Source organism: Megascapheus bottae, chromosome X (genome assembly GCF_031878675.1).
Source record: "Megascapheus bottae isolate mThoBot1 chromosome X, mThoBot2.hap1, whole genome shotgun sequence".
NCBI classification, from domain to species: Eukaryota; Metazoa; Chordata; class Mammalia; order Rodentia; family Geomyidae; genus Megascapheus; species Megascapheus bottae.
This window is the reverse complement of record NC_143547.1, coordinates 53745030-53866925: the sequence shown is the minus strand read 5'-3', so window position 1 is coordinate 53866925 and position 121896 is coordinate 53745030. Positions and strand designations below refer to the sequence as shown.

Sequence of the window (121896 nt, the reverse complement as noted above, 5' to 3'; positions counted from 1 at the left end):
GATTTTCAACATTGTTTACACTAAATAGTTCTGCAGAACACCCATGCTTGTGGGTATCATGGCCATTTTTTAACTTTTATATTCTTCAATATTTTTAAATGTCGAGTCTGGACATGGGTCATAGGATTAGTCTTCAGTTTTTATGATAGCACAAGAATGTATGTTTCTTTCCTCTTTTTTTACTTTTATTTTCTTTTTTAATTTTTTTTGCCAGTCCTGGGGCTTGAACTCAAGGCCCAGACATTGTCCTTGGACATTTTTTGCCCAAGTCTAGTGCTCTGTCACTTTGAGCCACAGTGCCAATTTTAACTTTTTCTGTGTATGTGCTACCAAGGACTTGAACCTAGGGCTTCCTGCATGCTAGGCAAACACTTTACCACTAGGCCACAGTCCCATCCTTGTGTATGTTTCTTTCATTTGAAGTCTGTCTCCAAATGGGTAGAAATAAATTGGTGTATGTTAAAATACCCATTCCCAGTAGAATAGTTATTTGACTATATAAGTATTGACAAAAATAACCTAAACACATTATAACTTAGCAAATATTTTAATAAAGAGAATTCACCATGAGAACAGGATGCATTTTATAGATGTATTTTCTGGATGAGGGAACTTAAGTTCAGGAGGTCAGTTATCTCTGTTAAGATTACAAAACTAGGGCCGGGAGTTTGGCCTAGTGGTAGAGTGCTTGCCTAGCATGCACAAAGACCCGGGTTCTATTCCTTGGTACCACATACATAGAAAAAAATCCAGAAGTGGTGCTGAGGCTCAAGTGGCACAGCTCTAGCCTTGAGAAAAGTCCAAGGACAGTGCTCAGGCCCTGAGCTCAAGCCCAAGACTGGCAAAAAAAAAAAAAAAGATTACAAAACTAGCAAGTAATGACCCTTAATAAGTACAATGGTAATTTGATTCCTAACTTTTCTCACTCTACTTCCAAATGTCACCCAAAGCATATGCTTGCTTTCCTGATGATGTAAAAAGAAACAGGATTTACTTTCATAATATATATCTAAAAATGAGAAAAATAAAGATTTCACGCTTTTGAAAACAGGTAGCAGAGAATGACAATTCTTTCAAACAGGCAAACCAACAAGTGGAATCCCATGAGCATTCCAACTCACTACCTAGGGAACTTGCAGATATTAAGTCAGGAAGAAGCAATCCCTTTCACCTAGGTTTGTCTCTGAGCTGAAGAGACAGATTTGAGAGCTCAGAAAGAAGAGTGGTCAGATTTTGAAGGACAGTTTAATAGAGAAGCAAACATATAAAGAGAAAGAAACTGAACATAATGAAAGTCCTCAAAGTTCAGAGATTTTTCAGTCTTGGAATGGAAACTGATCAGCCTAAGGATGTGAAAAAAAATATTGAGAACCCCCTCATCACAAAAAGCACTGAAAATTCACAGGCAATATAATCCTGAAAGTTCACATAAAAACCAGAAACTTTGGGCCGGGAGTTTGGCCTAGTGGTAGAGTGCTTGCCTAGCATGCGTGAAGACCGGGTACGATTCCTCGGTACCCCACATACATAGCAAAAAGCCAGAAGTGGTGCTGAGGCTCAAGTGGTAGAGTCTAGCCTTGAGAAAGTCCAAGGACAGTGCTCAGGCCCTGAGCTAAAGCCCAGGACTGGCAAAAAAAACAAACAAACAAACAGGAATTTTATATCCCCATTAGCCAGACTAAAGAAACCTCACATTTCATGAGGCATTTAAGAGGGTCCACAAAAGGGTGTTGTCTTGTTAATGGAACAAACTAATTTTGAATTTTAAATTCTAAATTTGTCAGATAAAAACAAACCTCAAAAGAATCAAACTACTTTCAAGCAACAAACTATTCCAGAATATATTTGAAGACTACAACAATATCCAATACCCAGGAACAAAATTAAGCATATTAAAACTAAAATTATCCAGTGCATAAAGAGAAAATTATATAACCTATCTCAGTGAGATAGAAATAAGGATTTAAGGAAATAGGAAATTTTTAGAAAAGAATGCTATGAAACACTGATCTTATTGATCTTATTCTGTTCTGTATGCTGAAGAGAGGAGAGAGAGAGAGAGAGAGAGAGAGAGAGAGAGAGAGAGAGAGAGAGAGAGAGAGAGAGAGAGAGAGAGAGAGAGAGAGAGAGAGAGAGAGAGAGAAACAAGGCTGAGCGCCTGTGGCTCACACCTCCATTCCTTTCTGCTGAGGGATTGAGATCTGAGGAGTTCGGTTCAAAGCCAGCATGGGTAGAATAGTCTGTGAGACTTTTATTTCCAATTAACTGCCCAAAAATCAGAAATAGAGATGTGGCTGCAAGTGGTAGGGACAAAAAAAAAGTACAGGGACAGCAGCAAGGTCCTGAGTCCAAGCCCCAGGATGTGCTAGCTTTCAATAAAAACCCCCAGCAAACAACAAACAAAGTCCTTTGTATATGGTAGATTCAAGGGAGACCACAGTGTAATTCCTTTGAAAAGCAAATTCAAAGTTTAGCAAAATAAAACACCATGATGCAAGTGTCAAAAGGGATGTGGTCAAGGGGAAAAGGGATAGACAAATGAAGAGAGGGAGAATGCAATCAATAATCCAATTTATGTCAAACAAATTAAGATGAGGGAGGGGAGGATAGGTAGGGGAGGAATGAGTGATAATGCTGAAAGAACCTTGAAAGAATGTTGATCAATTTCAATTGCTCAAGGTATATTGTATTCATAAACTGCTTTAACAAATGGCAAACAAAAAGAAAAGAAAGGAAACACAAAAGGAAGAGAAAAGCTATGTTTTAGTAATTCGTATTGAAATTCTAGAAATGTAGTAGTATATAAAATAAGGGCACAGTCTAGTTTTAGCAACAGATAAGTCACTTTACTAGGAAAAAGTGGTGAAAAAATTTGATCTAGAAGGTGAGAAAAGAATGGAAAAATTTAGTTAGTAAAATTTAATATTTTAAGATATTTTAAATTTAATATTTTAAAATAGTTCTTCAAATTTTACTTGTTTAAAATATTTTAAAATAATGAAAACTAAAAATTGTTAATATTTAAAATGAATGTTTATAATATTAAAAAATTAATCTTCCTAAAATCCCAAGTTTTATGAAAACTATGAGCCTATATTACATTCAAGAATATCAATGAATCCTAAAAATAAAAGGGATGATGAAAATGGCATCAGGACATTTTATGAACTAATTGCTGATTTTCCTTATAAAAAGAGAAAAAAACATTAAAAGCAGGCAAAAAGGAAGGTGGAATGAGAAATGCATCTTTTGTATATGGAAACAAATAAGAAGAGCAAAAGATACCTCACTGAAAATAATACAGTCATAATACTCAATGTACACATGTGAGGTAAAAGTAGGTAACTCAAGAGAATAACTAGAATGGGGTAAATAAAAGGGGAAATGACTGAACTGGTAAAACTGATCAAGATGCATAAATTGGTATACTGATTGAAAACACTTTCTACAACTACTTAAAATGTAAATAAATGGGGCCGGGAGTTTGGCCTAGTGGTAGAGTGCTTGCCTAGCATGCACGAAGACCCAGGTTCAATTCCATGGTACCACATACTTAGAAAAAGCCAGAAGTGGTGCTAAGGCTCTAGGACAGTGCTCAGGCCCTGAGCCTAAGCCCAGGACTGACAAAAAAAATATATGTATATATGTATATATATATATAAATGAAAAAGAAGAAATACAAAAAAGTAGAGCAACATCTTTAAATTACTCAAGGAAGCCAGACATTGGTAACTAATTCTTGTAATCATGAGATCTAAGGATTAACGATCTATGATCAATGACCTGGTGTTCAAATCCAGCCTGGGCAAGAAAGTGTAAGAGAGGCTAGCTCCTCATAAGCGCAAGATGCTTGACTAGGAAATGAACTCAGGGCTTTTTACTCTGGCTCAGACACTTTAAACAAAGCAAAAATGTGGGGCCATGAGTTCAATCCCCAATACCTGCACTAAGATAAATAAGTAAGAAATAAAGTAATGAAAGAAGAAGAAATCTGTTAGCCAAAAATTCTATAGAAAATAAATAAAAGGAAAATCATGATGGCCCTACCTATGCAAAGAAAAAAATTAATCACCATCAGGAATATGCTACCAAAAGTTTTTGAGACAGGAACATGATATCAAAATGAAATATGCACTCACATAGTATTAATACTGGGAATAATAAATTTGTTGGTAAATATGAGAAAACTTTTCAATTAAAATTTTACATGATAATCAATTTTACAATAAAACACTTAATGGATGCTTTCAAACATGCATAACAGGAAATGTGCAACAAACCAACACAAATGCAAATTGAAAAAATAAAGTATATACTTATGAGATTCTTCTGTTATATGTACAGTAATGTATATAGTAACTCGTCATGGCAATGCACTTAGAGACCATAATCTATTTAAAAATATCATCAAAAATGGAAAAACAAAGAGTGAAGAATCAACAAAGAACTTAAGATAGTTATAAAAACAAATTCTATCACAAATGGTGTGAAAAGATAAAAAACGAACAGAGAATAAGAAATAGATCGTAGACTTAGATACAACCATACCAATAATTATATTAATTGAAAAATTGTCTGAACACACCAGGACCTTTAATGCATATATTGTCACAATAGACTTAAATCAGGTATATGGTATGTGCAACTAACATTTTTAAGTGCAGAGACACAGACTGATTAAATATGAATGAATGTCAAAATATATGATGAAACACTGATCAAAAGAAATGTGGATTCTGTTAATATCAGATAAAGGAGATTTTAGAGAAGTAAATATTATCAGAAACAAACAAGGTCTTTCATGTTAATAAGGGATGATTCATTAACTGAACATAAAAATCTTTAGCAAAGGACTGGCAGTTTCGCCTAGTGGTAGAGTGATTGCCTGGCATGCACAAAGAACTGGAAAATCCAGAAATTGTGTTGTGGATCAAATGGTAGAGCGCTAGCCTTGAGAAAGCCTAAGGACAGACCGGGAATTTGGTCTAGTGGTTAAAGTGCTTGCCTAGCATGCATGAAGACCCGGGTTCGATTCCTTGGTACCACATACATAGAAAAAAGCCGGAAGTGGTGCTGAGGCTCAAGTGGTAGAGCTCTAGCCTTGAGAAAGTCCAAGGACAGCGCTCAGACCCTGAGCTCAAGCCCAGGACTGGCAAAAAAAAAAAAAAAAGAAAGCCGAAGGACAGTGCTCAGGCCCTGAGTTCAAGCCCCTGGACTGGCAAAAAAAAGTCTTTAGCATTTACTTACCTAGCAAGAGAATACCAAGCATATAATTATATCAAAGTGTAATAAAACAGAAAAAAAGAAGCTGACTGATGTACAGTTATATTCAGTAATCTTAACACCTTCTTATAGAAACTGCCCAGAGATAGTGCCCAGAGTCTGAATTCAGGCTCTCAGTACTAACACACAAAAGAATTGAAATCATAGAAAGGCTGTCCTCTAATAAAATACAATCAGGATAGAACTCAATAAAGGAAAGATATAAGGGAAGTCACTAAATATTTGGGAACAAAACTATATTCTTGTTATCAATGAGTCAAAGAAGTAATCACAGAGCAAATTAGGAAGCACTTTATACTCAATGCTAGTAAAATCACTATATATTAAAATATGCAGAATGCAGTTAAATCAATACATAGAAAACTGCTTAGAACATAGTAAATAGATGTGACATTTGAAAAGGTATTTACTTTAAGTATGATTAAGAGAGAAAATTAAGCCCAAATAGGAGATTGCAGGAAACGAAACAAAACAACAACAACAACAAAACACCCATAAAGACAATGAAGAATGCAAAGATTTGTCTTTGACAAAGACTGTTGCTGGGTGCTAGTGACTCACTCCTGTAATCCTAGCTACTTCAGGAGGCTGAAATCTGAGGATTATGGTTCAAATCCATCATGGGCACAAAAGTCTGTAAGTCTCTTATCTTCAATTAAGCACCAAAAATACAGAAGTGGCACTGTGGCTCAAGTGGTAGAGCACTGACCTTGAGCAAAAAGAGTTAGGGACAACACCCAGGTCTTGAGTTCAAGCCCCACGACCAACAAAAACAAATAGGCTGTAGAGACACAGAAGGCAAAAATTGACGTAAAGAATGAGAGAGTAAAAGGTGAAAGACATGTGAAAGGGTATCAATGTATGTGAATTAATGCACCTTCTATCTGGCAAATATCAGGTAACCCTTCTATTAATTACAACAAAAATATATGAAAAAAAGAATGAGAGAATATCACAATAGACTATATGTGTAAATATATATATGTGCACATGTACCCTTAAATATATTTATGAATTATTAGCATTGTGCCTATAAATTCAGGCTTAAAAATTTTCTTTAGCCAGTCCTGGGCTTGAGCTCAGGTCCTGAGCACTGTCCTTAGACTTTCTCAAGGCCAGAGATCTACCACTTGAGCCTCAACACCACTTCTGGCTTTTTTCCATGTATGTGGTAATAAGGAAACAAACTTGGGTCTTCATGCATGTTAACAAGATGATTGGGAGGAGTGGGGAAGAAAAATGGAGATAAAACATGAGAAGGGGTATCAATGTGTGAGAAGTAATGCACCTACTATCTGCTGAATGTAACTGTAACCCCTCTATATTGCCCCTACAATAGAAAATTAAAAAAAAATAAGTCTGTGATACTTTTTTTTGCCAGTCCTAGTGCTTGAACTCAGGGCTTGAGCACTGTCCTTAGGTTTTATTCCTCAAGGCTAGCACTGTACCATTTGAGCCACAGCAACATTTCCAATTTTTTTAGTATGTGGTACCAAGGAATTGAACCCGGGTATTCATGCATGCTAGGCAAGCACTCTACCACTAGGCCAAATTCCGGGCCAATAGTTGGCACCCAAGTTAATTGACATGGTCTGGGAGATATAAACATAACTACATAGAAATAAAAATCTATAATGGGCTTTATACTCTATAGACAATGTTTTATTACATATATTAATATGTATCTATGACATGCAAACCCTTAGCTTAAATTAAATTATGTTCTAAAATCTATGTGCCAGTGATTGTATGTAGAAATTCCCTTCTTGAATACTTGTTTGTTAAACATGACATTTGAAATATGAAATGAAAATCAATGTTAATAAATTCTTTAATAAACACATTTACATAAAGTTCAATTCCATCATATTGTCTTGTGAATATCACTGTTGCATTGGGTCATCCTTGTCCTTTGTTTTGAAAAGAGTAAATTATTATGTCCATTTTGGATTAAAAAGAATAACTGAATGTTTCCGTTCAATTAAAGTAATTAAAACACTTATTCATTTCTTTTTTTTTAAATAATATCTTCAGACCCAAATTGCTTCACATATGAATTCTATGAAACATTTAGGAAAGTAATACAGTTTGAGCATTCCTCACTTGAAATGATTGTGACCAGAAATATTTCTGATTTCTAATTGATTTGATATGATTTTTATAATATTTTCACATAATCATTTATCTTATAGCTGGATCCATATCAAAAATGAAATTCACATATATTTTGCACATCCCTACATGTAATGTTATAGATCTTTTTGGCTTGAACTTGGTTGAAGCCTTGTGCTCTTGGTTGACATTTTCCACTCTTGGCTGGGATTATATTCCTTGGGCTCTTTCTGCTTTCAGCTTTTGCTTGCTAACTGGAAATAACAGTCTCATAGATTTGTCTGTCTGGGCTGGCTTTGAACTGTGATTCTCAATTCTTAGCCTCCAGAGTAGTTCACATTATAAAATATTTTAATGTACCTACATTTTGGCTACACCTTGTTATATGAGGTCACGTATGGAACTTTTTACCTGGGTGTCTTATATCCACTCCAAAAGTTGGAGCTTTTGGAGAATTTAAGCTTTTCAGATTGGGGATAATCGACCTGTAATATCAAATTTATAAAAAAGCTTTCAAGAAACAGATGGGGAAATAATGACTGTAAATCATCTGAGCACTTCCTCTGTCTCCTGCATCATTTTAAAAGCTGAGGAATAAAAGGATGAGAATCAGCTTCCTGTCCTTCTGGAGCTTAAGGTTTATGAAATGAAGTGAAAGGAACCTTTTTTCCCTGCTATACCCTCAGTCCTGCCTAATTGGTTATTATAGAACAAGGCAAATTTTTCTCCATTGTGTAGCAAGATGAAGATAAAACTTCCTTTGTGAAAGCAACAGCTGTGTACTGGCCTTTTGGTTTCCTTTCTCTAAATTGATAGAATGATGTAGGAGTGGAATAACCAAATGATTCAATATATGAGCTAAAAGTACAACTATGTCCTTCTCCTGATTCCAACTCCACTTCCTCTGTATGGCTACAAACAATTTAATATTTCCTCAAATATTTTCACTTGCTTTATTTCCTTAACATTAAGCAAAATAGTAAACAGTTGTTTTGTTCATGAAAAGATCAGTGCCATAAACTGTAATTCACCACAACCATATCCTCACGTGTACAAAGTCACTGGCTTTTTTTGCTTGTCTTTTTTCACTTATTTGGTTTGTTTTTGTTTTGAGACAGTCTAGCCCTTTAGCCCAGGAAAACTTCCCATTCACTCTGCTCTTTATTTGGCTTCCTAATTGATTGTATGTATCTACTCCACCTCAGAGAGACTAGTTTTAGTCACACTCTTTATTCTAAGACTATTTTGTTCATAATGTGCAAAATAAAATAGCCATTTAACTACTACAAACCTTCACTACAGTGAAAACATATTATTAAGCTTTTAATTATACTGAATCTCTCAACCAAATTCAGGGGGAACAAGTAACCAAATTACAAGATGTGGCCCAAATGACAGTCACAGGTGCTTCTCAGGCCTTTCCCAAAAATAGATAGATAAATAAATATATAAACAAACAAAATAAATAAAATCTCTCCTCTTTAACCAAATTAGAAAAGGTAAATCAATTTTAAAAAATACAACACAGAAAATGAGGAGAGAGAGGGAATTGCCTAAGGCAAGCCCACTGTCAGTATGACAAATAACAGCAAATAACACAGGCAATGAGAGAAAAATTATAAAAAGAAGATGCAAGAATCAAATGCCTTTTAATGAAGGGATAAACACCTTGCATTATTATTAGAAGGCCACTTAGTAAATTGTGTTATAATGATTACCCAGTCTTACAAAAGACACTTTAATTACTTTCCATACTCGTTGCTTAAAAAAGTCTGAATACATAACTCTATATAAAACAATTCTCTTTAAAAAATTATAAAGCATCAAATAAAAATAGCTCAAGAGGGGTGGGAGTTTGGCCTAGTGGTAGAGTGCTTGACTAGCATGCATGAAGATCCAGGTTCGATTCCTCAGTACCACACACATAGAAAAAAGCCAGAAGTGGTGCAGAGGCTGAAGTGTTAGAGTTCTAGACTTGAGAAAATACAAGGACAGTGCTCAGGCCCTAAGCTTAAGCCCAGGACTGGCACAAAAAAAAGCCCCAGAAAATAGTCACAGCAAATAAAGTGGTAGGTATTTTCTTTAGGTTTCTGAAATCACTCATTTCCTAAGAGATCTTAGAAATAGATGATGATGAAATTTCAACTACTTTCAAATCAAATTATTTGAACAACTGAACGCATACATGCATACAATAAATGTACATTTTAATGGTTAAGAGAAATCAAATGCCAAGAGAAAATTCCTGGAAATACATTGTTGCTAATTTTTTTCATTCGTTTTAAGTGTTTTAAGCTGTAACTTATTTAAAGTATACAAATTCATAGTGTCATTTATTTTTTAAAACACTTCTGAGGAAGAAAAGTGTTTATGTGGGATTATTTTTTTTCACATTCTTAACTAGTAATATCACTCACTGGATGAAAAGTTAAGTGCAGATTTAATCAGATTGAGAATCCAGTTGCATGGAATTTAATATGCTCTGGGCTTAAGAAGAGTAAACTGTAGACACAGTTTTAACAAAAACGTTGATTAGAATAAAATATCTAGACAAAATTTTAAAATTAACTTCCTAAGGAATCTGAGAAGGGAGTAAAAAGAGGCAAGTTGGCAGGGTGATCAGAATGTAGAGAAGGGACCATAGATGGATAATTTTTTTTCTGTTTTTTTTTTCTTGCTCAAATAGCAATGAACCAAGGTTGGTCATAGCCTTGTGTGGTGTGGTACATTGCTAGGCAAAACTACATTAGAAGTCTGCTCTCCTAAGAACAAAGGCAAAACTCCTGGGTCTATATTTGTCTCTTATCTCTCTTAACCTCCTTCTTTCCTCTTTTTATCATTTTTTTTGTTTCAAAATGGCTCTAATTGCAGAGCTATGCTTTACAAACAATAGAACAGCCAAATAAACTCTTAGGGGAAACTCCTATTTTGGGCTAAGACACTATTAAATGTTGCCCCAATATGCTAGACAACATTTTAAGAATTCCAGAGTTAAATGGTGCAATAAGCAAATGAAACAGAGCCAAAGCAATGGAACAAAGGTGCTAGGAATGGAACTTCCACTGAGATAACTGTCCAAGTGGCATTAGTTTGGGGACAGAGCCAAAGTTATTATAGTAAGTAACAGATTTGAAAACTGAACTGACCTGTCTATGGAAGGCAAAACAAATCCCAATTTGATTCTGATGAATTCATTATTTTCACTCAGTAGTCACCTCAATTTACTTTTATCCAGAGGGTTCTAACAAAAATCTAAGGTAGAATCTAAACTTACTCAACAAGAGTTACCAATACCAGCACCAACATGACATAAGCAGATTCAAAAGTAAGAAAAGATATAGGATAGCTGTTATAATAATGGTCTCCTCCATGAAACTACATACCCTGAAAAGTATTAAAGTATCAAAAGTTTCCAGTAGAGTAATAGAAGCTAGACTATAGTGCCAAATGGAAATTACAGTGCTGAAATTTCACCATCTAATAATTTTTAAAGTTTCCTTGTGGGCTTAATTGCATAATAGTGACAACAGCAAGAAGAAACAATAAGGTGTTGGTTAAATCGATGTAAATTATTTATTTTGTTAAAAAATAGTCAGAAGAAAAATAGAGCCTCAGAATCTATGGGGAGATATAAAACTATAATAGTCATGTCATTGATTTTCAAGGAAGATAGGAAGAAAATGCTAGAGAAAAGTAATGATGTAGAAAAATATTTTATTTCAGCTAAATAATGGATGACACATCCCTCGAAAAAATATTGTGAAAGTTAAAGATTTATAGATGCAAGAATGTTATGGATCCAGTAACAAGATAATTTTTTTAGGAAAATCTTATCCCAACACACCATAGTCAAAATTTTGAAAACTGAAGATGAAAAAAATTAATAGCTAGGGGCTGGGAGTGTGGCCTAGAGGTAGGGTGCTTGCCAATCATGCACAAAGATCTGGGTTCGATTCCTCAGTGCCACATAGAAAAAAGCATCAAGTGGTTCTGTGGCTCAAGTGGTAGAGCTTTAGCCTTGAGAAAGCCCAAGCACAGTGCTCAGGCCTTGCATTCAAGGCCCAGGACTGGCAAAAAAAAAAGATTTAATAAGAGCCAGAGGGGAAAATTCAAACATAGGAGACAGAGATTTTAATAGTTACACATTTTCTCATGAGAAATCAGGGAGACCAGAGACAGTAGAAAAAGTTTTTAAAATGCTAACAGAAAAGCATTGTCAACTCACAATCCTGTAGCTACTGAAAATATGTCAGTAATGATGACAAGATAAAGACATTACCAGATAAACAGAAAGAATTTTTCACCAGATCTACTCTAAAAATATGGAAGTAAATACTGTACAATATTTGACAACTATAATGTAACAAGGACAAAATAATGGTATTTGTGTTGTTGCTACTTTGATTGTAAAATAGTGTGGCATAGTTCAAATGGAATAGTGTCAGCTATGCATGGCAAAAATAAAAGTATTGAGGGTGTTATTTAGTACACACACACACACACACACACACACGCACACACAAACACATATATATGATGATGAATACATAATCATAATACACAAAGAGCACTGTACACACACTCATAATCATGAATGCATGGCCATAATTAAAAAAAACAAATAGCTTCAGAGTTCCAAAATAATTGCCTATGTTGAAACTTTTAGCTCAGCCTCCCACCATTCCATCTTCTAAAACCACTGATGTGATACTTTTTTTTCCTGTGCTAGCATTGGGAAGGCCTTGCATTCTTGCTTGGCTTCTTTCTTTCAAGACTGGCACTCCTGACACTTGATCTACACCTCCAATTCTGGATTAATTGGAGGTAATTGTGTTGTGGATTTTCTTACCCAGGATGGCTTTGAACTGAGATACTCAGATCATAGCCTCCTGAGTAGGATTACAGGTGAGAGTCACTAGTGCCTGCTTGTGCCTAGAATTTTGACTTGAAAATAGAATGATATCATATGTAAACATAAAAGGGAATAATAATGGTGAATGACAGTATTACATTGTATATACATTTATTTGAAATAGGAAATGGAAGGGGGGAAACAAGATGATTGGGAGGGTGTGGGGGGAGGGAGATGGGGACAAAAAGATGAGAAGGAGTATTGATGTGTGAGAAGTAATGCACCTACTATCTGGTGAATATAACTGTAACCCCCCTATACATTGCAATAAACAACAACAACAACAACAACAATAATAATAATAAAGAAATAAAGAAAAAATGACAGTGTTAGGGGCTGGGAGTTTGGCCTAGTGGTAGAGTGCTTGCCTAGAATGCACAAAGGCCTGGGTTTGATTCCTCAGTACCACATACATAGAAAAAAGATGGAAGTGGTGCTGTGGCTCAAGTGATAGAGCTCTTGCCTTCAGAAAGTCCAAGGACAGTGTCCAGGCTCTGAGTTCAAGCCTCATGACTGTCAAAAAATGACAGTGTTAAAATGATCATGTTGGCCAAGATATATGAGGTATAAGCTGGTCTCCAGTGATCCACTCCTCTATTTCTAGCTATTCAAGTGGCTGTGATCTGAGAATCATGGTTCAAAGCCATTCTGGGAAGGAAGTCTGTTAGACTCTTATGTCCACCAAAAGGCTGTGGCTCAAGGGACAGCACCCAGGCTAGAAGTTCAAGCTCTAAGTCCTATGGAATCTCCTCCCACCCCCCTAAAAAAGATACATGAGGTGTTATATTAGTCTCAGCTCCACACTTGTGAGCAAACCTGTTTCACTTCAAATTCAGATTTATAGTTACTTAGCAATTTATTTATTGGTGCAATGCCTGGTAGCTGTCCCTGAGCAGATTTGTTCAAGGTTAGTACTCTACCATTTGAGCCATATGTCCATTTCTGGCTCTTTGCTGTTTAAATGGACCTAAGAGTTTCCTGAGCTTTCTGGCCCTTGTTGGCTTTGAATAGCAATACTCAGATCTCAGCCTCCAGTGTAGGTAGGATTACAGATGTGAGCTCCAATGCCCAGTTGGAATTCCAAATTTTATATTGGAGTGAATGTGTTACAATTGAATTGGTAATGATTTTATGAATCTATCCCACATTAAGAATCAAGCTTTTAGATAATGTGTAGTAATTTGAAGGTACATTTCAAATGATTTAACTAGATATAGCATTGTTAAAGCAATGACCTACCAGACCTATGTCTGACATCAAGTAATTAGAGCAGCTTTATATCTGAATATGTCTGAAATATTTCCCTGTGAAAATATGGCCTTAGTTATTAGGAACTTCTAAAGAAACAGTCATCCCCACAAACTATATGTTTTGAGTTCTTCCAAAACAATAAATCTAAAATAATTATTCATTATTCTGTTTCCTTGAATAGGATGTGCTGAGAATAATTCATCTTTAATTGTTCAAAGTCCTTATTAAAACACTGAATCCTAAATCTGAGAGGAACCTTACAAGTTCCATACCTGAAAATGACAGATAAACTCAATACCTACTTATGTTAAATGTAAAACATGAGATAATTTTTACATGCTTTACAATTCCAAAAAAGGAGCTCACCGATGAGTGCTGATAGCTCACGCCTGTAATTCTAGCCGATCAGAAGGCTGAGATCTGAGGATCGTAGTTCAAAGCCATCGAAGGCAGGTAGATCCATGAAATTCTCATTTCCACTTAGTAACGAAAAAGCCAGAAGCAGAGCCCTAGCTCTGAGCAAAAAAGCTCAGGGACAGTGCCTAAGGCCTGAGTTCAAGTCGTAGGACCAGTATGAATGAGTGAATGAATGAAGTACTGAAAAAATGAGCTCTCATTTTATTTTGTAGCAACTGAGATTGGTAGGCAAGAAAAGTTGTATAACCTAGCAAATCACAGGATAGGAAATGGATGCTCAAGGAAATTAAGTGATTCATCAAATTGTCAGCAGTGTAGTTGAGCACAGAACACAGGTCATCTTATTCCGATAACTGGCATTTGCTGAGTAGATGGTAAAATACATAGTGTTAGATTCAGAAATCTTGAAATACAGGGGCCGGGAGTTTGGCCTAGTGGTGAAGTGCTAGCCTAGCATGCATGAAAGCCCATGTTCGATTCCTACGTAGCACACACAGAAAAAAAAGCCTGAAGTAGTTCTGAAGCTCAAGTGGTAGAGAAAGTCCAAAGACAGGGCTCAGGCCCTGAGCTCAAGCCCAGGACTGGCAAAAAAAGAAAAAGAAATCTTGAAATACAGCTAAATTTTTTGTTACTTCAAGATTAAATAATCTCCTATTTTAGCTCCATTTCCCACTGCAGCACAATGAGCCCTGTTCTTATAGAACCAATAACATAAATAAGAAATCAACACTCAAAGTGAACATTTTTAAAGTCTCTCCTTAGGTTTTTCCCAAATTGTGAAAAACTTTCTCTGTGCAATCATTTGATATCTTAGATGAAGAAGAGTGAGTGAAGACAATAACAAGTTAACAAGTTATCTTGCTTAAATGAGGTTGTGTAGTTGCTTGCTGTGAATGAAGGAAACAGAATGAATTTCATGCATGAAAGAATAATTGTAGCTGTCTTGGGAAAAGTGGTCTTCCTACTGTTGCTACTGAATTTAAGGAAAGCTTAAAAGTTCTCAGCATTGCATATTCTCCAAATTCTAGGTTCTGTTTTGAATACTGTCACCTGTATTTGACTGCCTACTTTTATTGGGGAAGGACACATAGTATTTTTTTTTGGACTTTGTAAAGTTCTTATTATACTTGGATAAGTGTAAACGTTGCAAACAGCCAATGAGAGGGTATTTCCATGTTACTGGGGTATCATTTCATTTGGCTTTTTTCAGTAGGTCTGTCACTGCAGAGGATCAGAGCCATGATTCTAATTATGTATTCATGGGTTGAAGTTCATTCCCCTCCTCCAAATCCATCTCAAGGTACTTTGTTAATCTATATAAATGAGGCATTTCTGGTATTTTTTAATCTCCATTTTCTGGACCATCTCCTCTGTGGGTGAACAAACTGTTGGGGCAATATACCTCAAGTTGCTCTGAAAAATGTCAGCCATGACAATAAAAATTACTTTGATCGATACTATCCTTATCACTGCTCCAAGGGTCCTTGAATAATTGGTTAGGCAGCAGATAATTAATGTATTGCCTTCAGAATCCACCCTCTTAAGAAAGTTCCTTGCTTCTTTACGTTTCATGGAGAAATTTCACTTTCATCTTTTCTGTACCCTCTTCCACATTTGATTTCTTCCAATCAGAACTTTTCACATTTGCTAGACATACTTGTGTGAATGAAAAAGAAATTTAGATATCGTTATTCCAAGTACACAAAAGAAGGGAAGTAATATTTTTTATTTCCAGTTCAGACATATGTGGTTGTTTTAATACAATGTACATTATCAAATTTTCTGTTTGGTTTGTCTCATGGTGCTTTTGTTATGAATGTTTTCATACTTTCTAAGAAGAATTTTCCTTAAAAAAGGCTTTCTTTCTGTTTTAGAAATTTTTTTCAGTATGACAATTTCTAATATGAACCTTAAATTTCCTTAATCAAATTACAGGTTTTTTAAAATTAACAAGTAACAGTTTATTTTATCTTTTTTTTTCTTTGTGGGTCATGGAGCTTGAACTCTGAGCCTGGGCACTAGCCCTGTGCTCTTCAGCTCAAGATCACTGCTTTACCACTGGAGCCACAGCCCTACTTCCCATTTTCTAGTGATTAATTGGAGATAAAGAGTCCCACTGTCTTTTTGTGCCTGGGATGGCTTTGAACGGTGATCTTCAGATCTCAGCCTCCTGAGTACCTACGATTACAGACGTGAGCCACCACACCCCGTTTAGTTCATCTTTTAATATATAGTTTGATCTCACTTCTATTTATGAGATTACAGGTTTCTGTCCCCTATTGTTAAATACTTAGTCTATTGATAGGAAAAAAATGAACTTTTTAAAAACTATCTTTTCTTTTAATGAGAGTGTAAATTCAACAATCTATAGCTTTGGCATGGCTTATTTTTGGTAATTTTTACTGATTTTGAATTTTGGTTTCCATAGTATACTGATTAAAATAAATTTTTGTTACTATTTCTTAAAGCAAAGACATTTGAGACATTAGGTAGTATTTATTTTATGAATTGAAGAGACAATTTGTTTGACTATATAAAGATAACATCTTTATTGTAGAAAGAGGAGAAAAGAAAATAACCTTTTGTTTCAGAGCACAGCTTCTGACTGTAAGACATATGCCAGATGCTTTGCTTGACAAAGAACAGTGAGTGTCCCTGTTGATAATTGACCATGTATGGCTACTACCATCTCTGGCTTTACTAGACATAAATATTTATTTCAATGAAAGAACCTTTTTCTCCTGTGCACTGACACAACCCAGATAAGAGCATTCTCCCTTTATCATTTCTTGTTTGCTTTTATTTTTTAATCTGTAAAGTTGCTATTTTTGAACAAATTTGATAAGTATTTCATGCATATTTTTCAGTGAGAAGCTGTCTCTCTTTAGCACACAAATTACTGCCCATTACTGGGGATTAATTTATTTAAACAAACCTTGCAGCTCAGAGCCCTGAAATTGTATATAAAAAACAACAACCCTGAAGTGTACAAATTCTACACATACCACATTTTTATTCCAATTTTCAGAGTATCTTCTTTTATTTTTAGATGAATCTGCGTTCTGTATTTACTGTAGAGCAACAAAGGATTTTACAACGTTATTATGAAAATGGAATGACAAATCAAAGTAAAAATTGCTTTCAGCTCATATTACAGTGTGCACAGGAGACTAAACTGGACTTCAGTGTAGTCAGGGTAAGTATTGAGGTCTTACACAAATGTATAGCTTTGTGTTACAAGTGATATTTGACTAAGATGACAAAAGCTATTTAAGACATGAAAGTCCTCACTGTAAAAGGCTTCATTTCCCTTGCATAACTACTATTTTTTAATAAACAAGATAACCATTTTATATATTTGTTTCTATATATACCTTGGAAACATAAAAGCCTTTACAGAGTGAATATATCTAACTTTTTGAACTACTAAATATCTTTAAGATTAATTGTTGAAAGTAGGCTTCCTTTAAAACTCTAATAATTAATCGAGATATAACCTCCACAAGTGATGGTAAAACAATCATTTGTTTTACAAAGGAATTTTCTGGGTTCTGTATTTGTTGTTAGTTCATTTTTGTTGTTGCTATATTTAGAACTTTTCCTTGGACATTTATGATTTTAGCATTTTTATCGTTTTAGAAAAATTTACTCTAGTTTTATGAATACTTTTTCCTCCCAAGTAAAATATATGCATTTTATTGTTTAAGCAAGGAAGGAATAGGAAATCTCAAGGGAGGAAATTATCACAACCAGTTATTGAGCTGTAAAAAAAAGTATCAGAGCTGCTACATTTTCCTGAAAGGCAATGAGGAAGCAATAGAGAGGAGCAAGAGATAAATCAAACAGAAATAGTCAAGAATTTTATTGAATGCGTGGGCTCTTTCATATTTGTGTAAATGCTATGGCTCCTCTAGGTGTGAAATCTTAATGATAGAAAGATTAGCAACTTCCTATCCTTGGAGTTTGTTAGGCTAATTTGGAAAAAAGAAAAGATACCTATTTGACTTTGTTTTCTTTTCTATGTACCATCAAAGAGTCTGGAAATAAAAAAAAAAAACCTTGTAACAAGCTCAATTCCTTGGAAAGTATTTCTTAAAGACTAAAGGATAGCTGAACTTTCAAATAGGAAAATAAGAGACTAATTCTGGGGGTTGGTTGTGTTTCTTGTCTGTTGATATCAGGTATCATCTCATATTCACATAAGAACTAGAAATGTGTCTTGATTATTATTCTAAGTGCAGTACTTGAAATTCCCGTTATCAATCCTCACAAGAAAAACATTTAATTGTGTTAGAAAAAGTAATATAAAATATTATGAGTTCATAAGATTAAAATTTTGGAATACAGACAGTTTGCTATCTTAATTTCCTTGTTTATTGTTATCTCTTTTATCTTTTCCTTGACTTAAAGTAAAAAATCTTCCCAGGCAGCTGCACTGTCATCTTTCATCTTTCCAATTTGTTATGGCAGAAACTTAGAACCCTTCTCCTTATAAGTTCCTTCATTGTGCCTGAATACTTGGATTTTTGAAATACAAATATTTATATCTATACTCCAAATGATATGAAGTCTACAACCATGAGAATGATGGGTGTAAAATTTTAGAATACAGGTTTGCAAGTAAAATGTTGTATAAAATATAGGGATTTGTAGCCGGGTGTGGTGGTTTATGCCTGTAATCCTAGCTACTCAGGAGGCTGAGATCTGAGGATCAAGGTTCAAAGCCAACCTGAGCACAAAAAGATCTGAGACTCATCGCCAATTAAGCTCTAAAAAATGGGAAGTGGGGCTTCGCTCAAGGGTAGCGTGGTAACCTTGAGTTGAAGAGCTCAAGGATGGTGTCCAGGCTGAGTTCAAGACCCATGACCCACAAAGCACACACACACACACACGCACGCACGCACGCACGCACGCATTTGTGCATAGCACATTCATCTCAAGAAAGTAAAAATTCCATTCCAGCAATGTGTAACTTATACAGAAATTCAGTGGTCATATCTGAATCTCAAGACAATTGTATTGTTTTCTCATTTAGAAGGAAGGGGAATTGTTTGAAAACCTACCACTTTATAATCCTCAAGTCCTACTATGCTAACTATTTGATACCAATATTCAAAGAACTGTAAAGACTGAAACATTAAAACACAAACAAATATGAGGTTAGGAGCAAAAAAACAATGTATAGACAAAAAGAAAAGAGATTTATAGATGATGTTTTTTTTTTCCTGTACTAGTCCTAGGGCTTGAAGTGTTTTCCTGAGCACACCTCCACTACCAGCCTTTTGGTGATTAATGGGAGATAAATGTCTCATGCACCCCTTCCAGGACTAGCTTTAAACCGTGGTCTTCACATCTCAGCCTCCTGAGTAGCTAAACTCACAGATGTGAGTTGTGCTTGGTGATACAGTGAATTTTTAAGAGACAACTAAAAGAGAATTTTGTGTACAATAAGGATTGGTGATTCAAGGACCTTCACTGTTTTGTTTATGTTTTTTAATCTGTGCAGTGTAGCTTGACTATTTCCTCAAATCAAATTTTCATATCATTTTTGTTTGACTTCATTTTTCCCCCTTTTATCAGGTAGGCATTTATAATGGGTAACATTTACATCTTATATGCTTTGGTAAATTTTGAATATTAAAAGTGAAAAACACCTGGTAAAAGTTAATCTGTTGAGACCCCCCCAAGCAATGAATTTTCTTTGTTTTCAACACTTTAAGAGTGAATATTTCTTAAATATATACTTTGTACTTTTCTTCCCTAGAGAGCATGAAAAATAATCGAACCCATTTGCACGGTTTTCATTATGAAAACCAATTATAATACAGTGCTATAAAATAATAACACAACTTGATAAAGTATATGGATCTATATTCCCATTTGTTAAAGAACACAGATGGCTGTTCAGTGGTTTCTTACATTGATTTTATGTTTTCCTTTCTGTTTTTACTTTTTAATGAACAATGTTCAGTGAACCTTCTTAGTTTTAGTGCTACCCAGATCCCTGCCATTACCAACCTCTATCACCAAATGTCCTTTCTATTTTGTTGTTTTTAAATTTGTTGTAAAGTGTTAGTCCAGCTTTCATCAAATTATAAAATCAAAGGAAGTGGATTTTATGCTTTGGAGCTGCGCTATTAAGAGTTGTCACATAAATCTTGTGACATCTGTGTTGGCTGTGTCCTGGACAAATGAGGTTGCTAGGTTGCTAGATGGCTGAGTCTCATGTGTGCATGTTATTATTCTATTATATTTTAATTATTGATGAATACATAATATATATATAGTAAACTACGTAGACAACTATATATGTTATGTGTATATATAAACTATAAAGTTGTCTAAATAAAGACATGACTTGCAATAAAGTATGATTACTCTTTCTGTTTGTGTGTGTGTATGTGTGCCGGTCCCCAGGGTTGAACTCAGGGTCTGGCACTGTCCAAGAGCTTTTGCTTAAGGCTAGCACTCTACCAACTTAAGCCCACAGTTCCACTTCCTGGTTTGTGGTGGTTAATTGTCTATAAAAATTTCACAGACTTTCCTGTCCAGACTGGCTTAGGACCACAATTCTCAGATCTCAGCCTCCTGTGCTGGGATTACAGGCATCAGTCACCAATGTCTGGCTTGGATACTTACGTATTTTTTTAAAAAAATATGTACAAAAGCATCATGGGTTTAATTTTTACTTGAAAACTATAATGTGGAAATATTATGAATACCTATGAAATTTATAAATACTTGTAAAATACTTTGTGCAACTATATTTATCTAAAGACTTGTTTAAAAATATTTATCTTAATATATAACTTAGAAGATGTTAGTTTCTTTCCTTTGTCTCTTGTAACATTTACAGTTACATTTTTTTTGGCTAATAAATCATTCCTGCTATTCATGAAAGTAAATCTGAGTGAGTTTAAAATTCCCACTAAAAGTAGTAGATTGCTTGCCTAGCATGCACGAAGACGTGCGTTCAATATATTAGTACCACATACGTAGAAAAGCCAGAAGTGGTGCTGGGGCTCAAGTGGTGGAGCTGCGGACTTGGGGAAAGCCCAAGGGAGTGCTCAGGCCCTGAGTTCAGTCCCTAGGACTGGCAAAAAAAAATCCACTAAGAGTACTGGAGCCAGGATTGTGGCCTAGTGGTACAGTACTTGCCTAGCATGAACAAAGGCCTGGGTTTGATTCCTCAGTACCACAATCACAACATAAGCCAGAGGGGTTGCTGTGGCTAGCCTTGAGAAAGTTCAAGGAGAATGTTCAGGCCCTGAGTTCAAGTCCCAAGACTGGCAAAAAAAGTCATGAATACTGGTGGCTCATGTCTGTAAGTCTAGCTATACTAATGGCTGAGATTTGGAGAAATGCATTTCAAAACCAGCCTGGCTAAAAAGTTGTGAGACACCTTTCCAAAACGACCAGCAAAGGGATGGGATCGCAGACTGGCTCAAATTTCAGAGTTTCAGTCCTGAACAAGGAAGCTAGTCAAGTATAAGTATAAAAGTAATATAAGTCCCTGAGTTCAAACCCAGTACTGGAAAAAAGAAATCTTACTATATTGTTATGTGAAACAAAAGGAACCACCACAGTTTCTGGAATATTTTTAGTGGAAAATAGTTATGAAAGTAAAACTGCTAATAGATGCCTAGTTCAGGAGTATACAGACACTACACGTGCAGTGGACAGGAATGTGTTTTGAGATTATATTGGGCTGACTGAATCTTTACTGCCACTGATATTTTCACATGCTTGTGAAACTCAATTTCTTCATTTATATAATTAGAAAAATAACAGCTACCAATGGAACTGAGGATTCAAATATGTTAAATTTTGTTATGCTAGGCCTAGCATAAAAACTCATGGCCTGGGTGCTGTCCCTGTGCTTTTTTTTTTGCTGAAGGCTAGTGTTCTAACACTTGAGTCACAGCTCCATTTCTGGTTTTTCTAAGTAACTAATTGCAGATAAGCTTCTCATATACGTTCCTGCCTGGTGTGGTTTTGAACTCAGGGTCCTGTGTAGCTAGAATTACAGGTATGAGCCACTAGTGATTTGCAGATGTTAACTTTTATTTACAATAGTAAAATATCTTCAACATACCTATTTATACCTTAAATTAACATTGAAAATTGTGTAATTTATGTGTTTTCCAAAAACACATAAAAGAAAAAGTTACCCTACACCATGATTGTGTAAGACTATTTAATGTTTTTACTTATTCTCTTATTTTGTTTAATCTTAATAGATTAATGAGTTCTGGTAGTTTTCATACAATGTGCATTTTGGAATAATTATGAACTTTAGTAATCATATTATGGAATATAACATTTCTTATTGCAAAGTTTAGAAGTATGATTCAGTGCAATAATCCTAAAATAATTATAATAAATTACATATTTAAACTATGTATTTTATAATCAAATCCTAAATGCCAAACACTGATATTATTTTTATTAATAACTTCTTTATGTTTATAGAAGTAATATATATTCATTGTATACAATTTGGTAAGTAGATGAAAGTGTAAAAAGGAAAATAACTACCATACATTAATGACAAACCAAAAAAATTGCATCCCGTGACAAAGTGTTATTATCTTCAGGAGTAAATTGCTCTTACAAATCAGCATAAAAAGACAAACACCCCAATATAAAATAGGTAAAGGTAATGGATGAGCCATTCTATGAAAGTAATATAGTAACCATAGACAATCAATCACAACAGCAATTCTTTGCCTTTATTAACTCCTGGATTAGTAAAGATGATAAAAATGAAAACAGTTGGTAGGGGCATGAGGAAACCAGTATTCTCATATGTCAGAGGACACTTGGGAAATACCAGACTCTTGCAATTTCCCTTCTTATATTGCATTTTAATTAACCACCAACACAATGATACATACACAGTGAACTGTATTATATCATTTACAATTATTAATATTTCTAAATTTAACTATTATGATATGTGCATACAGAAGACACTAAGCTTGAACATTGCAAATGTACAATTGCTTTAATGATACAAAGAATATTTTCTTTTCTTTTTTCTTTGAGTCCTGGGGATGAACTCAGGACCTGAACACTGTTCCTGAGCTTTCGTGTTCAAGGCTAGGGCTCTCTATCACTTGAGTTATAGCTCTGCTTCTGTTTTTTTGTTGGTTAATGATAGATAAGAGACTCATGGACCTTTCTGACAAGTCTGGTTTTGAACTGTGATCCTTAGATCTTAGCCTCCTGTTTATCTAGAATTACAGGCATGAACACAACTTTTCCTACATCTGTGAATACATTTTAGGATAATATTCTAGAAGTTTGTTTTTTAGGACAAAAGATATGAATGGTTGGATTTTTTTATATTTTATTGTTTTAACTAGCGAACATTAACAATATAAGGGGTTTCCATTGTAAAAATTTCATAGCTTTTTTCAATGTACTTTAAATAAGTAATGTTTTGTATTACACATAGAGTATTATTTATATACTAGCTATATTACATCTATTATAGTATATATGTATACATATACATATATATATGTATATATATATATATATAAACGAAGTGGGTTTTGTGGTAGAGAGGAACAGTAATACTTCCAGATATCAAAGTCATTAGGTATTAGGTGAGTCCCTAATTACTTTTTCTTCTATGTTTTTTGAAAATATTGTATCCTTTTTTTCCTTTTAGCTAGCTTAAATGACCAGGGAGAACATTATTTCTCATTTAGAAATTGGTTTTCTTGGTTTGTGAATTTTTTCATAATACTTTTTTTTTAAATCCTTTCAGACGTGGGTTGGCAATAAGCGAAGGAAAATGAGTAGTAAGAATTCTGAATCAGGAACAAGCACAGGAACAGTTTCTGGTACCTCTCTGACAGCTCCAGACAATACAGTCAGAAATGTGGTTAATACTGCTGGACACTCAAGCCAACAATCCTCTTGGACTTCTGCCAATAATGATGTCATTGTAACTGGTATATATAGCCCAGGCAGTTCATCAAGTAGGCAAGGGACAACCAAACATACAACTCCACAAATTACAGAAGCACATAAAATTCCCATTCAGAAAGCATCCACTAAAAATGATACTGAGTTTCAGTTGCATATACCTGTCCAAAGACAAGTAGCACACTGTAAAAATGCCTCACTGCTCCTGGGCGAAAAAACAATTATTTTGTCAAGGCAGACAAGTGTATTAAATTCTGGAAACTCAGTATACAATCACACAAAGAAAAACTATGGAAGCTCTTCAGTGCAGGCTTCTGAAATGTCAGGACCTGCAAAGCCATCTATATGCCACCAGCCTTGCAAAATTGAACCAGTGGGGATTCAAAGGTCATATAAGCCTGAAAACACAAGTCTGGAATCCCATAACTTATGTGGGCAAAAGTCAACTCTTAGAGACCCTTTCTGTAGAACGCAAAACTTGGAAATCCGTGAAGTATTTTCACTGGCTGTCAGTGACTATCCCCAGCGAATTCTGGGAGGAACTGCCACACACAAGCCAAGCTCAGCAGAAGGAACTTGTTTATCCATCGCAATGGAGACTGGAGATGCTGAGGATGAATACGCCAGAGAAGAAGAGTTGGCATCGATGGGAGCACAGATCCCAAACTACTCAAGATTTTATGAAAGTGGTAATTCCCTTCGAACTGAGAACCAAAGTACAACTTTGCCTGGACCAGGAAGAAATATGCCAAATTCACAAATGGTGAATATTAGAGATTTGTCAGACAATGTACTGTATCAAAACAGAGATTACCATTTGACACCTCGGACCTCTTTACATACAGTATCTAATACAATGTACACTAATGCAAATCCACGGAATAATTTTTCTCCACATTTTGCATCATCAAACCAATTGAGGTTATCACAAAACCAAAACAACTACCAGGTAATGTGCGCGTTAACTTTGTCAAGATTTTTCAAAGTTGTGTTTGGTTTAAAAAAAGAAAAGATCATTTTAGACTTGAATCACCTGCATCAATTACCTCATAGTTTGAAGTGATTTGAGATTTTTACTGTGAAGTAGTGCTTTAGAGTCTACTGAATGAAGAATCCTATGCTTTCTCTGTCAGGTTTACAAATGATGAGGTTTTTTAAAAATGGGATATAGTCCTTTTTATCACATGGCAGCTTTCCCCTGACGTTTAAAATGATTTTGTTCAAGAAACAGTAGCTTTATGGGAAGCACAGCATTTCCCATATCTAAAATAGGATTAAATTGTCTAGGCTTATCCTCTTGAATATAGATTATTCCTGTAATGGTTTTTACTTGCAGTTTGGGGATGTCACAGGATGAATGGTGCGATCCCTGGGTACAGAGCCAAGCAAGTCAATCATGTTTTCTAGATGCCAATGGCTAAGAAGTCAGAGTCTGCAGTAACTCAGCTAACGGCTTTTTTAGAAGTAAAAGCTGTACTAAATGTTAAGTGGGCCATTAATCTTTTGTAAACTGTTTATAGGAAAAAGACAGTCAGTGTAAGAATTAAAACGACTTTAGTCCTGTGTACAAAGTAGGTGTTATTTCTTTACTGTTTGACACATTCAATTGTTTTGATGTTTCAAGTAATCTCTTCAGTGTGATGTTAGCCTACCTCAAAGCATCCCTTCAGGCCATACATCTTCCCTCTGAAAAATCTACTTTAGAGAATTTAAATAACAGGACAGGAATTTGTGTTTTCCCTTTCTATTCACTACACTTTCTTATCTACGCAACCACAATATTTATAATTTATCAGGACTCAGCCAATTTAAGAAACTGTCTTTTCCTGACTCTGATCACCTTACAGCTTCCGGCTTCAAAATGTAAAGAAATGACATAGATCAGAAGTGCCTTTGGCACTCAACTTTAAGAAAAGAATTTGATCTTCTTGATTACTGATCATTTCTTGGTACTAAGGGTTTAAACTAAGAGACTTTCACTTGCTAAACAGAAATGATACTTCTGAACCATGCCTCTTGCTCTGTATTTATTTACTTGTTTATTTATTGCCAATCTAGGGGCTTGAACTCAAGGCTTGAACACTCTCCTTGAGGTTATTTTCTTTCTTTCTTTTCTTTTTTTTTTTTTACCAGTCCTGGGCTTGGGCTCAGGGCCTGAGCCCTGGATTTTCTCAAGGCTAGGGCTCTACCACTTGAGCCACAGCACCACTTCTGGCTTTTTGCTATGTATTTGGTACTGAGGACTCGAACCTCGATCTTTGTGCATGCTAGGCAAGCACTGTACCACTAAGCCAAACTCCCAGCCCCTTTTCTTTTTTCTTTTTAGTCAGTCATGGCATTTGGACTCTGGGCCTGCTGTCCCTGAGCTCTTCACCTCTAGGCTAGTGCTCTACTACTTGAGCCACAGCTTCACTTCTTATTTTTCTGGTGGTTAATTGGAGATAAGTGTCTCACAGACTTTTGTGAGGGTGGCTTTGAACTTAGCCTCAGCACCACTTCTGGCTTTTTTTCCTATGTACGTGGTACCGAGGAATCGAACCCGGGTCTTCATGCATGCTAGGCAAGCACTTTAACCACTAGGCCAAACTCCCGGCCCCTATTTTTTTAACTGCTTAGTTTTTCTTATAGGATAGGTGTGCCTGAGTAGACACTTAATCTGATTTGCCTGATATAGGTTTCCCATCATCCTAGGGATTACAGGATTATGCCTCCAGATTCCTTTTCACAGAGGTGAATCTCACTTTTCTGCCTGGACTGGCCATGAATCTTAATTCTCCTGTTCTCAGTCTTCCATGTAGCGAGTATTATAGCCATGAGCCAGAGGTCCATAGCCTCTTGTTATATCCTAATAATGGTTAGCTAATTGGTTTGTTTTTACTGTTTATTAAAAAGCATGCTTAAAGGAACATGGAATGGGGGCAGGAGTGTACACAGCAGAAGTGGTACTATGGCTCAAGTGGTAGAGCACTAGCCTTGAGAAAGTCCAAGGATAGTGCCCAAGCCCTGAGTTCAAGCCCCAAGAGTGTCAAAAAAGAAAATAAAAGTAACATTGAATCATACTGTTATGTTCACAAACATTTTCATTCACCTATTTCTTTGTACTTTATCTCTTCAGCTTTGTCCATGCTAGTAGTAGCAGTAGTAGTAGTAGTTGTTGTTGTAGTTGTGGTTGTTGTTGTAGTGATAGGCTGAGTGCCTACCAAGTGTCAGAAAGTATCATTCATATACCTATCTCAGTCTTCACAATGATGAAGACATTTTTCTTAAGATCTTTTCTTACGGTTTATGCATTTTATTTTTTACTGTAATAATTTGCCATAGATCATATAACTAGTAAATGATGAAAACCAAACTCCAACCTAGGAATTTATTATTCTTCTAGTTTTCTGTACACAGTACTGTACAGTACAACCATTTTGATTTTGTTTAGATTACTGTAAGGCCTCAGAAAGCAATTATTTTTAGTTTTTTAATTAGTCATACCACATGCATACATTTAATTTCAACTATACTGTTACTTGTGTTTAGTCTCTAACTTTTTAAGATGTATTATAAGTGAAATACAACTTAACAGCTTTTCTGAATTTTCATTTGTTTAAAGATGGCATGATAGGGCTGGGAGTTTTGCTTAGTGGAAGAGTGTTTTGTGTATCATGCACGAAGTCCCGGGTGTGATTCCATGGTACCACATACATAGAAAAGCCGGAAGTGGTGCTGTGGCTCAAGTGGCAGAGCGCCAACCTTGAGGAAAAAGCCAAAAGACAGTGTTCAGATCCTGAGTTCCAGCACAAGACTGGCAACAAAAAAAAATGGCATGATATAGCCTGGCATGGCGGCCCATGCCTATAATCCTAGCTAATCAGGAGACTGAGATCTGAGGATAAGGTTCAAAGCTAGCCTGGGCACAGAAGGACCTGAGACGCTTATTTCTAATTAACCTCTAGAAAACAGGAAGTGGGGCTTGGCTCAAGGCTAGGGTGGTAGCCTTGAGCTGAAGAGCTTGGGGACAGTGCCCAGGTCCAGTTCAAGCACCATGACCCACAAAAAAAGATGGCATGATATAATCATTTAGAACATGGACTTATAGCCTGAACAGGCTTGGATTCAAATTTAGTCTCTGCCACTTACTGCTTGTATGACTTCCGTTTGTTACAAGTTCCTCCTATATGTTATGCGAATAATGGCATCCACATCACAGGAAGGCTGTAATATGAAATGGTACAGAGAAACGTTCATTGTTTCTTCCTTGACACATAAAGTTTCTCATATAACCTGGTGTTGTAGTGCACACCTGTAATCAATCCCAAGAGGCTGAGCGAGAAATATCATGAGTTTCAGTCTATTGTGGACTACATAATGATATCTTACCTCAAAAACATAAGTAAATAATTGAATAAGTAAATAAATATTTATGTATATAGGAACTCATTAGGAAGGTAATGAAACTCTACTAGTTCCAATCTCCTTTATATTTCATGTAAATATTGCAGTTAGTAGTTGCTGAGTAAAAGTTTGTATCAGTGATCACCCTTACCATACACATTAAAAAAGCCCAGGTAGAACCAGGAGTTTGGCCTAACTGTAGAGTGCTTACCTAGCCAACATGAAGAACCAGATTCGATTCCTTGGTACTATATACATAGCAAAAAGCCAGAAGTGGTACTGTAGCTCAAGTGGTAGAGTACCAGCCTTGAACAAACCCAAGGACTGGGCTCAGGCCCTGAGTTCAAGCCCCAGAACTGACAAAAAAGCCCATATATTCCTAATTAAATCATACTAGAAAGAAATCAAACCAGTTTAAACTAAGTACAGTGAACAGGTTTTTTTTTTTGTCTTTTTGGGTATTTTTACCCACAGATGTTTGGGACATCACTTTGCCTACCTTTCTTCTGTTTTTTTGTTTCTTTTTATTTATTTTTGTCAGTTGTGGGACTTTAACTCCGGGCCTGGGCGCTGTCATTGAGCTCTTCAGCTGAAGGCTAGCACTCTACCACTTAAACCCCAGCGCCATTGCCAGTTTACTGGTGGTTAACCAGAGATAAGAATCTCAAGGACTTTCATGCCTGAGCTGGCTTCAAACTGTGATTCTCAAATCCCAGCTAGGATTGCAGGCCTGAGCCACCAGCTCTCAGCTCTCCCTTTTTTGTGCCAGTCCTGACCCTTGAGCTCAGGGCCTGAGCACTGTGCTTGGGATTTCTCAAGGCTAGCATTCTACCACTTAAGCCACAGCACAACTTCTGGCTTTTTTCTATGTATGTGATACCGAGGAATCAAACCCAGGTCTTCATGCTAGGCAAGCACTCTACCAGTAGGCCAAACTCCCCAGCCTGAGCACTACCTTTTTATTAGTTAGTTGAGACTGGGTAAAACCAGGATGGCCAGATGAAGTAGAATGCATGGAGCCTCCAAGCTTTTGATGGAGATACAATACAGCTGACCCTCCAGGGTTAGGACAGAACAGAACTCATTGTCATGTTAGCAAACATTTTAGCTGTGAGAGTGTAAGTAAACAGGCAATTCTCATAAGTTTCTTGTTCTGGAATCTACTGTAGATATTTGATTCTCTTTTTCCCTAATGCTATTCAACTTCTGTTAAACATATGGACCTTTCACAAACAAAAATTGTAAATTCTTGTGCATGCATTACAACATTGATTCAGAGAAGCCCAGTCAGCTTTTGTGTGACCAACTGTTTCTCTGCCCTTGATTTTATGAAAAGAGAGCTTCCCAAAAGCAAATTTTGTTTCCTCCCCTTCTCCCTAAAGGCAAGGTAAAAGCCATCATGCTTAATTTATATGGTAGAGTGATTTTTAAGAATTTTTTGAATGATAGCTTATAAATAAAGTGGGTGTAAATTCAGTGACATTATGGAAAAAATAAATCAAGCATCCACATTATAGTAGTAAATTCCACATATCCCATATTTGTGTAATTTCCTCAATGGTGGTCTCTTGAACCATAGGAAAAATTGTTCCCATGGAAACCAAGGGTCTACTGTATATTCTCAGAACTGGAAATTTTAGAGAATTGCTTACCTACTGACAGCCAGAAAAATGGAAGCATTTTGGAAGATAAGTAGTACAAAAACAGGATATATTGTTATTATTTCACTTTATTAATTAACTGCATTCTCATCTCTCATGGGCCTTAAATGTCTGAACATTTCACCAAAAAGATAATTTGATTATTTATTTGACATAATTCTGATTTCTTAATATGAGCATTCATAGTTACAAACTTTCCTCATATCACTGCCTTTCTTTTGTACCGAATGTTTTCTATTATCAAACACACTATCATATACTTTTTCATGTTATGTTCTATAATATTTGGATAGTTACATGCAATGTTCCTTTTCATCTATAATTTGTTTTGTCATCTTTTTCATGTTTAATTTTAATTTCATGTTTAATTTTGTCAGTTTTATCTTTTTTCATATATTTTTTTATAATTAATAGAAGGGCTACATGATATTTGCCAGATAGATGGTGCATTATACCCTTTCACATGTCTTGGTCCCCATTTCCCTCTCCCCCCACCCCTCATCTTGTTTTCCCCCGTTCCCTATCCAATTTCAAATAACCAAATACAAATATATCCGATATATCAGGTAACAAAGTGAGATACAGTAACAATATGAGATAACCAAGGGACAGCAAAAGAGATGAGAGATAACATAGTACCTTAAGAACAACAATCATTCATTATATGGCTTATGTTTCTATATCCTAGACATCCTTTCTTTCAGTGTCCTAGTATATGGCCTTTTGTATCAAGGTTTTGCTCTATTGCAAATCTCTTCTAGGAGAGCCCAAGGTTTCTACTGATTATGACAAATGAGGGAAACCATTGAGCCTAAGTCTGGCTTACTTCACTTAATATGATCTTTTCTAAGTCTTTCCATTTCCTAACAAATGGGACAATGTCATTCTTTCTAACAGCAGCATAGAATTCCACTGTGTACAAATAACAGCTGCATCTTTTTTTCTGTTTTTTTCTATTGTTGGTTCTGGAACTTGAACTATTAGCCTGCATGCTGTCCCAGAATGGTTTTGTTCTTATTCATAGCTGATTAATACTACAATGTATATGTATATATATATATATATTGCATGTATATATAGGCATATGTGTATCAATTGTAAGGCATCTCATCTGCTTTCATGACTTGGCTATTGTGAATACTGTGTAATAAACAAGGGTGTACAGATGTCTCTATTTTATCCTCAGGTGCATTGCTTTGGATATGTACTCAAGAGTATTACTGCTAAATATAGGCTTGTCAAACATAGCCATTATTATGTTTTTTCTATATTCTTTAACTCTATTTATTTTTTGTGTTTATATGATATGAAGGAATTGAAACCAGAACCTCATGAATTCTAGGCAAGCACAGTACCTCTTAGCCACATTCTTTGTTCACCTTTATTATGTTGTGGTATGTTCTATCTGTTCTTTGTCTCTTCAGGGCTTTTGTCAAGGCTTGTTCTGAATCTATTGACAGGATTGTATGATTTTTGTCTTTTATTCTATTTATATGTTGTATTACATTTGCATAGGCTTAACCATGCTTACATTCCTGGCATAAAATACATTTTATCATGGTGTGTGGAATATGATCTTTATAATATGCTCTTAAATGTAGTTTGTAAATATTTTATTGAATTTTGTACTTATATTCATTTTAATTCATAACTTGTTTTGTTGTGTGCTTATCTAGTTTTCCTAACAAAGTAACACTGGCCTGTATATTGAAGAACATCGGTTGTTCTTTATTAACGGTCTGGTAAAATTCAGTTATAAATCCATCTAGTCATGGCTTTCCTTGTTAAGAGTTCATTACTGCTTCAATTTCATTGTTTTTAGTAGACTTGTACAGGTTGCTTATGTTCTCCTGACTCATCTTTAATAGATCACATGCTTCTATACATTTGTTGATTTCTTCGAGATTTTTTAGTTTATTAGACGTTTTCCCTAATTAACCTGTGAATTTCATTAGTGGTTTTGTGTGTGTGTGTGTGTGTGTGTGTGTGTGTGTGTGTGTGTGTGTGTGTGATAATGTCTGATCTTAACTTTCAATCAGTGTTTTTTGTCTTTCTCTTAGCTTTTCATTAGGCTTTGTCAATCCTGTTTATCTATCCTAAGAACTAGTATTTGTTTAATAATTCTTTGTATTGTACTTTCTGTATGCACCACATTCATCTCTACTGTGGCATCTACTTCTTTGGGAGATAGCTTGTTCATGAATTGCTAAAGAGTTTGAGATCTGGGCCAGGAGTTTGGCCTAGTGGTAGAGGTAGAATGTTTTCCTAGCATGCATGAAGATCGGGGGTTCAATTCCTCAGTACCATATACATAGAAAAACTAGAAGTGGTGCTGTGACTCATGTGGTAGAGCTCTGTCTTTGAGAAAGCCCAAGTGCTGAGGCCCTGAATTCAAGCCCAGGACTGGCAGAAAAAGGGAAGAGTTTGAGGTCTCAAACAATAGACCCTCTCTGAAGCTAGAATCTTGTGATTCTTAGCTATAAAGGATTGACATGTCTTCTCTCTTCACTGAGGCCTTCCCCATCAGAGTGGTCAATCTCACCACCTCTCTAACCTGACTGTATAATTTGTGGGAGAATGGACTAACCCCATTTTTCACTGCTTTTCTCTGTTGCTTCCCAGTCTTTCTGCTTTTCTGGTGTCCTGCTACATTTTTTTGTGATTCCTGATGTGCTTTTTTCAGAAGATAATCACTTCTGTGTTAGTAGACTCTTCTCATTCATGGATTCAAAATGTATCAGGCTTCTAACTCATCATCTTGGAACTTTTTATATTTCTTTGCTGAGCTTCTCTGCACTTGTTAATTTCCCTGGATAAATGGCTACATTAAAATATCTTACATTTGGGGAATGTCAGTGGCTGATATTGTAATCCTAGCTACTCAGGAGATTGAGAACTGAGGACCATGGTTCAAAGCCAGCCAGGGCAGAAAAATTCCCTATGAGACTCTTATCTCCAATTAACCACTCAAAAACTGGAAGTAGAACTGTGCCTCAAGTGATAGAATGCTAGCCTTTTACCACTTGAGGCTCATGGCCAATACCCAAGCTCTGAGTTCAAGCCTCAGGACTGACAAAAAAATCTTACATATTCCTAAATTTCATCTTTCTAAAGCCTTCAGCTGTTTTAGTATACACTTAGTGTGTGATCTTGTTCTCTAAATATGTGAGTCAGCATTTTAAGGAGTTTTTTGTTTTTTAATAAAACCTCACTTACTGCTTCCCATCATTCTAGCCTGAGACCTGAGCTGTACCACTTCTGTATGAAATTAGGAGATTTGCAGTTTAGGAGATACAGTGATCAATCCCTGAGGCAGCCCTCAGACAAGTCAGAGTAATGAAAATTATGTTAAATTTATTATATTCCTTATTTACAGAAGAGAGTGGATACTAGGCCAGTACATCTCCAAACTATGTCATATCATCATACAAAAAGTTAAAATAAGGGCAAGTGAAAAATGCCACAAAATATCTCATCATGTTAGATATGGAAATTTCTTAATTGGGTATTTGTTTGGTTTTGTTTAAGCTTAAGAAATACTACAAAATGATTTTATTGGGCAACTAGTTGTTTTTCTTTTATTTGTTTGAGACAATGTCTTGCTATGTAGCTGAATCAGACCTAAAACGTACAGTACTCTTACTTCTCCCTCCTGTGTCCTAGAATTCCACGCATATACCACCATACCCAAAGAAATAGTTGTATATCTAATTGTTCCATGCTGAGAAAAGAGTATAGAAGTTCCATTTTCTTCATCCTAATGATTTTTTTGGCGTTTGTTTCTTTAATTATAAAGTGAGTTTATCTGCTCACATGTAAATGATAGCACAAGCAGGCAGAATTTTTTTGAAGGCCAATTGTTTTCTGCTAAAAGGTGTGCATGAAGTAAAAACATGGAATCATAATTGATGGTAAGAATATTAGTCCAGCCAGCAAAGATAATACCATGATAACAATAATGAAGCAAAAGCTGTTGTTTGGAGGTCTGAACTTTGACTAAGCATGTTATCAACTACTTCATATCAATTATAAATCATTTTTAGCTATTAAAGCTAATATTCAGACATTTTATTTTCTGAAATTAGTAAAGAAAATTTATACTATTAACAATTTTTTGACTTTTAGATTTTTATCTTCAAATGCTTATACCAAACGGTTACTAATCAACATGTCCGTATATGGATACAGTTTATCATAATCGCAGTTACCCCTCAAGTTATCCCCTTAGTCTTTTCTTTGTAGCCAGTCCTAAGACTTGAGCTCAGGGCCTGAGCACTGTCCTTGGACTTTCTCAAGACTAGAACTCTGCCACTTGAGCCACAGCACTACATCCAGCTTTTCCTATGTATGTCCTCCCATGGTATCAAACCCAGGGCTTCGTGCATGCTAGGCAAGCACTCTACCACTAGCCACAGTATCACCTTCTCATCTATGTCTTTCCTCATCAGTGACTTCAACCTTCCCATTTCCTTTATCTCCTGCTTACATTGAGTATTATGATTGTATTTATCCACAGTTTCCTTTTCCATTGATTCACTCTCTTCCTACTGTTCCTTCCATTCAAAGGTTGTGTTGAACTTCCTAATATTCATTTTGTTTAAGGGTCTGTTAATTTTTGAAAGCATTTACACCATAGGGTGTCCGGCATATACTGATGGTGTACCCTACCTCTGTTTACATAGAATATATATATATATAAACATTTTTTATTCTGTACAATCGTTTTTTGACAGTCCTGGGGTTTGAACTCAGGGCCTGGGCACTGTCCTTGAACTTTCTCAAGGCTAGCGCTCTTCCACTTGAGCCTCGGTAGTACTTTCAGCTTTTTCTGTGTACACGGTACTGAGGAATCGAACCCAGAGCTTCCTGCATGCTAGGCAAGCACTCTACCACTAGGCCAAACTCTTGGCCCACGAGGTTATATTTTATTTATGAGAAAGGAAGTTGAGCTTCTCTTTATGATTTATTGGCTCTTTAATTTCTCTCTGAGAAGTTTTAGTTTAGCTTCCTTGTCCACTTATTGATTTGATTTATTGATTCTATGAGGTGTGTGTGTGTGTGTGTGTGTGTGGGTGGGTGGGTGTGTGTGGGTGCGTGTGTGTGTGTGTGTGTTGTCTCTAAGTTTTTGCATTCAAGGCTAGAGCTCTACCACTTAAGCCACAGCTCCAATTTTGGCTTTTTTTGATGGTTTGTTGGAGATAAGATTCTCACAAGCTTTTCTTCCCAGGCTGACTCCAGACCATGATCCTTAGATTTCAGGATTCTGCTTAGCTAGGATTCCAGAGTTGAGCTATGGCACCTGGCTTCAGGGTTTAGGTTTTTAAACTATTTTTATATTCTTGTTATTAGACCCTTCTCAGATAAAATGCTGGCAGTGATCTTTTTTTCATTCTGTACAGACTTTTTTTTTGCCAGTCCTGGGGTTTGACCTCAGGGCCTGGGCACTATCCTTGAACTTTCTCAAGGCTAGCGCTCTTCCACTTGAGCCACGACAGTACTTTCAGCTTTTTCCGTGTATATGGTACTGAGGAATCGAACCCAGAGCTTCCTGCTTGCTATACAAGCATTCTACCACTAGGCCACGCTCCCAGCCCTGAAATATCTTTTAACCTTAGTGTTTGCTATGCACAAGCTTTCTAGCTTAATGTAATCCCATGTGTCAATTCTCTTACCTATTATCTGAGCCCCTGGAATTTTATTCAGGAACTCGGTGCCTGTGTCAAAAAGTTCCAGTGTTTCCTGTACTTTTTAACATAGCAGTTTCAAGTTTTACATTTTGGTCTTTGATCCACTTTGAATTAATATTAGTATAGGGTGACCAAGAGGGATCTGATTTTAGTCACTTGCAAGTGGACATCTAGTTCTCTCAGCACCATTAGTTGAGGAGGGTATCTTTGCTCCAGTGTGAATTTGGGCTCCTTTATAAAAGAAAAATCATTTAACTAGGTGAATGAGTTTCTTTATTTGTCTTCTAATATGTTTCATTGGTCATCAATCTCTTTCTGTGCCAGTATCAAGATGTGTGTTATCATTGCTTTGCAATATAATTTTAAGTCTGATATTGTGATACCACCTGCATTGGTTTGGTAGTTGTTGAGGATTTCTGTGGCTATTATAGGCCTTTTGTATCTCCATATGAGTTTCAAGATCATTTTTTATCTCCGTGAAGAATAACATTGCAATTTTGATGGGTATTGTATGAAATTTGTAGATTGTCTTTGCAAGTATGGAAATTTTGAAGGTATTAATTCTACCAATGCAAGAGTATGATAGATTTTTCTATCTTCTCAATTTCTTCCTTCAAGGCTTAAATGCCTATCATTTTGAGTGAGAAAAAAATAGCACCCTGAAATATTCTAGAAAGTATAATTTGAATAAATTCAAATTTTATGCTAGTACTGGGACATGAATTCAGGATGCGGGTGTTATCCATTAGCTTTTTTACTCAAGGCTAATTTTCTGCCACTTGAATCACAACTCTCCTTACTTTTCTATTTCTTTGAATCAGAAAAAAAATCAGTCCACATATAACTTTATATTATTTCATTTCTACTGTGGCATTATTTCAGTAGACAGTATCTCAATAATCATGAACAAATTAAGTTTGCTTTCTTCTGAGTACTTTATTAGTGTGTCAGTTCTGGGGTTAAGCTCGGGCCTGTGTCAAGTTCCTAGTTGCTCAAGGCTAACACTCAACCACTTGAACCACAGCTTTACTTCCTGTTTACTGGTGCTTAATTGGAGATTTTCACAAACTTTCCTATTTTGTCTGGCTTTGAGCTGTGATTCTCAGATCTTAGCCTCCTGAATAGCTAAGATTACAAATGTGAGCTACCAGCACCCAGCATATTCTGAATACATTTTACAACTTCATTGAAAAATCTTGCAATTTCAGTTTCCTTGGCATGAATTTTGGTTTATAAAATTTAACTAATAATGGTATGCAGGAGAAAACAAATTCCAAGTAGCATCTTCATTGTTAGTAAAAAAAATTCAGGCTATAATAAACTATTCAAAATATTTTCCTGTGACTTAATAGAAGAAAGATTCATGTGTTAAAAACAATGTCATCTGTTTGTCTAAAAGTGGTAGCATTCTTTTTTTGCCAGTCCTGGGGCTTGAACTCAAGACCTGAGCACTGTCCTTGGACACTTTTTGCTTAAGGCTAGCACTCTACCAGTTGAGCCACAGCACCACTTCTGGCTTTTTCTATGTGGTACCAAGGAATTGAGCCCATGGCTTCGTGCATGCTATGCAAGCACACTACCACCGTGCTACACTCTCAGCCCGCTAAAAGTGGCAGCATTTTAAGTGATGTGTACATAATCTAACTTCTCAACTCTTTTCCAGTGATGTAGTGGAGAGAAGACGTGTGTGTGTGTGTGTGTGTGTGTGTGTGTGCGCACACGCACACACACGCACACATATGTGTGCATGTATACATAGATGTATATTCAAATAAACATTCAAGTTATCTTTTCATCTATTATCCAGGACATGTTATTCTCAACCAGAAACAATTTTACTCCCCCCCTCAGCTTCCTACTCCATACAAAGATCTCTTGTGCATTTCTACTCTTGGGCTTTTGTTGAAATTCAGAAAGCCATAGCTACTGTATAACGAAGGTCTAAATTAATTCAATCAATCAATCAGCAAATATTTATTGACTGGCTATTACATATGCAGCGGTGCTCTCTGTACTCTACACCCCATAGTTGAAAAACACCTAGGAACCCTTGCTGATTAACAAGAATGATTGATAGGTTTTGATGTTCAACTAATACCAAAACAACGATGGAAAGCTAAAACATTGATTTATGAATCTTTGGCTGCTGAACTTTGCTCAGAGACCCAGTTATTGCCTGATTATTTCAGTTAATCAAATTCTGTCTAATAAAATGCTAATTAATAAAATTTTTCATCTTCCTGACTTACATAAAATATAGTAAATTTCACATAATAGCTGTATCCAACCCAGAAGTTGATCTAAAATTTCTTAAATAGGATATCCATCTAACTTACTGTAGAACTTTCTTGATGACAGAATTTTACATCAAATGCATGTTTACATTTTTATATCAAATCCCTGTGTGACTGTTACAGCCGGATTGTATTATATAGCAACTGAATGGTATGAAGTATAACAAAGCAAACATTATTTTGAAAAATTTTTAACGTTATGTATGTCTTACTGTGAGTGTACTATCATAAAGTATTAAATATACAGAATGCAGAGTTTAAAGTACAAATGTGATTTCACTTGAAACAGACAAGTATATTAGATTTGCAAACCTATATGTACCATGTGATTTTATATGAAATTAGTGTGTTACATACTTTAACGTGTACAAACTTAGACATGAGACATAGATTTTTAACAGTAAGAAATTCTTTGTATTTTCCTTAGAACTTATGTTTCAACATCAGATGGAGCAGGTCAGCAATTTCTGATGACCACATGAAAGCTATTCCCATTATTCTAATCGTGTTATTTTCTATCCCGTGCATGAGATCTTTAGAAATCTTATATTTCTTTTTCCAGTTCCTATTTCCCCTACTCCAGTTTCAAGTATGGACTATATCCAGCCTAAAATAGTATTGTTTCTGTACTTCTTAAGTTTATTACATACACAAGGCATATTAAAATTCCTAACATACAAAAGTACAATTCAGGCCATACAGCACATCTCCTTCATACCTTCAATAGCACCTCAAGTTTTGCAGAATTAGATATAGTTGTATGTGGCATTCATGGCCTCTAAAATGTGATCCCAACATTTGTAGTGCTTGTTGAACTGAAATTTCCCCAACCATCTCCTGTCCACTTATAGCAATGTGATCAAACCTTTTTTCTTCCCTACTATGTCTCTGTTTCAATCCTGTCCATCAAAAGTTCAGCTGAAATAGTAACCCACAAGTGGGTGTAATTTTGCCATAGTGTGAACTTGTATTGCACTTCATTTATTGTATATCCATTATGATACTAATCATAGTTCTTTCTCTTAAACTTATTTGTGTTCCTGTCTTATCACTTTCTCTCAAATCACAATTCTTACCCTCCAGGAAATTATGTTTTCCCTATCTTTTTATTTCTTGTAGGACTTGAAAACAGCAGCTCATATAGAAGAGATACCTGGCAGACATTTGAACAGAATTCAAATTAGTTGCCTTGGAAAGCTATATATACTTAGGCTAATAATGTTCAATTTGCCAAAAAGTTTTGAAATTCTTTTACAAATGCTTTAGAAGCTTGTGGGATTTTTTTAAATGGTTTCAATGGTGACAAATCATCATCATTTGAAGGAAAATTTGATTTTGGAAAATAGAATTCATTTTGAGCCACGTTTAGTGAATAATATGAATGTTAAATCTGGCTGTAATGAGACAGAATCACAGGATGAGATATGATCTGACAATTCCAAAAGTTCCCCAAATGCTCTCAACAATGGCAATATCATTGTAATGAGTTCATAACATCCTAAATTTTCTACTTTGAAGTATACAGCACTCATTTGGGTATGTAAGTTCTAAAATATTTGTTAAATCCGCCTGTCTCCTTGTAGATTCTTTTGCAATTTTCCAAACCAGACTAAAGTATGTTTAAAATTGAAATATCATTAAAATGAGTTTTTTGCCCTTCTCATTTGATTATTGTATTTTATATGTTCAAGTGAATGAGAACCTGTCTTCACTATTGTACCAAATAAAACTCCCCAATGTTAGAGAAACACTTATTTGTACAGGAAAAAGTAGAGGTTTAAAAATTCAGCTCTTCTGCCTGAATTGTGCCAGGGACTTAAGAATACATTGAAAATAAATGTTTGCAATTAGTTGAGCATAGATAGCATTTATATACCAGGCAACTTTTCAGTAGTTACTAACTGGAGGTTTTATTTTGTTTTATTTGCAATTCCTCATTTTTAGTATATTTTCTCTTGAAATATGTTGTAGCTGGTTTTCCTTTATCCCTACTAATGGATGAGAATATGTTCAGCAATCTTTCAAAAGAGTTGAGTATCTCTAATTGTATTTTAAAAGATGATTACGTTAGCAGATTTATCTTGTTCATTGAAGCTAATAATCAACTGATTTTGCAAGCTTGACTAAACATGCACCTGACCCAAGCTTGGTGTGTGAAAGTAGGAAATATGAGTCAATGGGTAGAGTACTTCCGTAGAATGCATCAAGCCCTGGGTTCAATTCGTCAGTACCACTTAAGCCGAAAAAACCAGAAGTGGTGCTATGGCTCAGGTGATAGAGAGCTATCCTTGTGCACAGAGAAGCTTAGGGACCATGCAAAAACACTGAGTACAAGTTCCAGAATTACTAAAAAAATAAAAAAGTACGTTTCAGAAGAAATCATTTTATTGCTCTCAGTTCATCATTAAAGAAAATTAATTATTCACATCTTGACGTGATTTCTCAGCACTAAAATCATTTCTTCCCTATTCTAATGACATTTTACACTAAGTAAAATACATTTTTGCTTATCTTTAAAAGTATTATTTTGCATATTGTTATATTCAGAAATCAAAGTAAACTGGCAATTCTAATGGTCAGGACAATAACAATTTCTGTGAAGTTTCAGTGAGCATTGTAAATCTGCCTAGGTAAGAATATGGTCAAAGAAATTTCATCCTTTTTTATGTGCATTGGTACAGGACTTGAACTGAGGGCATGGGTGCTATCCCTTAGATTTGTCAATCAAGGCTAGTGCTCTATCACGTGATGCTTCCAGCTTCTTACTGAATAATTGAAGAGATTCACAAATTTTCTTTTCCAGCCAAGTTATAAACTATGATCCTCAGATCTCAGATTCCTGAGTAGCTAAGATAATAGGCATGAACCACCAGTGCCTGGTGTTTTTTAGTTCATATTTAGTGGGTTTTTTTGGGGGGTGGGGTTGCCAGTCATGGGGCTTGAACTCAGGACCTGAGCCCTGTCCTTGTGCTTTCTCAAAGCTAGTGCTTCTATCAATTGAGCCAACTTCTGGCCTTTTTTGGGTATGTGATACTGAGGAATCAAACCCAGGTTTTTCTGCATGGTAGGCAGGTACTCTACCACTAGGCCACACTCTTGGCCCCCTGTCTTTAGTGTTGATAATGAAGTTTTGCAGTGTTGCAAACACAAGAGGATATACTTCTAGAGTGCCCAACTAATTTATATTTGAGCACATAGTTTCTAGCAGTTTCCCAATTTAGTATGCATAGTTATTTTTCTCTTTATTTAAAGTTATGGTTAATCTCATGTGGTTAGTTCATCTGACTGTGTTATCTGGTATATTGTATATATGTTTATTTGTAACAGGGAAGGGAAAGGGGAAAAACAAGGTAACTGGGAGGAGTTAGAGGGGAGGGAAAAGGGGACAAAAACATGAGAAGGGGTATCAAGGTTCGAGAAGTAATGTACCTATTACCTGACAAATGTAATTGTAATCCCTCTATATATTATCCAACAATAAAATACAATTAAAAATGTTGGAAAAGATTTTAATACTTTTTTACTTATGGAGTAAAAGGAGTAGAATAATATAACTATGAATGCACTTATTTCAAAACCCTCTCATCTACATTATTCATACCAAAAAAACCCTTTAAATCAAAAAGATCGTTAAAATATACAATTTACCATTTTAAAAATAAAAAGCAGACAACATAGAGAATAGATTTCTGATGTGGTCTGAATATTGATAAAGAGTATTTCAGTCATTTGCACTGGAGGCTAAGATTTCTATGAAGAAAGCACTAGTAGTAATAAGTTTAGTCAGTGCTGATTTTTCAAAGGAAAGAAATGCAATGTACTTAAGTAGTTTATAGCATACATCTTTCATTACAGAGTCATCTTTCATTCTATAGTAATGCTTCTACTTTAATATTAATTTTTTTAAAGTGACTGTTCTATAGTGCTTGCAACTTTTTCCAGGATTTCACTGAACAAAGCACTGAATCTCCATTTCAATCATCCTATTTCAATAGATTTCTAAATTCCAGAAGTAACTCAGCATATGTAGATCCCTAAGATACCCTAGGAGTTTGCTTAAATTTCTTAAGAAACTTTTACATCATTTCTAAGAATTTTGCACAACAGAAGGCCTTTTAAATCTAAAGAAAGGATGTCACCTATTTAGGGAAAGTGTTCTGTATCTTAAAACTGTAAATGAATTCTTTGGTGTTGATCAACATTCCAAACCATATGAATGCATACCTTACTGAGATTCCATTTGTTGTTTTCACAGATTTCAGGAAACCTTACTGTGCCTTGGATTACAGGGTGTTCTAGAAAAAGAGCAGTAAGTAATCTTTCATTTAAAGCAACAAGTGGGCTTCCTCATGTGGTTAGTAGGAATACCATTGAAAATATTGTTATTTTTTTATAAAACTAGCAAAAACATCACCTTGATTAAATTGACTTTTCTCAAAAGAGAAATTTGAGATTATAATATTCATGTATACTACAAAGATAATCTTATATACAATGTAGTAACACAACACACTAAATAATTTGGGGGTAGTTTTTTTCTGCTCTGGAATATATTCAAGGATAATTCATAGAAAATATTATTTTTTCTACATTTAATTAACCCAACTAATTTGAACATATAATTGAGTCATGATAGGATAGGTATACATTTTGGTCAATATTAAATTATTTATGTTACTATTTTTAGCATAGTTCAGTATTTAAAAGTAACGAGCAGAGTTTCACAATCTTACTATGTTCTCTGGAATTCTACTGCAATGGTTATGATTTTTATAATATAACAGAATTTCAGTTAAAGTATTTTCTCAAAGAATCTCTTTGAATGAGTCTGGCTTAGATCTCACAAATCTGCATTTTTAAAAACAAGTATCCGGTGATATTTTTGATGTAGTTGAAACAGATTAAAAATGAAAGGATATTAGGTACGAAGGAGACATGAGTAGCTTTTTAGAAAAGTTACTCAAGTTACCAACCAATAGATAGGTTTAGTGGTAAATAAAATGGAAACTAAGACTTCAGTATTAGAAAGTTTTAGAATTCTTTTTGCTTCTCTTTCTAAGAAGTGGAGCTACATCCTGGAATTAATTCAAGCTCATCAGAAGAGAAGGCTGAAAGGTAGAAGGAATACGGTGACTGGTTAGGGACTATAGTATTGTTGTACATCCTTGGTTAGTCTTATTGTTGAATAGTATATAAAACATTTAAAATTAAGCCTGTGTCACAGAAATGAGTAGTGTTTTTATATGCAGGAGTTTTTAATTTATCATGAAGAGAATTAGGACTTCAGTGAAAGTAAGTTGTATTAGTTATGAATAGCTTTTATTTCCAAAGCTAAATGAACAAGATTCACAGAAAGTGAACTTTTCTTGAAGTAGATGATATGGAGAGATGATATGGAGAGAAAGAGAGAGAGAGAGAGAGAGAGAGAGAGAGAGAGAGAGAGAGAGAGAGAGAGAGAGAGAGTTTAACTTAACATTCTTAGTTGTTTCTAGTTCTTTTTCCCCGAATTTTTTCCTGAATATTTTTAGAGAAAAAAATATTAAAGTTTTGTTTACTCAGTATGAGTAAAATTTCAGTTCAATGAATATTCTTACATTAAAAGTTTCATATAATATATATGCAAATATAGGCTTTTTGGTGGCAGTCCTGGGGCTTGAACTCAGGTCCTGGACACTGCCCCTGAGTCATTTTGCTCAAGACCAGCTATCTGGAATGGTTATTTTACTGGTCAATTGGAAATAACAGTCTAATAAACTTTCATGTCCCAACTGGCTTTGAGCTGCAGCCGTCAGATCTCAGGCTTCTGAGTAGCTAGGATTAGAGTTTTAATTCACTGTAGCCCAGATTGGCTTTTTTTTTAACCACAGAAAACCCAGTGGAATAAAAGTAAGCTTTATTCTCTGACTATTTAATTGTCTATCTATATTGAGCATATAAATAACAAAAAGTATTTTGCAAAAGGAGAACAGTTCCATATCTTGTTTATGTCATGAAGTAATACTTAATGTACCTTATTATTTCTAATTCAAGTACCTCAGCTTTTCAACTTCTCTCTCAAATGAAAGTATTTCGCTGAAGAAACATGGAGATAAACATAATTAAAATGCAAATATCTACTTAATACCTACTACTTTTTCCTTGTCTTTTTTTTCAATCTTTCTAGTCATGGCTTATTTTTGTGTACTAAAAAGGAAATACATTACAAGTTTTTTAAACTTCCAAATGTAACCATTTGTTCAATTATCCTTCAGAAAACATTTATGTGGAACTCCTACTATGTTGCAGACACTTGGCATATATCAAGAAGCACAGAAAGATCCATGCTCTTGTGGAACATACTTCTGTAGTCAAGGGAAATAAACAGCAAGCAACTAAATATAAGCAATTTAATTGTTATATATTCAGTGTTTATAAGAACTCAAGGATTTTTTTTACAAAAAGAACATAGAATAAGAGAGATCACAAGTGTGAAAAGGGTGAGGGGAAACTGAAGTGTTAAATAGGCCTCATTGTTGTGAATGTACACACAATGAACATGTGGACAAAACGCAATTTTAGTGTGAGCCGATTAAATCTGGTGGATGGGGGTGTTGGTGGTGGAATGTAGTACATTACTCATATACAAATTATTTTCCACTTTAATACTTATTTCAAGGTTTGTTTTCATAGTCAGAATTTATATTCATTTCCTATTCTGTCACATGATGTAGGTGAGGGTTTACAAAGTTTCCTTTTACAGGTAGGGACTCTTCCCTTAGGGATCCTTTACTTCAATCAGAGTAAGAATTAGTGGTCAAGTCAAAATAGCAAGAAAACTAGTTGGAGCTTTATTGTGTAAGTATGCAAGCTGGCAAGCAGACAATCAGCCCAAAAGCTGACAAACAAGTAGCACACTCAGAGTGTGGGTGCTCTCAAAGGCTGGAGAGGAAGGAAGCAGGTGAGAGAACAAAATCCTTGGCCTTTTGGCTATTTATATGGTAAAAGCATTGAGTCTGACTTCAAAGTTATGCAGAGATAGGTGTTTTATCTTTGCTCTAATCTTTCCTGGTGTTGGTTTCTGAGTTCCTGGATGTTTTGGTCATTTCTTCCAGGTAAGAATGCATCCTGCCATAAAACAGATCCTTCAGCTTGTTGTCTGCATTTTGGGTAGGAGCTGCTTAAGTTTGGGGGAAGCATTTTTCTCAAGAAGGCATACATCCTGTCATACAATTGTTAATTCTCGAGGTGAGAAATGCATCTCTCAGGAAGGAATGCATCCTGTTGTTTCTCTTTGAAGCAAAGAGAGTGCCCCTGTGTTTCTAAAGATGATGTTCCGAAGTTGCCTTCACCAGGCCTCATTTTCCTCAATTTATTCTGCCTCAATTCTACCTGATATTCGAAATATAGGTTCCTGGATTTGATCATGTATTCTGCTTAGCATTAGGAAGGCTTATTTTCCAAGTTTATTTTGTAGTTCATCAGCCATGGTTACCCTTATTCTTCCATTAGAGAACAGGATTTCCTCATTCTATGTTGTCAACTTAAGTGTAATTTGTCAAGGAGGTTCTATATCCTGGTTACTTACTTTCCTTTCCTTTTTAAAATCAAGTACTGCAGGACTGATTTAATCAATATAAAATTGAAAGAGCTTTAGATTTTTACTTTACTTTCTTTATTCCTTCTTCCATTCATATCTCTACAGCCAAATGTTATGCCTTCAGGCTTCCTTTCCCTTCTCCTTTAACTAAACTATGTAGCTCTCTTCCCCATCGAAAGTTTCATGATCCCTTTACTGCTTTGCCATATTACATCTTCTCAGTCAGATGTCATTTTCTGATTGCATATTATATGTCTGAACAGTAAAATTATATTCTTATGAAACATGTATACATTCATAACTTATAAACATGTTGAATTTACTTCTGAATTACATGATATCACCTACTTGAGAACATTAGATGAACAGTTTGAACTGATGAAATATCTGATTTTTAGATAGCTGTTTCAGTTGTTACTAAGGTTGTTGAAATGTATCACTGCTTTGTATCCAACAAATGAAACAATGGCTATGAGCTCAGGAAAATATTGGTAAATTCTTGTAATTGAGATCAGAGAAGCCCATACATTTTTTTCCAGTACTGGGGGTTGAACTCAGGGCCTTAGTACTTTGAGCTACAGTGCCACTTCTCCTTTATCTGTGATTAATTGCAGATAAGACTCTCACTGTCTTTCCTGGCCGGGCTGGCTTTGAACCACAATCTTCAGATCTCAGCTTCCTCAGTAGTGAGGATAACTGCTGTGAGAGCCACTGGCACCCAGCAACATGTACACATTTTATGTTTGAGAAAATTTTGATTAATTAGTTTGTAAAGGTAAGGCATCAGTGATTCCTATCTGTAATCCTAGTTGCTGAGGAAGCTAGTACTGGAGGATTGTAACTTGAAAAGAGCTAAAACAAAAGCTTGTGAGACTGCCCTCCTCCAATCTTAACAGAAAAAGCTTTCATGGATACATAGACTTGTCATCCCATCTACAGAGGAAAACATAAATAGGTGATTGTGATCTAGCCTACTTAGGGAAATAAAAATGAGGTTCTAGCTCGAAAACTGAGTGGAAAAAGGAGTGGAAGTATGACTCAAGCAGTAGAGCATCTATCTCACAAACATGAGGCACTGAATTTAAAAAGTCAGTACTGCCAAATTATAAAAAAGAAATTAGGGCCAGGAGTTTGGCCTAGTGGTAGAGTGCTTGCCTAGCATGCATGAAGACTTGGGTTTAATTCCTCGGTACCACATACATAGAAAAAGCCGTAAGTGGTGCTGTGGCTCAAGTGCTAGAGTGCTACCCTTGAGAAAGCCCAAGGGCGGTGCTCAAGCCCTGAGCTCAAGGCCCAGGACTGGCAAAAAAAAATTAGTTTACACAAATTTGTATATAGGCATTAAAGGGCATGTGTGATTTTTTATGTATTCCAGCAGAATAGAGTGGTGTCCATTCCTGTAATAATCAAATCAGTAAAAACAAGATCAGTGCAAAATCAGTACACGATTTTAGTATACTCAGAACTTGTAATGTTATTTAAATCTAATTCTTCCTTTGATGAAAAATGGAATAGACATGAAATTTGATCTTATCGTGGTGACGTGACTCCCAAATGATATTTTTACAACATATTTTCTTATTTCGTATTTCTGCCACCTCAGATGTGCTATCAGGAACTTAGAGTTTCAGCGACTAGGAGGCTGAATAGGGTCAGTTGTGCCCTGCAGTCGGGAATGAGCTTGGACAACATATCAAGAAATGTACCAGTTTTAATGCTAGCAAAATGAAATGAGCCCTATTCCCCTACAGTGCTAAGAATCAAATCAGGGCCTTGTACATGTTAAGCAGGAGGGTCTAACAATTGAGCAATATGCCCAGACCTGAGGGGCTTTTAAAACATAAAGTACACAGGTCATTTCATTTCACTCATATTTTATATATCTATATTTTCAATTTTCGTTATTTTAGATTGCTTTACTCTATGCCTCAAAACCCTAGGTGACTAAAAAAAATTTGTTCAGTATCTAGCACTTTGTATATGCAAACAGCACATTCTATAGTCTGTGATGATGGATAAAAAAATGATTCAGTTCCTTTTATTTTAATGAAGTAATGTTATAGCAAATACTTCATTTCCTAAGCAATCATAAATTTTAGAATAAATACATGCTATGCTAAAAATAATTAATAAAATTACACTCTAGGATCATAATGAAAAATAAAACCCTGGGCAAGAGTAATTTCATAAAGTGCCTTTATGTAAAAATTTCATATTTCCAACTTGATAGGGTTCAAATTAATAGCTAATAAAGAACAAACTTTCAAGCCTTGCAAAGACAATTAATAGTAAATATATATTGCTAACGAAAAATCCAGTACTGCTAGGCATTGATCCCATTTATAGGACATTCTGTAACTTTTATCATCACTTCAACGAAATATTTAACAGAGCAACTCAAACACATGCATTATATATTTGGCTCACACTTTTGGACTCTTTAATGCTTGGTCCGTTGTCTCTTATTTGGGGGGGGGCTGTTCTGAGGCAGAATGTAATGGCAGTCGGAACATATGAAGGAAACAGATCACCTTATAGAGGACAAGAAATGGAATCTAAGGAAGGGATTGGAGACCAGGCATGCACTTCAAAAACAAGGTCCTAAAATTCCTACAGCACAAAAAGCTGAGCCTGATGGAGACATTTTATATTGAAACCATAACAGATTCCAATTGTTTCCACCATGAATGCATTACTATACATTTACATGTATAAAGTTTTCTTTCTTCTACATCCTTACCAGCACTTATTTTATATTTTCCCTTCTCTTGAGTATATAGTTTTCTAACGAACAGTTAAAAACCTAAACGTAGTTTTGGTTTGTATTTCCCTGATAGTTAAACATGTTGAAATATTTTTCATATATTTATGTGCAATTTGTAATTCTTTTGTGACCTAGCTGTTCAGTTCATTTGCCCCATTTTTTTTGACTTCTTCATATATCCCTGGATTTCAATCCTCAATTGGTTAAGGAGCTCTCCCATTCTATAGCATATTTCTTTACTGTTTATTGCTTATTTTGTTCTTCAGAAGCATTTTATTTTAATGTGGACATAAGACCATGCCAATCCTTGCTATTAATTCCTGACTTCATGGTGTCCTCTTCAGACAGCTCTTACCTCTTTGCTCAAATATCAGTATGGGAGCTATGAAACTTTGAAAGTATGAAAAGCTTTATCTTTACAAAATTCAACTTTTTATTTTGCTACTTGTACGCCTGGTATCATTTAAGAAACTATATTTTCAAATTAAATATGATAAAAATATTCTCATTTTTGCATATCTTTGTGGAATACACAGCAGTATTTGTGGAAGTACTAAATAGAAAAACAATGGGAATTTAATGATTCTGGAGTGCATTATACATTTACTTATTTACTCAATTACTTAAGCTGACATTGTGTCAGTTAGCCATTTCAGAAGAAGTTGCTGACCAGATTAAAGAAGTAAAAATGAAGATGTGGCTTGTTTATTTAAACTTTAGAAAGAAAAGCAAATACCAGAAATAAAGATTACCATATTTTGTTCATAATTACAGAACAGATTCAAAGAAACAAAGGAGATGTACATTGGAAGATTATTTTCAATATGGGTACTCATTATTATTATTATTATTATTATTAAGAAGTTGTACAGAAGGGTTACAATTCTATAAGTCACATAATAAGTATAATTCTATTTGGGTAATATCATGACTTCTTTGACTTGCCAACATATTGTGTAGTTGATTTGTTTTAATCAAGTTTGTATTTAATAACATTACTGTATTGGTTCACCCATCATCCATTCCTGTGTATGCACATATGTTCATATGACTTCTATAGCTCAAGCTCTTTTATTTATGTCTTAAATCCATTCCAAGTCAAGTTTTATGTCTGGTACGACCAAGGATTCCAAATTCATTCTTTTATATTTGGCTCCCTAGTTATTCTAGCATTCTCTATGGAATAGTCTTGAAAGAGCTTTAAAAGCAATCTCAGGGCCGGGAGTTTGGCCTAGGGGTTAAAGTGCTTGCGTAGCATGCATGAAGACCCGGGTTCGATTCCTCGGTACCACATACATAGAAAAAAGCCGGAAGTGGTGCTGAGGCTCAGTCTAGCCTTGAGAAAAGTCCAAGGACAGTGCTCAGTCCCTGAGCTCAAGCTCAGGACTGGCAAAAAAAAAAAAAGCAATCTCAGCTGGGCTGGGAGTTTGGCCTAGTGGTAGAGTGCTTGCCTAGCATGCACGAAAACTGGGGTTTGATTCCTTGGTACCACATACATAGAAAAAAGCAGGGGCCGGGAGTTTGGCCTAGTGGTTAAAGTGCTTGCCTAGCATGCATGAAGACCCGGATTCGAATCCTCGGTATCACATATAGAAAAAAGCCGGAAGTGATGCTGAGGCTCAAGAGGTAGGAAGCCTTGAGAAAGTCCAAGGACAGTGCTGAAGCCCTGAGCTCAAGCCCAGGACTGGCAAAAAATTCTCAGTTGACTACTGATTTATACATTTTTTCTAGATTCTCAACTCTCCCATTGATCAATTGATTCCCTTTAAGCCAGTACTGCAGAGAGATGACTCTTACACCTCAGATATAAAATTTTAAATCAAGTTGGGTGAGTTCTTCAGCACTGTTTATCTTTGATGAGTGTTTCAAACATTCATGGTTGATTGAAATTCTATGTCAATTTTATCTTTTCCACTTCTGTTAAAAATGGTAGCAAAAACTAAATAGGAATTTCACTTAAATTGCTTTGGAAAGAATTCCCGTCTGGGCCATGGTGTTTGAACTCTGGGCCGTGTCTCTGAGCTCTTCAGCTCAAGGCTACAGCCCAACCCATGGAAGCCACAGCCCCACCTCCCATTTTCTAGTGATTAACTGGAGATAAGACGGGTATCAAGGTTTCAGAAGTAATGTACCCATTACTTGATGAATGTCACTGTAACCTCTCTATACATTATCCTGACAATAAAAAAAAAGTCTCACGGTCTTTGGTGCCCAGGCTGACTTTGAACTGTGACCCTCAGATCTCAGCCTCCTGAGTAGCTAGGATTACAGGAGTGAGGCACTGCATCCAGGAAATTTATGCTTTTTTTTCAATTTCCTATTAATATGATATATTTGCTTGTTTCTTGGTTTGATATGTTGAACTGCCCTTACTCCTCTTAGATAAACCTTGTCTGATCATGATATGAGCTTGAATACTTTTATGTATGTAGTCATGTGATATACTAGTATATTTTTTTTTCTATGTGGGTCATAGTGCTTGAACTCTGGTCCTGGGCACTGTCCCTGAGATAGTATATGTTTGTTTATTTGTTTGTTTGTTTTTAACTTGAGATTTCTTTATCTGATTTGGATATAGAATAACATTGACCTCATATAACTTACACTCAGTGCTTTGTAAGAATTTGAGAAGAATTGGTGTTAATTCTTTCTTGACCATTTGGTATAATTCACCAGTAAAGCTACATGCCCTCACGTTTTGCTTACTTGAAGACTGTGATTATAGATTCCATCATTGCATAATGCTTATTCAGATATTTTATTTCCTCTTAATTCAGTGTTGATCAATCAGGCCGGGAGTTTGGCTTAGTGATAGTGTGCTTGCCTAGCATACGGGAAGGCCCAGCCTCGATTCCTTGTACCACATACATAGAAAAAAGTTGAAAATGGTGCTGCGGCTCAAGTGGTAGAGCTTTAGCCTTGATAAAGCCCAAGGACAGTGCACAGGCCCTGAGTTCAAGGCCCAGGACTGGCATAAAAAAATCAATCTTATATTTCCAAAACTTTATCCGTTTCTTCAAGTATTGTTCATATTAGCTTTCTATGATCTTCGTGTTCCAGAAATTCAGAGATTACATCCATACCAGTTCAGTACTAGTAAGGATGTCATGGCAGATAGCATTAGAGTAGAGGGAGAAAGTACAAGGTGAGAATTAATAGGGTGAGATAAAAAAGGACAGAGGAAATAGAATTTTTAATGTAAGAAAAATAGGTCTAAATTGGGCAATTTGATAACATGAACTTTGAATATTGTTGATGTAGAACTAATGTTTTTATTGCATTGTTAGTAAATCACTATTTTTTCTCTCACAAATGGTATGTCTACACATGCGAATGTCATGATAATTTCGTTATATGCTGTGATATATATATATATGTCAAACTGCTTTCTCTCACACCTGTGGTCAGATCAAATGTTAGATTTTTATGATCATATTTGTTTTGTACTCATTGCCATAATTTTCATGACAGATAAGAACAGAGTTAAGTCACACCTTCTTTTAAGCCTTTTGAAATTTAATTATATTTTACAAAAGCAGTTCACACTTTTAGAACTTTGTTGTATTTTAATAACAGTAAAAAAAACTTTTAGTACATGCTAGAAAAGGGCAACTCCCTTTAACACACTTGTTTCCAACTGGCAAAGTCTCAGTGGGAAGGCTGTCACTACTTAACAAGCAGATGGTCATGACATTTTCTTGGACTTACAGAGCCATGAGCTAATGATACCTATATTTCTGTTAAAAGATAAGTAAATAAAGTAAAATAAAACATTTAAGACATAAGAAGGGTTTAGAAAATGCAATGCGTGTAAAGGAAATACAAATTTAAAGGCTACCATGGTTCAGATTTATTTCACAGAACCATTGGCCATCCACAGGTTTAGTGGGATCAAATGTAAGTATATAAACACAACTGCTGTATCCTGATGTACTTGTTATGTGCTTGCCATGTACATACATAGTGCGCACACAATAAGGTCCACTGACTGGCAGAAGATCCCAACTGCTAAAGGGCTTACAATGAAGTTCTCTCCTCAGCGGAGACTATACAAAACATACTTTATTAAATGTATCCTAAAATTGCATACAAAATATGGATATAAATAAGGATGGCTGTCTACATGACCAAAATTCTAGTTAATTTTTTTGTTGGATTGACAAGTGAGATATGTAAAATTATCTCTATGCTTTAGTGTCCAACTATTTAGTCAATACTATGCTAACTGTATTCATTTATAATTTTGATTTATAATCTTTCTCCTTTCTGTCCAACTATCTCATTAGCTCTGCATTTCCAGATATCTACAGGTCCATTTTTCTTGTAGCAAGATAGTTCTTCCTAATTGCATTCTATGGTCAGTTTCCTATTTTGCTTTAGGTTTTAATGAATATGTTCTTGTATTAGCCATTCCTCAATGAGAAATAGAAAAATAGAGTCAATATCTAAGAGTGGTAGTAAATGAGTGTGTATAGTGCCATATTGCATAAGGCTGCAAAATATTCTCCATCAGCTTCACAAATTGGTGTTGAGTTTTCATCTCTAATTTCTGGTTTAGATAAATATTCTTAGAGAAAAAGAAGTAGCAAACATGAACCTGAAATATCAGTATTCAGAGAGATTCCCTAAAACAACTAATGACACTAGGTTTGTATATGATAAGAATAGTGACGTGATTATATTGGCAAGGAAGCAAATCAAATCTTTTCCATAGCTAGCTATGATTCTGATACATCTGGGCTCCACAGGGTCTGGGCTCAATTCAAGTAGTACAAGTGTACACTACAGTCTCTATTTTTATTTTTTTCATTTTATTTATTTTTGTTGTCAGTAGTGGGGCTTGAACTCTGGGCCTGGGAGCTGTTCCTTAGTTCTTTAGTTCAACGCTGCCGCTCTATTTATCCTACAGTATCTATTTTTATTATCTGAAAATATCTAATTTCTAAAATATTTTAAATAAAAAAACACACAGAAAGATATGTTATTCACAAAATTCTGAGAAAGTATGAAACCTGTCCAGCGATTACTGCTATTTGTAAAAGAGCAAGTTATTGCCAGTCTTACCTGGATCTCACAAATAGATTATCACTAAAAAGCCACTTGTATATCTCTCTGATTTAAGTCAAAGATAGCTGTGTAGAAGAGTAGATATTAGAAAAAGACTACCTTTACTAAATCCCTATGACTATTCATCTGGTTTATTTTGCATAGGTCATCTAATTTTAAAATAAAGAAACCAGGGCTGGAAGTTTCGCCTAGTGTTAGAGTGCTTGCCTAGCATGCATGAAGACCTGGGTTCGATTCCTTGGTGTCACATACATAGAAAAAAGCTGGAAGTGGTGCAGTGGTTCTAGTGGTAGAGCACTAGCCTTGAGAAATCCCAAGGACAGTATTCAGGCTCTGAGTTCAAGCCCTAGGACTGGCCAAAAAATAAATAAATAAAAATAAAAAAGAAAATAAAGAAACCAAACCTGGAAGGATCCAGTATCTTGCCTCAAATTAAGAAGATACAAAACTAACTTGCAAATTTCTGTCTACATTTCTACATTTTCTAGAGTTCTTCTATTTTACACTGCAAAAAACATTGTAGCTTGTTTGTTGTTACCTAAGCCCCTAATATGTCCTTCATAAACTGAATCAATGAGAGTTCTGCTTTTTATGTTTAATTTTTGGATGATTAAGAACTTTTTATGTAAGTATGTGGAAGTGATAGAATATGTGTGATATTTTGTTTACTTCTAGTTTACTTTTCTACACAGATTACCAGCAACTTCTCTTTTTTTACAATGAAAGTACTACCTACTAAGTTTAGAGTAAATGCTTATTCAATTCTGTTCAGAAGAATATCAGTGTTTCTGGAAAAATCCTTAAGGATTTATCTGCACTTAATGTTTTTAAGCAGCAGTATAATAAAAGTTTTTTTCTCCACTTCTTGTCAGTGGAAAGAAATTTTCTATTACATTCCCCTACTGGAACATTTTAATTGAAACTGCTTGTGAGACAAATGATATATTAACTGAGCAATGTCAGTTAAAGCCTAAGCCTGTTGATCTTGTAAGAAAAGTTAAGCTGTCTAAGACAGCAAAGGCCTGGAATGTTGTTTTGTGGTAGAGCTCATGGCTTAGCATATGCATAGTACTGGATTTGATATCCAGTGAGTTTTCATGTATCGTGCCTTTGTAAGTGTTAGGTCAGAAAATTTTATGACACTCCAGATAGTCTGTGTAATTTTTTTCTTTTTTAAAAAATTTATTGTAATTATTAGAAGGGTTACATTATATTTGCCAATGGAAGGTACATTTCTTAGCAATCACTGCTAACACTTCTCATGTTTTTGTTCCCATTTCCCTCCCCCACCCCCTCCCCTCATTTTGGTTTCCCCCCTTCCCTATGCTATTTCAAATAAAGATATATACAACATATCAGATAACAAGGTAAGATATGAAAAAACATAGTACATTAAAAGCAACAGTCACACCTTACATGGCTCTTGTTTCTATATCTTGGAGGTTCTTTTCTTTTAAGCTTGGGAATATAAAATTTTGAATGTTGATTTATTCCCAGGCTAATGATATGTGGCAAAATGCTATCTGATGATATTAGACATTAAAAGCATACCACATTTCCCAGTCACCCATACAATCATGAAGGAGAAGTACTAAGATGCAATAGTTTACTATGTTACTAAGCTATAATGTTTGGTAGGTTAAGTACGGTGAATGCATTTTTAATTAAATGCCTTTAGAGTGGGTTCATTGATAGATAAACCTCAATGCAAGCCAAGTACTGTCTGTACTCCAGAGAGTAAAAAATACATCTACTTGTTCAGATTCTAAAACTGAAGAGAGTTATTTTCTTTTTTTAATATTTTTTATTGTAACTAATAAAAGGGTTACATGATATTTGCCAGATAGACGGTGCATTAATTCACATACATTGATACCCTTTCACATGTCTTGGTCCCCATTTTCCTCCCCCCCAGGTCTTGGTTTTCCCCCCTTCCCTATAAAATTTCAAATAACCAAATACAAATAAATTCAATACATCAGATAACAAAGTGAGATACTGTAACAATATGAGATACCCAAGGGACAGCAAAGGAGATGAGAGATAACATAGTACATTAAGGACAACAATCATTCGTTATATGGCTTTTGTTTCAATATCCTGGCGATCCTTTCAATTAGCTTCATACTATATGGCCTTATGTATCAAGGTTTTTGCTCTATTGCAGATCTCTGCTAGTTGAGCCCAAGGTTTCTACTGATTATGACAAATGAGGGAAACCATTGAGCCTAAGTTCCTTTGAGTCTGGCTTACTTCACTTAATATGATTTTTTCTAAGTCTTTCCATTTCCTAACAAATGGGGTGATGTCATTTTTTCTGACAGCAGCATAGAATTCCATTGTATACAAATACCACAACTTGTTGATCCACTCATCAACTGAGGGACATCTAGGTTGGTTCCATATCTTTGCTATGGTGAATAATGCTGCAATGAACATTGTTGTGCTAGTGGATTTAGTATGCCCTAGATTCTGGATGGTTGGGTAAATGCCAAGTAGTGGAATTGCTGGGTCATAGGGGAGTTCTATGTTTAGCCTTTTGAGGCACTGCCATACTCCTTTCCATAGTGGTTGAACGAGTTTGCACTCCCACCAACAGTGTAGTAGTGATCCCTCCTGGCCACATCCCCTCCAGCAACTGTTGTTATTAGTTTTTTTGATCATGGACATTCTAACTGGAGTGAGGTGGAATCTTAGCGTTGTTTTGATTTGCATTTCTTTTATGACCAGAGATGTTGAGCATTTCTTCATGTGTCTATAGGCCATTTTTGTTTCTTCTTCAGAGAAGACTCTCTTTAAGTCTTTGGCCCATTTTTTAATGGGATGGTTGTTACTTTGGAGATTAGTTTTAGAGTGATTCAATTTTTTGAGTTGTTGATAGATTTTAGATATGAGGCCTTTGTCCGTTGTTTGGTTAGTGAAGATCTTCCTAATTAGGAAGCCTACAGAGTGGGAGAAGATCTTCACCAACCAAACAACGGAGAGTTATTTTCAAGAATAAATTACATGGACGTAGCATAGTGGATCATTCAAGTGTCGTATGTAAGAATATTTTGATGCAAGTCTGGTCCCCAAAAAACCAAGACATTATCTGAAAAATGGGTAAAGCAAAAATATATTGAGGGCATGATTCAGTAGTAGAGAGCTTGCATAATAAGCACAAGACACTGACCTGAGTTCAAAACTCACTACCAGTGACTTTTGGGGGGGAGTTGAGGGACTGGTTGTGGAATTGAAATCTGGGGCTGGGCATTGCCCCTGAGCTTTTCAGCTCAAGTCTATCACTGTACTCCTTGAGCCACAGCACCAGTTCCAGTAGTTAATGGGAGATAAGAGCCTTGTAGACTTTCGTCGCCCAACTGGCTTTGAAACATGGTCCTTAAATCTCAGCCTCCTGAATAGGATTTCAGGTGTGAGCCATTGGTGCCTGGCAACCAGTGAAAAAATGTAAAAGCATAAATTGCAAGCGACCTGGAATGACAAACTTTATTATTCAAGAACCTTCTGCAAAACAGAAATATGAAGACATATTTTTATATCTATGACTGCAACAGAAATAATTCACAATAGGTTGAAAATAGTAACAACCAAAATAACCAGCCATAGGTGAGAAGATGACCAGTACCCACATACAGTGGACTACTGCTCACCTGCAGAAAAACAAGGAGCCTGGCACTTCTCACCTGAAGTCCTAGCTAGCACTCAAAAATTTGAAACAGATGGATTATGAATTTGAGACTAGCTGGGTTTACAATAAGATCCTACCTCCATAATAAGAATCTAATTCAAAAAAGCAGAATTTGCAACACTGGCACTCAGAGAAAAAGGTGGATGGATAGTTGATGTTCAACATGTATAGAGTTTCAGCTATGCTAGATAAGTTTGCTCCAGAGAATTTTCTCTACAGTTTTGTGCCCTGGTTATTAATGACCGTGAATTATACACTTAAAGTTTTAAGGAGTTTAATGTCATGTTGAATGTTGAGGCATATCCCAATATGATAGTATAGTATGTTATTATGGTATATCATGAAGTAGAAATGTTCAAACCTGTAGTATCAGAAAAGGTTAGAAGTTTTTCAAGTGTACATGCATTTCAAAATTATTGTTCTCAGTGACCAAAACAGCTTGGTACTGGCACAAGAACAGGTCTGAAGACCAGTGGAATAGAAATGAGAACCCAGATATTAACCCACAGACCTACTATGACCACCTAATCTTTGATAAGGGACCCAAAAAATAGAATGGAAGAAAGACAGCCTCTTCAACAAGTGGTTCTGGCAGAACTGGTTAAGCACCTGCAGAAAACTAAAGTTGGATCCTTCTTTGTCACCCTGCACCAGGGTTAATTCCAAATGGATCAAAGACCTGGAGATAAAAGCAGATACCCTGAAAACTTTGCAAGAAGGAATAGGAGATACACTAGGTCTCCTTGGCACAGACCAAAACTTTCTTTTTAAAAAAAGAATTTATTAACATTGATTTTTATATCATATTTCAAATGTTATGTTTAAAAAGTATTCAAGAAGAGAATCTCTATATACAATCACTGGCTCTTACATTTTAGAAAATAATTAAACTTAGGCTGAGGATTTGTATTTAATGTATACATATTAATCTATGTAATAAAACATTGTCTATAGAGTCATAAATTTTTATGTCTGTGTAGTTGTGTTTATATTTCCAGTACCATGTCCATAGCATAGGGTACACAAATATTGAGTCCTCACTCTTGTACTGTTTCGATCTAATAACCACATATTAAGGATACCATGTGCCTTTTGTTCCTTTGGTCTTGACATGTCTCACTCAACATGATTCCCTGTAGATTCATCCACTTCCAAGCCAATGCCATTATTTTATCTTGTCTGTTGGCTATGTAGAATTCCATTATATATATATATATAAATATGTAACATATATATATATATCACATTTTTTGTATCCATTCAGTAGGGCATCTGGATTGTACTCAGTATTTGCATACCCAATTCTATGGACACGGTATTGGAAATATAGACATAAAAATTTATGACTCGGGCCGGGAGTTTGGCCTAGTAGTAGAGTGCTTGCCTAGCATGCATGACGACCCAAATTTGATTCCTTGGTACCACATACATAGAAAAAAAGCCGGAAGTGGTGCTGAGGCTCAAGTGGTAGAGCTCTAGCCTTGAGAAAGTCCAAGGACAGTGCTCAGGCCCTGAGCTCAAGCCCAGAGCTCAAGCCCAGGACTGGCAAAAAAAATTATGACTCTATAGACATAATGTTTTATTACATCGATTAATATGTATCTATGACATACAAGCTCTCAGCTTAATTTTAATTATGTTCTAAAATCTAAGTGCCAGTGATTGTATATAGAGATTCCCTTCTTGAGTACTTGTTTGTTAAATATGTCATTTGAAATATGATGTAAAAATCAATGTTAATACATTCTTTAATAAAAAAGAAAATTATTGTTAAGGTAATATACAGAAGGTTTGCAGTTACTTGAGTCAGGTAATGAGTACATTTCCTTTTGAACAGTGTCACCCTCTCCCTCATTTTCTCCTAGTTTTTCCCCTCCCGACTTCCCTCTCCCCCAAGTTGGATAGTTCATATCCAACATTGTGTCTAGTGGAGTTCACTGCTGAATTGCTTTACCTTTTGTTCCACTATTTATGTGCTTCCCCTGGTGTTTGAATTCAGGGCTGCTGTTCTTAAACTTGAGCTATACCTTCTTTCTAGATTTTTTGTAATTAATTAGAGATCCAGGAGTCTCTGGAACTTTCATGCCCAGGTTGGATTTGGATTGTGGTCCTCAAATCTCAGTCTCCTGAGTAGTTAGGATTACAGACATGAGCCACCGACACCTAGATATATATGTGACTTTTTATACTGAACTGAAGAAATTATGGAGAAATTATGAAGAATTTTGGGTTTGTAAGTGAGGAAGAGAGAATGTGACTCATTCTAGGACTTTTGGATTCCTGTTTTTTTAGACAGCCCTAACTAGCCTCAAACTCACCATCTTCTAGACTCGACCTTCTGAGTGCCAGGCTTATGAGTGTGTACTACTAGATTGGGCTTTGATAACTTGGTATTCCTAATTCTGAGTTTAATCACCTAGCATGATTTTAATAGCAAAACAAAGAATGAAATGCCCTTGTAGCTGATGAAATGTCAGATTTCTGTCTATTCAGTTACCACAGAAACATAATGAACTCAACACTGTTATCTGTTTTCTTGAGCCAAGCTTCAGGTTTATCTGGTTGCTGGAATTCTAATCTATCAAAATTGACACAATGATTACCTGTCTTCTTAACGAGGGATTGAGCATTATAAGTTTTTAGGAAAGGTGGCTTGAGAGCTGAACTGAAAGACCAAAGTGACTGCACTTCAGAGTTCCTTAGGGGAGAATTCACTTTCTCTTTTAAATGTGCACTTTTCTTTCTCCTCTAAATGGGTATTCACAGTTTTAATGCTAATTGATTTTTATTACCTTATTTATTTTCTTATTTCAAACATGCTCTTAGGAGCTTTAAAAATAACTGCTCTTCTCTCATAAGCTTCTAGTTAATAGGCATTGTCATAATAGGTCGCCTTTAGCATTGCTAATGCTAAGACCCCAGCACATTTCCAGCAAATCAAATCAGGTTTTATTTAGTTCAATTTAAAGGATGAATCAGCGTTGGATGTCCTCTAAATGAATTACAAATTAATTGGCTGAGTGAGTTCAGTGTTGTGTTCATTATTCCTTCCATTCTGACAGTAATGTAGGTTAACTTTCACCGGAGAATTTGGTTCAGTGGAAAATTATGGGAATATTTATTATAGTTTTCACGATGAATTACTTGAATCTACCTAGATTCTTATATATTTTTTGTTCATGGTTTGGAGTTTACCTCCAAAACTATTGCAATGTCAGTGTGGGCTGAACACCTAATATAATGTTTTGTTGTGAATAACCTCAAGGATTATTTCTCTTGATTAAAGAAACTTGGATGCCAGCTGTTGAATCTCTTACTGGGAACACATAATGTATTATTAGTACTTATAATAAATGTTACTTTTAAGAAGAGAGGAACAGATTTAGCTGATAATCAGATTTATTAGTAGACACAAACACACATCTCTTGGTCATAAACTCAAAATTCATATACTAGTTTTATCTCATCTGGCTAAACAAACACATTTTACAAAGATTGTAGGTTTAAATATGTGCCCATTGTTTGTGTTACATGATTTAACTGTCTTGGACCCTTTTTTGTTGTTGTTAAGTCATTTCAGATTTTCTGCTGTTACTGGAATCTGGCGCTCCATTTCAAAATTTTATTTAGTTAGGAAATGTTAAAAGTAATTTATTTCCAGGAAGAATTATAGGTTTATCCTTGGTATAGGACCAGATCATCAGATAGCAACAGAATCTCAGACCTTATGCCAAGATTTTCAATATTTGTCTTTAACACACACTGTTCCCTACCCCTCCCACACACACAGTCTTATTTTGTCCCTCTCTCTCTCTTCTCTCTACTTCCTACTTCCTGTTTCTTCTCTCTCATCACAAACATGCACACACATCACACACACAAAGCTCTCTCTCTCTTTCTCTCTCTCTCTCTCTCTCTCTCTCTCTCTCTCTCTCTCTCTCTCTCTCTCTCACACACACACACACACACACACATCATACACAGGGCTAAGCGGATATTTTTATTTAAATATCATTTTTTAGATTTCTTCCCACCACCTCTTGAGATAATTGGAAACATTATAGGGATAAAACCTCTATTAAAAAACTAGAGATATTTCTAGCTCTACCTTGTACTCAGTGATCTATCAAATGAATCCCTTGACCTTTCTTTGCCTGATTCCTTATCAGCAAAATGAAGGTCTTTATTCTATCACGTTTCTAATTCATTTCCGACAGATGCCTCCAGAACTCATTGAATTAAGCAATATAGTAAGCTTATGGTTTATTGGATTTCTTTAAAACCTAAAAACAAAAGGATTAGGATTACTATACAAATTTTATGAAGCCATAAATATGATTGTGTTTTATTACCATATTACCTTCTTAATTTTACTTATTTATATTTAAATAATACTAATATTATTAGATTAATGTTGACATTTATATGACAAATCTAATTAGCATCAAAAGATGACATACTGATGTTATCTTCTCTTTCATTTTGAGTTATGTGTGATACACAAATGTCCATTTGCAGAATATTGACATTATAATTAGACATAATTATGTGTACTTACAAGTCTCATTCCTAATTTCAATATGATTTAAACTCACTTATTTGTCCATTTCTTTTTTTTGCCAGTCCTGGGCTTGTGTTCAGGGCCTGAGCACTGTCCTTGGGCTTTCTGAAGGATAGAGCTCTACCATATTAAGCCACTTCCAGCTTATTTTTCTATGTATGTGATACCAAGTAATTGAACCCAGGTCATTGTGCATGATAGCCAAGCACTCTACCACTAGGCAAAACTCCTGGCCCCTATTTCTCCATATTTTTACAATGGAGATATATCATTTGAATAATTAAGACTGCTTAAATTTAATGTTTTATTTTGTTTTCAGCTAAAAAATCCTAATCATGTTACCCAGCCACATTATAATTGTGTTTTATAAAAAAAAAAGGAAAGCACGCATTCATGTTGAGAGAACAGTGTAAGAACTGTATGATGCATTTGTCTGCTATTATGCAGTGTTCATAACCTAGTGCATCTCACCCTTATTATCCTCTCTATAACATTGCTTCCTTTGATTATTCTAATTTTCCAAAATGTAATTTTCAGCTACAGGACCGTACTCAGTTCAGTGACCGAGATTTAGCCACCCTTAAGAAGTACTGGGACAATGGCATGACCAGCCTCGGCTCGGTTTGCAGAGAAAAGATTGAGGCCGTTGCAACAGAATTAAATGTTGACTGTGAAATAGTCCGGGTAAGTCATTTTCAATAATTTTCATGCTGTTACCAAATGTGGAAACAACCCAAATGTCCATCAAACAAAATGTAGTAAATGAATATAATAGCATATTATAAACCCTTATAAGGAATGTGAATATTGATGTATCCACAAAAATGGATATTCCTTCAAAACATTATACAAAGGGAAAGAACCTAATCACACAAGATCACATATTGTAGACTGAATTTATGTGAAACATGCAGAATATGTACACTGGAGAGACAGAAAGTGGATAAATGGTTGCCAAGGGCTAGGAGGGATGGGAGTGGCAGCTAATGGGTTAGGGGCTTCTTTTCAGTACAACATATATATTCTGGAATTAGTCTTGATTGGTGCACATATTTGTGAATATGTTGAAAATACTTTAATTGTGCACATTAAATGCATGAACTTTATGACATGTCAACTATCTTAGTAATGCTATTTAAAACTAGTATGACATAATCTGAAATACATATCATATAATCATATAATGAATAGTAAACTGAAAAATAGCCCAGACCAATTGGAGGGACAATAATTTATATTCCATTTGGAAAGATATTAATCTAAATTTTATGTACAAACAATACTGCTAAATATTTAACAATAAGCTTTTTAAGAATTGAAAATAGTATTGATTTGAATATTTGCTACTTCCCATGGTGTAAAGATTCTCAGTAGATAGTCAAGATAGCTCATGGTCCAAGGCCGGCCTAGTCATAACAGTTCTATTAGTTTAGTTATGGAGGAAACACAAGTAGGAGGAGGATCACAGTCCAGGCCAGCCCAAGTATAAAGCAAGACTCTACCTCAAAAATAATCATAAGGGAAATCAGGTATTAATGAAATGGTATATTGCTCCATCTAACAAGCATGAGGCCCTGAGTTTTAGCCCTAGTACCACCAATAATAATTATAAAAGTAATAATAATAATTCTAAAAGTTCCTCCTCCCAATCACAGATATCTCATTCAACACAGAGCTGGGAAGGCAAGAAAACATTATTTAGCTCTTGTGAAAAAGTGTGAACTGGCTCCACGACACACTGGAGAATCATAGCAGAAAATCAAAAGGGAAATATTATTACAGAACAAATGACAAACCATAAAATTCTGCTAAATGAAATCACGTATTTCTCGTAAATATATGAAGTAAAAGCAATACAGGGAAAAGTTGCAGAATACAGATTTCTCAAAGTAAATACTCTTCTAAAAATAAACACTGTTCTCCTCAGAGCCTTGCTTTTTCTTATTAGGCTCCAGATAGGAAATCAATTTCAATCCTGTGTTTACTGAGTATGCTGCTATGTGTTAGTGTATACTAACAAGGAGAGAGAAATGCATTAGATGCTTCCTGCTTCTAAGGAGCTTAAAGTCTAGTAAGAGGGATGACACAAGAATATAAATGAGAAGGAACTGGAGCAGGATCATACGGCATGGAGGAGTGTAAGCAAACGCCAAGTAAGGAAAATGTATTATATATTGTACATATGTTTTTGTTGTCATTGTTGTTTTTATGCTTTTTAATCGATGTGTACATATGTACATAATTTAAGGAGTCAAGTTCCTCCTTCTTCTCCTATGATTTTCCAATAGCTTGCAACAAAAGCATCCTATTTATTTCAATTATTCCTTTTGCCATTTACTTCTATCTAGGCGTAGTTGATTAGAATGAGCTGTGAGTTATCAAAAGACTACAAGTAACAGTGGTTTAAATGACATATTACAATTCTAGGTGTAAGTCCACTGGCATGCTGTGTACAGCTAGCATGGCAGATTCTGCTCTAGGAAATCCTCAAAGCCCATGGTATCTTCCATCCATTGTTCTGCCTCTCCTTGAGGTAGTTTCTGCCTTCAACGTCCAAAACATGATGGCCTATGTGTTTCAAGTATTACAAATGAGAGAATAGAAGGCTCAAGTAATATTTACCTGATGTCTCTTTTTTTTGAGCAACAGCATCACTTCTGGCTTTTTCTGTATATGTGGTACCGAGGAATCGAACCCAGGTCTTCGTGCATGCTAGGCAAGCACTCTACCACTAGGCCAAACTCCCTGCAAATCGTTTTAAGGAAGATACTAGAAATTGCAGAAACTACTATAATATTATTTCACTTCTCTCATTGGCTAAATATTAGTTACCTGGTCATAATAAACTGCAAAGAAAGCTGCAAATATAGTTTTACTGAGGGCAATCATGTGGCCAATTAAATGTGCTATAACTCCAGAAGAAGTGAGAACCAATATGAGGAGTAGCTAGCCATCTTTCTCATATCTGTTTATATTTTTGCTTATTGATATTTTTCCCATGTTAGACATTTGCTGTTGAGTTTTCATTATGAAATTGAAAGCTTAAAAAAAATGTCTTTTAAAATCACCTCACTGATCCTTTCACTTACAGGCATGCTTTCTCTTACTTTACTCTTCCTTAATTTTAGTAAGTATGATATTCTCTATTAACATTATTATGTCTATGAAAATACTTTCCATCTTTGAATTATGCAGCCTGTCATTTTTTTTCCTCTTTTGCATAACATTTTTCCCCTAGAGTTTATAATTTAATTAGTTTTGTTTGCTTGCTTAATTTTCTATGCTCTTACCACTAATTTGTCCTTAAACCCTTTCCCAGTATGTAGACACATCTCCTAATATATTCACACATATTTGGAAGTGACACAGTTTCATCATCTTAAAGATATATTGCAGCATAGATTTCAAAACTTGCTGTAATCTGTATTGGTTATTCTCTGTACCTGAAAGCTAACTGCAACTGTCTACTGTCTACTTTACTCTGTATTTCTACTCTTTGAAAATATCTATAAGACATGTTCAAGATTATCTTCCAATCTTTCTACTGACTTTTCATTTTTAAGACTGTATTTAATCTGGCACAGATAATAATAAATATCTTGTGCCAGAGTAGTCGTTTTCTGCAGAACTTCCTTGGCAGCCTTATATTTGAAAAGAAAAGACAGAATGGCAGATTGTTTTAATGTGTTTGTGTTTGTGTGTGTGTGTGTGTGTGTGTGTGTGTGTGTGTGTACTCCCAAATTAATAACATTGAGCAATATTTCTGCTATGATTATATTAATCTATTTTAGGCATGCTAACTGTGGAAAAAAGACCAAATCCAATGACACAGCGGTTCTCACCCAGCCATTACTATGTCCTATAACCCTACACAATATCCTAATGTGCAGAAAAATTAGGAAGAAGTACTATTGCTTTGGTCTGCTTAGGACAAGTTAAAACACTTACTAAGGAACATGGAACTACTTACTATATTTTACTTGTAATCAGTATTCAATCTGCCAACCACCTCAAAGAAGAGGGGAAAGTACCTCTATACTATTGAAGAATATATTTGCTATATAAATATATTCTTGAGAACTCAGTAGAAACTACTTAGATGTTTTTAGGATACTAGACCTTCGTGTTACTTATTACCAAAATGAACTTTGCCTCTAGATATCTAGTTAAATATTATTGGTGGTACAATTTGGAAATTTTATATTTGTTTTTCCTTTTCTTGTCACATCAAGTTTATCCCCTTATCCGTGAAAGACACATTCTAAGATGTACAATGGATTACTGAAGCTGTGAATAGTACCAAGTCCTATATAAACCAAGTATTTCCTATGCAAATATGCCTAGGATAAAATTTAATTTCTAAGTTAGGTACAGTAAGAGACTAACATAGCCAATAATAAAATAAAACAAAACAATATACTGTAATAAAAGTTGCATAATTATGCTCTCTTTTGAAAAAGTCAAGATAAACACTTTTTTTTGCAGACTAAAGTTTATCACACTTAGCAAACACAAAGACATGAGAAGACTCTGTACTTCCTAAGAAGTTTAGGGAGAAATCATGCTACATTTCCTTTGTCCTCATTGAATGGTGTTAGTTAATTTCTTTAACTTGAAATGTTATTTTGAGATTAGAGCCCATTATTTGCTGATTTATTCATCTAATGAGTGGAAGCTGAGCATCTATTATATGCAAGAACCCTTTTAAGTGCAATATGAAACCTGCAGCATTCACAAGGAACTTGCAACTTACTGTGGTTAATTTTGTTGTTCTTGTTCAGTTACTGGGGCTTGAACTCAGGGCCTAAGTGCTATTTTTGATCTTTTCTGCTCTACTACTTGAGACACAGCTCCACTTCTGGCTTTTTTCTGGTTAACTGGACTTTCCTGTCCACACTGACTTTAAACTGTGATCCTCAGATCTTAACCTCGAATTACTAGGATAATAGGCATGAGCCACTGGCTCCAGTCACCGTCAAAAAAATTTAATGTCTTTATAGGGCGCAATTCTTCACACCTATAATCTCAGCTATTCAGGAGGCAGAAATGGAAAGGATTTTAGTTTCAAGCCTACTAAGGCAAGCCAAACAAAGTTAGTAATCAATAAATTGGGCTTGGTGGCTTCCTGCTGTCTTCCCAGCTATGTGGGAAGCATAAATAGAAGTACATTTTTGGTTTTCCTTTTTATTTTTTGGACATTTTTTCCAAAAAAATCACCAGACCTTATTAGAGTGTTTTGCCAGCCAGATGCTCATTCCTTTAGTCAGTCCAATTAACAAATATATTTAACTATCACAGACTGATACAGTAAAATACTGTAGACTGGATTGTTTTAAATGGCAGACAAGCTTTTTTACAGTTGTGGGAGTTTGGAAGCCCAAAATCAAGGTGCTAGAATAGACATATGATAAGGGCTTGGTTTTCATAAGGCTGTCTTTTTTGTAGTGGAAGGGATGAGGGCTCTCTCTGGAGTTTTGTTTGAAATTGTGCCAAGAGAGTTATGAGCAAGTCAAGTCACTATTGTGACTTGATAACCTCTCAAATACTATTACCTGGAAGGTTAAGGCTTATTAATGGTGGTAATGAATGGCAGTAATATTTACACTATAACAGCCTCTAACATTACTTTCATAATCTCTGAATCTATAAAAATGTAATAAATCTGTTAACATACCAACTATTGACTCATTTCTCACACCTTTTACATTTTGAAATGCCTTATATATAATGAAGGTTGATTTGGCCTAATCTCTCCGTCTCCAAATTCCAGGACAGTCTTGCTACCACCATTCTAAAGAAGAAATGATTTAGCTTCAGTATGCAATAAAACTCACATATTTCAAATATTTACATCACACATTTTACATTTCATTGTTGTATATTCTATAATCAAACACTTCTCCCAAGAAAGAACAAAAGAACTTGAAGATAAATAGAAATTTGGTGTCTGCTGTCCATTTTCCTCTCTGTTAGCCAAGTTTTATCACCCAACTGAGACAAGAAGTATCTTGCAGAGACTAGTGACTTCTTCCTTTTGCCAATGACATCATTTTCACAGCCTGAGTAACTGAGATTATTCTGAAAGAAAACCTGCATTGCATATTGATTTGCATCAGTAGTAGCAGATTGGGCTGAAAGAGACTACATGACAGATTAAAGGCACTTTAGTAAAAAGTTGCAGTTCTCTACTTTTGCTAAAGTCTGCTAGTCTATTTTCAGTGAGATAGTGTAATGAGAAATTGAAATATAACTCTACTTTTTAAGCTAGCATATGTTTCCTATGGAGTAATAAAAGCAAGGAAAATTAATATCCATAAACATTAGGTTTTTTATTTGGGTAACTTTCACTTGGGTGTATACAAAACAATCTGTGTATTTCAGATTCACACTCAGTATTTAATATAACATATATCCAAGATACTATATTTCCTGAATTTGGAGATATAATTCCCCTGAACAAAAACAAACAGCAATTGTTCTTCTTGGACTGACTGAAAAGCTCTTCTATTTTGCTCTGCATTTATTTAATTTACTTACCATATTGTTATTTTAGGGATTTTTTTATACGTGTGAAGAGGCTCTTGGGCATTGCACCTTTTTGGTTCTCTCCTAAGACTCTCCTATTTTGGTCTCACATTATGTGAGTGTCCAGAATTCTGTGCAATTTTTCATATCCCAGTGGGTTTGAGATATAACTTCTGTATATCAGGGAGAGCATGCACTGTTTGTCTCTCTGAACTTGGCTTACCTCACTTAACATGTTTTGTTCCAGCTCCATCCATTTCCCTGCAAATGACATTATTTTATTCTTTCTAATGGCTGTATAAAATTCCATTGTATATAAGGACAACATTTTTTAATTTTTCTGGATATTTGTTGATTTCATCCAATGAACCCAGTTTTCATTGTTATTTTAACTAACTTAATCAGTTTCAGGTTTATGTTGTAGAAGACCAAGAAGATGCAAACTAAATCTGCAAACAGGAACTGATTTTTTTCTTTTTTTGTTGGGGTAATGTATTGACGGGTTACAGTTACATTCGCCAGGTAGTAGGTGTATTATTTCGCACACATCGATAACCCTTCTCATGTTTTTGTCCCAATTTTCCTCCCCAACCATTTTGTTTTCCCCTTTCCTTTTCCTATTTCAAGTAATCAAATAAACATATATACAAAAAATGTATATACAACATACCAAATAACAAATTCAAATACAGTAACAAAATGAGATTAACCAAAGGCCAAAAAAAGAGAAGAGAAATAACCTAGTACATTAAGAACAACAATCCCACAAGATAAAGCTCTGGCTTCCGTATCCTAGAGTTCCTTTCATTTAGCCTCAGCCTGTATGACCTTAGGTACGTAGGTTTTGAGCTATTGTAATCCTCTGCTAGGAGAGTCTTAGATGTGTACTAATTATTACAAATGAGGGAAACCATTGAGCCTATGTGGAACTAAATATGTTTTAGCTACGAATATGACAAAGAATTCATATATAAAATATTCTGCAGGCTTTGAAAATAGCCAATTTTGGTGTCTAGTTAAACATTCAGATAGAAAATGGAGACATTTCATTGAAAAGGATATATAAATGGCAAATAAGCACATGGAAAGAGGCTCAACATCACTAGTCACCAGAAAAAAATATACATTAATTATTTGATAAATCTTGCTAATAGACTGCCCAGGCAAAGTCTGAGTTCGATACCCAGCACAGAAATTAAAATTACTGAACATACAAAACACTAAATGCTGAGATTCTCAATATCCCATACATAACTAATAGGAAAGTAAAATAGCATAGCCTCTATGGAAAACAATTTGGCAGTGTCTCATAAAACTGTAATCAAATGACTGAGAAATTGCATTCTTGTACATTTATTTTAAAGAAATTCAAATTTATATCTGCAGGAAAGCCTATGTATGATTGTTGATAATAGTTCTAGATGCAAAACTCAAAAGCTGAGAATGTTATAATAATTTTGTAAAGCATATGTTAGAGGAAACGGTGAAAAGCGTGTTAGTACTATCTTTGAAATTTTCTGTGACCCCGAAACTTATTTCAGTATACAAATATCTTATGGCAGATATGTAGCATTGTAGTAGACAGCATGAGAGCCTGGGCACCTAGGGAAGAGTGCCATTTTAAAACTTGGTCTAAAAGTAAGGCACAGTGACCCAATCCTGTAATCCTCATTCCTTGGGATGAAGGGTGCTGGTTCCAGGCATTCTTGGGAACAATTAATCTGAAAAACAAAAGCAAAAGGACTAAGGATGTGAATCGTTTAATTGCCAGTACCACAAAAATTTTTGGTCTTCCAATAAGACAAATTATGAACCATAGTTATAGCTGTGTTTTTGGCTTTCTTGGAGAAAAAAAAATCCTAATTCTTTTTTTGGAAACATTTGGCGAATATTATTTCCCAGAAACAAAATAAAAACCAAAGCAGGTAGGGAGTTTGGCCTAGTGGTAGAGTGCTTGACTAGCATGCATGAAGACCCAGGTTCGATTCCTTTGTACCACATACATAGAAAAAAGCCAGAAGTGGTGCTCAGGCTCAGGTGGTAGAGCTCTAACCTTGAGAAAGCCCAAGGACAGTGCTCAGGCCCTGAACTCAAGCCCAGGACTGGCAAAAAACAAAACAAAACAGCAACAACAAAAAAAGAAAAGAAAAAAGAATCTGCAATGAAGTACATACTGTTTGAGTGAATATTTAGATAAATAGCCTCTTTCTACTAATAAACTATTTTAAAATAAAATTATAATTGCTTTTATTTCAGCATATTGCGATGAAAATTTCATTATTTTGCATATCTAGTGTTTATAAATCACATTTTATGCTGCGTCCATTCATTATTGTAATGGCAAGAACTTGTAAGTTTTCTATGTTTACAAATCTTCAACTTTTTTTCTCTTGCAAAGACTTGGATTGGGAATCGAAGAAGAAAATATCGTTTAATGGGGATTGAAGTTCCACCTCCAAGAGGAGGCCCTGCTGATTTCTCTGAACCACCTGAGTCTGGCTCTTTGTCTGCCCTCACACATGGAGATGAAGCTGGGCCAGATGTAGGAGATGATAATGACAGAAATGATGAAATATCCATCTGTTTATCTGAAGGAAGCTCTCAAGGTATTTTATTTACTGCAACCCCCTAATAACAGCCTTTGTCGCTTGATGCATTTTTCCTTGCTTTTCAGCTCACACACTACACTTCAAATCTAGAGTTTTCAAAACCTTTGAGTAAGCTTTTAAAAAGATGCTTCTTTTTTTTTCTTTTTTGCCAGTCCTGATGCATGAACCATGAACTCAGGTTCTGCACACTGTCCTTGGGCTTTCTCAAGGCTAGAGCTCTGCCACTTGAGCCACAGCACCGCTTCCAGCTTTAGTCTATGTAGGTGGTACTGAGGAATTGAACCCAGGTCTTCCTGCATGCTAAGCAAGCATTGTACCAACTAGGCCAAACTCTCGGCCCAGATACTTATTTTTTTTTAATGTTTGTACTTAAACAGTTTTCCACATCAAGTCATCTCAAGCACATCTATCTACCACAGTAATAATGTCCCACAGTGAAAACAATTAGCTGTCATAAATGTTCAATTAAAATTTCAGAAAGGATTGTCTTTTGGAATGCTAGTCCATTTAGGGGAGAGCATTATGAAGACACTATCATGAAAGAGAGTATAGTGTAATGCAATGAACACTAACCTTGTGGCTCAGCAAACGATGTGCAAATCTTAGCTTTTTCACTATCTGATTATATGATTTCATACAAAGCACTTAATTCATTGGGCTTTGTTTTCCTCAGAGGGAAGGCGAACAAGGCTGGGTCATTATCATTGCAATATTTCTCAATATTTTCCTAAGTAAGACTGAAAATAATAGTATAGAATTATGCCATTGTACATGAGAAGTATATTTCATCTGGCACCACGCATTGAAATTTTTCCTATGCCATTATATTAACATCTGTATTACCATTTGATTTACATGTCATAAGTCATCCATCATTAATACAGAATGCTGCTATTTTCAGTTTGTTTGTCTTTCAATTTTGTTTATGTTTTCTGATGTCAAAAATTGTGCATATAATTTCTTGTTAATCTGGTCTTCTAATACTTTCCTCTATATTTAGATTCTCTGATATCATAATTACAGTGTATTCCCTTGTACTACAGTTATGAATATATATGCCTGCATTTGTTTTTGGAATGTTTTGATTTATTTTTGAACCATGTACTACTAAAAGAAATCACCAATTCTGAGGAATAGGAGAAACAAAGTTTATTATGTTACAGTAGCTCACTTTGTTATTTGATATATTGGATATATTTGTATTTGGTTATTTGAAGTTGGATAGGGAAGGGGGGAAAACAAGATGAGGGGTGGGGGTAGGGGAGGGAAATGGGGACCAAGACATGAGAAAGGGTATCAATATATGTGAATTAATGCACCTTCTATCTGGCAAATATAATGTAACCCTTCTATTAATTACAATAAAAATATATGAAAAAAAAGATACAGGGGAGGATTGAGAATGATAGAAGGAATAATGACGCTTATCAAGATCCACTATACAGCCGAGTGCCAGTGGCTCACGCCTGTAATCCTAATTAACTCAGGAAGCTAAGACCTAAGGATCAAAGTTCAAAGCCAGGGAGAGACAAGAAGGTCCATGAGACTCTCCAATTAACCATCAGAAAACCAGAAGTGGTACTGTGGCTTGAATAGATAGAAGCCTTGAGTTGAATTGCTCAGGGACAGTGCCCAGGCCCAGAGTTCAAGCCCCATGACCCACCAAAAAAAAAAAGATGCATTATACACATACACTGACATGTTCAGTTGAAACTTCCTTATACAACTATTTGAAGACAATAAGACAAAGGCGAACCAATACAACAGCGATACTCACAAGGCAATATGTTGGAAATGACCTTTATAATGGGGGTTTGGGGAGATGGGAAGTGGGAAAAAAACAATGTCAATATTCATATCTTTCTGTCTGTCTGGCACGCTTCTTCCATTCTCCCCTCTTTCTCTTCATTTGCTATTGATATTGATGCAGACAATAACAAAATTTAGTGAAAGAGAAAATTGTGGGGTTAATCTAAATATCATGAAGGAAAAAGAAACATTTCATTAATTTCAAACTTGCTACTTCTGATAGAGTTGCTTCGTTAGATTATCTCCTTGTGTTAATCTTTCTGAGTTATCAGTGCCTGGAGATGCTTGGAAATTCCCAATGATTCACAACAGGATTTACAGAAGGATGACCGGCAGTTGTTTATGTGGGGGTGGACAGGAACTGACTGACTTGTGTGAGGGCATGGGTGAGCTGTGAGGAAATATTCTGATAAAGAGAAGTATGGAAGCGCTTAAATGGAGTTTCATTCACCAACTGCCACTTTCTCATCTAAAAGAGAATTTTAGAAAATAAGTAGTTAATGGAAAAATGAAAGTTAATTTTAAAGTCCACTTTAATGGTCCACATTTAATATACCACTGCTCCTGCACTGGCATCCTTTGTCATATAATAGGGTGTTCTCTAGACAGCTGGCATAGTAATCAAGACCTAATGAGAAAAAGGAGAGGAGAATTTAATGTAGGAATCAAGAAAACACTCGATGAGAAGTGCTATTGCCTAGAATTTCTCTCTCAGTCGCTTATTTTTCACAGCTGCATGGTAACCTTTTCATTCTCATCAGAAATTGTAACAGAAAAGCATTTTCAAACACCAGAATCTCTTTTTTTGTGCAGTTTCCCACTATTCCTGTGTGATTCTCTTCCCCTTATTGCTGATAGAGAATGGCAATTTGATTAATTCAGCTGTATGATCCTTCAGTAATGACTCTGTTAATAACATCATCAGGAAGAGATTAACATCACAACTTTAAAATATGTTAACTATATTGTCATGTATTTTAGGAAAATGTAGTTAAATGTATGTCTACTTTGAGATTGACATTCATTACATTTTAGAGATATACAGACAGAATAATCTCAGTAGCAGAATCATATTATTTCAGGAACCTAACAACTGTTGAGTTTGGAGTCCTAATAACATGGTTGTTAATTTAATTGGATCAGAGTCTTCAAAATGTGTAAGAAGGAAGATCTGTTTTTAAAGCAGTGATTACGTGCTGCAATGTTAAAAAAAACTAAATAAAATTCATATAAATTTTTATTTAAAAATCTGTACAGGCTCACATGTCTGCTTTTTAATTGCAGTAAAAGGCAGGTTTAGCTAAAGTCAACAAAAAGAGCTAGTAATCTTTTTAGCAATTTCATAACTATTCATTTGTTTCTGAGAGGGCAGATAGTTTTCTACCTGCAGCCTTCCTCCATCCCATTTCTTTTCCATTTCCCTGTGTGGAAGTGATGAGGAAAGGGAGGTGTGCTTGAGTGCGACTGGATTTTTTCAGCTATGTGGGTTCACTCCTTTTACAACTGCAAACTTCAGCAAAAACAATTCTTGGATGACTGAGCTCATTAATTTCAAGTTCTGTGTCTACCAAAATATATTTATGGTTGAACAATTTTTAACATTTTTACTATCCTGAGCACAAATGGTTTAAAGGATGGGAACAATTAATACATATGACATTAAATTGTACAGTGATGTCTATTTTCAGCTGTATCTATTTATGTGGATGTGCACATGAAAGATAATTCTGAATACAGTTACTTCGTGTGAGTGCCCTCTAGAGTTTTAACTGATTAATGATTCCACTTATTTATTTTCCAATTAGCAAAGCTACTTTTCCTGAGGAATCGTCCGGCATATTAACAATGTTTAGCTCTTAAACTTTCACTGGAGTTGAAGCTGTTTGCAAGCAAAACAAAATATTCTTTATTTAGTTTATCACTTCACAACTTTTTTAATTTTCATATCTTTAAAATATTCCTGTTTTATTGAAAGGTGACAAATGGAGGAGTTACAATTACATAAGTCAAGAAATGAGTGCATTTCCTTTTGAACAGTCATCCCCTCCTTCACTCCCTCCCATTGCTTCCCTCCTAACTTCCCACATATTGAATTTTATTTTCAACATGATGTCTAGTGAATAAACTGCTGCTGCAGAAGTGTTTTTCTTTTATGCCAGACCTGGGCGTTAAACTCAGGGCCTGAGCACTGTCCTTAGGTTTTCTCGAGTCTAGAGCTCTACCACTTGATCCACAGCACCACTTCTGGCTGCAAAAAATGTTTTTTAATCAAAGTCATCTAAAATACTCAGCCCATACATACATAAACCATTGTTGTCAATAATGCAGAACAGTGTACAAAGTTATGAGGAAGGGAGAATAAGAATATAAGGCAAACCTACAAGGAATAATAACAGTAATGATCTTGTTGGTGAGCAATATAACCCTCTTTTGGAGGCTACCAGTACTAATTTCAGCTTTGCAGCTACCACAGATGACAACTTCCCTCCTTTCATTTGATTTATATGCCAGTGATGTAGGACTAAGAATGTTTGTCGTTTGAAATGTCTAAATAATGACTAGGTAAAAGATCCTCTGTCTAGGAACTTTTTTCCCATAAATTTTAAATCGATTTGTTTTTCTTTATATTCTAAAGATAAATGAGATTGTGTAATGTTTATTTTTTCCTTTCTGTCTGGTTTATTTCCCTTAGAATAACATTTTCCAGGTACATTCATGAGGTAATCAATGGTAGGGGAGAAAAGGCCAAGTATATAGAGAATAAAACTGTGGTTGCCAGAAACATGTTGGGGAGAAAAGGGAGATATAGGTCAAAGGATGCAAAACAGAAAATAGGCAGAATGAGTAAGTGAAAATATGTAATATAGAACCTGAAGAACATAGATAATGAATGATAGTGTATTAGATTCAGGACTTTGGAAAATGCTTATATCTTCTCTTGCCTGGTAGATATATACACATAAAATGATAAATATGCTAACTAGGTTTACTTTTATATCTATTGTGTGTATGTGGGTTATAGTATCAGGTTTTGTATCATACATAAAAAATATAATGTAGTTTTTAAAGATGTAGTGAAGGAGACAATAAAATAGAAATTAAGTGTATAGAAAATATGGTATTAAAATTCTGCTGATATTATCCTGGGTATCTTAAATTTGAATTCTCATAGAGTTCTTATAAATGACTTCCTGGATCCACCCTGTTTTCTTCCTGTCATTCTCAAGCTCATGCAAGACACTCATTTATGTCATTGCATGGAAATGGACTCAGAAAATCTTAGGCGGGCTGATTAAGAATTCTGATAATATATTCTGTTAATAATAATTCTACCTCTAAGGAGAAAAAATTTCAATTACCAAGAAGCTGAAATATTCTCCTAATATTTGCCAAAATAATTCTCCATACATTATGGCTAAAGAAAAAAAAGACAATATTTCCTACCACATTCCATAGTTCAGTATGGAGAAGTTTGGGGGTTTTGTTATTTTTTGTGCAGGTCCTGGGACTTGAACTTAACTCTTGGGTGCTAGCCCTCTACCACTTTAGCCTCAGCTATTGTTTTGAAGATGAATCTCACAGATTTTCCTGCCCATGCTGGAGTTGAACCACATCTCAACCTTCTGAGTAGCTAGGATTACAGATGTGAAACACCAGCTCCTTTCAAATGACTTCTCTGAATTAATTTTTTCTTCCTTTTCTTCCCTTCTTGAATACTTGTTTGTTAAGCATGTCATTTCAAATATGATAGAAAAATCAATGAAAATAAATTCTTTAATAAAAAATCTTTCTCTCTTTTAAAATATTGAATTTAATTAGAAAAGTACTATCTGCTTATTGCTGAAACACTGTGAAATAAAGTCAAAATGAAAATAATCTTCAGGTAATCATCTGAAAACGGGAATGAGGTGATATTTTTGTTAGTATTTTCTCTGTACAATTGCACAGTGTTTTGTACTTGTATGTTTATATGTATATGTGTGCAGATGCATTCAGATATTCCTGCCTTTTCGCAAAATTAGAAATTTCCTACATTTACAGTTTTATATCATGGATGAGAAAATTATTTCATTGTAGAAAATATTTAAATATAAAAAGGAAAGTATTTAATATAAATAACTAAATGTAAGAAAAACTGTAATATTCAAAGTAATGGCAATATTTTGGTGTAAAATGGTGTTCACTCTATTTTCCTCCAAGAATATGTCCTTTTTTTCTCTTACAAAATTAAAAGTACCTATTTCCACAAGTAGATTTGTTTCCACTTTCCGGTACATTCTGAATATTTTTCTTGTTATTAGCAACTCTATACCTAATAGTGGATTCTTTGTATTTATTATAGTGATAGATCCTAAATGATCTCTCTAATATTTCATTATTAAAGGTAGAGGTTTTCTCACTGAAAACTAGAACATATAAGGGGGGGAAGAGGGATTTGAAACGTAATGTACATGGGATGGATTTAATAGAAGCACATTATATGGATGTACATAGACAGTATAACAAAATCGCCTTATAAGTACAATTAAGTTACAATGATTAACTAAATGATACTTAAACAATTTGAAAGGCAGAAATTTCTTCCCGTTTTTTTTTCCCCATAAATTGCACTCATCTACATTTGGTTCCTTAGAACACACTGGTGAAAGTGGAATTGCTCATCAGAGCATGGATAAATGTCACTTGTGTCTTTTTTACAATAGAGAAATTACTTAAGCAATCTGGAAAAAACACTCTTAATAAAGTTGTGAAGTATGAAAATGAAACCATGGCTTTTTTTTTTCTGCAGAAGAGCCCAATGAAGTTGTTCCAAATGAGGCAAGGGCTCATAAGGAGGAAGACCTCCATGCAGTATCCGCAGATAATGTGGTATGTACAGTTTGAAATTCTTTCCTCATTATGTGATGGATTTCGGGGGCACATTTCCAGTTCCTAACAGCGTTAGTATTGTCAGAATAAAAGCTTTTTCCACAACACAAATCAAAACAGAACTGTTTCCAATGCATGTACATATCTTTGAGAGCTTCATAAATAAAATGTAAAAGAGCTCAAATTTTTTGACCTAGGAGATTTGCAGATATACAACCCGAACACTTAAAACAAATATGGCATTTAATACATAACAAGTTATTTTTCTTTAACATACTGAGCAAGGAACAGATTTCTTCTCATTCGACAGACGGGAGAATTAAAATGGAGTTTACTGTGAGGTTGTGAAGGAAGCCTTTGTTAGTTCTGGTGCTTATAACCAAGGATTTCTAACTCTTCAGTTCTCTATTCAAACCATACCTATCCACACTGTTCACAACATTTTCCTTTTACTGGTTAAATTGCACTCTGTTAGTCATCTTCAAAATCACAGCGAAGAAGGCAAGACTGTATTGTCAGAGTTTGAAAAACAGTAAGAGACAGACCGTGTGGGGATTAACTGAGCTTTATGAAAATGTAAACGTACAGTTCCCACAGCATTTGTTCTAAACAGCATTTGCTTATGCTTTGACCCAATAAAAAATCAAAATAGTATTAAATGAAAGTCAGACAGAAAGGGCAATGCCACCATATTTTCATTTTTCTTTTGAATAACCATTGTACACCTTATTACTATTAAAACATGACGGATTTTTTTTCCATTCTGAAATGGCTATGATGCCCAGATTTATCTCCATTACAAACATTCTCTGTTTGATATTAAATTCCTGCTACTTCTCTTCAATAGAAATTGAACATGTACAACTTAAAGGTTTGAGTTATTTTGTAAGCACCAACAGTATCTAACATTGTTTTCCATGTGTGCATAGATTATTGTTTAGGAGATCCTTGTATTGATTTGAGTTTTAGTTGAAATTCACATTTGACCCTACTCTTACTAAATACAGCTAAATAGCTTTAATTGTGAGGCAAGATTGTATTTTCATCAGTAGCACCTAATAGTTGTTTTCCACAATTATGAATTGTGGAAATTCCATTAAATTCTAGCAGGCAATAGATTTGAGTTACAGTATACAAGTTATATACAATTATTTACATATTGCAACATCATTTCTCCTAAAGTCTTGCTCATTTTTAGCCTGAATTTCTCTGCATTGAATCTTCCCTGCAGCAGACATTTGAAGATAATGAATGAAGTCATGAAATAGTATGACTCATAGTCGCTTAGGCACCTAATTTTTCAAGAACAATTGATTTTCAGAGACAAAACTCCAAACTTTCAAAGGTTGTTCTCCTCTCCCTGTAACTTGTGAGTGCCCCCAATTATTCATGGATGACAAATCACCCAGATATATAAGACCTATTTATATGCACAAATCTATACAGTGGCCTTTGGTGCCTTCCTTCCTGAATTGCCTTGCTCCCTTTGCTCAGTACCAACCCAAATAGGGAGAGAATCTAAAAAACATCAAAGAGAAGTATCAAACCTGAGGTCTAGAGAGAGCCGACATGATTAAGCCTCAAGTTTATAGTGATTATAATAGGGAAAAATAACATTAGATTCATCTCTAGGCAGCGGTAGAAAGCAATTTCATTGCAGCTGTCCTTCTGACTCAGAAGTCTGCAGGTCACAAGCCTTGTAATGATATCGTATCCTCGTAGGCAATATATTAAATATGATCATCCAAGTTTGCTTATGACTTTTAATCACCATTATATATTGCTAGGTAGGAAGCCTCATTTAAAATTCTTCCTACTACAGGTTGCTCTTGGTGTGCTTATTTTTTTAAAGGTTGTGTAGTGACTGAATCTCACTTAGCTTTTTGCTTTTTGAAATTTTGTGTGGATTGGCTGGGTTGAAATATTTAAGGGTGTTTGTTTTTTCCTGGAATATGTTCTTTTAAGTGTAAAAAATGTCAAGCTGATTTTATTATTTTTCAGCATAGCTGTTTAAAAGTGTTATATGACTAAAGAACCTTATCCTCGCCTTGTGGACAGAGCTTATTATTCTTTTCATCAGCACTAAGCCCTTTTGGTCATTATTTAGCCAAATAATTAGTGCTTGCTGTGCACAATATTCTAAGCAAACTATGTTGTACCTTAATTCTAAAGCTAAAGGCAGTTTTGCCTCTCCTTCTAACTCTGTCCACTTGATACTCCCTTTGTTACTGTCTGGTGAAGAAAGAAAATCACCATGCAATTTATATCATTACATTGTAGATGTCTGCTTTCAATTATCCAGCTAATGGAGAGCAGTAAAAATGTAATTTAAAAAATTGTATCAGCCTTTGAATAACATGCAATATGTTGACATTTTACATTAGAAGTAAGGGAGAGTGATGTAGCAAAAGAAAAACCCTTCCTAACAATTGTATATGTTTACTATTAAAATATACTGCCCTTCCTCACAGGTAGAGAGTTTCCTATCAATGGAGGGTGCTATTTAAGCAGAATCAAATGCATGTGGGGGTGTTTTTTGTTATTTCAAGAATAAAAAAATTTGGTTTAGATAAGATTAGTTTTCTATTTCCTAAGAAATCCATTAAAAGTAGAAATTAGTAGCACAAATATGCATAGCATGTAACATAAGGCATTAGTCCATGATTAGTTTCTTTGTGATAGCTAGATAACTCAGTCACTAACCTAAACATTTAATAGGTGATATACATTGAATATAGTGATCTTATATGTAAATAGATTTTTTTATTTAGGAAAACGTCCCTACTTTTGTTACAGAAAATAGAAATTATTGATGATGAAGAAAGTGATATGATAAGTAATTCTGAAGTGGAACAAGTGAATTCTCTCTTGGATTATAAGGTAAAAGTAATTTCAAAATCTACATAAATTAAGACAAGGTATTAAATGAAGTAGAAATTGGCATTCCCTATATTACTTCTATTTAACATACTAAGTATTCTGGGGCTTTGCATTGATTCTCTTGGGCAATTTGACAAAGTGCTAGGTGGTTTTTGTTGTTGTTGTTAATTTTGGCTGGTATAGCGGCTATGGTTTAAAATCATTTGCTGGTGCCTGAAAAGTGGGGCAGTATGTAATGGTGATTAATGTGAAATTTATGCCCAAACCTTTTCAAAGGCAGGACTCATTTAAAATAATGCTAGAGGGGGCAAGCATGAGGCTTCATGCTTATAGACCCAGCTACTCAGGAGGATGAGGTGGGAGAATCACTTGAACCCAGGAGTGCAACAGTGTGAGATCAAAGAGGAAGGAGAAGAGAGGCAGAGACAGAGGCAGAGCAAGAAGAAAAGGAAGAGGAAGAAGAGGAGAAAGAGAAGGAGGAGGGGGGAGGAGGAGAAGGAGAAAAAGGAGCAGGAGGAAATAAATGCTGGTAAAAGAGAGATTGTTTTCAGTGACCCTTAGTTTGTCTTGAACTGCAACTATTCGAAATACCAACTTAAAAATATACTTATTCCAAAAAATATATACTTATTCCAGGAGAATTTTGAAAACAATTCTCAAAAAATACACAATGAATATGAATAGAAATGACCTTTTCTTAATGTCACTTGTTACTCAACTGAAAGGCTTCCTTTGACAGCATGCCATACATAATTTTGTGTATATTAAAATTTGACATCAACTATCAGTCTGCATGTCAATATGTTTTCTACATAGATTCAGAATTCTGTCCATACTATGGAATGGATGATAGTATTCTATCTTCCAGGCTAACCTTGGGATCTTCTGCAATTTTGGCCTTGCAATCCTTGTTTTAAAATATGTAATTTCTTTTTGTATAATATCGTTAGTATTTAGAGCAAAGACTAGTAATCTTAAAATGTTGCCAGAAAATAGCATTTAATCAGAAAAGACAACAGCTTTCACTTTCTCAAAAATCCTTTTAGTTTTACTGTAATTGAAATTTATGTCATTCAACAGATTCTGTTTTCCAAATGTTCATAACATGTCAAGCTTTAAAATATTGAACACTGTAAACACAGAAGGAAATTGTCTTTTGGGATTTATTTGTTAACTGGTCAAAGAGCATGATACAAGGTTGTATTTAAACTGTATTTCCACCAAAGAGAATTATAAAGTTGTTGGTCCTGAAATACAAGAGATCATGCTAATCTCTCCTACATGGTCATATAATATTTCTAAATACCCAGTTGAGGATTAAAATGACTCGGCAGGCCACCACTTGGCACAGTCTGTGGAAAGTACAGAGGAGAGGACAGGATTGCACAGCTGTTAAGTGTGCTGCACTTAGCACTCTCTACCAGGTCAGATAGGGTTGGGCCCAGGACTCAGGATTCTTTCCAAGATTTCGCTCCTCAGCAGGGGCCACTCATTTGAGAAGCTAAAGACTAGGGGTAGGGCAGAGCAGAGCCAGGGCAGAAATGGCAGTGAGCACTTGTAGTGACTTCTAAAGGACATTTTACCCACCCAGTGTTTCATAAATACTGTGGGAACAAGGGGTGCCTCACAATCCCATTAGGGCTGTGATTCATAGCACAACACCATCCACATAAGCTTCCTTTCTATAATTCTAAAAAAATACATACCTGTAGAGAATATATGTCCATTTACCCTATCTGTGAAGTTCATTACTTGAATTTTAAAGTAAGATTGGGTTAAGCCTTGCATAACAGTTTTCACTTCAGATGTCAGGATGTTTACAACAGTTTAGACATTTATTATTTTTGGAAAAAAATATTGTACTCTATTTGCTTATAGGTGTTAATATTCCTTATTTGGAGATGAAAATCACTTTGTTAATTTCTTAAGTGTATTCATAAGAAGCATCTTGAAGGCAGAGAGCTTATTCACCTAAACATTACCTGCTTGGAACAAACCCATCATTGTTCAGTACCTTTCATTGCTAATTGCAAAAATGTCTTAATTGGTCTTCAGAAAGAATTTTAATACTATTTTGCATGTGCTCATTTATATAACATCAATTATGATCAGGTGATGGATCATTATAGTTTCCTACATTGAATCAATCTATTATTCTTGCAGTTTATCAGAACAAACTAACAATATTTTCTGGTGCATTAGCTAATTATTAATATACGACCATCAATATTCACTTTCAACAGAGTCGAATTTCTCATTGAGATACATCACTAAAAATAAATGTTGCTAGGAGTTATGCTTATGCAACAAGTCGATGCACAGGGTATCTGCAGCATGAATAGCTATATAATAAAATAGCACCTCAGGCTTATTAGCCATTAACAGTCAGCTCAAAGATCAAAGATCTTGGCTACTTGGAACCTTGTATGTTCCAAACAACCATCTTAGAGAGTTATTGACAACATTTACTGGGAATGTAGGAATGATTTTTAACAAAGCAAAATAAGCTAGTTTGTGAGTAAAATTCAGTGACCGATGTTATCTTAGTTTCTCTCACAAACATTCCATTTCCTAAGGAAAATCTCTAAAATATACCTAAATTACTGCTGTAATCTAAGAAGCATTTAATAGGCTTGCAAAAAAGCAGCTCAAAGAAGGAAATGCATGCAATATTCAATTATCTTAAAGCTGTTGAGGTTTTTCAACCATTTCAAAAATACCAAGGAGGAGAAATATTTACATGAAAAGGAAAACCTGCAAGTAAAAGAATATTTTTTTCACTTTGAAAATGCAAATTTATGTTTTGCAAAATGTATTTTGATGGTCTGTGAGAGCAAGTCGGGAAAAACAGCACATTCAAGAGAGACCCTACAATAATGAAGATAGATATTTCCTGTATTAGAAGACTTTTGGGCTAACAATTTCTTTGACAATAAGTACTAATAAAAACAAAGGCATAGAATTAATAAAAATAAATAAGTAACCAGAGCTGAAGTCTGGCGAATTTTATTCTAATGTTTACTTTTAACTTAAATAGTTGAAAGTTCTCTGGATAGGAATCTATTTAGCTGATACACATTTCACTTGATATTAAATGGTCTGAAAAGAAAATAGTTTTTATCAGGTAAAATAAATCCTAAACTGAGCTGATAGAATAAATGATGTCTTAAATATGCTCACTTTCAAGTGAAACAACAAAATGCCTCGCCAGTCTACTAATTTCAACATATTTTTTGAGCATTTTTTTTTAAACAAGTCTGTTCACCAGCTGGAAACATATTTATGGCCCACTTTCAAGGTCCCTGGCAAGGAAATTGACTGATAATTTATTCATAATATTTATTTTTTATATATTCATAATTTTTATTTTTAATTGTAAATTGATAGTTTCTATAGCTTTATATATTCATGAGGTACAAAATGATGTTATGATTTATGAATACAATATGAAATAATTATAGCAATCTAATTAACATATCCATCAACACAAATATCTGTTTTTTTCTTTGGGAAGCATATTTACTCTCTTAATGATTTTAAAATGTACATTACTTACTATATGTAGCAAGTACAATTCAGGTTTAAAAAAATGAAAAATTTTCATTTTTGAAGCCATGGACTGAATTGGAGAATATTATGCTAAGTACAGTAAGACCACCACTTCATGATCTCATATTTAGGATGAAGCTAGAGCAATTGGACTCAAAGAAACAAGAGAATAATGGTTATCAGAGGATTAGGATGAGAGAAAGGGAAAATGACAGGTGGTCAAAAGTACAAAGCTTCATTTAGATGAAAGGGATAATTTTTTTTGAGGTTTTATATTTTGTTTTGTTTTGCTCTGAGACAGAATCTCACTGTGTTACCAGGATGGCCTCAAACTCATGATCCTTTTGCCTCAGTTTTCTGAGTGCTGAATTATAGAAAGGCATCAACATGCCTAGCTGATTTTTTTCCTTTGAAATCGTGTGTGTGTGGGGGGGGGGTGTGTGTGTGTTGTTATCTTTGTTGTTGGTGGTGGTGGTCATCGACGTCTTCCTCCGTTTTTCTTTTTGTGGAGGATGGGGAAAAGAGTTGGGGATTGAATCCTGCACCTCAAAGATGCATTCTACCATTGGGCTAATTTATAGACTTCTTATAAATACATAATATATATTATATATATCATATAATATATGGACTTCTTTTTCTTATAAAACAGTGTCAATATGTCAACTAGGCTGGCCTCACACTTGCAATCTCCTCTCTGAATTTATGTGTAGGATTGTACTGCAAGTGTGTATGTGCCACCATGCCTTGACTGTGTGCTTTGTATATTTAATTACATGTATTATATAATTCCAATACAGTAAAAGTATTCTCTGTAATATGAATTAAATGAGTTTTGACAAGTGGACACTGCTATATTAGTCACTACTGTAGTTCATTTACTTCTAAGTAAAGTTTGGAGTATTTCTGGTTTGTTGCTTTTGTGAATAAAGCTTCTCTAAATATTTGTATGTAAATATGTTGTAGGTATGTTATTTTTTCATTTTTCTTAGGTGACTACCTGAAAGTAAAATTACCAGGTGAGAAACTATGTGGTAAATTCTATTTAAAAATAAGAAAATGTTTTCTAAAGTGTCTATCATTTCACATTCCTACTAGAGATCTTTAATGGTTCTATATTCTCATGAGTACTTGATTTTATCAATCACTTTAACCTTAGTAGTCATAGTATGTTAATATTAGTATCTCATTTTAGTTTTGTCACCAGATGGAGGTGAGGTTTAGTGGAGTTTCTCTTTAAATATAGAAACTCTTCATTTAGAGTCATTGACTCCAATCACAGAATAAGAATTGCTAGACAAGTCACAATGTTAAGAAAACTTTGCACAGATTTGTTGAGTAAATAATCATACAAATAGACAAAACGTGGACAAACAGAAGGGCAAAGGCACACTGTAACAGTGTGGGTGCTCTCATAGGGAGATAGAGACACCGAGAGATAAACGTGCAGACACACACAGAGAGACAGAAACATAGAAACAGAGACAGAGAGATCCAGGTAGAGAGATACATCCAACATGATACCCAATGAGATAGACACAAAAAGAGAGAGAGAAATAGGGACAGAGACACAGAGAGACACAGAAAGAGACAAGAGAGACACACCAGCACCTTGGGCTGCTGGGGTAAAAGCAGGGGGTCTGGTTTCAAAGGTATGTTAAAGATAGATGCTTTGTATTTGGCATTCACACCTAATGTTACTTTGGGGGTTTTCAGATAATAATACATCCTGCCATAAAACAGAATTTTATCCTTGAGGTAAGGAGGTGCCATGCTATCTGCATTTTGGGACAGGTAGCATAGATTTGCTATTGAAGACATTCATTCAGTAAGATGTTAATTCTTGGGTGAGAAATGCTTCCCTCAGTAAGAAATGCATTTCTTGTCTCTCTCTGAAGCAAAGATAGCACTTCTGAGTTGCTTTCACCAGGCCTAGTAGTCCTACTTCATTTCTCCTAAAATGACTTTTGTTCCCTTAATTTTCAGAAAAGTACATGAAGGAATATGTTGTATTTGCTGGTAGCTGATACCTCCTTCTCCCCAGTCTTCCATCTTCCATTTCAATTTGCTTTTCCTTAATGGAAAATTGTATTATTTTTATTTGCATTTTATCATATACTTTATTTGATGAACTGTGTATTCAGATATTTTTCTTGCTTTTAATTGGGCTGTAAAAGTTCATTACAAATTCTAAATATTTCAGATATGTCAATTGCAAATATTTTCCCCGATAAGTCCCATATCTTATTTTCATTACAATGATTTTGAAGTCGATTTTGGAAATAAAACCTTCAATTTCACAATTTTGTGTACTGTATAAGAACTTTTCTTGTACCCATGGTCCCAATATTTTTACTTATCTTTCTGTATACATTGTACAACTTGAAGATTTGCATGACATTGTATTATCTATTCATTATTATATCGTGTATGTGATGTGAAGTTAGGGTGGACAATCATTTGGGTTTGGGGTGTTTTTTTTTATTTCAGTGCTAAGGTTTGATTCAAGCTCTTATGCTTGCTAGGCAATCTCGACCTCTTGAGCCACATATGCAGACCTTTTGCTTTAGTTTGTTTTTCAGACAGGGTCTCATATTGTTGTCCAGGTTGGTCACAGACTACAAATTCTATTCCAATTCCCAAGTATGTGGGATCACATGCTTGTGACACCACACTAATTCTTTTTTTATAACTATTTTGTTTGTAAAACTGGCCTTCATTTATTCATTGAATCACCTGAGAACCTTGTTGATAATCAGTCATTCATGTAACTGTGGAGCTATTTTTGGACTCTATTCTGTCCCATTGATCTGTATGCCTATCCTTGTGTCAATACTATGTTGGGGGTGAGGAGGGGTGCCAGTCCTGGATATTGACTTCAGGGCCTGAGAGCTGTGAGTTTTTATACTTAAGGCTAGAACTCTATCACATTTCTAGCTTTTGGGTGGTTAATTGGATATTAGTCTCACAGGCCTTCTTCCAGGCTGGCTTCAAACTACAAATCTCAGATGAGTCTCCTGAGTAGCTAGGATTACAGTTGTGAGGCACTGATGCCTGGCCAATACTGTGTTTTCTGAAGAACTCTTGTTTTAATTATAAATCTAATCAGAAGGTTTGCCTGGCTATTATATGATTAGAGCCTTATAACTGTCAAATCTCTAGCTTTAAACGTTTCAATATAATGGCCATGTTCCTGATGAGTAAATGGAGTCTTGGAGAAATTAATTAGCCTACCCAAGTTTATAGTTATCAATAGATTTAGTACTACAATACCCCTAATTCCTAGTACAATGTTCTTTCCCTGCACAGCTAGCAAAAAATAGTGATGAGAAACAGTCTCACATCAGTGGTACAATCTGATATATATATATATACTTATATATATATTTATATACACACACATATATATGGAATTTTTTTCAAAATCAGAGACTCAATAATATGTAGTTCAGCAAAGTACTTAAAGTTTAGTAATTTCAATCATTTCTTGGTACAAAATACATATTTTAGTTTTCAGTATTTGCCTTTCTGAATGGTGTATTTAGCATAGCTGACTTTTCTATTGCTTTTCGGGTTAATTGGATTCTATTTGTAATCCTAATCCAAATGCTAATTAGGTATGATATAGAAGGGTTCCTTTCAAGAAGTTAAAGGTTCTTGCCCCCCCACTTTTACTGGAAATTTATTTGATTGGATTTTTAACCTTGCAAAAGTTTTCTGTTGTCGATTTACTTAAACGGCAGCCTCTGAGTTACAAAATAATTACTTTCTGTATTTTTTATCACTTTATGCTAACCTGTTATTTATTGTCTTTTTAATTTGATTCCTTTTTTAAGAATTTCATTGTGTTTTGGACATGGACAGACCAAAGGTTTACACATGGTAATTTCATTGTTTGATTTTTTTTTCTTCAGAATGAAGAAGTCAGATTCATTGAAAATGAGCTGCAGATACAAAAGCAAAAATACTTTAAACTTCAGAGTTTTGTTAGAAGCTTGATACTAGCTATGAAAGCTGATGATAAGGAACAACAGCAGGTAGGTCCCAGAAGAGACTAGTAAGCTGCAATGTATCATGATGAAAAATGGCATGTCACTCTTGGGTTCTTCATCCTTTTTTCATTTTTATTCATCATCTCTGCTTGCCATGGAGGAAGTTGTTAATTTATGAACCTTTTAAACCAGAATTTTCTTAAGAGTGGATGTTAAGAATTTCCTGCTATTGTGGAAAATCCAAATAACTGATTAATATGCTTTATTAATTCCAGGCTAGCCTTTAAGAGGAAGAAATCAATTTTTAAATGAATTTTGGGGCTATTCCAACTGCATAGCCACATTTTGTGAGTAAAAGTACTGAGGCATTTATTTACCTCTTCTGGATCTTATTTATCTGCCAGCTACAATTAGAGTACACAGTTGATATATTGCTCAACAGTAAAAATAATAAAATAAAAAATATTGTTAAATGCTTTGTTACCATAATGCATCACCTTTTAAAAATGTAAGTAAAGTTACTGCTCCATAGAATAGGTGAAGTGCATTGTTTGGTACTATAACATGTTGTGTCCAAATTCCTTCAAGTCATATTTTCTATTTCATATCTTCATTGATATCTATGTGCTATTTACACTTGAAAAAGAATTCTGGAATTATATTCAAAGTTATATTTAATACTAAATAACAACGACGGCATTTCCTACTGAATAGCATAAGTAGATGCTGAATCCCTGTTAGAGGAGTTCTGTACTGGGCAGAGTGAGACATACTAATGATTATTTACTAAGAAGTCTCTGTAGGTTTTCTTTAGCAAGAAATATTAGGAGTGCAAAAATCCATCCCTTATGCCCAAGCAAGACTGTACATACATAACGCATCTAGAATATCTCAAGGGAAAAGATTAAAGTCTTAACATCCAATAATTCTCCCCTTTTTCAAAGAAAAAAAGGCTTTATATATTTAACTGGCATGTTGAACCACAAAATTTAAACTAGAAGAATATTCTCATGAGGCTCATGCCAGTGTGTACATTATGTGTCCAGCTTCATGAATTTCATTCCTTCAGCCCTGAACACATACATACATAGCAAGACAGTAGCCTTCAGTTACTGTTGCCAGCTTTATTTAAGTAGATTGCTTCATTATGTAAGTTAGGCTTATTGCAATGACATACTGAAAATGTGCTTACTTTATAGATACCCAAAGTACCAATTTTAAATGAAAGAAGTGGTAGTCTTGAACATGATCCTAAGAGTCATAAATTTTAAATAACTGTTAAAAAAGCATACCACAAAATTAGGTCCAACCTCAGAATAACTTTGATTGTGTTTCTGGTCTCAAAAATCATAGCATGGTTTGAAATCAGTTATATGACTGGTTAGCTTGCAGTTATCTATGTCTCTTGACATCTAGAAAAAGACTATAAACTCTATCTTATTTTGTAATTTTAAGTTTCTCTTTGACTTGATTCTTTCTCAAAGATCAGTAAAAGAAAAAACTGTTATTTTTGCTTTACTCCTACTGGTCTATTGTTGCTCTAATAAATCACTAGTGAACTAAGATATGGAAAAATACTTGGCTAAAAGAAAAATTGACAAAAAATTGTCCCAAATGTCACAGCCTGTACAATCGGCAAACAAAATAGAAACCATTGATTTTCTTCTTGAGATTGACAGAATAGACCTTAAAATATGATCTCAAAGTATAAAAGGCCCACGAACCTGAAATTCCAGCAACTGGAAGTGAAAGCAGGAGGATCACAAGATCAAAGCTGGTCTGGACTGCATAATTTCAAGTATAAATAGAAATACATCTATAAGTATAATTATATTATATACATATAATATGTAAATATTTGTGTATATGCATATATATTTTTCTTATTTATATATGCATTTTATTTATAACCTGCTTATATGTAGTAACAAACAGTAATAGTCTATGAAAGTAATCTAGTGATCTCTTAAGGTCTTGATCTTAACATTTAGAGGATTAGTTCTGGAAATAACTTTTATTCTGCCTAATCAAAATGAACTATTGTATCACTGATTTCTTTTATTGTAGTGGGCTTGATCTCAGGGCTTGGGCACTGTCCCTGAGAATTTGTGCTCAAAGTTACTGCTCTACAACTTGAGCCCCAGTTCCTCTTCCTGAGCTGTTTTTGAACCACGATCCTCAAATATGAACATTCTCTGTGTAGCTAGGATTTTAAGCATAAGCTACTGGTACCCAGCTGGATTCTAACTTTTAAAAATTTTAACATCTATTTTATTAATCTTGGTTTAGATAAATTGAATGAGATGAATGATCTATAGACTATTTTGGCCATGTGAAGAAATTCAGGATTTTAAGAAGTATGATTCTGTGTGACTGAAACATTAGATGATACCACATTTCATTTTGTGTTTGGTTATTTGTTATTTCTTTTTTTAATTTTATGATTTCAAAATTAAAGCAATGCTTCTAGCATTTTTCTAAGTCATTAGTTATAATTTTTATTATCCTTGATATTTCAGGATATGGCCTTAGCCAGATCAATTGCCATTCTTAATTCTCCACTTTGAAAAGGAGATGAGAAAGGTTATCATTTAGAAGCTAAAATGTTCACATCTTAGTACATACAATGAGTGTTTTAGAGCCTGATCGTGTATACAAAAAATTACTATTAATTTCTTGATAAAGATGATACTTGGTCAGAATCTGAAGACAGTTGTGATTGCTAAAAAACATACACTAAACAAAATTGCATCTGAGAATGTAGCTCAGTGATATAGCACCTGTCTAGCAAGTATGAGCCCTTGAGTTTGATCTTCAGAACAGAAAACCAAAGAGAAATGCCTTTAGACTCCTTAAAAAAAGCAGTCCGAATGATTATTGTCATCATGCAAACATTTGTTTAGTGTTTCAATATTACAATTAAATGAGAGACCACCAGAAAAATTTTTAGCAAACTTTGTACATTCACAGTACCATATTCTCCCTGATCTATTAATTATTTCATGTATCTTACTCCACTCATTTTAGTCAACTTCAATGATAAAGAAATGATGAGTCTGGCCCTGGTAGCTCACGCCTGTAATCCTAGCTACTCAGGAGGCTGAGATCTGAGGATCCAGGTTCAAAGCCAGCTTGGGCAACAAAGTCTGCTGTGGTTCAAGGGGTATCTAGAGCACTAGCCTTGAGCTGAAGAGCACAGGGACATGGCCCATACCCAGAGTTTAAGCTTCATGACTGACAAAAAAAAAGAGGAAATGATGATGCTTCTCTAATGTTTAGATTTCAATTTGAATTGGAATACAGTTAAATGTCCTAATTCACTTGGCTTTCCTTTAATGTAAGCCCATGTTAAGTGTTAATTTGAACACTTTTTACTCTTTAAGAGAACAATCAAGCCAGGCCTAGTGGCTCACACCTACAACTCTAGGTATTCCGGAGGCTGAGATCTGAGGACAGTGGTTCAAAGCCAGCCAGGGCACTAAACACCTGAGTCTCTTATCTCCAATTAATCACTAGAAAATGGGAAATGGGGCTGTGACTCGGTGGTAGGTTGTTAGCCTTGAGCAGAAGAGTTCAGGGACATCGACCCAGGCCCAGAGTTCAAGCCCCAAGACTCCCCTCCTTGCAAAGAACAAACTTAATAGTGTGATCTGATCAGCCAATACATCAAAGGCTCCATTGTGCCTGGACTAGGTTCATGATAGTTTATTGTTGTAGAAGAGAATGGTTGTGTGTCAGGCCGGGAGTTTGGCCTAGGGGTAGAGTGCTTGCCTAGCATGCACGAAGACCGGGGTTCGATTCCTGGGTACCACATATATAGAAAAAAGCTGTAAGTGGTGCTGAGGCTCAAGTGGTAGAGCTCTAGCCTTGAGAAAGTCCAAGGAAAGTGTTCAGGCCCTGAACTCAAGCCCAGGACTGGAAAAAAAAAAGAATGGTTGTGTGTCATAGTACTGTAACCCAGCACCACAGAAAACATCCTGAACCTTTATGTGGTTTTACTCTATTAATATTTTTCTTTGCAGTAACAAGTTCATGGGCATCTTAATGATATAAAATAAATCACAGTATTTCCCCCCACACACATAGAAGCCAGCTTTTTGTTACACAGACTGACAAAAAAGGAGAAAGTTTTAATCTGTGCTACCAAGCAAAAAGTATAACATGCATAGCTCTCACATCTTTTAATAAAGAAAATAGAAGTATATTGTCTTATTTCAACTGTAGATTTTGTTTGTTTTCCAACATGCCTAAGTCTTTCTGTTCTTTAATTGGAGAGTGGCAAGGTTTCATTCGTATCTGTTCCCTTGATCCTTGTTTGCCACTGTACCCAAAGCCCATATTACAAATAATGCTGTGTAAAAATTGCCAGATATGCTACATTATTTTTAGTATTGGGAGCAGCAAATCAATCATTTATGTCCAATTTCTTCTGGTCAAGTGGGAATGAGCACCGTCAACCACATAAAACGTAGTCATTTATTTCTCTAGTAAAGATGCATGTTTTGCAAGTCCCTCTGAAATAATTAGATCATGGCCAAACAATTCACAGTTCTTGGCTTATCCTAATTACTCCAGCAGAGGAATGAGCATCCCTCCAGATATATCATTACAGCAGCCAGATTCACCATCTCCACTGGCCCTATTTGGTGCTTGCCATCTGTACATATGGCTATAGCCTAAAGAAATGGGGAAAATTACTCTTTTTAAATTGTTGAAGTAGTATAGCAGAACTTTCTTTTCTAACTGAGAAGTTTATCGACCCAATAAAGAACAAAATAGTCCTTTGTAATATGTTTATGTTTAAAGGATAGCCTAGTCAGACATAGATATTTTAATAGAGGACACAATTTTAAAGCCTGTTTGCAGTGATTAGTGAACACTCAAAACTGGTATGAAAATCACTTAGCTTCACTTGGATCAGAATAGTTGCTCATTTTCTTCCTGATTTAATCTTTTTTTTTTGTCCATAATGAGAATTGAAATCTGGGTCTGGATGCTATCCCTGAGCTCTTCAGTTCAAAGCTATTGTCCTACCTCTTGATCTACAGCTCCACTTCTGGTTTTCTCATGGTTAATTAGAATCTCATGAACTTTTGTGCCTGGCCAGGCTTTGAACTGTGGTCCTCAGATCTCAGCCTCCTGAGTAACTAGGATTACAGGTGTGAGCCACCGTGCCCCGCCCTGATATGCTCTTGTTATAGAATTCTACTCTACATTATCGACATTCTCAGTATTTAGTAGTTTCTTATTTCCTTAATAGTGTATGAAGAATGTTTCTTTTAGGTAAGGAATAAGATTCTGATAGGAAAATGGACATTTTTATATCCATACATTATATCAAAATGTGAGAATTGTACCTATTAATATACAATTTTAAAACTCCACTTACTAATCCAAAAAACATGTTCTTTCTGACTCAGGCACTGCTATCAGATTTACCTCCTGAATTAGAAGAGGTGGGTTTCAATCATGCCTCACCGGAGCCTGATGATACCTCATTCAGTGTGTCTTCTTTATCAGAGAAGAATGCCTCGGACTGTTTGTGATTTGAGGGGGAATATATGATGTAGTCTTTTGGCTACCTAACAGGTGTGCATTTCAAAATAACTACATTTTGTTGTCTTAATAGTATTCAGATGGAAAAACACATTGTTAAAGCAAATCTATTCTGTGAAGGAAGGACAAGATATGATGGCTACAGTGCAAAAAAATGCATGTAAAACTTAATAGCATTGTTTGAGAGTGTTCCTTTTCCAAACTAATAGAACTCTGGAAATTAATTTTGAACAAGTCATTTTTAAATTGACTATGTCTAATTTCTGAAAGAACTTTGCTTTGTTTTTATAAGAATCTTAGTATTAGTTTTAACCAGAAATGCAAAAAGAATCCTATGTCTACATATCTTACAAAATTAACAACACTTGATTTAGTATTTTTTGTAGCTATTACATATATCTTTCTTCCTCTTTCCTTTTCCTATTTCCCATATATACTTTTACTCAGGAAAATGGACTAAAAATTAAAGACATAACTTTTCAAAATATTTAACCTGGATGAGTCCTGGGATTTGGTTTTCAACCCCTATGAGAATTTGACTAAAGCTAATGACTGAAAACTGAAATGATTATTATTGTTGTAATTTTTGGTATTCGTCTATTATCTAACCCAAGTGAAGGGGTGAACATTATGGAAAGACAATTCACCAATATAGTCAAATAAATCTTTAAGTGTAAGGCAACAAAATGTTGTAAATGATAAGTCTGAATGGGAATTCTTTGTTGCTACAAATGACAAATATTGATAAGATTCATACTGTAATAGTAAAGTTGTATAAATGAGTTAGACAAAATGTAGCACAAGTATTTCAATTTTATCACCATCTTCATAATATTTTTTCAGTTCTTACATTTTATGAAACAGGAAGTCAAGGTAAGCCACTGAGATTTTTTTTTAATCTAGTCACTCAGCTTTGCCACAGAATTTACCTCATTTCCATGTAGGGCCTGTACAGAGCAATCAGCCAAGGATAACATTTTTTTTTAAATTTCGACTTCTTTGATGGTAAATCACAGCCCTCTTAATTTCCTGGATACTATTCTACAAATATATACTTAAAATGGGCATGAGATTCAATTGCTCTATTTGTGGGAACCGAGGAGCAATATAATGGAGGCAGTTTTTTGCACACCTTTCCTTCCATGGTATCAGATGTATTACCAGCACCCACAGAAGGTATGGTAATTTCTCCTTAAGCCCTGAGTGTCATAGATTGGTAACTTGGCAGCATGGAATTCATTGCATGATTAATATATCTATACCTAAAAAATGAAGTAGTTAGATTGATGTTTTAGTCATTTGAGTTTCAGATATTTACGATTTTTAACGTAAGTGCCAATTCTAATTAGGAATTCACTGGTACTAATATTATGAGTGCAGAAAGACCATCACAGTTTCTTTAACCTTGAAGTGTCCACTTCTCCCTACATCAATAAGTTCATTCTTGTTCCTTTAGTTTGTGAAATATTTGTTTAATATTATTGTCATAATTCTGCCATGGTTCCTCTGTTGGCAGAGATAGTTTACTAGTCAGGTGTATTCCCTTTTAACTTGGCAAACAATATTTAGTATTCCTTGCTGACAAGTCAAATTCCAGGGGAAAAAAAGAGCACCCAGTAACAGAACCTGATATATTAGGGTTTAATTTGTCAGTCATGTCAATCCCTTCATAAGAGAGAGTCCCTACTATTTATAGGAAAAACATTAAAATCCCTGTTGGTTCACATGAAGAATAGAGAGGAAAGTCTATGTTTTATCACATAGGATTTTATTTTTACATCTTAGAAATTAGCTAATAATTTAAAAATATTTTTCCAAAGTCCTGCTATAGAGAAGATACTGTGGCAACCATTGGATTTCTCAGAGAGCTGTGGGCTTAGAAAAGAATTATTTCTGCTCTAAATGGCAATGCATGCCTATAATCCAGCATTTGGGAAGCCAAAGCCAGAAGGTTGTCATGTTAAGTCCAGTCAAGGCTATGTAGTCAGACTTTTACTCAAAAAAAAATGTAAGAGGCCGGGAGTTTGGCCTAGTGGTAGTGTGCTTGCCTAGCATGCACGAAGACCTGAGTTCGATTTCTCGGTACCACATACATAGAAAAAAAGCCAGAAATGGTGCCGAGGCTCAAGTGGTAGAGTTCTATCCTTGAGAAAGTCCAAGGACAGTGCTCAGGCCCTAAGCTCAAGCCCAGGACTGGCAAAAAAATGTAAGAGGACTCTAGGCTATGTAATCAGACTTTTACTCAAAAAAAATGTAAGAGGAAGTTAATGAATTATTTTTACTACACTTTTCCAGGTAGATTCATAAAATATTTTTTGTCAGTCATGGGCTTGAACTCAGGGCCTGAGCACTGTCCTTGGGTTTTCTCAAGCCTAGAGTTCTACCACTTGAGCCACAACACCCCTTCTGGCTTTTTTCTGTGTATGTCGTTACTGAAGAGTCCAACCTGGTTCTTTGTGCCTGCTAGGCAAACACTCTACCACTAGTCCAAACTCCGGGCCCAATAAGTTTTTAAAGAAGAAGTTATAACTAATTTAAAGATTTGCCTAAGTGTGAGTTCTAGAAGGTATCCTGTTCTGCATTTTGGGGACACTACAGATTATTTTCTTGTCCCTGCTTCAAGTTCCATTATGACAGAAATTATGTAAATTGTAGTAATATACTTAGAATTCCTTTAAGCTTGGCATTTGTATTACACTACCACAATGCCATTTTTTACCATCACTGGAATTAAAAACATTCACAAAATAAAGGGTGACTTTTCTGTATCAGAAATCAAGGGTAAAACCTGTATCCGGAACAAACAACAACAACAACAACAAAACACATTTAGCAGATTGAAGTCATGCACCACAGATTGTGTGATAGTTGTCTAGGTCAGGCATATAAGTAAAAACTATTTCAAGTGAAGTAGTAGAAGAGCACTTGTCTAGTCTGTGCCCAGATCCTGGGCTCAGTCATGAGCATATTTCATACAGATAGTAGAAAGCAAGAAAAATACCAGCTTTTTATTGCTCTTCTGAATGTTTTCATGACTGAAGTTAAAAGTCAACTAGTGTTTCTTTCTTTGAAACTCTGGTAATATTGAAACAGGTCCTACTAGTGAAAACATCTCTCCAAGAAGTAGAAGCCAAGGGGAAACCAAAATTCTATTAACTACACTTTGATATCTGCTTTAAGATTAGTATAACCTAGAGATTTCTAAACAGGAAAGGTGTGAAAGTGCTTAATTTCCAAAATGTGAACAAAAAAATAAAAACGAACAAAAACCCAAATGTTAGTACTTTTCTCATTTTAGCAAAGCTAAAATTAGCCCAAGAAAATGAGAATTGCGGTTACTCTGGAAAATATGAAAATTAACGCATACATGGAAAATGTTAAAAGAAAACCTTTTGAAGGAACCTGTGGATATTTTGTTGTAAGGTCAGTTATCCACAGCAGGACTTTTGTACTGCCACTGCAGTCATGGGATAGAAATATTAGTTATTGTTGGATAAGGAAGGCCTGGGGTCCAATCACTTCCTGTACCCTCTGTACTACCAAGATCTCAAAGGATGCACAGGGAAGCCAGTTCTCCCAAGACAGAATCATTTATTGATCAGGTCTTTTGATATTCAACAGTTTCCTAAATTTGTAGGAGAAATCATAAGTGATAGGTTTAAAAGGAATGTAGCCTTTTTGTATAGAGACCATTAGACTAATTCCCCTGTGATTGTTTCCTCATCTAAACCTCATTATGTATGACATAATGTATGTCATATTTTAAATTACATCCTAAATTTACTTTATATTGCAGGGATAGAATACCAGGAATTTTTCTTATTTTTGAAATGGATTAGGTTTTCATTCAGATCCTAAAAATACAAAATTGTTGGAACCATTTTGAGAAAATTATCAGCACACTGTATCTTAATGATGGGTAGATTATTCTTTAAAGTTGACTTTATCCTTGGCAGACAGCTCAGTATCATCCCTTCAACCAAGCTATGCTCTGTAAATTCTATAATGGAGGAGCCTACTAACTTGTGAACCTACAATGGCCATCCCATTACTTAAAACAAGCCTTTATTTAGAGCAGATTTGCTAAGGGGCAAGAGAGAATAAAGTGATATTTTCATGAAATATGATTGTTCCAGGAAGGTGTATACTGAGTATATATATATTGCTTTGCATTGAAATTTTATTTTGCATTAACTTACTCAGTAATTCCTTTTAGCAATCCTGCATCGCATTTTACTGGTACTACCTCTGAAGCATTCTGTCACCTTAAAACCGCATCAGATTGTAATGTGAATTTTTGTAGGGTTTTTATTTAAACTTTTATAGAGGCAATAAATGATTTCCAACTAATAGATATCTATTGCATTCTTTTATGTTTATTTTCTAAGTCTTTGTGTTGTACTTTTCTCTTTAAAAGTGAATTATTTCCTATGTAAAATAAGGTTTTGATAAAAAGAGAAATGCTAAGAATAATGTGTTGGAAGTTCAAAGAAAGGAGAATATGGAGAGTTAAGTGAAAATTTGGTGGGCTTGCAAGCTGATATGTATATCATCTTCAATTGGCTTTATTTAACAAAGAAACTACTCCAGAACAATGAAATGAAATAACTGCTCTGTTTGTTCGCAATAGCACATTTTAAAGGCAAAACTAACAAACACCTAACAGAGAACAGCATTTTTTTACAACAGATTGTGTTATGTGCGAAGGTGATATCTAACTTTCTCTGCCTCCTTTGAAACCAGTTAAGCATGCTTTTAATTTGGATGAAATATGCCCATGCATTCTTTGTCAAAGCTTTTACCAATTAAAACTCTTCACATTTCCTAACTAGTGGGGAATGAAAAAGGGAGGGCAAGGGGTTAGTTTCAAATGGCACATCAGCAGTTTTCCTTCTTAGTTGATAAATTTTCCAGAATGTTACAAAGAGAAAATTACACAGAAACATGCACTTCAAATGACCCAAGTCTTTCTCAGCTCTGAAAAAAAAACCCCACGGAATCAAGATGATGAAATCTAATAATAAATGAATTTTAGTATAAGACTATTTAAAGTACAAGTTGGTAGATGAATGTATTGATATCATTAAATGATATTTTCATATCCCTAGAGACTAAAGAAGTTTTTATATTTTTGTGTGTAGGTTTTAGTGAAACAAAATAGCAGAGTTTTATGGGTAGACAGTTTAGATGATAAAAATATAAAGAAAAATGGAATTATTTATAATTCTATCACCAAATAATAATGATCATCAGTGTTCCAGTATATCTCAATACACTATTCCTTCTGTATATTACATATATTTAGCAAAGTGAGATTGTACTAAATATAAAAATGAGATTATACTAAATATGTAGCTATGTGTCCTGATTTTCTCATGGGACAATTTGTCACCCTGGTATTTTACTCTCAATTACATTCAAAGCCAATAAAGACAAAATTTTTGCAATTTATACAAGAAGAAAAAAATAATCCTTCTATTAATGAAATTTCATTTATTCTAGAGAATTGACCAGTAGGTATTTTACATGAAAACTACATCTCTTAATATAGATTTAAAATAAATACTACTGCTTAGTTGTTATCACAAGATTAAAAAGTAAACCATGCTAAACATTCAACATAGAAAAAAGTCATTTTATCTATGCAAGGTTTCATGTGGAGTACACCAATATGCCCTTCATGCATTTTTAAATTAATTTAGCTGAAATGAAAGTCCAAATTTTCTCAAATGATTAAGACTATTTCCTTTGCAATATAATATTCTATTTAAACCTATTTGTTACAAAGCTTTGCAGCTTTTGTCAATTGTTTATTTTGCTGCGTAATGCCATGTATCTCAAGACTATTTTAAGCAAGTAGCTCTTTCATGATGTATGCCATATGAAAGGGTAATATGTCCCAGTACCTAGGTCATTCTCTCACTAAAGTGGGTCTTCAGGGAGGCTTATTAATTATTTCAAGCTGTTAAGAGACCATTTCAGTGCATGACTTCAATACTGTTGAAACTGTTATCAATAATACTTGTTAGCTTAAATTGGGTAGCTCAGAGTTCTGAGACCTAGGGCACAAGTTTGAACTTCATTCAGGTCAGTAAACTCATACCAGGAACAAAAAGACCCTTTGCTACAGGTCAATTTGTACCCAGATTCCTAATCTGGCCGTACAGTTCATCAGAGTCATATAGGACCAAAGGAGGTACAATCACCTCATTTGTTGCTTGAAGAGGTAAAATAACAGACAACGAAAAGGCTTTTCCATTCTTTCAGCCCTTACTTCTGACCCAGTGTATCAGTGGAAATATAGATTATACAATTCTTGTTCTGATGGTGAGCTAAGTATTTTCAAACAGAATGTGATTAGCAAGAAAACCCTTAGAAAGCAAAATACATGTCCCTGAATGTACTAGAGGGAAAGGATAGAAAAATACTGAGCCAATTCCCCTGAAAAATAAAATAAAATACTCTGGAACAAAATAGATGTGCCTCCATGCCTCTGTTGATATTAATAGTAATTTACTGGGGAGGTTTGTTATAATCCAGTCATCCCCAACAAAGATAAAGTGACCTATCAGGCATTCACTAATACCATGGTGACATTCACTTAAATTATCTTCATTCTTTGCAAACATTCAGTCAAGAGTCAGGAAACTGTGAGAAGAAGGATGGTGAAGAGGAGTTGGGTAGTTAAAAGTAGAAAGAAAAAATACCAAAGCACCTGTAGATATATGGAGGAAATGATCACACTGGAGGCTGTAAGTATATAGAGAGGAAGTCTAGACTAAAATCTAGAAGATTAAAGGTAATGTATAGTATTATAATCCAGATATAAAGGTTGAATCTTGTAGGAGTTAAGTTGTGGAGTCTGGTCTCAATTTTAAGTCTTATTAAATCTCCACTCACATAAATTATTTGATCCTTACAGTGAAAACTGTGAATAATGGAAGTATCTATTTTTGCCAGTCCTGGGGCTTGAATTCAGGGCCTGAGCACTGTCCTTGAGCTTTCTCATGGCTAGAGCTCTACCACTTGAGCCAAAGCACCACTCTGGCTTTTTCTATGTATGTAGTACCAAGGAATTTGAACCTAGGTCTTTGTGCATGCTTGGCAAGCACTCTACTACTAAGCCAAACTCCCAGATTGGAAGTACTTATTTTTAAAGAGCTGTAAGGAGCAGTATAAGTCTCAACATGTTCAGTAAATGGTAGCCAATAGTCTTAATATTTCTGGAAAAGAAGACTGATGGGAGCTTAAGATTCCTTGATTGTAGATACCTTAATAAAAACATCTAGAAGAGTCAAATCGAACTCAAAATAGCTTCACCCACCTAGTATCTACATTACCATCTATATAGTAGTGAATAGCAGAGGTTTCATGTTTAAAGGGCAGTATATTTTATTTTGGGTCCCTTCAGTGACCTTCTTATCACCTTATGAAGTAACATCCTTTCTGGCCTATCAAAAAGTTCCTATGAGAATTGGGGTAAACCTGGTTCATTAACATGCATTGGTCCATTATGTACTAATACACACAGGTTTAATAACCTTATATGATTAAAGCACACTGTGGAAAAAGCTACTTCTTTAATCATTTGGCTGTGGTATATGTCAAATGTTGGTCTCCAGGTTCATGTTTGTGAACATGCAACTGAACTTCTGAAATAGATTTTGAAACGATCTGCAGAAATCTTCGTGAAGACACTTGGTTTTAATTTATCAATGGTTTTAGCTGATCATTAATTTCGAATCAGGTGAACTCTACTTAGGTATTGCTCTTGACTAGGTAAACTCACCTACTTTGTTCAAGAGTATTTTATTTCTCTTGGGAATTTTCCCCACTGTTTTTCTAAGTATGTATCCTTTTTCCTCTATTCCATTCAGGGACACACATTTTGCTTCTAAGGGTTTTCTTACTAATCACATGCTATTTTAAAATACTTACTTCAATCTCAGAACAAGAATTGCATAACCTATATTCCCACTGATATGTTGGGTCAGAGGAAATGGCTGTTTAACCTTTGTTAAGTCTGTTTACTACACACAAAGCTATTTTTCTAAATCTAATATATGTGCTTGACAAATTTGATAAAGGTTTTGATGGATTTCTTTTCTTATATGGTCTCATAAAATTTTGTGGGTTTTTTCATTTTTTCCAATCATTAGCAGACATCTCAACTGGGGAAAAAACAACAGCAACAATAATGAAAGGGTAAGAAACCACAGGTTCAGTCAGATAAGAATGTTGACCTAGTTGGATGCAGATGATTACTGGAAACCAGGAAGAAAAAAAAAGTTCTGGCACAGAAAGCAGACAGCGCTACAAACAAGACAGTATCATTTAGAATGCAATAAAACTAGTAACCAAGTATTATTAATGTTTCTTCTCATCCTAATTAAAAACTCATAATATTCTAGGCTTTATTCCCATAGCATTTATTTATGTATTCAATGCTTCATTTATTTGTTTTTCAGCACAAATATTTTTAAGCAGAAGGCGATGAATATTTGAGAAGGAAAATTCGTGGATCCTAATACCTCAAGCCTACTTTTTCTCCATTAAGATACTGTATGGTGTATTATAGGAAAAATGGCACCGTGCGTATGATTTTATTCAAGCTGTAAATTCCTTAAGCCTTCTTTTTTGGTCATATCTATAAAGGATGCCTGCTCTGGTGGCCTCTCATCATAGCCGTGAGGATTTAAAGAACTAGATGTTGTGATTCTGGGGTTTGTACTCAAAGCCTTATATGATCCGTGTCCAATTCTTTTTGTTTTGATTACTTTTCAAATATAATATCACACTTTTTCCCCAGGTGGCTTCTGATTGTAAATCTCCTACATTTACCTCAGGTATAACCAAGATTCCAATCATGTGTGTCTATATCCAGCTGGTCCTTACAACTGGCTCTCAACTGTTTTCCTCCAGCTCTCCTAGTTGTAGGGATTATAGACATGAACAACAATGTCTAGCCTCAAAAGAGTTAGTATCAAAGCACTTTACAATATACAAAGTACTTCTCACTCATCCCTCCCCAACGCACCTCTTCCTCCACTCATTTTAATTTGGTTGTGTATTCATTGGATTTGTGTGTGTGTGTGTGTGTGTGTGTGTGTGTGTGTGTGTGTATCTTGGGGTTTGAACTCAGCCTGGGCACTGTCCCTGAGCTCTTCAGTTCAAAGCTATCGCCCTACTCTCGAGCCAAGTCCCACTTCCTGTTTTCTAGAGGTTAACTTGAGATAACAGTCTCAGGTCCTTTTGTGCCTGGGCTAGCTATGAACCTTGATCCTCAGATCTCAGCCTCCTGAGTAGCTAGGATTATAGGCGTGAGCCACCACACCTGGCTTTATTGGATTCTTGTAGGCATTCTCCCACTTTTCTCTTCATTGATCTATCCCTTTCTCTCATCCTCACCCCACCCCTTTCAAGTACCCACTTTCATATGTTTATTTTGGTGAACTTGGACATTGCCTTTCTAAGGCATTGCACTATTTGAGTTTTCCCTGGAATCAACCATATTTCAGGTAATATACATTTGTATATACTTGAATATCACTCAACATATTTATTTATACATTTATAAGCTAAAGGCAGCTACCTCGTTTTTTTTCCTAACATGACCTCTTCAAAGCAATGTTCTCAAACTTAGAAATGCATGGAACTTGGAAGGAAGTTGTTCATTTCAAATGCAAGTTCTTGGACATCATACCTAAAGATATATCAACACTGATATATGCAAAGGGAGCATGGTCAGTCAAATCTGTAATTCAAACTATATGAAAGTCACAGGAAGATCATGGTTTCAGTGGCACCATAGCTAAAATGGTAGTGTGACTCTATCTCAAAAACAAATGAACATTATAATGTGAGTCTATAATAGCAAGTATGTGGGAGGCAGGAAATAGGAGGAATATGGTTCAATACCACCTGTGTAAAAAGGCTGACACCCTACCTGAAAAGAAAATTAAAGCCAAAAGGGGTGGTGGCATGATTTAAGTGATAGCATACTTGCCTAGCAAACATGAGACCCGTAATTAAAAACTTAGTACTAACAAGAAAAAGTCAGGACTGGGAATGTGGCTTAGTACAACATATGTAGAAAAAGCCAGGACTGAGACTGTGGCTCAAGTGGTAGAGCACTAGCCTTGAGCAAAAGAAGCTCAGGGATAGTGCTCAGGCCTTGAATGAAGAACCAGGACTGGCAAAAAAAAGAAATTAAATCATCTCTCACACATCTCTTTCCATGTACTTAGTTGGTTCAAAAAGCATAATCCACTGCTACCTGCTCCCTTCCTCAGCTCACTTTTGTTTAGCTTTCTGTGAGCTGAAGAGGACACAAATAGCCATACAGTTTATAGCCTAAGCTATGAATGAGTTTTATCCAATTTTAGCATAACTATTATTTTGCAAGACAAGTTAATAAAATAATTGCACTTCACTTTTCCACTTACAATTACTTCCCCCTATGAGTTATCTCTTACAGAGCTCAGAGTAGAGAAAGGAATGATTGGCATGACAGGGTTTGGATATTTGAGTCTGGATGATTCTCAAATCCTACTAGTAACAGAGAAGCATTTGCAGAACTGAATATTTTATTATTAATTTACTTTATTGCTATTATAAAGGTGATGTACAAAGGATTATAATAACATGAGTAATGAGCACATTTTCTTTCTAATCTTCCCTGGCTCTCTCCTAGTCCCTCAGTCTCATCTCCACGCATGAGTTGTCTAGTTCACTTTCACCAATCTCCAGTCAGCTCCATCCACTGCTATACTTTGTCACCCTATTCCCTTTCAGTTTTGTATCCTCCCACCAACATTCCTAGAGATGTACACTTGAATACACCATCATATATTCATATATATTTATGTATATATGCAAAGAGAGATAGAGAGGTCTCTTGTCTTCATATCTTGGTGTTTGTTTCATATGTGTATTATTTTATATATGCGGGGAGGCCTTTAGGTATTGTACCTTTGTGTTTCTCTCCTAAAAGTATCCTTTTTTGATCTCACTTTGTCTACTCTTGTATATCTTAACATATCCCAGTGTGTTTTAAATTGAATTTCTTCATGTCAGAAAGAACATGGGCTCTTTGTGTCTCTGAGTTTGGCTTATCTCACTTTACACGATTTGCTCAAATACCATCAATTTCTCTGCATATGACAATATTTTATTCTGTCTAATGGCTGTGTAAATTCCATTGTGAATAATTACCATATTTTTTGATCCATTCATGTATTGTAGGGCACCAGAGCTGTTTCAGTATCTTGGCTATTGTGACTAGTGTGGCAATGAACCTGACTGTGCAAGTGTCTTTATCATATCCTAGCTCGTGTTGTTCAGGGTAGATGCCCAAGAGTGGTATGGCTGGGTTGTAGGGAAGGTCAAATGTTTAATTTTTTGAGGAACTTCCAGACTATTGTCTGATTATGCTAGTTCACATTCCTACCAAAAGTGCAGCAGGGTTCCTTTTTCCTTATATCCCTACTAACATTTGTTGTTTGAATTCAGTCTTAGCCAATCTAACTGTGTAAGACGGAATCTCAGAATTGTTTTGATTTAGATGCCCTTTATGGCTAGGGATAATGAACATTTCCTTTTGTCAGCCTTTGCTATTCTTACTTCTTCTGAGAAGTGTCTCAATAACTCCCTTGCCTATTTAGTGATTGGTGCATTTGGTTTGGAAGGGGGTTAGTTTATTAGCTTCTTGTATATATTGGATTTTAGCTCTTTGATACATTGCTGGCAAAGGTATTCACCCAGCCTATTGGCTGTATTTCTAGTTTAGTAACTGTTCTTATCTGTACAGAAAGTTTTTATTTTGATGGAGTCCCACTTGTCAAGTTTCTGTCCTATCTGTTGTGCCCCTAGGACACTTTTCAAAACGCTAACTATATAAGTTCTAATGTTTCTTCTACACTCTTGGAGTAGTTTTAAAGTCTTGTGTCTGACGTTAAGTCTTTGATCTACTTTGAACTGATATTTGTGTATGGTAACAAACAGAATCAACTTTTAGTTTTCTGCATATAGATGCCCAGTTTTCCCAAAACCAACTATTGAAGAGGCTGTTTTTTGTTTCTGCTCTATGTCATTGGCTCCCTTATCAAATATCAGATATCTGTAAGTCTATGGCATTATTTCTGGGTCTTCTAATATGTTCCATTGATCTTCTGGTCTATTTTTGTGCCAATACCAAGTTGTGTTTGTTATTATTTCTCTGTAGTAAAATTGATGTCTGGGATTGTGACACCACCTGCACTTCTTTTCTATTATAGGTCTTTTGTCAGAACTAAATATTTTTGAACTTCAATACCAAGAAAAATGGCTTATCCGAAGTCTAAATGTTAGATAAAATTCAGGAGCCAGCATAGGAATCCGAAATGACATATTCATGTCCTATACACTGGAACCAAAGTTTCATGCTAAATACCTGTATGGAATTGTCAAAGCCTTAAGTTATTAGCTCCTGGATTTTCTGACACTTCTGAAAAGCAAAGCAGAATCGCTTTATACAATGAAATTGTAAAGAGCAGACTTTTACACATTACATTTTAAGGGTTAGAAAATTATCTTTTACCAGTATCTAATATGAGATTTCAGTGTCCAAAAAATCTGAAATGAAATGTAGAACATTTAAAAATGACTGCATAACATTTTATGTGATAGTTACTATATTATTTTAACAAATATTGATCTCAGGGTAGGGAGTTTGGCCTAGTGGTTGAGTGCTTGCCTAGCATGCACATAGTGGTGGTGTGGCTTAATTGGCAGAGCTCTAGCCTTGAGCAAGTCCAAGGACAGTGCTCAAGCCCTGAGTTCAAGCCCCAAGACTAACAAAAGAATACTGATGTAATGGACAAATTCATGGGGCTAACTTTGATATGGTCTCTTTCCCTCTTCCTTAAAACAGTTCCTTAAAACAATTTCTACAGGTTTTATTGTACTATATCCAATTATGTACATGAAGTATTTTGATAATATTCATATCTATTCACTTTCTCTATTAGCTCGTCACTCCTATTAATAACGGGTGCCCTAATTGAACCTATTTTACTTTCTTGTAGCTCTTTTTATCGGTCACATATCAATTATACAAAAGATTTCATCAATTTGATTTATAGTTCAGATATTATAATTGATTCAGATTATCCTCATTTATAGATCCTTTCACAGTTCCCTCTCTCCCCATTGTTCAAAGCCTTTCAATGTTTCCTTGTTGCATAACTTCATGTATAGATACCATCAATTTTGATATTATTCGTTCTCCATATCTTCTTTCCCTTTCTTTCACTTTTTATTTTCATTTTTTTCCTTAGATTTTTATCAATTTCTTGAAATTTTTAGCAGTGTAAAACTATAATAGACTGATCTGCATTTTTTAAACCAAGATTTCTTTTTATACCTAAAGAGCGCTTAAAAGTTTACTGGAGTTGTTTTTAAATCATTGCTTCCCTTGGATTCTCACAGTAACTTACTAAGGAATTAAAAAGGCAGCTTTATCGTTTCTATTTTCGAAAGAAGAAAGTGAGGATTGTAAAAAACTAAAATAGCTGAGTAAATGGTAAAATGTTTGCCTACATACCCTACCACTTTAGCAAAAAAATTTGTATTATGACATCAAATTCGGGTTTTTTAATCCAAGTTCAGTAGTTTGTTTCTACTGTCCGTACTTTCAGTCAAAACAGAATATACTATGACAAAATACTATGCTATAAAAATTTATTACATATGCAATCCTTGCTATCAAATTGGCTGACATCTAGAGGATCAAGGTTTGAAACCAACCTGGGCAGAAACATCTAGGGGACTCTATCTCTACCTAACCAGCCAAATGCCGGGTGGAAGGTATGGTTCAAGTGGTACAGTGCCAGCTATGAGAGCCTACCGAGGTCATTAGGCCTCGCGTACAAGCCCAGGTATGGGCACAAAAATAGTAAGTGTAATGGACTGTCTTCATTGAGAAAGGTGGGTAAATAATCTTTGTACTGTTCAGATTACAAGTTTCTTTCCAACTTTACACTTTCTTTAAAATGAAATAAATATTTCATAGTTATGGATTTTAAGCAATCCTTTTGTAAGATAATTCGTTTTATAGTAATTCATGAATTTCTGGAAATTAAAAATGAATTCATAATGTACCTAATTAGTAAGCATTCAAAAGTTTTATGTGGCTTTATCTATAGGCTAGTATGTTTTTCTAGACCTACTCTAGTCTTTACATGTGAATATGCTGAAAATAAATTAAGCTACCTTGATAAAAAGTACAAAACCGTAGTACTTGTCAAGGTATCTAAATGAGTTCATTGCATAGGTGAATAAATGAAGGTTTAAACAGGTGAAGACTGTAAACATAAAGTACTTATTTCTCCGTGTAGTTGTATAGGAAAAGACTAGATAAAACAATTGACGTGGTTTTAATTTTCATTTAAAACATGCAGTAGTAATAAAATAAAGGAATAACAGTACAAAGATTTTAGTCAGGTGCTTTACAGTAAAGTGTGTATATGTCTGTGTGTGTGTGCATGTAAATATGTAAATGAAATGCAGCTAAAATGAAGAAGTAAGATTTCCATCTTTAAAAACATAAGTAGAATAGTCCGTGTGTGTGTGTGTGTGTGTGTGTGTGTGTGTGTGTGTGTGTGTGTGTGTGTGTGTGTATCTGGCATCATTGTAAAAATAAGCAATATGCTAAAATTGACTTGTGACATTGCTCTTATACTTTCCTTCTGATTATTAGTCTTTGAGTGAGTATTTGTTCAAAATATCATTTGCATTTTGCAAACATCGTTTTGTTACTATTTAATTTGTCCTTGTCTATGACTATTAAGCCAAAATAAAAAAACATATATCTGGTCAGACATAAGACAGGCCATTAACAAAAGGAAATATCCCTTGTCTTCTTTCCCCTATTTTACGTCAGATTTTCCATTGCCGTCAAAAACATAAATTCTGTAACAATAACATGATTATTTTGTACAAAGTCATAGAAGATTTTGAATAAAACTAACTTCTATGATCCTATATTTGTTATTATTGGATTTTAAACTAAAATAACCCTAATAACAGCATTACAAGTTTAAGTAAAATGAGCCTAAATAATCATGTCTAACTCAGGCTTCCCTATAATATTGCGCAAAATTCATCTTCAGCCAAGAATATAATTTGATTGAATTATCTTGACCTATACATTTTGGACTCAATCACTTCCTTTGGATTTTCTGCCCCAATTATATTGATCTGTCTGGATTTCTCTCATGTACCTGTACCTTCCTATCTTCTATGCCTTTTTTCAGAAGTCTTCTCACTTCCTCTTCACTATTCCAAATGATAGTTTTGTTGTTCCTATGTAGGAACTTGAATTCAGGGCCTTGCATTTGCTGTGTTTTCTTGCTTATGGATGATGCCCTACCACATCAGCTTTACTTCCAGTCTGGCATTTTATTAGTTATTTTGGAGATGGAGTCTCATAGACTGTTTTCTGTCTGTATTTGTTTTAAACTTCAATCCTCCAAATCTCATCCTTCTCAAGAAGTGCTTTACAGGCTTGAGCCACCCCTGCCCACGAAACTCTATCTATAGTTTATGGGCAACAACAAACATCAACTGCGTGAATTCTTGTAGATTCTCACAGACTTTATTTCCAATTCTCACATTCCTATTTCCTCTGCCTTCTATGTAATATTATGCCTACACAGTTACTATTTATTTTTGTAACAACCAGTGTTTTGCTCATAGCAGTAGTTGAGTAAATATGTCTTTAATATTGTCAAATGTTTTATATTTCCACTGGACATCACCAATCACTCATTCACCCATTGACAAATATCCACCGTGGGTATAATGCTCAATATAAGGGACATCTCTATCTCTTTTTAATGTTTTTATTCTAGTGGAAGAGACAAACATGATCAATATATAATTAAGGAAATAATAAAGTGCTGTGAAATTTGGAAACTTATTGAGTGCAGGAAAGTGTCAGATTTATCTTTACTTCACTATAGTGTCCTGTAAATAAGTGTTAAGGGTTTTAAATGGCTTCCACTTAAAAAATGAATTAATAATAGCATCTTGCTTTCTTCTTTTATTTATTCATTTTTATTGTAATGTATAGTGGGGTTACCGTTACATTTGGCAAATGAAAGGTGCATTACTTCTCACACATTGATACCCCTTCTCATGTTTTTGTCCCCATTTCCCTCCCTCAACCCCTCCCAATCATCTTGTTTCCCCCTTCCCTTTCCTATTTCAAATAATTAAATAAACATTTATACAATATACCAGGTAACAATGTCAGATACTGTAACAATATGAGACTAACCAAAGGGCAACAAAAGAGAAGAGAAATAACATACTGCAGCATTAAGAATAACAATCACACAAGATAAAGCTCTTGTTTCCATATTCTGGAGATCCTTTCATTACTTTCTTCTTAAAATCAGCAAGGTGAAAACATTTTCCTCAACTTTTCTGATTCGATCCTAACAACTACAGGATGACTGGTGTTTCACTTCATAAAATAGGCAAATAAATACTTATGACATTACTTAGTTTTAAATAGTGGTTTCCCTTTATTTTCAAGGAATATTCATTGGTGACTTACTGTGTGAAAAGGAAACTCCTTGAGATTTTTTAAGGAATTTAGGATGAAGATGAGAAAAAAAGTATAAATTAACAACAGTATACCCCAAAACATGATGGCCTCTGCACTAAGAATGGTATGATTTTCACATTCTGGTATTCAGAGTAGGATGGGCTTCTCTCTGACTGGGGAGAATAAGATACACATTGAAGAGGTAGTTAGGTATTGTACGAGGTGTGAAATTTCTCTTGTTTATATGGCCAGTGTAGACATAATCTCCGGTAGATTCTCAGTGAGAGAAATAACCCTGCCATTTTCTTCTTGCACATTATAAAAGGTGCAACTGTAAAGCAGTGGGACTGATTTCCTCTTGTGGCTTATAAAGAGGCTCTGCTAGCTGTGCCCAAAGAGAAGCTCTTATACTGTTTATAACAAATCCAGCAGCACTAGAATAAAATGTGTAGCTTCCCAGAGTCATTTATTCTAAGGGACTATCATTCATTTGACTGTGTAGTCTCAATACTTCATTGCATATGTGTCACCAATTTTTCAGGTAAAGATAAATTTGAGGTTAGACACTATTCACACCTGTCATTCTGGGTCCTCAGGTGACAAACATCAGAATGATCACAGTTTGAGGCCAACCCATGCAAAAAGTTCCTAAGACTCCATCTCAACCAATAACTGAAAATGATGGAGGTGAATATTTGCATACCTGAGATCAAGAGGACTGTGGGTCTAGGCCAGCCCCAGGTGGGGGTGAAAGTCACAAGACCCCATCTCCACAAGTAATCTTGACAGGGTGGCCTACATTTGTCATCCCAGCTGTAGCAAGAGGACCTTAGTACAAGCCAACCTGGACAAAAGAGTGAAACCTTACCTCAAAAACAATCAGAAAAAGGTTGGCTGGATTTATGACTCAAGTGGTAGAGCACTGGCCTAGCAAGCAAAAAATGCTTATTAACACTCATTCAAACTTCAGTACTTCCCCAAACAAGAAAAGATTAATTTTGATAGAAAGGCATTGTCACATGCATGTCTGAGTGGTTGCACCATATACCAGTAGAAGACCTAGCATCCAAGGAGAGTATCCTAGGCCTTTAATGGAATATTATAGATTCTATCACTAAAATGAAAAAGGATAAGGGGACTGAGGCACTTGTGAGAACTCCAGAGTTAGAAAATATTCTTCAAACCCAACAGACAGGACACTAGTAACATTTACAGTAAGCAACCAAGATAAACAATTTTGAATGAGCTACACTGTCTTCTTAAATTGCAGTATTTCAAACTACAGAAATAAGGTAATTTTACAGAGATTGTGTGGCTAAGCCAAATAGCACAATTAAGTCTCATTTCAAAGATTAAAAGATGATATCTTTGAAATGTATGCAACGATGTGAACCTTTAAAGTACCTAATTAAAATGACTTTAGGAGCGTACAGCATGACATCTCACAGGAATGACTTATTTAATCAGCAGTAAAACATACTTTAAAAATAAGCTAAGTATTCTTTCTGGAATGTTTTTCAAAGTGTGTTAAAAACTTTAAAAATGTACTTTCTTAACTATTTTAAATGTGTAATGAAATAGTGTCAGCAACATTAACATCGTCATGTAACAGATCTCTAGAAATTTTTCATCATGGAAACCTGAAAAAATTTCCCCATCAAACAATTGCCTATTTCTCTTCCATTTGGCTCTTAATAACTAGAAGTCTGCTCTCTGTTTTCTTGATTTTGGATACTCCATCTCTTATTCTTAAAATCACTTTCCATGATTTCAGTGATAATAATCAACAGCTAGTTGAGTGTGTTGGCACATGCATATAACTACTACACTTACTATACTGAAGATTGTGGGTTTGAGGCCAATCAGGATTGCAAAGCAAAATCTCATTTAAACACTCATTCACACACGCAGACACACACACACATACACACACACACACATTCATGCACATGCATGCACACACACAAATAATGGACAGCTAAACTGGTAGGGATAAAATATATAGCTCCTAATACCTGATAAATACTGGCTATAACTCCCTATGAGCATATTTCCTTCTCTGCATATGTGTATGAAATATTTAGTCTACAAGGAACCCACAAGAAAGAACCCCCAACGATACTGGAATCTGAATCTACTGGTATTAAAATAACCAATCAATCCTGTCAGAGAGGTGAAAAGAATACGTCAAACTTGTTGGCTGTATGACTCATTGATCTATTAGCCCAGGCAAAGCAGCTGATCTGATACTCTTATCTACCTGCAACCTTTAAAAAGGCCAATATGATGATGGCTAGTGATTGATCACTCACTGTTCTTTCCTTAGAAGGCTAGAGTCTTACATCCCATTCATCTCAAGATGTAGGCAAGGCTCAATTTATGAAATGAAAGGAATTATATTGTTCCTCTTCATCAATTTTCTTGTCTGAATTCACAACAAGAGAGTAGTCCAGCAATATGAATGCTTCCCTGTTGCTTCTAGAGAGCTCACCATCAAAGAGTCTCTAAAATTGTTTCTGAGTATAGAAAATTTGTTTCTGCCTGTAGAAAATTGCTATCTGCTCTTGAACCTGATGTGAAAAGGTCAGACTCATTCTAGGATGACGTTTAGGCTGACCTTTGGTACAGAGTTGATCTTACTTTCTGAGAACTTCAAAAACTACATTTTCTTTGACAAAACTTAAGCTATAGATGAAGTAGGAAAGCTCAGAGTCAATGCACAGGTGATTTCTCATGATTAAACATCTGGTAGTAGTGTTTTACTTAATAATCTACATTTTAAAAAAAGGTGAAACATTTTACTACCCATAGAGCTCTAGCTTTCTCATTTCTTACTGCTCTGTTTGTGTTGAGAGGCCTTTGCTCCCATTTTGATTTCTGACTGCTTATTAGGATTATGTATTGTATAAACTTAGTAGTATTATGTTAAATGGACAAAATTTAGTTTGGATTTCCATTGGCTTTAGCTCACCTGATTACTCTGGAGATCAACTTGCTTTTTTCTTTACCTCTTGCCTTCTCTGGTTTGCTTTTTATTTTTTTTACCCAGTGCTCAGGGCCTGAGCACTGTCCTTGGGCTTTCTCAAGGCTAGGGCTCTACCACTTGAGCCACAGCACCATTTCTGGCTTTTTCTATGTATGTGGTACCAAGGAATCAAACCTGGATCTTCATGCATGCTAGGCAAGCACTCTACCAATAAGCCAATCTCCCAGCCCCCTAACACAGGTTTTTTAAAACACATTCCTGGGAAGGAAAAACTCCCGGTCATAGTTTGCTTCTTTTGCATATTTCACTATCAACATAGATTGTTTGCACAAGAAGTAGGAATTTCATCAATTTTACTGATCTTTAATTTTTATCTGCATTTAGTAGCAATTGAAGTTCTTGCAGTTTCTTGGGATTAAATATTTTTCACTGAAAATTATATCATCTAAACAATTCTCCTAGCTGTCTGTTTTACTTCCTACCTGCAACATATAACATCCTTTAGAACCAGCATCTCCAACAAGTATATTATATGACTTTTATCAATAGCAAGCTGGTTTCTATCAGTATGCCACCATTCTATGATGCATGGTGACAAACCAGACAGGCAAACAAAAAAAAAATAGGTAATGGTGGAAAGAGTTCAGGGCTGTTGAATTACATATCTCCCCTTATCCCATGAAGTAGGATATCCTGAACTCATCATTAGAAAGTTCATTCCTTTATTGGGCTAGATACAGTATTATTTTTGCTCTAATCCATGATGTGGAAATTCTTGCTAGGCACTTGCCAAACTGTGAAGAGATTATCAGAAAAGAAAGAATTTATCTCAGGAATTGCTTTGTCAGTAACCTGCTGAACCCACACAGGCAACATAATACTTAAGGAAGTCAATAGTACAGTTTATTATGTAACTGTTGGAACCACTGCTATGTCAAATGACAAATTGGCTGCGCCCAAAGTTGTGTCATATTTTTTTTTCCTTCCCAGAAATGTGTTTTAAAAAACCTGTATTAGGGGCTGGGAGTTTGGCCTAGTGGTAGAGTGCTTGCCTAGCATGCACGAAGACCCTGGTTCCATTCCCGGAAACACATACATAGAAAAAAAGCCAGAAGTGGTGCTGTGGCTCAAGTAGTAGCTCTCTAGCCTTGAGAAAGTCCAAGGACAGTGCTCAGGCCCTGAGCCTAAGCCCAGGACTGGCAAAAAAACCCTGTATTAGTTAACATATGAGACATCCATGTTTGCAAGTACATTCGAGCATGCCTTTCTCTCCCCCATTACAGATGACATGGAGTAGCATACAATTTGGGGGAGCAAATTGATGAAGTGTCCTTTTGTGTGAAACACACTTTGAATAAAGCCATTGCTGCCTTTTCAACCCCAATCAGTTCTCAACTTGAAAGTGTTTAGTTTCAATTAGTTCTAAATTTACAGAACTGGCCTAGTCATTTCTTCATTTCACCACAACAAGTAATGTATAAAGCACATTCTCTCTATAAAGTGAAGCCTGATGTCATGGCAAATGAATACATAAACAGAACAGTCTCTATCTTCAGGATACTTTTGATCTTATGAAAGAATAATGACAAAAAAGGCAATAATAAGAGAAGAAGAATGAAGCCTCAAAAATATTGAGAGATTACATAGGCAAAATGAGTGAGGTTTGGTATGGTGGTTCACATTTGTAACCCAGCTACTCAGGAGGTGGAGTTTTGGAAGATTGCTATTTAAGGCTAACTCTTCATAAAGTGGCTTAGACCCCCAGCTCAATAAATAAACTGGGTTATGATGGTAAAAACCTGTCATTCCAGCTACACAGAAGATAGAAGGATTATGATCTGAGGTTGGCCCCAGGTAAAAACATAAGACATTACCTGGTAGCATGGATCAAATGTAGAGTTCTTGTCTCGAAAGTTTAAGATGCTGTGTTTACACCTCAATATCACAAAAAAGGGACAAGATGAAAAAGAGTAATGCAATATTATTGACAGAGATGGCATGTAATTGGCCATGATGCTTTCCAAATTAGGATTGTCACAAGCAGAACAATGAAAGCATAAATAATGTTGCAGAAACAATTTTCACCTAATGGAAGCTTCAAATAGGAAGAACTGACAGACGAGACTGGATTGTTAACATGAACTTTCTGCCAAAAACATTTTGTGCAATAAGATACTATCAGAATCTTGTAGTATTTAAATTTAAGAGATTCTTCATGCTTTCTTTGAACTACCTGTAATGCTCTGACAAACCCAGCTTTATTAATCAAACTATCTTCCATACACACACTAGATCTAAAAGCTGTACTTTTAATGCACTTTAGATCAACCAGCTAGTCAATATCAATGAACAACCTTGGCTTTGAGCTATGCTTATGTTTTAATGATATGGAGTGCTATATATATATATATATATATATATATATATATATATATATATATTGGTAGGAGTGCATGGCAGAGTAAATTCTGGATGGAAAAAGACAAGAGAACTCTTTAGAATGAGTAAACGTGGCAAGAAAAATGGGTTTGCAAAATTCTCAGTTCTGCCATAATTTATTTAAATAATTACTGGTCAAGGTTCTCATACTTGATAATGTGTTATATTATCAAGTAATCATGTTTAAAGTTTCTAATGCATACAACCTTAGTGTTGAAGCACTTAACAAATATTAAATCTTGTGTTTGTGAAAACTTTCCTTAAGATATTTGAGAAGCTGAATTGTTTATAAAGCTAAATTTAAGCAACACTTTTTTCTATAATTATGTGATTCATAATTTTCACTTAAAATACACATATGTAATGAATTAACAATAATGATAACACAAATGAAATATTTACCATGTGCCAAATAGTGCTTAAACACTTTACATATATTAACTCTTTTAATCTTCACAACTCTTAGAAGCAAGTGCCATTCTGACTTCTGTTAATAGATAATGATAGTAATAAATGGCAGGGTATTTTTATGTATCTTTAATGATAAGAGCAAAAGTAAAAAACCTCAAATCTGCACTGTTTTAATTAAGTATGCAATATACTAATAGAGAGAAGAGTTATTTAAAAGCTGAGGAAATTGAAGCCCAGTGAGAGAAAGGAATTACCCAACAACCTAGAGCTAACAAAGAGCAAATGCTAGTGCTGGAACTCAAATAATCTTTCAGCTAGACTAGCTCTTTTTCCTGATCCCTTAACCTGCCTTGCAAATGAACTTTCCAACTTTGTTCCGAAGCACGTTTAAAACATTGTCACATGATGTTTTCCCAAGAAACTATGATATTTATCCTTGCCTTTAGAGCAGTTCCTTTTGATCTAGGCCCTTGAGCAAAATGGAAGAAGGGAATCCTTTGGATTTTCAGTCAACTGTTATCTCCCTAAGAGTAAATCATGTATCTCTCATTCCTTAGGCTTCCCTTAACACACACAGCTGTTCAGAGGGTATTTCTAGCCATGCTGTCACCCAAAGTGTGTACCTATCAACTCAGTTCCTGAAAATGTTTTGCTCTGCCTTGAGCCAAAATAACTTGTCTGCCTTTGGAATTCCCTATTGCAGAAAGGCTTCTGCCTGAGGCTCTGACCTTCAGATGACTGTATAAGATATATTTTTAGTCCAGCTTCTGCCTGAGCCTGATATATTGACACAGTTGAGAGTACTCTGTCCCTGACTTTCTCACTACCTATGTTCTTCACATTCATATGCCTGTATTTATTTCTGATTTAGGGAGAAAGACAAAACAACCCTGTCATCTGTTTGATTTTACTACACTCCTGACTCCACCTGCCTCCTAAAAAATGCTTGTCTGGGTTATATTTATTTCCTCAGCGAAAAATTAAAGACAATTTCCTTTTGGAAAATGTCATGCTGTCCCTAGAGCTAATTTGCCTCCCAGGGGCTGAGAAGCCCAACACTGTGACTTTGAACCCATTATAGGAACAGTAGAAAGAAATGAATAACATATCGACTATGCTGCTGTTTAATTTGCTTGAAGTGGCTTCCAATTTCTGATGTAGCATCTCAGAAATGGTTTTGTAGGCAACACATAAAGCATAAAATCAAATTCCTAGGATAACATCTGAATTATGAAGATGTTCTTTGGCTCAGAATGGCTAGAACTATTAACAAAGAAGCTACATGAGATAAAGATAAAGAGGCACATACCTCATGCTTATTCTCATTATATAATTCTCAGATGGTGTCCATCCATAAAAGCAGCTAATTAGCAGCATCCAGAATGAGGTGGGTTTGAGCATGATAGATAATGAATGCTATATTAGAGGCTGTTTTACCAGTCCTAAGGGAAGTGGAAGGAGGGGGTATGTGCGTGGAGAGGACAGAGATGGTTCAAGTAAAAGTCAAATTAGTAACTCTTCTTTTCATTGACACTCCCACATATGAGAAACTTGGCTTTTTATGTTTGTACTCTGCATTATTAACTCATCAAGGGAATGTCCCTGGCGTAAAGAATAAATACAGTACCTTTGCTGTTAGCACTATTAGGTGGCTTGCTGCCATACTGGGGTATCCTTAGATATAGGATGAAATAGTCAGCTCTAACTTCATTCAGCAATGTGCAGAACCATATGACGTATCCTAGCCAGGCATGATAGCACAGGCCAGACATCCCAGCCCTTGGGGGAGGTGGGGATGAGGCAGGAAGATAGCCAGATAAAGGCTTATTCCAGGTAACATTACATGGATTACATAGTGAGACTTCACTCAAATAGCAACAAAAGAAATATTTGATTCTGGCTAACTCTAGTTTGCCATCCTTTCTATAAAGAATCAATGGGTCTTATAAAAATATAAATATTTCTGAGATGAGGTAACATAATACATCTCAACTTCCTGAGTAATGTCCTGTGAAAAGAAGATGTTGGATTGGCAAAATTTGAAAATGGTAGAAAAACACAACAGACAGTAGTGGCAAGAAGGCAACACAAGTTGAAGACAAAAATATCACTAACCCCAGACTTTCTACCAGTGATGTAGGAGGCATAAAAATGGTAGACATAGGGCCGGGAGTTTGGCCTAGGGGTTAAAGTGCTTGCCTAGCATGCATGAAGACCCGGGTTCGATTCCTCAGTACCACATACATAGAAAAAAAGCCAGAAGTGGTGCTGAGGCTCAAGTGGTAGAGCTCTAGCCTTGAGAAAGCCCAAGGACAGTGCTCAGGCCCTGAGCTCAAGCCCAGGACTGGCAAAAAAAATGGTAGACATTTGTCAAGACCTAGAAAAGTAGCACACAAGTACACGTTTGACCTCCTTTACAATATCTACTTTCACAGGCTATTTTGAGAGATACATGTATATTAGATTAGAAGTCAAAACCGCGTGGTATTTTGGCTGCAACCCTGCCTGTCGCAGCAGCTTCTTCTGAAAGGAGGAGTCACAAAGCTCCCTGTTTTCGTCCATTATTAAAATATTATTAAAATAACCCCGTAATAATAGACACCTCAGTGTTTCTTTTGCTCAGTGGACCACATACTTGTTTCCATTCCTATCTACATTTTTGGTTTTGTATTTTTCTCCTGGTTATTTATGACGAGTTTTGAGGCTTGGATTCAAATTTAAATGGATTTCACTTCGGCTCTGGGCATCACAGGGACTATTTCTACTGCAATTTGGATCTTAGATTTATCGCAAGCAAACTGCTTAGAATTCCAAAGGAGTCTCTAGCTGTCCCTTTGACCCAGCCGGCCTGGTGAGCAGTGAGGTGAGAAAATCTCCAAATCCCCATTGCCTCCCCTTCACAATTGTCTATGGTACACACATAAATCTTGCCTACGTCCACATCGATGGGAGAGTGATATATTGAGTTGATAGGGATGTTTTTACAGCAAGGAGCAAATTGTTAGAGCTAAGCCTTCTGTGTGGACACAGACAGTTGGGAGGGTAAGAAGTAGAAAGTATTCATTCCCAGCCTGTGACCTAACTCCCTCTCTGATGCCCTGGCCTGCCTTCATGCCTTCTGGAGACATTATTATTTCAGCAAATACATTTTTAGAATTCATAAGTCATCTTTTCAAAAAGGAAAGCATGTGATTCTGAGAGAGGGGTGTGTAGGACGCCTAAGGAGACTTCACCTGAAGAGATACAAATGACAGGATAATTTGGCTTTTCCGTTGATTGTTTTGTTTCAGACTCAAGAATGATTCATCAGCCAATTAGAGCCAGAAGAAGCAAACACATGAGTGGGCTTCCAAGAGAATAGAACTTTAGCCCCATCAAAGTAAGCTAATAGCTGGCTTTTTGCTGACTGTGGTGGAATGCCTTGAATCTGTTACTCTCAGCCTATCTTCAATGCAAAGCTTTATTGTGAAGATAGGAGAGACATAGAATAAGAAGAGTACAAGTGTAGTACTTGAGCAGTCAGTGCAATGATTCCAGTATCTTTCTTTATTGTGTTGCCTCTGACTAATACCACAATGCTAAAGTAAAAGTTTTACAAGGTTTTAGTAGATAGAGCACTAAACTGGAAGGCAGGAACAGTGAGTTCTAGCCTCACTGCTGCCACTAACTTTGTAAGACCTTAGAAGAAGCATTGTCATTTACCTCAAAACTAAAATGAATCATTCAAAGCCGGGCATGGTGGCTCACACCTGTAATCCTAGCTACTCAGGAGGCTGAGATCTGAGGATCAAGGTTCGAAACCAGTCTGGGCACAAAAGGACCTGAGACTCTTATCTCCAATTAACCTCTAGAAAACTTGAAATTGGGCTTGGCTCAAGGGTAGGGTGATATCCTTGAAATGAAGAACTCAGGGACAATACCCAGGCTCAGGGGTAGGGCGGTATCCTTGAGCTGAAGAGCTCAGGGACAGCTCCCAGACCCAGTTCAAGCCCCATGACAAAAAAAAAAGAATCATCCAAATCCATTGTTTTATAGGAAAACACTTGTAGTGACATAAGCAATCAAAATTATAATAATTAAATGTGAACAATTGGTTAGTCAGAACAAAGTGTGCAAGTGTGATATGCTGAGGCATTTGTGAAAGGATGGTCTTCGACTCTTCACTTCTCCTCAAGGTTCATCTGTGCTATTCTCTCAGCCTTGTATATCTTTGGTCACCATATCCACAAATTGCACATATCAAAATCCTGGCATCCTGTAAAACTTTGCCCAAAGATTAATTTCTCAATAGTATTTTTTCTGATATTGGAAGCGAGAAATAAACTCTGAGTATGTGCAACATACTATCTCTCTACTTCTGTCTTACAGCACTATAATCACAGTTCTTTATCTTAGCTGGGTATGATTTTTTCTCTATGACATTGAAACCTAAGAAGAGATCTTAATTATTTCAGATTCTGCTGTGCCTTCCTCTACCTAGCGTAAAGGAAGTGTTCAACACATGACATATTGAATCTTTCCAAGCCAATATTAGTAACTTCCTTGTCTCAGCAGCATGGAAGAAAGTTAATAAAGAGCAAACATATCTGTTGTATTCAGAAATATTTCATCTTTCAAATGTTTTTTTACTTTTTGATATTGCATCTTATACACGCACAAATGTTGCAAAACTTATGCAACAAATTTGTAAGTATCATTAAATTCTCTCGTCATTATGCTCTCATACAACCAACCCACACTAATTAAAATCAGGGAAGTCATGATAGCATAGAAGTAGCTAATCTAAAACAATTCTTTAAGCTGGGAGCCTATGAATCACACTGTAATTCTAGCTACATGAAAGGCTAAGAGCAGTAGGGGGGAGATTTGAAGCCAATTGAGGCAAAATGAAAAGTTTGAGAGATCCTATTTCAAAACTTGAAAACTTAAAAACACAGCTGAAAGCAATGCTCATGTGGCTGAATGTCAGCTTAGCATATTCAAGATTTTGAGTTCAAACCCCAGCATCACCAAAATTGCTTTATTTATTTATTATGTCGTTTCTGGTGCTGAGTATCAAACCCAAGGCCTTGTAAGTGCTAGGAACCTGTCCTTCACTGATTGCAGTTCGTTAAAGACCTTATTTAAAGGGGCTGGACATTTGGCTTAGTGGTAGAGTGCTTGCCTAGCATGCAGGAAGACCCAGGTTCATTTTCCCGGTACCACATGCTTAGCAAAGCCAGAAGTGATGCTGTGGCTCAATCGGTTGAGCACTAGCCAAGGACAGTGTTCAGGCCTTGAAGTCAGTTCCCAGGAGCTATAATTGCTTAAAGTTCCTTAAAGAGCTTATTTAATTTTTTAAATGATGTGCTTTATCTTACCCAAGATTTCATTTATGATTTTATACGGTAGTGTCTTGTCCACTTACTGTCTTTAAACTAGAAGAGTATTTTACTCTTTCTTCATTTTCAGGTCCTTTCTACCTTTAAAGGAGACTGGCTGTTATTTGGAAAATATCCTGTATTAATGTTTGTGATGAGACAACTCAGGTTTGGTAGGACTATCATAAAAGTAATATTGTGTGTTTATTATTTCAGGGAACATGTAATATACATTTGGTTACCTCTGGCTTTCTCCATTTTAGAGGCTTGCTTGTATCTTGATAACTACCGATGAGAAAATCCTTTGTGTTTGCAAATATTCTGTTTTTCATTAATGCTTCTGACCCCCTAATTTGAGCACACACAAGTGATTCTTATCTAAATCAATTATTACTCTGGGGTTTAACAAGTAATGATTTTCTGTTTCCATCATTTCTCTATAATCACTAGGTAAAATTGCACTCACGTGTAGTCTCTTTTCCCTCTCCCATTTGTTTACTTACTCATTAACTTATTTATGTCATTATGGGATATGGATGAATATTTTTACTCAATAGCATTATACTTCTTACTGACACTTTTCAATGATTCTGTAAAATAGGTCAACATGATTGTTTCCATATTAAAATCAAATAATTATTTTTTCGGCTAATGTTTTTTAAATGTTTGCTTATTAAAATTATTCAGGTAGCATTAAAAAAATCTGATAGGGAAACTGTATATGT

The 121896-nt window shown here is 35.3% G+C and overlaps 1 protein-coding gene across 1 annotated transcript; it reads left to right on the top strand.

The window, feature by feature from the left end:
- The first annotated feature begins 17024 nt into the window (after positions 1 to 17024).
- Hdx (highly divergent homeobox) lies at positions 17025 to 93449 on the top strand. Its single transcript, XM_090326022.1, has 9 exons — positions 17025 to 17171; positions 23754 to 24863; positions 42195 to 42248; positions 62133 to 62279; positions 70519 to 70726; positions 77328 to 77407; positions 80204 to 80287; positions 87751 to 87873; positions 93249 to 93449. The coding sequence occupies exons 1-9, from the start codon at positions 17025 to 17027 to the stop codon at positions 93372 to 93374; spliced, it is 2079 nt and encodes a 692-aa protein (XP_090182148.1). The 3' UTR covers positions 93375 to 93449.
- The last annotated feature ends 28447 nt before the right edge of the window (positions 93450 to 121896 follow it).

Coding starts and splice junctions, on each gene's coding strand:
- Hdx (XM_090326022.1), top strand. CDS start 17,025: ATGAATCTGCGTTCTGTATTTACTGTAGAGCAACAAAGGATTTTACAA. Junction 17,172..23,753: donor TGGACTTCAGTGTAGTCAGG/GTAAGTATTGAG, acceptor AAATCCTTTCAG/ACGTGGGTTGGCAATAAGCG. Junction 80,288..87,750: donor ATTCTCTCTTGGATTATAAG/GTAAAAGTAATT, acceptor TTTTTTCTTCAG/AATGAAGAAGTCAGATTCAT.